Raw genomic sequence first — 132,288 nt, forward strand, 5'->3', positions numbered from 1 at the left:
AACCAGAATGGAAGATCATAAGAATCAAGTCAAAGATTTGGGACACAGAGAGCCAGAGGACACTCCTCCACAGAAGCAGGAAGATAAGAGAATCCAGAAAGTTGAAGATAGTGTAAGAAACCTCTGGGACAACTTCAAACAAACCAACATCAGAATTATGGGAGTCCCAGAAGAAGAGAGAGAGCAAAATACCAAGAACATACTGGAAGAAATAGTGACAGAAAACTTCCCCCACCTGGGGAAAGAAATAGACTTACAAGTCCAGGAAGAGCACAGAACCCAAACAAAAGGAATCCAAAGAGGACCACACCAAGACACATCATAATTAAAATTCCAAGAGCAAAAGACAAAGAGAGAATATTAAAAGCAGCAAGAGCAAAGCAGGTAGTTACCTATAAAGGAGCACCCATATGATTGTCAGCTGATTTCTCAACAGAAACCATGCAGGCCAGATGGGAATGGCAAGAAATATTCAAGGTGATGAATAGCAAGAACCTACAGCCAAAAATACTCTACTCAGCAAAGCTATCACTTAGAATCGAAGGCCAGATAAAGAGCTTCACAAATAAAAAAAAGCTAAAGGAGTTCATCACCGCCAAACCAGAATTATATGAATTGCTGAAGGGGGATCTTTAGGAAGAGGAAGAAGATAAAGATAAAAATTTTGAACAACAACTATGTAACTGTCAACAAGTGAAACTAAAAGCCAGGGGAATTAAAAAACCTGATGAACAATATTAACTGGTGAATATAATAGAATCAGAGGTATGGAAGGGGAGTGGACTGATGATTCTCGAGGAAAAGGGGAGTGGGGGATGCAGGAAGAGCCTGAACAAAAACTGTGCACCTATGGATGAGGACAATGAGGGGTGGGGAAAGGGTAGAGGGTGGGGTGGGAACCTGGTGGAAGGGAGCAATTGGGGGAGGGGAGTAAAGAGGAACATTTGTAATAACCTGAACAATAAAGATTTATTTAAAAAAAAGTTATTTCTCTCATCTCTCTATCTCCTCCTTCCTCCCTCTCTAAAGTTAATAAATAAATTAAAAACAAATTTTGAAGATGTGATTCATACCTGGCTGACATGGTTCAATGGCTGAGCATTGACTTATGAACTAGGAGGTCATGGTTTGAGTCCTGGTTGGGGCACATCTTGGGTTTCAGGCCTGTCCCCAGTGGGGGTGGCTTACAGAAGGCAGCAGATCAATAATTGTCCCTCATCATTGATGTTTCTATCTCCCTCTCCCTTCCTCTCTGAAATGAATAAAAATATATTTAAAAAATAAAATAAAGATGTGGTTCGTATATACACAATGGAATGTTATTCAGCAATGAAAAGGGGAACCCTTGCTACTTATGGCAACAGGTTTGGGCCTTGGCATTATCTGAAGTGAAGTAAGTCAGACAAAAGGCAATACTGGACAACTTCACTTGTATGTGGACTCTTAAAAAAAACAAGTTCCAGAGATGGAACGCAAATTGGTGGTTGTCCGAGGTGGGGATGATGGGGTAGGGAAATGAATGAAGCGGGTGGAAAGTGTATGCTTCCAGGTACAGGACACATAAATCCTAGCCCTGGCCAGGTACTTCAGTTGGTTAGAATGCCGTCCCAGTACAACAAGGTTGTGGGTTTTATCTCCAGTCAGGGCTCATACAAGAATCAACTAGTGAATGCATAAGTGAGTGGAACCACAAATTGATGTTTCTCTCTCTCAGATCAATTTTAAAATTTTTTTAAATGGCTGAAATTGGTTTGGCTCAGTGGATAGAGCGTCAGTCTGCAGACTGAAGGGTCCCAGGTTCGATTCCGGTCAAGGGCATGTGCATTGGTTTCGGGCACATTCCCTGGTGGATGGTGTGCAGGAGGCAGCTGATCGATGTATCTCTCTTATTGATGTTTTTAACTCTCTATCCCTCTCCCTTCCTCTCTGTGAAAAATCAATAAAATATATTTTTAAATTTTTTTAAATATATGTTTTATTGATTTCAGAGATGAAAGGAGAGGGCGAAAAATATAGAAACATCAATGATGAGTGAGAATAATTGATCGACTGCCTCCTGCACACCACCCACATTGCTTCTCACTCTCTATCCCTCTTCCTTCCTCTCTGTAAAAAAATCAATAAAATATATATTTAGGAAAAAAGAAAAGAAAAAGAAAATAGGGGCAGACCGTGTCAGGATTAAGGAAAGAGCATTTCAAGCTGAAGAAACTGCAAGGCGGCCACACCAGGGCTCAGAGTGAGGGAAGAGCCAGTGGGCCGCGGTGGAGCTGCCCTGGGCTTGTTCCTTGGTCTGCCTGAGACCGCCTGGCACCCTGGAGGAAGCCCTGCCTTTCCTGGCGTCAGAAGCAAGGGATTGCGCTTCCCTTTTCCTTGAAAACACACAAAGGAGTGCAAGATGGGGAGGTGCATGCTCCTCCTGCCAACCGGTCCCCATTACCATCCCGTTCTCCCTCGGGAAATGGCCCTCCGCGTCCCAGAGCTGGACCCCACGGAGTCATCCTTGACTCGGCCCTGCCCTCATGTTTCAGCAAGTCCGGCCGGCCCTGCCACCAAAACAGGTGCCAAATCCAACTCCTTCTCCGTCGCCACGGTGCAGCCATCACACGCCCGAACGAGACAGTCACTTCCTCTCCCATTTGTCTTCTGCCCTGTGCTCCCACTCCCTGACTGGCACTCCTGCAGCCTCAGGAGGTGCCTGTATACACCTGAGTACCTCCTCTGCTCAGAAGCCTCCATGGCTCACTCAGAGGAAGAGCCGAAGTCCCCTCTCCCGCACCCACGCTGAAAGCACAGGCATCCCCTGCCCCACCCACCCCCTCTTTGCCCTCCTTTCCGCCAACTCTGCTCCTTCCTCACTGCACTCTGGCCACACTGGCCTCGAGACTGTTCCTCAAGGCGGCTCCTACCACAGGGCCTTTGCACGTTCCGTGTTCTTTGTCGGATACACTGTCTCCCTCTGGTCTTTGCTCCAATGTCACATTCTCAGTCTTCCCCCAGAATACTCAATTTAAAAGTACATTAACCCTCATATTTCCTCTCCCTTTCCCCGTTTCATTTTTCTGCTTAGCACTAATAACAACCTAACATTTCATCTATTTCATTTTTGTGTCTTTTTTTAGTTTTTTTGAACATATTAATTTATTACAGAGAGGAAGAGAGAGGGATAGTTAGAAACATCAATGAGAGAGAATCATCAATCAGCTGCCTCTTGCACACCCCCCACCGGGGATGTGCCCGCAACCAAGGTACATGCCCTTGACCGGAATCGAACCCGGGACCTTTCAGTCCACAGGCCGACGCTCTATCCACCGAGGCAAACCGGTTTCGGCTCATTTTCGTTTCTTGCCTGTTGCCCCCACTAAGACCATCCCAGTACGATAGCAGAGATTTCTGTCCGTTCTGTTTATTGTGTGTCCCCAGCGTCTGGAAAGATGCCTCCTAGAGAATTGGCGCTCGGTCACCCTGCTCAGTGGCGTGGAGAAGGCAGCGCGCCTTTCCGGCTGCAGGCGGCACCTGGGCCGCCAGGGGGAGCTAGCGGCTGTGAACTTGGATTCCGGGCCAAGGGACCCAGTAACGCGCGCGCCCGAGAAAAATCCTCCGGAAAAGAACACCCCGCGCAGGATTTTCCCACACTCTCCGAGGGCCTCGGACCCGGGCCATTCTGGGGGTGGACTTTTGCATCCTCTCCCCCCTCCCCCCAGTAAGAAAGATCCCCGTGGAAATTCTTAGGAACCCTCGGGGTGTGGGGAGAGGGACGCATTTCTGGACGATGGGAGACTCCAAGCTCCATCTCTCGGAGGAAGGGCGGAGGCGTCCATCGGGCCCCCCTCCCTTCCCCTTCTGCCGGGCGAACCTGTGGCCCCCCGGAGGTCTCCATGGAGACGCGGCACGCGCCGCACAACAGGAAGCCTGGGGCGGCGCTGTCGGCGCGCCCCGAGACCCTCCAGGCCTCCGCGGGGTGACGGATGAGTCTGAGGTCACACGCACGGGCTGCGGCCCCGGGGACGGGGGGCCTGGGGGCGGCCTGGGGATGCGGCGCGGGGCCCCACAGCGCCCCCACCGCCCCGATGGGACCAGCCCACGGGTGGCGATAGACCCCCGGGATGGGCCGGAGTTTGAGCGTCCCCTCGCCCCGCCCCCCTGCAGAGCCCAGGCGCTGCCTCAGTTTCCCCGCGGAGAGTGGGAACGGCGGGGGGGGGGGCTGCACGCCGGTACCACGTGACTTCCTTCCCGTTTCTCGAAGCTGCGAGGACGCCCCCGCGACCCCGGCAGAAAGGGGAAGCGAGGCCTGGGGACCCGGGGCGCCCATCGGCAAGGAAAGCGGATCCCGGGAGTGTCCTCGCCCCCGCGGCGCACGGGATCCTGGAGGCGCCAGGGCCCGCTTCTCGGAAATGCGGGTGCCAGCGGGGCGGAGTCCCGCCCTTTGGGGGCAGAGACACCCTGGATGGAGGCTCCCCTGGGGGGATTCCCGGGACCCCTCCCCTCTGAGGGATCGTCCGCTCGGTCCCAGGGACCTGCCGGCGCCGGGGAGTCCAAGCCCCTGGCACCTCGGAGCCTCAGTTTACCCGTCCCGGGAATGGGCGCAGCTGTGAGCTCACAGCGCAGCCCCATCGCCCCAGAACGGAGATGGGCCCGGCCCCGGGGCCGGACCCCGAGAACCCGAGCAGCCCTCCGGGCGCCACCGCCTCTGGGGTCCCTTTGCTTCAGTTAGGAAATTCCGGGCTCCGGCGGCCAGCGAGGGGCACGGCCGATCCGGAAAAACCCGAGCCCTCCTTCCCCGGGAGAAGGCACGGGGTTTCCGGGAAGGCGGCGCCGCCCCCTCCCCCACGCCGCCGGGGCCGCCCTTATAAAGCGCGCGCCGCCCGCGGCCCCTCCGCAGAGCTGCCCTCCTCCGCTCCGGACCCCGCGATCCTCCCGGGACCTCCTCCTCCGCTCCGGACCCCGCGCTCCTCCCGGGACCTCCTCCTCCGCTCCGGACCCCGCGCTCCTCCCGGGACCTCCTCCTCCGCTCCGGACCCCGCGCTCCTCCCGGGACCTCCTCCTCCGCTCCGGACCCCGCTCTCCTCCGCTGGCCGCTATGCGTCCCGTCGCCCCCCGGCCCCCGCTGCCCGCGCTCCTGGCCCTGCTCTGGGCTCTGCTCCCAGGTGAGTGCAGGACGGGGCTGCCGTCCGGCCGGCGCTCCAGGCGGGGGTAGGGGGGTGGGGCGCGGCGGGCGGACCGGCTCCCCGCCGACTGGGGACCGGGCCATTGGTATTCAGGCAGTTGTTTGGGGGAAGTTGGGGCAAGGGCCACTCGCTGAAAGTCCACCGGCAGGCCCTGGCCAGGTAGCTTGGTTGGTTAGACTCTTAACCGTTAGAGCACATGTGTCAAACACAAGGCCCGCGGGCCAAATCCGTCCCGCCAGGCCTTGCAATGTGGCCTGCACCGCGCTGTCATCACTGCACTCCGCTGCGTTTCCATCACAATGACAGTTTATGACTGTTCAGTAAACCATTCGGCCCGCGATTTAGGCTGGATTTTAGATTTTGGCCCCTTCTCTGATTGAGTTCGACACCCCTACGTTAGAGCGTCCTTGTGATACGCCAAGGTGGTGGTTGGGTCCCCCTGGTCAGGCACACTCAATAATCAACCAATGAATACATAGATAAGCGGAACAACAACCAAGAAAATCTGTAGGGGGTGTGCAGGAAACAGCTGATGGATGTTCCTCTCTCATTGATGTTTCTAGCTCTCTATCCCTCTCCCTTCCTCTCTGTAAAAAAATCAATTAAAAATATGTATTTTTAAATTTTTTAAAAGAAAGTCAAGCCCAGCCTGCATGACTCAGTGGCTGAGCATTGACCTATAAACTAGTTTCGATTCCGGTCAAGGGCACATGCGCAGGTTGCAGGCTGGATCCTCGGTGTGGGGTGTTCAGGAGGCAGCAGGTCGATGATTCTCTCCCATCACTGATGTTTCTATGTCTCTCTCTCCCTCTGCCTTCCTCTCTGAAATCAATAAAAATATTTTGAAAAAAGAAAGGAAATTAACTGCCACGGGTTCAAATCCAGACCCCGCGCCTCAATGTCTGGCCTGGGCCTATTGCAGACTCTATTGGAGAACGTAATGTCAGCGCTCACACAGCGTCTGCCCCCAGAAGACAGTCATGTGACATGGGACGCGGTTGCCCTCTGAGCAGGCTGGGGACCCCCACGCAGCCAGCACCTTTTGTTCCTCCTTTACTGCCCTTGGGGAAGTCCAGACCTGCTTCTGCTCAGGGGAATTCCAAGCCTGATTTGCCCAAGGACCAGAGCCTGAGAAGTGAGATTCCCCGCGCCCCTCCACCAGCTCCAGAGGGAGGGGAGAACGGGAACAGAGAGTCTCAGAGGAAAGGGTGACCAGGGCTGGGGGGCAGGCGAGAGGAAGATGGAACGTTCTAACGCAGACTGCAGTGCAGAGTCCACTGCTTTCTGGCTGAGTGACCTCACCATTTCCCTCTGTGAAATGGGAATGAGTCCAGGATCCTCCTCGGAGATACTCCCAAAGCTGAGGGTGGGGTAGGAGGGAGGGGCTCAGACAGACATTTTTTTTCAGCTTTGGAGGCACCAGGGTCTGAGGAAGCTAACACAATCCCTCTTCTTTTTCTTTTCTTTGAAAATATATTTTATTGATTTTTTACAGAGAGGAAGGGAGAGGGATAGAGAGCTAGAAACATCGATGAGAGAGAAACATCGACCTGCTGCCTCCTGCACACCCCCTACTGGTTGCATGTACCGCAACCAATGTACATGCCCTTGACCGGAATCGAACCTGGGACCTTTCAGTCCTCAGGCCGAGGCTCTATCCACTGAGCCAAACCAGTTCTGGCACAATCCCTCTTCTTATCTGTGCCTGCTTCCTCCCTGCCCTGTCCTAGGAGTTACTTTCAATAGCAGGATTCGGAGAACTCCCCTTACAGATGGGGAAACTGGGGCAGGAAAGGGGAGGTCACTTGTCAAAGAGAGGGAGGAACCATCCTGATTAGAATCCTCCATCCCCAAAGGGCTGTCCCCCCAACTCCGACCTCTGGGAGAGAGGACCCTGGTGCTACGTTCCCCCTCTGCTGGAATCCTCCAGTGGCTCCCCGTGGCCTTCAGAATGAAAAACACATCCTTGGCATGGCCTCCGCTGCCTGCGCGATCTTCCTGATCTCATTTCCCCCAACTCTTCCCCCTGCTGACTTGGCTGCGGACACCCTGCCCCAGGACCTTTGGACTTGGGACTCATTTCCCTTTTCTCTGGATCGCCCTTCTCATCATCCATATCTGTGCTCACACAGAACCCTGTCATCAAGCCACTGTCCTATCACCCAGCATTGTTGTTGTTGTTATTGTTGTGTATGTGTGGTGTTTGTCAGAGTTCTTATTAACATCAGTTATGAATTATCTTGTTTGCTCGTGAATTTTTCTGTCTCCCACACTGATGGCGGGGAGTTCTGTCTTAGTCAAGGCTGTGCCCCTCGCACAGGCTGGGGGCCCAGGGGTATGGATGAACCCAATTTGCAACGCCTTTCTCCTCTTCACACTTTTGTTCCAGGGCCTGGAGGTGCCCAAACATCAGTGCACCCCAAGGCAGTCATCATACCCCGGGGCGGTTCGGTGGTGGTGAACTGCAGTACCTCCTGTGAGCAGCACAAACTGCTGGGTCTGGAGACTGTTTTGAATAAGAAAGAAGTGGCCAGCGGGTCCAACTGGGAGACCTATGAACTGAGTTCCGTACAAGAAGACACCACTCCCTTCTGCTACTCCACCTGCAACAACAACGAACAGTCACAAGCTATAATGTCCCTCACCGTGTACTGTGAGTGGTGGGGCCCTGGGCTGGGCGAGGCGTGCTGGGTGGGGGAGGTGGGCAAGGGAGTCCTTAGTGGGCTGGGACTGCCGGTGAGGTTTGGTGATGGGGCCAGGGAGGGTCTCCCTGAAGGGCAGGTGGTCACATCTTCGGAAAGCCTCCTTGTCGTTTGAAACCCCTTTGAGCTTCCTTGGGTGCACTTATGAGTATCAACAGGGCCGAAGCCAGTTTGGCTCAGCGGTAGAGCGTCGGTCTGCAGACTGAAAGGTCCCAGGTTCGATTCCCGTCAAGGGCATGTACATTGGTTGCGGGCACATCCCCAGTAGGGGGTATGCAAGAGGTAGCTGGTTTCTCTCTCATCGATGTTTCTAGCTCTCTAGCTCTCTCCCTTCCTCTCTATAAAAAAATAAATAAAATAAAAAAGTATCAACAGGGATCCAGTACATTCAAGAACTGGCTCTCTAGACCCCAGACGAGGCCCTAGATCGGACTCTTTTATAGAAATACTAGAGGCCCGGTGCACGAATTCCTGCATGGGTGGGGCCCCTCAGGGGTAGCCTGCGGGGATTGGGCCCCAGCTCACACCCCCAGCATGGAAGCCCTGCAGCCCCGCCTGGCAACCTGCGGTGGCCCATGCTGCCCCCTCTTCCGCTTCATCATCTGCGGGGCGATCAGCAGGGCAATTGCCCACCTTCCTCCCCCTCCCACCTGCCTTGGCCTGGCGCCGCCTGCTCACCTGCTCCACCATCCTGCCTCTCCACAGGGCCCATTGGGCCGGCAGCACCTCCACTGCCAGCTCAGTGTCGCTGATGCCCACCATGTTCCATGAGGCCCCCTGGTGGTCAGTGCACATCACAGTGAGCAGTGGAACTCCTGGTTGAACAATTTGCATATTAGGCTTTTATTATATAGGATTGTTTTAATTAATTGATTTGGATAAATATAATTGATTTCAGAAAGAAGGGAGAATCATTGATTTGCTGTCTCTTGCACATCCCCTACTGGGGATGGAGCCTGCAATCCCAGCATATGCCGTGAACAGGAATCGAACCATGACCTCCTTGTTCATAGGTTAACATTCAGCCACCGAGCCACACCGGCCAGGCAAGCTGACTTTTATTTATTTTTTAATTATTATTTTTAATATGTATTTTTATTGATTTCAGAGAGGAAGGGAGAGGGAGAAAGAGATAGAAATATCAATGATGAGAGAGAATCATTGATCAGCTGGGTCCTGCACATCCCACCCTGGGGATGGAGCCCACAACCCAGGCATGTGCCCTGACTGGAATCAAACCTGGGAGCCTTCAGTCCGAAGGCAGATGGTCTATCCACTGAACCAAACCAGCTAGGGCCAGGTGCATCTTAATAATAAGATGCATATTAAAACTAGCCCTGAATTTTTATTTTTTTTTTCACTTATTGACAACAATGGAAAGGATTGGTAACAGCTGTGCTGATAAGACTGAGAGACTGCAGGCCGTCTGGGACGTTGCTGACCGGGGTGGGAGCGTAAGGAAGCACAACCCCAGTCAAGGAAGGGGCCTCCGTTCTCCAAAGGACACAGGCGCCTGTCCTGTGGTACCAGAAACCCTGCTTCTGGGAACTGGGCTTCTGGGCGTCCCTGCTCAGGGGAACTGGGGGTGGGATTATTCACGGCAGCTTTGCTTGGGGCTGGGAGGTGACTGGTTTGGCTGTCCCATAGTGTAGTAAGCCACGGTGTCCAAGAATGAGGAAGTTCCTTCCTTTTTACTGGAAGCTGCAGTCAAACTCAAAAGAAGTCAGGTATGCCCATGAGACCGGTTTGGCTCAGTGGTTTGGCTCAGTGGTAGAGCGTCGGTCTGCGGACCGAAGGGTCCCGGGTTCTATTCCGGTCAGGGGCATGTGCATTGGCTGCAGGCACATCCCGGGTAGGGGGTGTGCGGGAGGCAGCTGGTCGATGTTTCTCATTCATCGACGTTTCTAGCTCTCTATCCCTTTCTCCTCCTCTCTGTAAAAAAAAAAAATCAATAAAATATTTTTTAAAAAAAGAAAGAAAGAAAAAAAAAAAAGAAAAAGAAAGAAAGCTTATTCTAAAATAAAAAAAAAAAGAAGAAGAAGAAGAGGAAGTCAGGTATGCCCAGAATGAGAGGCACGCTATTCTGTGTGTTGTGGAGTGGTGGGTGAGGGAGGTTGTGTTCACTGAAAGAAGTGACCGCATTAGCGGTGGAGGGCAGGGGCGCGGCGCCTCTGAGGGGCTCCAGGAGAGGGCAGGAGCAAGTTTCTACTTGTGCCTTTTTTTTTTTTTACCTTTGGGAATTTTTGAACTGTGAGAATGAGTAACTATGACCATAGGCAATAAACAAAATTCAAATTAGAACAACAACAAAAAAAAAAAAAAAAAAAAGGAAGGAAGGAAGGAAAGAAAGAAGGAAAGAAGAAAGGAAGGAAGGAAGAAGGAAAACTGGTCACCTGGCTTTGAGATTAGACAGCCTTGGGTTCCAGTCCCATCATGGCCCTCACTAACTGTGTGACTGTGGGGGCCTGGCTTCTTGGCTGACTTCCACATGAGACCTCCTGGGATGGGGACAGGGACACAGTGAGGCATGAAGGACATCCCGCCTTCACTGTGTCTGGGTGAGGAAGGCTTTGGGCGAATGTCAGCTTTGCTTCTGATGTGGAGGGTGTTTGAGCAGACGCTGGCCCGGTGAGGGAAGTCCCCAAACATTCCCGGGGGGCACTGAAAACCCCAGGGGACTCCCTGGAACGCCCTTCCACAGCTCGGCCTGGGAGCTGAAAGCCCAGCATGTCAGGTGTGAGTTCCTGGCTCTGCCACTTGCTCCCTCTGCGGCTCTGGACACCAGGCTCTGCCTCGGTTCCCATCTCTGTGAGATGGGGCAGATAGCTGGCACACAGCAGATAGCTGGCACACAGCGAGACACTCTGGCTTGGGCCTGCCCTGCCCTCAGCGTAAAGATGAGGCACTTCCCTGGGTGACTAAGCTTTCTCAAGAAAGGTTAGCATGGTGACTTGTGCAGGAAGTGACCCCTCATTAGGCCTTGGAGGGTGCCTAGGAGCTGGTAGACAGGCATTCCGGGCAGAGAGAACAGCCCTGGCCAAGGTTTGGGGTGGGGAAGCATGCTGACCCAGGGTTGGAAGGGCAGGAGGCGCTGAACATCAGCAGGTTAGCGAGGCTGGAGCTAAGGGTGGCAGGTCCTCAAATGCCAGGCTGGGCCGAAACCGGTTTGGCTCAGTGGTAGAGCGTCGGTCTGCGGACTGAAAGGTCCCGGGTTCGATTCCGGTCGGGGGCATGTACATTGGTTGTGGGCACATCCCCGGTAGGGGGTGTACAGGAGGCAGCTGGTCGATGTTTCTTTCTTATCGACATTTCTAGCTCTTTATCCCTCTCCCTTCCTCTCTGTAAAAAATCAATAAAATATATTTAAAAAAAAAAAAAAGAAGAAGAAGAATGTGAGAGCAGGCCAGGAATCTAGAGGGCAGAAGGCCAGACTTAGGAGAAGCCAGAGGACAGTTGGCTGAGGGCCTGGTCCAGGTCACACGTTTTGTGGGCAGTGGCTGCTTACAGGAAAGGGAGGGCAGACAAATATTTGAAGAGCAGTGTGACCGGGACTTGGTGAGGGACTGAAGGTGGGGGGTGAGGGGGACACGGAGAGGTTAAGGCAGTCTGGCTTGCAGGCCAAAGAGCCATCTGGAGATGTGGGGGGTTGAGGTTTAAGGAGGCCTCTCTGCAAATTGTGGTTTTCAGTAGATGGTTAGATATCGGAACTGGCTGCCTGAGGGTTTTCTGAGACTTAAAAATAATAAAAAATAAAAAAATATATTTTTTTAATGATTTCAGAGAGGAAGAAGAGAGAGAAACATCAAATGATGTGAATCATTGATCAGATGCCCCCTGCTCATCCCCTACTGGGGACTGAGTCCAAAACCTGGGCGTGTGCTCTGGACCAGAATTGAATCTGGGACCCTTCAGTACACAGGCCAACTCTATTCACTGAGCCAAATTGGCTACAGCTCTGGGCCCTTTAAAACACACACACACACACACACACACACAAAACAACAAAAAACAAAAAACAAACAAACAAACAAAAAACCAGATTTGAAATAAGTCAATGAACTTTAGTGTTTATAGAGTTGTACAACCATCATCACAATCTAATTTAAGAACATTTTCATTACCTTAAAAGGCAACCTTATGCCCATTGACACTCACTCTTTAACTTCTTAAATGGATTAATAATAGTCCTACCTCCAACAGGCCCACTTCTCAGCTCAGGAAACTGAGGCTCCGCTTCTGTAGCCCTGAGGGCTGGGACTGTTCCAGAGGAAAGTCACTCACTCACCGCCCACAGCGAAGAAAAAGAAAAGCAAGGAACCAAACCCAAGCCCCTGACACGTTGTCGGCATTGCCCAGTGATATTTCTGGGCTTCTTGAGAAGGGAACAGGGACCCGGGGCCCTCAGGACCTCTCCCTGGGGAGCTTGGCGGGTCTCAGAGCTAAGTCACAGCTGGCAGAGCTCTGCTATAAATGTCCACTGGCAACTCAGGCTCAGAGTTCTGTTACGTGGTGCGAAACGGAAACCCCTGTGAAAACCAAGCACACAAGTTGTGTCTTCAGGGGCTGTTCAGAGTTGCATTTTGAGTGTCTGTGGGTTCTTTCATTGTTAACATTTCAGAGGGTCATACAGCATATTCAGGAATTCTTCCTCACTCTTTTTTTTTTTTAATTGACTTCGGAGAGGAAGGGAGAGGGAGTGAGAGCTAGAAACATCCATGATGAGAGAGAATCCTTGTTCGGCTGCCTCCTGCACGCCCCGCACTGAACAGCCCGGGCATGTGCCCTGACCGGGAATCCAACGGTGACCTCCTGGTTCGTAAATGGAGGCTCAACCACCGAGCTGTGCAGTCAGGGCCAGAGCTTCTTCCTCTGGGAAGTGGGCTCCTGAAAGGCCTGCAGTCAGTGTGTGTGGTTCAACCTCATTCTTTCTATAAACAGAGTGCCTACTGTGTGCCAACACACAACGTGAGGGGCAAATTCCAATGCCTCCTGGGCTGACATTTCATGGGAGGAAATTGAGGAGAAACAAGTTCACTGAATAGATGATCCTGTGTGTCAGAGGGTGCATGGGTGCTACAGAGACAAATAAAGTCAAGGAGGGTGGGGGATTGGAATGGGGGTTGAGGACAAATATGTAATACCTTAATCAATAAAGAAATTAATAAAGAAATAATAAAGAAATAAAATTAAATTAAAAAAAGAAAAAAATATAAAAATAAAACAAGGATAGAGAAGGGGGGCAGAGCTTTCTCTCTCTCTCTCCTCTCTCTCTCTCTCTCTCTCTCGTTTATTCTGCTTTTTTTTGTTTGTTTTTTTAGTTTTCTTTTTAAACCATTTTTATTGTTTTTAAACTTCTTTTTCTTTTCTTCTTTAAATTTTTGTTTGAAGAGCAGAGGCCTTTTTAAAAACAGGCCCCACTGGCCAGGGCAGCTGAAATACTGTGTGTATTTCGCTAGACACCTGGTGACAGACTCAGGTTTTCTTTTCCACCTTTTCACTCCTAGAAGCTGCAGTAGATAAAACAAAACAAAACCTGTCTCGCCCTTTCGCAACCACATGGGAATTTCTCACTGGTTTCCCCTGAAGTTCTTAACATTCCTGTATGACTTAGGTGGCTTCGGATTAGACAGTCGTGGGCTATGTTGAGGGGCGGGGCGTGGGGGTGAGGCTCCTGGCCAGGTGTGGTGCCCCTGTGCCCCCTGCTGGTGGGCATCCTGCCCAGCTCACAGGACACCCCTCCCTCTCCCCTCCCCCAGGGCTCCCAGAGCGAGTGGAGCTGGCACCCCTTCCCCCATGGCAGCCTGTGGGCGAGAACCTCACCCTCCGGTGCCAGGTGGCGGGCGGGGCGCCCCGGACCAACCTCTCGGTGATGCTGCTCCAAGGGGAGAAGCTGCTGAGCCTGCCGCAGCCCGCGGGGGCGACGCCTGTGGCCGAGGTCACGGCCACCGTGCTGGCACGCAGAGACGACCATGGCACCAATTTCTCCTGCCGCACAGAACTGGACCTTCGGCCCCAAGGGCTGGGGCTGTTCCAGAACAGCTCAGTCCCCAGGCAGCTCCGGACCTTCGGTGAGGCACCGGGAAATGTGCGGGAGGACAGGCTCAGGCCGTGCTCCTGCCTGGGGCGCGGGGTTTGAGGGGATGGAGAAGAGAGCGGCCTAGATCGCAAAGGCTTCTGGGAAGAGCATGTCTTGGCCACTGGGGCGGGGTGTTGGGGGGGTGGGCTGCCTGGGCCACGGGATCTTCTGAGAAGGCTGTGACCCAGGGCAAGGGGTGCGAGGGTCCTGAGTCATAGGTGGCCAAGCCGCAGAGTCTCCCGGGGAAGAGGAGTCCCAGGTGACAGGATGAAGATGCGGCAGGAAAGGGCTCCAGTTCCCCTCTGTTCACACCCTCCTTCTCTGGCCAGTCCTGCCAGAGGTCCGCCCACACCTCGCTGCTCCCAAGATCCTGGAAGTGGGCACACGGGCGTCCGTGACCTGCACCATGGATGGGCTGTTCCCGGTCTCAGAGGCCCAGGTCCACTTGGCCCTGGAGGACCAGAGGCTGGAACCCAGAATCGACCGCAGCAAGGACTCCCTCTTGGCCACCGCCCGGGTGGAGGCGACCCCGGGGGAGGAAGGCAGCCACCCGCTGACCTGCGCAGTGAGCCTGGGAAACCAGAGACGGAGCACTCAGGAGTATGTGACCATCTACAGTAAGTGGAGGCAGGGCAGAGCTTTGGGCGGGTGGGGCCAGACCTAGGGGAGGGGCTCACTGTGTGCTCCTCCCCCAGGTTTCCCAGCTCCCAACCTGACCCTGAGTGAGTCTGAAGTCCCGGAGGGGACTGAGGTGAGCGTGGAGTGCAAGGCCCATGCTGGGGCTGCGGTGACGCTGAGCTGGGGCCCAGATGGGTCTCCACTTCCGAGGGCCCAAACCACGCTGAATGCCACTGCTGAGGACGACGGGCGAGAATTTTTGTGTTCCGCCATGCTGGTGGTGGCCGGGGAGGAGCTGCACAAACACAAGACCCAGAAGCTCTCTGTCTTGCGTGAGTAGGGCTGCTGGACAATGACCCCCCCTAACCTCCAAGGCCCAGGCCCTATGACTCCATGAGCTCACGTCTCTGGAGTCTACCCCCGCCCCTGCCCTGGGCTCCCTACCTGACTCCTCCAGACCGGGGTGGTGGGAGGGTTCTGGTCCCTCATCTTGCTCTGTTTCTCTAGATGGCCCCCGCCTGGACCAGGAGACTTGCCCAGGAAACTGGACTTGGGAGGAAGACACCCCGCAGACCCTGAGATGCCAGGCCTTGGGGAACCCGACCCCCACGCTGGCCTGTCGCCGGGAAGGGGATAGGGCGTTGCTGCCCATCGGGGACCTGAGGCCTGTCACGCGGGCTATTTCGGGCACCTACGTGTGCCGGGCCACCAGCAGTCGCGGTGCGGTCACCCACGAAGTGGTTGTGAATGTGATCTGTGAGTGCCTGTGCTGGGGCCCGGGCTGGTGGGTTGGGCAAGATCAGCGAGCCTGGCTCGACCCCCATCTCCCCTTATTGTTCTCCCTACAGATCGCCAGAGTAACCTGGCCACCATCCTTGCGGTGGCAGGCCTCATTGTGGGCCTCGCGGGCACAGTGGGTCTGGCCGCTTACCTCTATAACCGCCAGCGGAAGATCCGGAAGTACAAGCTACAGAAAGCCCAGGAGCAGGCCGCCATGAAGCTGAACTCGCCACCCTGAGCCTGTCCCCGGACAGGGCCTCCCCCGGTGGCAGCAGTGTTGCATTGGACAGTGGCAGACACATGCCATTCAGCAGCACCCACCTTCCTAGAATGCCAGGAGTCAGGACAGAGGCCTCAGCCAGAATACAGACAGCGTTCAGGGCCATGGCACCTGCACACAGCGGGCACGCCTGACCTGTAGCCACAGGGCTGAGCCAAGACTCAGGGGCAAGACTATGGGCATGACTGTGAGGGATGCCAAAGGCTGGCCTGGCCAGAGGGGTGTGACGGAGACATACCTCTGACATGGGGACACCCATCTGGAAAATATGGAAACTCACCTTCCCGAAAGTGCCAAAGGCCCTACAGTCCTAAGAGAGAAGCAGCCCTGCCCAGACACAGGCAGCATCGAAGCAAATCCCCACAGTTCCTCTGACAGCTCTGACAGTGCTGTCTACTGACTGGCCCCAGCGCTGGATGATGACATATTTATTCATTTGTTCTTTTATCAGACATTTGTAAATAGTAGTGGGGTTTTTTCATTGATTTTTCACAGAGAGGAAGGGAGAGATGAGATCCTGCACATCCCCACCCCCTCACGCCCCACTGGGACCCAGCCGTAACCCTGAGGTTGCCCTGACCTGAACAGAACCAGTAACCTCCTGGTGGATGGGACAACGCTCCATCCAATGAGCCACACCGGCTGGGCTAGTTACCAGATATTTATTAGTGCCTTCCATGTGTGGTAGAATGGTAAACAAGAGGAACAGAAGTCCCTGCCCTCAGGAAGCTCAGTCTAATCTCATGCAGGGTCACCAGGTCCAGATGTATTGGCTGTGCCTTGCACAAGAGTGCCTTACAAAAAGCCCACGTGGGGTGGAATTTCCCACTCCATTGGCCAAACTGCTTCCCCTCCCAGCAGGGAAACCAGCACGGTTCAGCTGGTGACAGGGCAACCCACTGGCGCTGACCTCTGTTAGCCACCTCCACCCACATGCCCTCCGCTAGTGCTCACAGTGACGCCTGGTGACATGCTTCAACACGTGTCCACTCTCTGAGAGCGAAACCGTAGGATCCCATGAAACTATGCCCAACCCGCGGGTCCCTGCTTTGTCCTCTCCTTGGGACCGTGTTCCAGCAGCTCCAAATTCCTGAGGGCCCTGCAGACAGCTGGGGTGGGGCTGATTTCCAGCTCTTCTGGAAGCCTCTCCCTTGGGTTAAAGCTTTTTTTCACAGGCCCGGCCTCTGGTGCGTTGAGGCGATGTGCCCCGTCCAGCTGGAGTTCTTCCTAGCTGTCCTTCCACAGCCCTGCCCTACTTCCTCCCCCCAAGGAAAGGCTGATGTTCAAGGCCCATCCCAGAGGCCCGAAACCAAATCTGGGTTTATGTGTAACGTTGGAGACTCTGGGGGGAAAATTAAAGACCTCTCTGCAAAAAAACAAAAAAAAACCTCGTGTGATTTAACGTGGGGTCTGGAATCCCATTTTTGCGTAGAGGGACGGGAGTGTACCTCGCAGGGCTCCCGGCCCTCTGGGAGCCTCTGTCTCTCTGGGTGGGGCTGAGAAGGCGGGGCTTTGGGCTTTCTTATCTACAGAGCCAGCCTGGCTTCCTGGCGCGAGGTCTCTGGCTGCGGGCTCTTTGCCATGGGGTTTCTGCTCCCCGTCACCCTCCTGGTTTTGCTGGCGGTGGCCTACCCGGGAGGCAGGAGCGCGCGGAGGGGCTGGGCCGCGCGGGCACAAAGCCCCAGAGGCAGCTCCCCGGCGCCCTCCGCGCCCTCCGCGACCACAGCAGCGGCGTTCTGGATGCGCATAAGCCCCAAGTTCCTAGCCGTGCCGCCGGGGAGCTCGGTGTGGCTCAACTGCAGCAGCAGCTGCCCCCTCCTGGAGGGCTCCGCCCTCCACACGGGGCTGCGGCGGGGCCAGAAGCTCAGCGGGCCCAGCTGGGTCTCCTTCCAGCTGCTGGATGTCAGGGCCTGGAGCTCCGAGGTGCGCTGCTCCCTCACCTGCGCCGGAGTCACGCGGTGGGCCGCGGCCAGGATCGACGCCTACAGTGAGGGCCGAGGGTGTAGGCCCCGCTGGGGAGCCGGGAGGGGGCCGGAGGCGGGGCAGCTGGCTGACAGCCGCGCTAGGGGGCGCCCGCGGGCCTCGCTCAGCGGCCCCCTCTCGCTTTAGAACGACCTCACCGCGTGGTCCTGGAGCCCCCGGCCTTGAAGGGCAGCGAGTTCGTCCTGCGCTGCCACGTGACGCACGTGTTCCCCGTGGGCTCCCTGGTGGTCACCCTGCGGCGTGGCGGCCGGGTCATCTACTCCGAGAGCCTGGAACGCTTCACGGGCCTGGATCTGGCCAACGTGACGCTGACTTACGAGTTCCAGGCCAGGCCCCAGGACCTCTGGAAGCCCGTGACCTGCCACGCGCGCCTCCGTCTGGACGGCCTGGTGGTCGGCAGCAGCTCAGCACCCGTGAGGCTGACATTCTTGGGTGAGGCATCCTTGTACTCCTGGGACTCTGAGGGGGTGGAGAAGGGTTTTGATGACCCCAGGAGGGGGCACTCGGCCAGGCTTGAGCTCCGCGTGGGTCCTCACGCCTCCGAGCGCTCCGTTCCTAATTCTCACCTCCGGCCCCCAGCGTGGAGCCCCGCGTCCAGAGCCGTGGCTTCCGCTTCCATCGCAGCCTTTGTGGGGATTCTTCTCGTCCTGGGGGCCGTCTACCTGCGGAAGTACCTACAGATGCAGTCCCTGGCCTAGAAGGGGTGGTCCACGCTGGCTGAGTCGGAGCAAAATCTGGGACAATCTGGAGACCCCTCCTAAGTCAATAAAGCCTTCCTCAGCCAGCCTGCCCCTCGGCATGAAGGTCCCCCATTATGGCACCGCCTCCGAGAAAGTGGCCTTTTTGGCCTTGTCACATCGCTTTCTCCAAGTTCCTTGTCCCCCTGAAGGTACCTGGGGGTCCTCCATCCTCCTGTTCTCCCAGCCGGTGTAGTAAACACATCTGCCGCGGGCATTATCAGCTGGGGCAGATGGACACAGCCTAGGCCTGGAGGGCCTGGGGCTGGGGGCGGGCTTTTGCTGACTGGCTCCGCCCCTACCAGGCAAAAACAGCTCTGATTGGATGTTTTGTGTCCTCTCCTCCCTCCTCCCCCTTCTCACTTTGATCTCTTAACTTTTCTGGAGGACAAGAGTAGATCTACAACTGATTCCCATAGTTCACTTGTTGTTTTTAAATATATATATTTTATTGATTTTTTTACAGAGAGGAAGGGAGAGAGAGAGCCAGAAACTCAACTAGCTGCCTCCTGCACACCCCTTACCGGGGATGTGCTCACAACCAAAGTGCATGCCCTTGATCGGAATCGAACCCGGGACCTTTCAGTCCGCAGGCTGACGTTCTATCCACTGAGCCAAACCGGTTTCAGCTCCCATAGTTCACTTGTTAGCTCTGCGGACAAGAGCACAAAACGGGCGGGCTTCACATGTCCACATGGAGGGGCGTGTGGGTATGCAGAAAAGGTACCCCCATGTGTTGACTGCTGGGAAGGAGCTATCAGAGGGTCCGCGTGGGGTGGCACGCGTTTCTGGCAACCTCCTGAGAGTCACAGGGCCCGGCGGAGGCCCCGATGCGGGATCAAAAGTATCAGTCGTTTGTCTCTTGGTGTCGCGTGGACACCATCCGAGCCTGCACCGGGTGCCTGGCGGGGCCCTGCGGCCCGGGGCTCTGGCCGCCGCGCGGAAAGAGAACCGGGGGTGCTCTCCCCGCAGCTCGGGCTCGCACACGCCGCCGGCGAGACACGTGCCCGCTGCACTCTGGGTAAATGCCCTCCTCGAGACGCCCGCGGACGCCGATGCGCGCGAACACGTGCTCCCGGCTCGCTGGCACCTGGGTCTCCGCCCCCTCCGTCGCTTGCGGGGGCGCAGCCGGAAGGGGACTAGGGGCTTGGCTGCAATCCTCCACTCCCCGGGGTCAAAAGGAGAAGGATCTAGGAGGAAGGCATTGTGCGCCTACCTTATCCTGCGCTTCCCAAGTCTCCTACCCCATAAATCGATCCGGCACCAAGGGGCGTTGGTGGGAAGGGCAAAATATGGGGGCGGAGCTCGGAGTCGGGCTCATTTGCACGGCATCTAAGCTGGGGGTGGAATGGGGGGCGGGTGGAGATGGTCAATCCAGCATTTTCTCCCCTCCCCGACCTCCGCGTCGCCTCCTCTGGGGTGACGTGCGCTCAAGGCCGCCCCCAGAAGGCTCTGGGCGACGGGGTCGGCTTCCACGCAGGCCCCGGGGGTCGCTAGCTCCTTCCTGCCCGCACACCTTCCCCGAGGCCGGGAGCCCGGCGCGCGCTCGCCCTCCCGCCTCCCCCCGTCGCCTCTGCCGCCTCCCCCTCCTTGGAAACCAAGTTACCAACGTTAAACCAATCCCCGAGCGCAACTCTACCTCCTCCACACCCCACCCGCCGAGCTCAGCCCGGCGTCAGCTCCCCTCTCCGCCTGCACCTTCCCCGCGGCGGCGATGCCAGGGCCGCTCCGGGCGCTGCTCGGCCTCTGGGCTGCCCTGGGCCTGGGGCTCCTCGGCCTCTCAGGTAAGAAGAGCCCGTCCCGGGTCCGGGTGGACAGGGCGGGGGCGGAGTTCGGGCTGGAGAAGAGGCCACATGCCCCTCTCGGCTCCGCCCTCGCCTCACTCCCACGCTTCTTGCCCCTACCTCGAGCCTGGGGCTTTCTGTATGTTTCTCCCTCCAACACACCCTGGAGATACAGCTTCTCCTCGACTCCTCGCTCGCCCAGACCTCTACCTTACGCCCCTCGAAATCCTGGGCTCACTTCTGCGCCCAGCCTTGCATCTCGGAGCCCCGGTGTGGCCGGGGACCTCCTCGTGCTCTGCTAAGCACCGTGGCCCACGGATTGGCATCTCACCCCCTTGCGGCCCACGAAGACCCGATCTCTCCATCTGCCGGCACTCCGAGGCTCTGTTCCCTCCCCGCCCTAGGCCTGGCAGCAGGCTCCTCTCTGGAGCTGACCCCCGCGACCTCTTTTCGTGTTCCTCACCCGGGTTTAGGGTCCTTCCTCATTCTTAAAATTCAGCTTCATTTTCCTTTGCCCTCACCTCAGCCTCAGTTTCCCCTCCTCTCCGTGGTAACCCTGAGAACCAGCTGGTTCCCCTTCCCCCACCCGGGGTCCCCTCCTCCCAGGGTGGCTTGGAATAGCGAAGATCCCCCCTTTTCTCTCTCCTTCCCCCATCCCTCCCTCCCATGCTTTCCCACCACCCCGTTGGCACCTCGCAGACCAGGGCTCCCCGCTGCCCCGTCCCAGAGGCTCCCTCTAGGTTTGTGCCCTGGGAGCTCGCCTCTAAACACCTGAGGCCGGAGCGAGACGCTGGACCCGAGTTCTTTTCTTACTCCAGCCTCTGCTCCTTCCCCGGGGAAGCCTGACTCAGCCTCCCCGGGGCGCTAAGATGCCCGGGAGGGGGCTCCCCGGGCTGAGCCAGGCTTTCCCCGGGCAGCGGCCGCGCAGGAGCCCCTCTGGGCGGACCTGCAGCCCCGCGTGGCGCTGGTGGAGCGCGGGGGGTCGCTGTGGCTGAACTGCAGCACCAACTGCCCGCGGCCCGAGCGCGGCGGCCTGGAGACCTCGCTGCGCCGGAATGGTACCCAGCGGGGCCTGCGCTGGCTGGCGCGGCAGCTGGTGGACATCCGGGAGCCGGAGACCCAGCCCGTCTGCTTCTTCCGCTGCGCCCGGCGCACCCTGCAGGCTCGTGGGCTCATTCGGACTTTTCGTAAGTTCCCCGCAGCCACGCTCTTACCCCGCTACTTTCCCTCCCTCCCCGGCCCCGCCCCCTGGGGCATGAGGTCCTCCCTCCCCTCCTTTTTCTGGATCCCCAAACCCACACCTCTTGGCCCTTGGGTACCACACCACACGTTTCCAAGAACCTGGGTTCCTTCCTCCCTTGCAGAGCGGCCTGATCGCGTAGAGCTGATGCCCCTGCCTGTCTGGCAGCCTGTAGGCGAGAACTTCACCCTGAGCTGCAGGGTCCCTGGCGCCGGGCCCCGCGGGAGCCTCACCGTGACCTTGCTGCGCGGCACCCGGGAGCTGGTCCGCCGCAGCTTCCCCGGGGAGTCGCCCCGAGCCCGGGGCGCGGTGCTCTCGGCCGCTGTCGTGGCGAGGAGGGAAGACCACGGGGCCAACTTCTCGTGCCGCGCGGAGCTGGACCTGCGGCCCCACGGCCTGGGGCTGTTTGAAAACCGTTCGGCGCCCAGAATGCTCCGGACCTTCGGTGAGTGGGTGTGGGGAAGGGAAGGGGGGCGCAGAGGAGGGTGACCAAGGTGCTTAAGAAGTTCGGAGGCAGGGGAATCTGACTTAGAACCCTCACGCCAGCACGCACCGGCTGAAAGCCATGTTCCTCTCTTGGACTCTCAGCACTGTCCCCGGAGCCCCCGCGCCTCGCCGCCCCCCGGCTCTTGGAAGTGGGCGCGGGAAGCCCCGTAAGCTGCTCCCTGGACGGGCTGTTCCCAGCCTCGGAAGCCCGGGTCTACCTGGCGCTGGGGGACCAGAGGCTGGATCCGGATGTCACCCTCGAGGGGGACGCGCTCAGGGCCACGGCCACGGCCACGGCGAGCGCAGAGCTGGAGGGCGCCCGGGAGCTGGTCTGCAGCGTGACCCTGGGGGGCGAGAGCCGCGAGGCCTGGGCCAACGTGACGGTCTACAGTAAGAGGGGCGGGGCTCTGGGTGAGGGGCGGAGCTCTGGCTGGGGGCGGGGCCAGAGGGACGCGAAGGCGGGACCAAGAGTGCGTGGGGGGTGTCTTAATATCGGAATGGGCGGGACCCATGGTGGAAGGGGATGCAGCTGGACCATCTCAAAGCGGTGAGAGGAGGAGGGGCGGGGCCTCAGCAGTTGGAGGGGCGGGGCCTCAGCAGTTGGAGGGGCGGGGCCTCAGCAGTTGGAGGGGCGGGACGTCGCATCCCCCAATGGCTCCCGCAGAGAAGGGGGGTGGTCAGCGGAGCCCATGGTTCACCCCTAGGCTTCCCGGCGCCGCTCCTGACCCTGAGCGAGTCCAGCGTCCCCGAGGGGAAGGCGGTGACAGTGACCTGCGCTGCTGCTGGGGCCGGAGCTCTGGTCGCTCTGGACGGAGTTCCAGCCACAGCCCCGGGGCAGCCCGTCCAGCTCCAGCTCAACGCCTCCGTGAACGATGACGGACGCAGCTTCCTCTGCGACGCCACCCTCGAGGTGGACGGGGAGGTCCTGAGCAAGAAGGAGACCACCGAACTGCGGGTCCTGTGTGAGTTGAGCTCCCGCCTTACTCTCCCTCCCTCCTCCGCGCCCTCCCTGATCTCCCCGCTCCCCACCCCCCACCCCGATCTCCAAGGACCTGCCCAGTCCCTGGCCGTCTGTGGAAATGGAGCCTTCCTCCCGGCCCACGCGGAGCCTTCTCTATCCCGCATCCCCGCCCGCAGACGCTCCCCGGCTGGACGATTCGGACTGTCCCAGGAGCTGGACGTGGCCTGAGGGCCCGGAGCAGACACTGCACTGCGAGGCCCGCGGAAACCCGGCGCCCTCCGTGCACTGCGCACGGCCGGACGGCGGGGCGGTGCTGGCGCTGGGCCTGCTGGGTCCCGTCACCCGCGCACTGGCCGGCACTTACCGGTGCACCGCGGCCAACGCCCAGGGCGAGGCGGTCAAGGACGTGACTCTGACCGTGGAGTGTGAGTGTGGAGCCCAGGGTGCATCTCTCTGAGTCTCAGGGTCTGGGGGTGGCCACCTTTCAGGGGCGAGCCGGAGCAAGGTCTCAGGACTGCCTATTGGAGAGGATTTCGGGAAAGGGAAAAATAGGCAGGTGTCTGGGGAAGATCTTGGATGAGAAAGGGTTGGGGGTGTCTGTAGGAGTGTGTGGGCGTGGCATTTGGGCGGAGGCTTGGAAAAGTGTGTGCTCCAAGCCACCTAACAATTTTTATTTTATTTTATTTTTTAAAAATATATTTTATTCATTTTTTGCAGAGAGAGATAGAGAGTTAGAAACATCGATGAGAGAGAATCATCGATTAGCTGCCTCTTGCACACCCCTTACTGGGGATGCAACCACAGTACATGCCCTTGACGGGAATCGAACCTGGGACCTCTCAGTCTGCGGGCCGACGCTCTGTCCACTGAGCCAAACCGGTTTTGGCTACCTAACAGTTTTTAGGCTGAAGGTCGGAGCAGGGTCCTGTGGGTGCTTTGCAGGAATCAGTAAGATGTGCCCCCTCGTAGCTTATGAAGCCCCCAAACAATGCATGGCTTGACTGGCGTGACACGCCTTTGGTTCAGTGTCCCTGTGCTGGGCATGGCCTGCCCAACCCTGCGAGGTGGCCTTGGAACAGAAAAGAGGGTCTAGGGACATTCGGACGACGCCCAAACCCAACCACTCACACCTCCCCTCCAGACGCACCAGCGCTGGACAGTGTGAGCTGCCCGGAGCGCATCACGTGGCTGGAAGGAACAGAGGCCTCGCTGAGCTGCATGGCACACGGAGTGCCGCCACCCCACGTGAGCTGCGTGCGCTCGGGGCAGGCGGAGGCCATCGAGGGCTTGCTGCACGTGGCCCGGGAGCACGCAGGCACCTACCGCTGTGAGGCCACCAACTCTCGGGGCTCTGCGGCCAAAGATGTGGCCATCACGGTGGAGTGTGAGCCGGCGCTGGGGGAGGGGGTCAGCGAGGGGCAGGGTATGTTTGGGTAACTCTGGTCTGACTTTCAGTCCTTGCCTGACTCTCTGCTCCCCAGACGGCCCCAGTTTTGAGGAGCTGAGCTGCCCCAGCAACTGGACGTGGGTGGAAGGATCTGGACGGCTGTTTTCTTGTGAGGTTGACGGGAAGCCGCAGCCAAGAGTGGAGTGCATTGGCTCCCGGGGCACCACCGGGAGGGTGCTGCTTCCGCTGGCACCCCCAGACCCTAGCCCCACAGCCCCCAGCATCCCCAGTGAACCCGCCTCCGGCATCTACACCTGCAACGCCACCAACCAGCACGGCTCCATGGTCAAGACGGTGGCCGTGAGCGTGGAGTGTGAGCGGGGCCCAGGCGGGTGGGAGCAGGGTGCGCCCCGGTGGGCCCCACCCTGACACCCGCCGTGGTGGCTGCTTTGCAGCGCCTCCGAGAATGGACGAGTCCACCTGCCCGAGTCACCAGACGTGGCTGGAAGGGGCTGAGGCTGCCGGGCCGGCCTGCGCCGCCCGGGGTCGCCCCTCCCCACACGTGAGCTGCTCCCGGGAGGGTGGCCCCTGGCCTCCACGGATACGCGTGTCCCGACAGGATGCGGGCACTTACCTCTGCTTAGCCACCAACGCGCATGGCACCGACACCCGCACCGTCACCGTGGGCGTGGAATGTGAGTGGGGGCAGCCCCAGAGAGAGGGCCCTCCGTCCCCAGAACAGGGACTGGCATGGGCGGGTTCAAAGGCACCTCCCCCAGTTCCACTCTCGGGGACAAGGGAAGGGACCCAGAGCTGAGAGCAGTGAAAACTCTAGGGAACAGGAGCCTGCTCCCCCCCCCCCCCCAACTCAACCCAGAGAGTTGATTCCTGGGGTCCTACCTCCTTGCATTCAATGAAGCAGGGCCCAGGAGTGGTACCTGCCACAGCCATCCTGTCCGGGGAAGGGGCCCCGTTAGGAGGCAGGAGCCCCCCTGTGCACCCCAGCAGGGGTGGTGGCAGACGGAAGCAGGGAGCTTGGGCATCCTTAGGGCTGGCGCTGAGCCCCCCATCCAACCTCCTGTCCCCCGCAGACCGGCCAGTGGTGGCCGAGCTGGCCGCCTCGCCCCCCGGAGGTGTGCGGCCGGGCGGGAACTTCACGCTGACCTGCCGCGCCGAGGCCTGGCCCCCCGCCCAGATCAGCTGGCGCGCGCCCCCAGGGGCGCTCAACCTAGGCCTGTCCAGCAACAACAGCACCCTGAGCGTGGCGGGCGCCCTGGGCAGCCACGGCGGCGAGTACGAGTGCGCGGCCACCAACGCACACGGGCGCCACGCGCGGCGCATCACCGTGCGTGTGACCGGTAAGTGGCACCTGCGGGGCGCAGCCCGGGCCCCGGGACACCCGTCCCCCCTCTCGGTCCCCACAGGTGAGGTTGAGGGAGGCCAGGGTAGAAGTCAAGGGCAGCCTTTCGTGTGTGAGGCTTTCGTGGCCGGTTGGGGGTGTGAGGTGGAGGGAGAAGGAGCCGAATGAATGAACCTCACGGGGGGAACCCTCTGGGGCTGTGACTTACTAACGTGGGGGGCGGTTTCCCGCCGTGGAGACTTGGTCCAGTGCACCCTGCACTGCGTGGCCGTACAGAAGAGGGCTTGGGAGAGGGACCAAGGGCAGAGGTTGGGAGAGGTCCTTTCCCCCCACTTCGTCTCCCTCTGAGACGTGGCTCTTCCTGAGATAGAGGAATGGCAGGGTGCGCCCCACCCCGCCCTCATCGTTTCGGGGGTGAGGAAGAGTTGATTTCTGGGTACCTCTGCTCAGCCATAGGCTTCCATCCCCACCTGCTGGGCGGCACGTAAAACGGATGATGGGTGGCACCGGCACTGCGCCTCGTCAGGGTGGGGGGCACCCCACGCTCGTCCACCCTCTTTGAGGGGCTCCCCCCCGCAGGTCCGTGGCTGTGGGTCGCCGTGGGCGGTGCGGTGGGGGGCGCAGCGCTGCTGGCCGCGGGGGCTGGCCTGGCCTTCTACGTGCAGTCCACCGCCTGCAAGAAGGGCGAGTATAACGTGCAGGAGGCCGAGAGCTCGGGCGAGGCCGTCTGTCTCAACGGTGCGGGCGGCCCGGGCGCCAGCAACAGCGCCCAAGGCGACACGGACCCCGACGGCACCGCAGAGACGCCTGCGGGGGGCGAGGTCTTCTCCATCCAGCTGACATCGGCGTGAGCCCTCCGCCCTCCCCCCGCCGGCCGGGGGACGCCCCCCAGACACACGCGGGGGCTTACCGATTGTTCTATTTATTCATTTATTTATGTATTCAGCTCCAGGGTGTCACCCCCATTTTCTAACCCTCCCAATAAAGTTTTTATAAAGGACTCTGGGTCTGTGTCGGCGGTCTCCGGGATGTGGAAGCAGCCCATAGGCTATTCGTTCATAAAACCGGTTTGATTTTGAGGGCCTACTATGTGCTGGGTGGGCACAGCTCAAGACATGACCTGGAACTTCTTTGCCCATTTCCTGTTCTCACAGGGCCCCTGAGCCAGGGTGAGGGCCACACTCCTCCCCCCTCTCCCTGCTGCTTCTTCCTTGGCCTAGAACTGCCTCCAATTGAGCTAACTCTTGGGGGTGGGAGCCAGGTGCTTCCCCAGAGCCGAGGCTGCCTTCCCACGATGGTGGACCTCCCTCCCAGGGGTCTGGGTGTGGGTAGTAAAGGAAGGCAGTGGCTGCAGCTATGGTGTCAGCCCCTTCCCCACTCTCAATGCTTCCTTCATTCAGTGCCTCAGTTTACCCCCAACCTGCCTTTGGGTTTGGCCCATGATTCAGTACAGACACACAGGGTATCAGGCACAACCCCCGAGGCACACCACTATGTCCCCTCACTCCCCACGGAGTAAGGAGAGAGCAGCTGGGTTCCTACCCTCGCCTCAGTCTTCTGTCTCAAGAGCAGGGTCACAGGTGCAGGTCTGGACAGCTCCAGCTTCCTCCGCTGCCCATGCTAACATTTCGTGAACAAAGGGTGAGAGCAGGAGGCAGGGGCGCCAGAGGCCAAGCCAGCGCTGGGTGCCAAGTACAGAAGGCAACAAGGCACAAGGGTGGTGAGGCGCCTGCTGTCCCACCTCCCTCCCCCCGTCCTTCTCCTCACTCCCACCCACCTTTCTCGAACCCCACAAAGTTCTGCCTGCCACAGGGCCTTTGCTCTCGCCATTCTATCTGCGTGGAGTGTCGGCACCCCAAATCATCCCATGGCTAGTTCCGGATTCCATGGTCTCTGTGCAAATGTCACCTCCCCAGAGAGGCCGTCCGGAGAACCAGGGCTGACGGCCCCTCCCCGAACTCAGCGTCTCCTTCTAGACGTTTATTTCTCTGTAGCACGTGACATTCTAATAGTCACGTAATTAAATACTGCTTTACTGACACTCTGGAACATTGGCCGCACTAGAGCAGAGATCCTTGTTCTATTCAGTCCCCATTGGGGCCTAGCACACGGTAGCCGCTGGAAAAATGTTGACTAAATGGCTCAAAGCAGCCTGGAGCTTGTCCGTACACAGTCTGAGACCATCACGTATTCCTAAGAAGTTCTCCGTGCTGGACACCGGGGTGGGGGGGACCCTTGGACCTTCAAAGTCAGGGTCCATCGGGCGAGAGGACCGTAAAGAAATGACCCTGGAGAAGTAGAGCACTGAAAATTCTGGAAGTTCTCAGCAGGAGGCCAGCCAGGCGCTGAGGTGGAGCCTGGCAGGGGTGGGTGAGGGGTGTGTTTTATTCAGGGCTGTCAAGGGGGCTTCTCTGAAGGCTGTGAGGAGGCGGCAGCGAGGGAGCCCCGGGGGAGGGTGTTCTGGACCAAGGAAGGGCGAGCCCAACTGAGTCAGGTAGAAGGGCTGAATGTGGGCGCAGACTTCTGCACAAGCCCGCCCGGGGGGAAGAGACAAAGAGGGTCTTGCATGGGCCTGTCTTTCCGGGGCATGTGGCCAGGGAAGCCTCAGCCACCCCCAAGGCAGGGACCACCTCTGCCCTCCCTGCATCCCACCCAGCCTTGACTCCCAGCCCTCTCTCTCCCTCCAGTGAGCACGGCAGTCAGTGTGCCCTGTGACAGCGGCAGGGCTGACCTCTGCCCAGGGCTTGCTTTCCCACATGGCTTTTGGCTTCAGACTGGGGACACCTCTTGGAGGGGTCAGAGGGATCTTGAAAGAGGGGGAGGGGGACACAGAGGGGACTGGTGCCTGGAAGGATGCGATAGGTGACATTCTGTAGGCGGGGGTGGGAGGTGGGGGGTGAGGGGGAGCTGACAGGTAAAGTCCTGGACTCCCACTGTGTCTGTATCACTGTGCCCCAATGTGTCATCTGTGTGTTTGTGTGTCTGTTGACACGTGTGGCTGTATTGTATATGTGTATCTGTTGTGTGTCTATGGACTTGTGTGTCGCCTATCGTGTATCAGTGGACATGTGTCTGTCAACCCATGTATCTCTCAATCTTGTATGTAGCCTGTCTCTAAATGTGTGTCTTGTGTGTGTGTGTGTTGATGCGTCTGTCTGTCTTGTGTGTGTCTCTCTTTTGTCTGTGTTGTCTGTGTGTGTGGTGCTGTTTCCCCGTGTGGACGTTTTGATGCATGTAGCCAATCCTCTACGGGAGGCTGGTGCCTTTATAGATATGATTGTGTGTGTGTCCCTCGCCAGCCCAATGAGAAAATGCCGCCCCACATTCTGGGCCCGGGAGAGTGGCCGGTGAGGGCACCCCGAAGTCACAGCACCGCTTCTCTGAGGAGTTCTGCTCTTTATTGTCCATCCTATTCGCAGACAGCACGGATTCCTACTGGGAACACTTGCTGAGTGGGAGCTCGGCCAAGCCTGACTGCAGCAACGGCCACGGAAGGGGCCAGCGAACCTCTGAGCGGGGGGCTCTGGGGCCCGAGGCCTGGATCGTCTGCCTGGGGTCCCTGCATGGGGAGAGGGCAGAGGCAAGGCAGGCTGGAGCCCTGAGACCCAGGCGTTTCCCCCTTTCCTCTTCGGAGGGCTTCTTGCCATCTCCCCTTGGAGAAACCGAGGCAGGACAGGCGTGAGGAAGGGCTTACCCTTCCTGGGGTGGGCCTTGGCCGGGGCCCAGGAACATCCCGCATCTTCCACATAACTTCTTGGGCTGCACATTTTTCCTGGGCACCAGCCAGCAGCTGGAGCACCGGGTGCCATACTTCTTGTACCTGGGATGGGGGCACAGAAATCCAACATTCAGGAGGCGCCAGGGAAACCACTTCCCCGAGGGTGGTGATTTCCCCTTCCCAACACCCCATGCCAGCTAGGCACAGGCTGACTGGTGACCCTCCCCCCACCCCCTCCTCCAGCCTGCAGACCTGATACCACAGGCATTGCAGAGAGGTGTCCCATCCTCGGCATCTCTCCAGAGCGGGGTTCTCTGGGTCCTACAAGAAGCACAGCGCCTGGCCCCTGAAAAGGCAGAGGCCAAAGAGCAGGAGTCAGGGTTAAGCGTCCAGGCTCAGGAGGCTGGTGTGCGGTGGGGAGATCTGGGAGGATCTCTGTGAAGGCCCCGCTGGGCTCTGGGCCCCCGTCCCCGGGTGTGCCATATCCCAGACAAAGGGAAAGTCGGGAAGGGAGACAGATGGCAAAGCTTGGCAGAGGAGGAAGCTGGGGGTGGGGGTGACTCAGCAGAGTGAAGGGGGGCACTGAGCCTCATCCTGGAAAGGTCTAAATGGGGAAGCGGGGTGGGGAGTAAGGCAGGGAGGATAGAAGGCGCCCCCCTCCTTCCCTTATTTATAGCTCTCAGGTCTCCAGGACTCACCCAGGGCCTCGCTGCCTCCTGCGTTGGCCTCAGGGCCTGTAGGGGGAGCCTGAGAGCGGCTGCTGCTGGCCAGGCTGGGGGCAGACAAGGCATTCATAATCGGGAATCTGTACCCTGTCCCAGAAAGCCTGCCCAAATAAAGATTTACTATCAAGATATCAGGCATTTACCCTAGCTTGTTTGGCTCAATGGATAGAGGGTCAGCCTGTGGACTGAAGGGTCCCAGGTTCTATTCCAGCCAAGGGCACATGCCTGGCTTGCAGGCTCCATCCCCCAGCAGGGGGCATGCATGAGGCAGCCAATCAATGATTCTCTCTCATCCCTGATGTTTCTCTCTCTCTCCCCCCACCTCTTTTACTCTCTAAAATCAATAAAATATATATATCAGGCCGAGACCGGTTTGGCTCAATGGATAGAGCGTCGGCTTGGGGACTGAAGGGACCCGGGTTCGATTCCGGTCAAGGGCATGTATCTTGGTTGCGGGCATATCCCCAGTAGGGGGTGTGCAAGAGGCAGCTGATCGATGACTCTCTCTCATCGATGTTTCTTACTCTCTATCTCTCCCCCTTCCTCTCTGTACAAAATCAATAAAATATATTATAAATAAATAAATAAATAAATAAAAAGGGTATCAGGCATCCTTCAGGAGGCATCTGATATCTGAAAGGCCTGGCTTTGTCTCTCATTAAGAATTTGAAGAGATAGTATGCTTGGGGAAATCCCATTTCTCTATGCCCTTGCTGTGTCCTTGGAAAAGTGATGTCCCCTCTGTGTTTCAGTTTCCCAATCTGTAAAATGGGCTTTGCAAGGCTTCAATGACCCATATGCACCAAGGGCTTCCTGTTACCTCTCAGCTGTTGCTCCTGACAAGTGGCAGCTATTATCATTGCTGGAAAAAGCAAGGGTAGCAGCCGCCTGCAGTGCGGTCAGGCCGGTCCCCTAAAGCGGAGGCCCAGGCCCGGCCTGGGATACGACTGGCTATGGCAGCAGGACAGGGCCTGGCACCAGTCCTGCTTGGCCTGTGTGAGTCCGAGCCTGGAGCCGCCTCACCACAGGCCTCTGTCCTGAGCATCTTCACGAACCGCGTCAAAGGGTGCCTGCATGGCGGCCGGTTCCTACCTGTAGCTGTGCACGATCTGCAGGCTGGAGTCCGGCTTTATCTGGAACTTCAGGGTCACTCCCTCGAACCCAGGGTCCACTTTCTCCGCGCCCTGGTGCGGCTTCGACTGCTTCCGGGGTCTCCTCTGAGGCAGGGCTGAAGGGGCTGGGGAAACCTCGGGAGGCCCCAGGCTGCCTCCTTGCTGACTGATAGGGGTCGGCATGGCCGGGGGACCCCTGGCCAGAGGTGGAGGCTCCAAACCCCCCAGGGCCCTCAGCTCCCAGCAGGGGGCCAGGGCCTGGGGGTCCTGGGCAGGGGCCTGGGCCAGCCCCTCTGCTGACTCTCGGAGGAAGTGCAGGTTGGTGACGGAGGAGTCCTGACGTGCAGGCCAGAAGGAACTGGGGACAAGGGGCAGTGCGGGTGGTCACCCCCTTTCCTGGGCAGCCCTACCTAGGCCTCAGCAAGGGCAACTGCATGGCCTCTGACTACACGGGACCCCGCGTCTCCCCGCGGATCAGAACCTCTTCTTGGTGAGTGCCAGAAACTAACACGGTGGCTCCTCAATAACCCAGGAGCCAGGGGTCATGACCCCTTGGCCACTGGGCCCATTTGGGCGGCTCCTTAAACGCACCTGCTACTGGGTCTGAGGCATCTTGGGGTCCTTGGCGCCTGCTGGGCGGGGGGTCCGGGGAGCGGCTCGGGGTCCAGACACGATGGCGCCAGCAGCTCTCGCAGCAGCATCATGGAGAGGTCCGGCGCTGGCTCAGCCTCCATCATGCCCCAGCCCCGCCCCCTGGGCCCACGGAGGGGCGCCACCTGGGTGAGCGGTGCGTGGTGCGCGCTTCAGCTCAGGGCCGATGGGCCCCACCTGGCGCTGCGGACGCCTGCTCCCCAGCCCCCACCCTTAGGCCGCCCGGCCCTGTCCCTCCTGCTCCGGGGCTCCGCTGGGGGCATGCACACCCCTCGCGGCAAGGGCGGCCTGGGCCCCTTCAAATCCCTCCGCGCCTGCAGGGGCGGGGCCTGGCCACGCTGACGCATACGTAGGCCCTCCAGCTTCCAGGCTCCATTCCGGCCTCAGTTTCCCCGCTGGCCCCCTCACAGCTGCGAGAGGCGGAGCTGAGGGCCTGGAAGATGAAGTTGCAGTTCCGGGGCGGGACGGGGCGGGGCTGCCCCCCACTTCCCCACCAAGGACACTCGGATGCCGGCGTTCTGCAAGATGGTTTTATTGTCACTCTAATTAGACTCCAACCCTTTCCACACTCGGGTTCTCCGGGGCCGCCCCAGCAGGGGCTCTGTCTCCACCGGAGCCTGGACACGGGATCCCTCTGAAGCATTTGGCTTCTCGGTGCTTCTGACATCTCTCTCCGGCCTGTCCATGCTCTGGGCTGGGCTGGCAACGAGGCTATTTCTCCAGTCCTGACCCTCGGGCCATGGGTGTCCGGGATGGTCCAGGGGCCCATTATCAGTGCGGCTTGGGGACGTGACCATCCACGTAGAAGTTCCTGGTGATCTTGGGCAGGGTGAATTCGGCCCCTTCCAGCTCCGGCGTCAGGATGATCTGGCAGCCCAGCCGGGAGTTCTCCTGGAGGAGGGGGGCCATGTCCAGCATGTCATCCTCCCTGGCGAGGGAGGCAGTGGTTAGCAGTGGGCACGCTGGTGCCGCTGGTGCCGAGGGCCCAGAGAAGCAGAGAGAGAGCACCTTTCAGGCCGGCGAGGGGCAGGCTGACTGAGTCCAGGGGAAGTGGTGAGAGGGCAGTGCTGCTGCCAGCAGCTAGAGGGGGAGGAAAGCTGGGGCTGCCCCCCGCTGCTGCCCAGGGACCTCTGGGCACTGGGAAGGAAAGGGTTCAACAGCCAGCCCTGCCGCTCCGAGCCGGAAGGGGGCTGCCCGCTCACCGCTCGTCAGGAGACGGCAGAAAGTCCAGGTGGTCCTCGCTCACATACACGTGGCAGGTGGAGCACGCCAGGGACGCTTCGCAGGCCCCTGGAGGGCAGCAAGTGAAGGGAGTTTGGGTTAAGTGGCATGGTCAGGCGGTGTCATCCAGTGAAAGACGGGCCCCTAATCTTTGGGCGCCCTCCCCCCTGTCCTCTACTCAGCCCGCTGTTCCCGAGCTGTGGATAGGTTTCGCAAAGGGATGTCCAAGGACTTCCCAGCCAGCTGAGGACCAGGCTGGGTACGGGGAACCATTAATGAGCAGGAACTTGACCTCAGTGTAGCTGAGAAGGGAAGGCCAGGCAGGTTCCCAGCAGCCTTTGAATTCCCTTGCTGTGATCCCGTCCCTGTGCTGGGCAAAGTGTCCCTGCCTCCTTTCTGCTCCTGAAGGGGAGACTGGCTCACTCAGCACTGGTGCATTAGGGGAAGGAGACAGGAAATAAAGGTTGAGATGTAGAAGCTGGGTTTTCTGATTGTCCCTGGACACATTCCCAGTCTTATGACTGATGACTGAGAACTGTGCTTGCGGATAATGCCTCTCTTGGGTTAAACCTTCCAAAGGGGCCGAAGCCGGTTTGGCTCAGTGGATAGAGCGTCGGCCTGCGGACTGAAGGGTCCCGGGTTCGATTCCGGTCAAGGACATGTACCTTGGTTGCGGGCACATCCCCAGTAGGGGGTGTGCAGGAGGCAGCTGATCGCTGTCTCTCTCTCATCAATGTTTCTGACTCTCTATCCCTCTCTCTTCTTCTCTGTAAAAAAATCAATAAAATATATTAAAAACAAAAACAAAACAAAAACTTCCAAAGGGTCTTTAAAGCCAGAATAAAACCCAAACTCCTCCACAGTCCTGGTGGGCCCCTTGCCCCTCATTCACTCCACATCAACCACACTGGCTCCCTGGGCTCGGTGCCTCCACCACAGGACCTTTGCACTGCTTTACCTTCGGCCTGGAATGCTCTTCTCGCCACTCTTTCCATGGTCAGATCTTGTATTCAGGAACTCAGCTGTCCTCCAAGTACCCCCTGCCTGTTTCTTGTCCTTCCCCCTTGTTAATTTATTAGTTTTTGTACAGCATTTATCACACCCTGTCAACCTGTCTTCTTCTCTCTGTACTTGGCACTGAGCCTAGCATGTTGTAGATGCTTAAGAGACATCTGTTACAAGTGAATGACAGGACAGAATTCTCCTTTCTCTTCCAGGCAAGTCGGATAATGAGAGCAGAGAAGCAAGGCAGCCTCCTGACCCTCCCTGTATACCGGGGAGAAACTGGGCCTTGAAACTCCAAGTAGCCCCTAGCATCTCTTCCTTAACCGTTTCCCACCTTGTTAGCATCCTCATCCCTGAGATCAAGATTATCCTATCTAATAAAGACGGAATATGGGGGGTGGGGGGAGAAGCTTTAAAAGTAGTAAAAACAAAAACAAGATGAAAGATGAAACACAGACATAAAAATCATTTTTCTTGTACATTAAAAAAAAAAAGACAGAATATGCAAATTGACCATCACTTCGAGACAAAGATGGCGTTCCGCCCTACCCTGGCTGCTCAGGGCCTCGGGTGCTGGCAGCCAGGGGAAGGAAGGCCTATTCTTGCACAAATCTTCGTGCATCGGGCCTCTAGTCTAATACAACTGTCCCAATTAGTCACTACACACTAACCATGTGCCAAGTACTAAGCATTACACATGACATCTGTTTAATCTTCTGTAGCAACCCACGCAAGAGGGAACTAAGTTGTCCTACTTTATAAAAGAGAAAACAGAAGCCCAAAGATGCCAAGTGCCTTGCTCAGGGTCACTCAGCTGGTAAAAGGCAAAATTTGAAAACAGGCCACTTGCCTCTAAAATTCATTATTTCAATCTGCGTCCTAGACTGCCTGCTACTGGATTCCAAAAAAAAAAACACTTGAGGAAGGCCTGCCCTAACCCCCATCTACCCCCACCATCTCAAACCCTAATGATTACATCAGCCTCCTTAATACATTCACCCAACAAACGACCCTGTACTTTTTTTTTTTTTTCATCCACCCTTTCCAGTTGATGATGTAATTACATGTTTACTCCCTATTAGGTTGAAATTTGTGTGAAATGACAGGAGCCTTATCTATTTTAGTACATTGTTGCCTGGCACACGCTAGTGTTCAATATTCATAGGCAAGCAGCACAGATTTAGTGGCTAAAATTGCTGGGTTTGAATCTAGTTTTGTCACTTCACCTCAGACCAGGTTTACATAACCTCAATTTCTTCACCTATAAAATGGGATAATCTGCCTGGCCAGTGCTGCTCAGTGGCTGAGCATCAACCCATGAACTGTTCCATTCCTGGTCAGGACACAAGCCAGGGTTGCAGGTTAACTCTCCAGTAGAGGGAGTGTAGGAGGCAGCTGGTTGATGGTTTTCTCTCTCTCCCTTCCACTCTGAAATCAATAAAAACCATATTTGAAAACAAAAGTAAATAAAATGAGAAAATCTCCCCTGTAGCATAAAGTTGTCATGAAAAGTTAGTGAATAAGTGTCAACATGCTTAAAGTAATGTCTGCCATTACTGTCTTTCCTTCAACAAATACTGATTTAATACCTGCTGTGTCTAAATACCATGAGAGGCAACAGATGTGCGTAAACAAGGCAAACAAGGTTTCTGATCTCATTCTGGGAGAGATGACAAAGAAGGAAACAAAATGGTGAGAAGTGATATGAAGACAATAAAATGAAGTAACGTAAGAGCACTTTAGGTCCACCGAAGGGGATGCTATTGTCAGGAAGATGACATTTACGCTGAGACTTGGAGGAGGAGAAGAAACCAGAAGATCTGATGGGAAATCACTTCAGACCCTGGGGGTAGCAAATGCAAAGGTCCTGAGGCAGGAATGAATTAGGCAGTTTGAGGAACAGCAAGAAAGCCAGTGTGGCTAGAATGGAGGAAGGACGAGAAAGATGACAAGCTCCCAGGGCAGTTTTCGTGGCCTCTAGGAAATGCTCAATGACGCTGGGGAATGAACCTAAGAGCCACCTGGGCAGGGGACGAGGCAGTGCTGAGGAGCTACATTTAGCCCAGGACTGGTGGGGAGCCATGGAGTGTTAATCAGCAGAGAGATGACTAATTTGTGTGTATTTTGCAAGGAAAGATAAGGGCCTCGGAAATCCCCTGTGCCTGGCTCCCACCTTCCAGGTCCACCCCGTGGCGCTGGGCCAGGTGGAGAACATTATCCCCGACTCTGCCTCTCACCGGAATCCGTTGGCCTGACCGGTCTACGAACACCACGTTCACCCTGAGGACAGATGGGAATGCAGATGCCGAACTGGACGATGGCTCAGGGTTCAGGTGGGACCGGGGCTTAGGACAGGGAAACAGGACAAAGCGCAGGGGGGCTCCAACGATGGGGCTGCGGGGTATGGCGGGGACTAGAAAAGCCTCGTGGGATGAGGGACGGGGGACTCCTCCCACCCCCACTCACACGTCCCCGGGCCGCTCGGGGCCGCCGGGTTCTTCCTCCCCCGCCGAGCGCGAGCCTGGAAAACACAGTTGGGTGAGCCGCGCGCAGCGCCCCGGGCATGGGCGGGTGGATGCTGCCCTCCCCCGAACCCGAGGCGCCGCAGGTACCTGTCACCCGGAATTTTCTGGCTGTCGCTGGTGGCGCCGCCTCCCCGGACCCCAAAAACCCCCCTGAACGGCTCCACCAGCGACCTTTGGCCACCCGCAGCAAGAACCCAGCGTTCACGCCGCCCCGGGCCACGGAGGCGGCCATGACAGGCGTCACGTGACCCGGAAATGGAGCATGCGCCGTAGCGCACAGGCGAGCCGGGCTCAATTACCCCGGTATCAGGGCCTGTCGATGTCCGCTTACAGGGCAAGAACTGCTGGAGTTGGGGAGAAGGGGCAGCGACCGGATCTGGCACACCAAGACCTGTAGAGGCCACCCCAGACCTCCCACCCAGGCCCATTGTCTCAATAACCAGTCAGCTCTGCTTTCTTTAAAACCATTTACTTACAAACTTTAATTGAGCAAATGTCTTTGTGAGAGGAGGGGGACCCCCAGAGTAAGAAGGAAGCTGTGGCCTAGTTGGCCAGGGGCAGGGCCCAGGGTCACTTCAGGCCAACAGGTCCTGCTGGTGGGCAGGGGCAGAGTTGATCTGCATGGAGTTGTGTGATTCCAGCAATGGTCCAAGGGGAGGCCAGCTCCAGTGACCTGGCCAGGGATGGAGGTGAAGCTCATCTTCAACGTGGGGGAGTCAGCAGAGGGTCAGTGAGGTGCACAGTGCCGGACTCCCATAGACAAAGCGCAGGGGGACTGGTTGCAGCGGGCAGAGAAAGCCTGTCGCTGCAGCTGGGCCTGGGCAGAGGAATGGTGGAGTTGGTTTGCTAAGGCCAAGGCTTTGGCCTTCTACTGTCCCCAGGGTGGGGGCCCTGGGTAGAGGGATCCAATCCCCAGGCCAGAGCTGTTTGGTCCTGAGTCAAGCTTCCAGAGCTTGACGTCTGAAAGGCTCTGGCCAGTGGGTTTGGAGCCCTGCTTTAAGGCATCAGAAGGCAAGGGGACTGTGGCAGGGAGCAGGGCACCCAGAGCTGGAGCACAGGCCAGACTGGGCAGGCAGGGGCAGGAGGCCACCATGCCTGCAACAGACATGGGAGAAAGAGAAAAGAGCTGAGCCATTTCAAACTGAAGAGTGTGGAATGGAGGCACAGACATGTTGAAACTTGCAGGTATAAGACCTGGGGGTGGTTCTGCATTATTTAAAAAATAATAAAAATTAGAAAAGGAAATGAAAGTCAATTGTCAAAGTTAAAAAAGGGGGATAGTCTCTGATCCTCACGGGAGGTCAGGGAAACCTCCAAGGCACTCGAAAGGCCAAGATTCAGGAGCGACGAGGCAGGAGCAGGCTCCCAGAGGCCGATGCCGGCAGACACAGGGAAGGCAGAAAGGGGCCCAGCCTGCTCTCTTAAGGCTGCAGGGTTTCCGTGCTAGGAGCAGACCAGAGATGCAGAGTAGCCCCCAAACTCTCCCACACTCCTTGGGCTCCAGCTGGTTGGTCAGCAAAGTCTTTCAGAGATTTTCTATTACTGAAAGGAAAAAACAAACAAAAACACAAAACACCAGAAAACCCAAAAGCGATTTGGTGCAGGCCCTGGAGCATCTCTGGCACTAGCCCCTTAGAAAATCCTCTTGCGCTTCAGGTACGAATCTGCATAATGGCCACCAAGGCCTTGGGAGTGCTGTCCCACATAGCTGCCTTCTGGGCTGGGCTCTGGTGAGGGCAGCAGGTGGGCAAAGCTGCGTTTCTGGCCACCCAGCGGTGTCTAGAAACAGAGGAGAGGGGGTAGCGAGTCAGGGGCCACCTGGGGGTCGCCATTCCCCGCTGTGTGTGCCCTCAACCCTTGCCCGTACCTTCAGTAGGTGGCTATGGCCATTGGGCCCAGGGCCCAGGCCCAGGAGCCCTTCTCCGGAGCCCAGTGGAGAGGAACCAACCGCCTGGCAGAAATGGGAGATGGGATAAAAAAATCCCCCAGAGCAAAGGTCAGGACTTCCGGTTCAAATCATGCCTCCGCTGCTTACTAGCCATGACTGGTGGGTGGGGGTGGGAACGACGACAAATTAGCCCTGTCTCTGAGCTTCCGTTTTTTCATCCATCAACTGGGGCTAATACCACCCAACCCCTGGCTTCTGGGAAACTAAGTGGAGGCTCAGAAGGCTGGGCAGCACCAGGTGCTACACACACAGGTGCAGGAGGGCTGTTCTGATTCGCCTTGGCTCTAAGCAAAACGGATCCCTGCCACCACCTAGCCATTACCTAGGCACCGAGGCTCACAGAGACCCCTGGCATCCTGGCTGTCCCTGGGAACCTGTGCTGGGCTGGGGGCGGCTCCTCACCTTGTTAAGGTGGCTTTGCTTGAGGCCAGCCTGCAGGCCGCTGGTGAAGTAGGAAGTGGGCGAGCCCGAATAAAAGTGAGAGAAGGATCCCCCGCCTCCTCCACCACTCCGTTCGCTGAAGCCACTGGGTGGAGGGGACATCTGCAGAGAGGGGGAAGGCTGAGTGAGGCAGACTACTGCAGTATCCACCCACTTTTGCAAACCACTCCTAGATGACTCTGGACTTTGGCCACAAGCAGAAGTGCCTGCCTTCCCTTCTGCCTCTAGGGAATCCTGAGATCACCACCACGTGCACAGGCTGGCCAGCTGGCCGGCGAGTTCCACGTGGAGCTCACCAGCTGAGGCCCCTAGACAAGGCCCATTTCCCACCATATTGACCACCAGGTCTATGACTAAGGTCCTGTACACTGTTAAACCTCAGCTGAGCTGCAAGGTGAGTGTAGAGAACCACCCACCCGCCACCCCACAGACTGGTGTGAAATAACGTTTGCTGTTCTAAGCCACATGTGGTGGGACTACTCGCGCAGCAAAAGCTAACTGATACACCTGGAAGGTGGGATTCACAGGGCAGCTTACTCTGTGTCGGCTGGGTCCGTGAGGCCCGAGGGCTGGCTCCCGTGGGTGGGAGAAGGGGCGCCTCGGTCCCATGTCCTGAATGAAAGTGGGAGAAAGTGTGTTGAGTTGGGGTCTGCACCAACCTCACTCTTAGCTGAATTCTCCAGCACATATATCATTAGGGAAGTTTGAGAGGGGAAACTCAGCCTGTAGAGTGGGGCAGTGGGACAGAATGTGCTGTCCCAGGGCTGGCTCCACCTAAGACCCAGAGATGACTGCTGTGAAGTCAGGTGGCCTCATTGGAGCCAGGTGTGTGGAGTTTTCGAGGCAAGCTGGGCATCAGAGTTGTGTGAATGCTTGCAGTTTTTATATGTTGGTATCAGTGTCTATTTCAGTTTTTATTAAAATAGATTTCACTATCAATTGTTATTCTTTTATATATAAAAGGCTAAGTGACCGGCCATAAGTCCTTCCAACCATCTGATAAAATGTGCACTGTCAACTTAAAAATAAATGTTGCCCTAACCCAGTGGTTGGCAAACTCATTATCAACAGAGCCAAAAATCAACAGTACAACGACTGAAATTTCTTTTGAGAGCCAAATTTTTGAACTTAAACTTCTTCTAACGCCACTTCTTCAAAATAGATTCGCTCAGGCCCTGGTATTTTGTGGAAGAGCCACACTCAAGGGGCCAAAGAGCTGCATGTGGTTCTCAAGCTGCAGTTTGCCGACCACGACCCTAACTGGTTTGGCTCAGTGGATAGAGCATCGGCCTGCGGACTCAAGGGTCCCAGATTCGATTCCAGGCAAGGGCCTGTACCCTGGTTGCGGGCACATCCCCAGTAGGAGGTGTGCAGGAGGCAGCTGTCCGATGTTTCTCTCTCATCTGTGTTTCTAACTCTATTCCTCTCCCTTCCTCTCTGTAAAAAAAACACACACAATAAATACATATTTTTAAAAAATGTTGACTTGCAGAAACCAGTTTGGCTCAGCGGTAGAGCATCTGTCTGCGGACTGAAAGGTCCCGGGTTCAATTCCGGCCAAGGGCATGTACATTGGTTGCGGGCACATCCCCAGTGGGGGATGTGCAAGAGGCAGCTGGTCGATGTTTCTGTCTCATCGATGTTTCTAGCTCTCTATCTCTCTCCCTTCCTCTCTGTAAAAAAATCAATAAAATATATTTTAAAAATAAATAAATAAATAAAAAATGTTGACTTGCACAAGTGCAATACATATAAAGCACTCGTTGGCACCAATCTACAGTTAAAAGTAGGAATATTCCTACCTGAACCCGTTTTTCTGACATGGTCAGTTATATGTTGCTTTCTTTCAGGTTCCAAGAATGGTGACATTAAAGTTGTAAATACTTCAACCCAAGGGAAATTAGTCGAGCACTCTGAAAGTGCTTTTACTCTTAATGTGGTATACAGGGAGATATTAGAGTAAGTTTAATCCATTTATCAGTCATTGTTTTTATATTGTTTTAGGTTTTATTTGTAGTGTTTTTGTTTTTATATCATGTTTTTGTTGTTTTTATGTCATGTCTCGTTGTTGTTATGTCATGTTGTTTATTAATTTATATATTATTTTCATATATATTTTATTAATTTTCTTTCATCTCTGACACTTCTATTTTATAGAGAAAGGGCAAATAGCAATATTAAAATATTTTTCCTAATAAATTTCCTTTCAATGTGCACGAATCCATGCACCAGGCCACTAATTTTTCTATATTACAGTGTGGGTCACACATAACACAGGTGACCCACAAGTGGCCAGTCTGCAACATCTGACCTGGAAGCCGCTGGAGCCAAAGAAAGAACAGTTCCCCAGGGACAGAGACCGGAACCTCAGAGGGGAGAGGCGAGAGAAGGGCAGAGAGACAGGAAGCCGAGTCCCATCTCTAAGGGATGCAGAAGTACAGCCTACAGCCTCTTGGGAGAAAGACAGACAGGAAGCAATGCCCGATGTGCAGAAACAGTCAAGACTGAAGGGCAAGGACTGTGTCTGGCATGTTCCCTGCTGTCACAGTGCTTGGCCTGGCAGTGTCAGTCCTAGAGAAATACTGGTTTGGAGAATGACTTGCTCCCAGGGGACAAAGGGCCACAAGAGCCAGCCCTCAGGAGGGCTGACAACAGGGCACAAAGATACTCACCGAAGGGTAGTCGAAGCCATAGCTGTCAGGAAGCCCTGGTTCGGGAGGCAGGCGCGTGCTGGGGAGGGGGCTGAGCAGGCGGGACTTGAGCTGGAAGGCTTTGCTGCCGCCGCCGCCTCCACCACCTCCACCTCTGGGGACTGGGGGGTTAGGCAGGGGGCCCTCAGCTGGGCGGTGGCTTCTCCCGGCGCCTCCCCAGCCCCGGGCCTCCTTACTCGCCAGATTGCTGGCAGGGAGCAGGCTGTGTAGGTTCAGGTAAGGGTTCAGGGGGATCCGGAAGTCCTTGGGGGGCTCCCCCAACAGTGAGACCTGTGGCGAGAGGGCTGGATTCGAGAGGGTTCCTGACGGGAAACGTCGCAGGGCAGGAGACTGGAACGGTGCTGGGAGCAGGACAGGACCTTACCCCGGGCGGTGTTGGCAGAGGCCCGCTCTCTTTCTGTAGGCCTCTGAGGCCAGAGCCTAGGAGGCCCACGGGGGCAGGGGGTGTAGTGAGCTGGGCTGCTGGGGGACCCAGGCCCATGGGTTCTCGGTCCCCTCCGGAAGGACCAAGCAGTGGCGGGAGCAGGGGTGGTGGCTTCCCTCGCCGGGGTGGCAGCTCTGGGGGCAGGCCCCCTCCTACAGAGAGAAGAATGTCAGTGGCCCAAACATACGGGGCCCTTCCTTCCAGGGTCCTAACGCATTTTCTTGGACCAGGGTGAACTGCCAAGGAACTGGGCTCTGAGCAAGCCCTCTGAGTACATCAACTCCCAGAATGCTCAAGGGTTCTCCCATAAGGTGGGCGCCCAGCTGACAGACACTGAGACCCAGAAAGGTTAGGGCACTTGCCCAAGGCCAACTGGAAATGTACTGCCCAGTAAGGAAAGGGGAAGCAAGATGGGCCCAGCGAGATGACAAGGGGAAGGGTCTGTTACCTGCAGACAGCTCCCCAAGGAGGTGGTTGGCCGACTGCGCACCAGCCTGCAGGTTGCCCAAGGGAGAGTCTCCCAGGATCCCGGGCTTCTGGGGACAGAGAGCAATCAGCTGGTGATGGGGGCAGTGTGGCCTTAGCAGCAGACAGCTATTGCCAAGGGTCTCAATGCCCAGCACACCCAGATTCTAGCCCACGTGTTCACGGGCCCCCCAATGTCTGTGACACCCTGGCCATCATCCTTCTGGCCAGCTAGTGGTCCCCAAGGACCTCCTGCATGCCAAGACCCACCTGAGACCCAGGAACATGGACCAAACACTCAGTAGTCGGGGGCCTACCACTCCAGCGTTAGTATCACACACACACACCGTGACAATCCTTTGGCACCCACCACCCCACACCCAGCCTCTTTGATCACGGAAGGAGTCATTCTTCACTACACATGGATTCAGTCAGTCAGGCACACCAAAGTCCAAGCACACAACTTCACACTGCCAGCTATCATCGGACATACTCCTGCCACTGACACGGCCCCAGTGAATCAAACCAGACAGGGTAGTACATGTGTGTTCTATTTGTCTGCATCCATCTATGTGAGGTGTGTGTGCGTGCTCTAAGGTGTGGTCTCTGTGTGTCTATTTTTGGGTGTATATGTGTCTCCATGTATATCAGTTTTTGCATGTGTCTCCCTGTGTGCACTGAAGTGGTACGGTGTGTATATTTGTGTGTATGTGTCTATTTTTGTGTTTTTGCGTGAGTGAGTGGGGGTGAAAGGCCATCTATTCCCTGGTGGGGCCAGGTCTTTCTTCCCCAAACTGAGTCCTGAGCACCTGTGACAGGTCAGGCCCCATAAAGCACCAGGGACACAGCCAGATGGCCCACAACCCCAAAGGCGAGCCCCAGGTATGAGTAGTGTTTGAAACTGAAAGGGAAAGGGCTGTGGCAGCACGTGTGAGTGAGGAGGGAACCTGGGGCCCACACCCGTTTACCTTCTGACCCTGGGTTTGCAGGGCCAGCTGCAGCAGCGCCGTGGACAGGGCAGGCCCACTGAGCAGTGGCATGGCTGGGGGGGCACCCAGGAGACCTGGAGGGAGACCAGGGAAATGGGCGGTGATGCCTGGATGGAAGCCCCCCTCTGCAATTCAGAGGCAGCCCTGCGCCTGAAGCCATGAGAGAGCAAGTGAACAGCCCAAAGGAAGGGCCTGGGAAGGGAGAGTGCCCTGGGAGAGGACGGCCCCTTTCCCATCGCCTTGCCTCACTGCAGGCTGCAATGCTCCCACCTATGACCGCATGCAGGGGACCTCTGTTCTTAACCCAGCTCCTGCACATGGGGCTCTTGTCACAGGGAGCTCAGATGGGAACAATCCCTGGGAGATGTCTGGCTCTGAGAGGCTGGGGACCGGTCCCCACAGTGCCCCACCCAGTTCACCTGACACGCCTTACCCTGTTTGCCTCCTGAGTTGCTGTGAAGCAGGGGATTGAGCAGCAGCTGGAGGGAGGCGGAAGGCCCCAGGTTGTTGAGCAGCTGCAGGATATTGGGTTCAGGCAGGAGCCCTTTGCCCCGATTGAGGGCCTGAGGAGAGAAAAGGATGGTGGTTCAGAGCCCTGCCAAGCCTCAGAGGTGAGGCCTCATCCTTCCTTATCGCCCCCAGAACCTGAGTGGCGACCGCCAAGAGCCCTGATTTCTCAGGGGAGGACAGCCCGGCCTCCCGGTATCCCAGTCCCACTCCCTGGGCACACACTCACCGTGGCCTGGGCAGCGATGAGCGCAGCCAGCATGCTGCGGCCAGGGGGCCCTGGGGCACAGAAGGAAATGCGCAGGTGGCTGCCCCCCAGGGCCAGGCCGTCTGCCTCCTGCTGCACCTCTTCAGCCATCTCGGCAGTCTCATACTCCAGCACAGCGAAGCCCTTCAGCTGCCCATCCTGGCCGTACGCCAGCTGGTGAGGGGGGGAGGTGAAGATGAGTGCCAGGGGGACAGTGACCACTCTCACATAGAGTGACAACTGTGACCAGGCATGGATCCCTATTAAGAGAGACCTCACCCCGCCAGATAGGGTAGATTTTTGGGCCTGGCACTGTTCTGGGCCCTGTTCATTAGCTCACTGAATCTTCCCCATGGCTGGGAGAAGCTGCATCCTACCCATTTTTCAGAGGGAACAACTGAGGCTCAGAGAAGTCATATGCTCAAAGTCGCACAGCTGGTGGGAGGACGACGCTGCAACCCGTCTCATAGGGATCAACTTCCTTGGGCTTCATGCCAGTGTCACTTTGGGACTTTGAGATTCCCGAGCATAGGAAGCAAGGTTGCAGGGCGGGGAGGAGGGGCTGCTGGAAGAGAGGCAGGTGGGTGGCTTTGGAGCACCACCAAATCAGGAGCCTCAGGCCAAGGACACCGCACCAGGGCTGGGAAGGCACACAGCATGGGGGCAAAGCAGGTGGCCTCTGAGCTCAGGCTGGTGGAGAAAGGGAACAGCCAGTGAGTCACAGGGAACAGAGGTGTCATCATAGCGGACGAGGGAGACCTGTCCACCCCCCTTGACTGCAGCCATTTGGTACTTTAGGCTTTCAGCTCCTCCTCCAGGCCCTTGGGCCAGATGTGTTCCCAGACTGAGAATTTTTAGGAAATCAGAAAGGGAGAATACCACATATATTATATATTACATATCAGTCACTCCAGTAGGGTCCAGGGCACCCTGAAAATCAAATGCAAATAGCTCTGCATCAAGACACAAAGAGAAAGGCCATGGACAGCCCCACAGTAGCTCTCTGCTGCAGACCTCTTGGTTTTCCCGGTATTTCGGGTGCTGGAATTGTGGGTAGGGACTATGCCAGGGAAAGCAGATACTGGGTGAGAGCTGGGCTCTTCACTGTGTCCAGATGCAGGCACTGTCAGCATGCCCACTTTGCAGATGAGAAAACTGAGGCTCTGAGAGTGGCAGTCCCTTGCCCAGGCCATATTGCTGGAGCTGGGATCAAGCAAGGCAAAGCTGATACCCTTAATAAGACTGGCCACCTCAGCATGGCGATGGCTGTCCCAAGAGCTAATATCATTTCTCTAGGTTCTGACTGACGTAGTGTGGTTTGGGACCAACCCAATGTCTACCAGTAGGGAATGGTACAGAGTCCATAAAATGGAATATGGCACCGCTGCAAAGGGAATGAGAAAACGCTCATGTCTGAACACAGAAAGATGCCCAAGACAGAATGAATGGAAAAACCAAACCAATGTAGGTACAGCAATGAATGGATCAAGAAGAGCCCATCTCTGGCCAGGCCCCATACCAAGGCCGGGATACACATCTCCTCACAATCACAGATGAATAGAGACTCAGAGGGTTAAAGGGCAACCAGATGGGGAAACTGAGGCTCACAGAGAGAACTTGTTGTTCTTGCCAACCTCAACCTCCACATGAGGAAGTGGCCCTTGAACGAATTCATCTATGCCCTGAGCCCCACCCAGGACCTAACACACAGGAGGTGCAGGAGCATGAATGAATGCTGAGAGAGCAAGGAGAGGAGTTCCTACAGATGTCCCACTCCCCAGGTCCTAGAACCCACTCATTCAGGAGAAGTGGGCCCCACCTAACGCCACAGAGCTGGGGTCTGACTCAGGTATCAGCTTCCTCTAGGCTGCCTGGGGCTCTGGAGTCAGGCTGCAGTGTTCCAATCCTCCTTCTACCATGTCCTGGCTGCATAACCTGGGGCATGTGACTTGACCCCTCTGTGCCTCAGTGTCCCCACCTGAAAATGGGGATTATACCGCTTACGGATAAAGGGACTGCAATAACGTGCTCAGAATCCAGTGAGTGCTAAAGGAACGTCTGCCTTGGGGGAGGGGGAGGAGGGCAAGTCCATCTGGCCTGGCCTATTCTCACCCCACCGTGCTTGTCCCGGGCACACATACAGAAGTGCCTGACAAATGTGATTTGGATGAACCAAGGATTGTTTTGTTAACCAATGTGTGAACACTGAATCTCAAAATGAGTCTGGTCAAACCATTTTCTGACCTCAAGCTAAACAGACTATGGGCTCCTCCCGAGCAGTCTCCTCACTGCTGGGCCTGGGACCCAGTAGGCGTTCAAGAGATAGCTAACGAGTGCAGGAGTGAAAGTGAATGAGGGTGAACAAGCTTTGGCCCAGCTTTCACAAAGGCAGCCTCACCTGCACTTCACATGGGGAGAGGCCAGCGAGGTTAAACCAGTCACTAGAGGGAGTGCAGGGATTTGAACCCCGGCCACTTGGCTCCTATCTGAGCACCAAATGGCCTAACGAGACCCCATTCAAAATGGCAACATCAACACTTCACTGAAAAGAGATCCAGGAGATTGGGGAGGGCAGGTGAACCCAAAGGACCCCTCCCAGGTGCTCCAGGCCTGGCAACTGCTCCCCAGGTTCCCACGCCAGGAGCAAGCTCACCTGGCAGAAGGTTGGTGTATGGACAGCCGACAGAGCCTGCCGCAGGGCGTCCACGTCACTGAAGCCAGGGGGCAGGCGGTCAACACAGAGGCAGCGGGAGTGGAGCAGGGCGGGGGTCAGCTGTCCTGCATCCGTCCAGTGCACGTAGAGGGTGCGCGTGCCCAGCGGCTTGCCCAGCAGGTCCGATTTGGCACGGGCAGCCGAGTCCTTCTTCATGTACTCGGCAAAGCCATAGCCCTTGGAATGGCCAGTGCGCTCGCTATAGACCAGGAAGCAGCGCTCCAGGCTGCCGAAGGGCCGCACCAGCTCCTCGAACTGCTGCTGGGTGAGGCTGGGGGGCAGGTTGGCCACGCACAGCAAGGCATCAGTGGGCTGCAGCTGCACAGACAGCTCGCGCTCCCGCAGGCTGCTCTGGTGGAAGGTGCTGATGGCGGCCTCGGCCTGCTCCCCGTTCAGCAGGGTCACAAAGGCTGCGGCAGGAGGGGGAGCGGATCAGAGGGGTCCTGGAGGGCCTGCCCCTCGACCCCATGGCTGCTCGCCCTTACTTCTCTCTAAACCAGTGGTTCTCAACCTATTTATTTATTTATAAATATATTTTTATTGATTTTCCAGAGAGGAAGGGAGAGGAATAGAGAGCTAGAAATATCAACGAGAGAGAAGCGTCGACCAGCTGCCTCCTACACACCCCCCACTAGGGATGTGCCCACAACCAATGTACATGCCCTTGACCGGAATCGAACCTGGGACTTTTCAGTCTGCAGGCCGACGCTCTATCCACTGAGCCAGACCGGTTTCGGCATGGTTCTCAACCTTTCTAATGCCGTGACCCTTTAATACAGTTCCTCCTGCTGAAACCTGTTTGGCTCAGTGGATAGAGCGTCAGCCTGCAGACTGAAGGGTCACAGGTTCGATTCCGGTCAGGGACATGTGCCTTGGTTGCAGGCACATCCCCAGTAGGGGGTGTGCAGGAGGCAGCTGGTCGATGCTTCTCTCTCATCCATGTTTCTAGCTCTCTATCTCTCTCCCTTCCTCTCTGGAAAATCAATAAAATATATATTTTTAAAAAATACAGTTCCTCCTGTTGTGGTGACCCCCAGCCATAAAATGATTTTCGTTGCTACTTCATAACTAATCTTGCTACTGTTAATGAACCGTAATGTAAATATCTGTGTTTTCCGATGGTCTTAGGCGACCCTGCTAGCGGTTCTCAACCTGTGGGTCGCGACCCTGCTGCTGTAGAGCCTAAGACCATCGGAAAACACAGACATTTACATTGTGATTCATTAACAGTAGCAAAATTAGTTATGAAGTAGCAACAAAAATCATTTTATGGCTGGGGGTCACCACAACAGGAGGAACTGTATTAAAGGGTCATGGCATTAGAAAGGGTGAGAACCACTGCTTGTGTGATCTCAGAATCTGACCAACTAAGACACCTCAGGCCCCAGTGGACTAGATAGTGGCTAGCTTTGAGCAACTCGTGCAGGTGTCTTCTACCGCCAGGAGGCCTGCTTCCTGCCCTCACCCCCTAGCCCTGTTCTCAACCTACTCAGGAGCTCACCTGTCCTCTTATATACTGTGCACCTGGCTAGGTGACACAAAAGGCATAGGTGAGTAACTTGGATGACACAGAGAGTACTGGTCAAGCATGTGGTCACTAGAGCCTGGTTTCAACTCCAGCCTAAGTGGCTGTGGGGGTCTCAGTTTCCCCATCTGTTAAATGGATGTAACTTATTCCTCATAACCACCATTGTGCCAGCAAGGAAATAAGTGCAGAGCAGCGGCACCCTTAATGGGGTGGAGGAGCCTAGACTTGAACCCAAGCAGACAGACTCCACAATCCCATTCTCACCCCGTCCTCACCACCTTTCTAGGCCAACATCTCTCTACTTCTCATGTCTGAGCCCTGGCCTAAGCCTTAGTCCTGCTGCCTCTCCTGGTTTTCTGTCCAGCCAATAGCTAGCTTTTCAAAATGATTATCAGAATGTGCCATGCCTTATCCAGGGGCTTCTCACTGCAGGGGACAAGAAAGCCTATGTGGCCGACCCCATGGCTTTACTAACCTCCTCTCCCATCTCTTGCTGCTATTTCCTGGACTATGCTAGGCACATGCCCGCTCAGGCCTTTGCATCTACACTTCCCTGGGACACTGACCTCCCCTTCTTCACCTGGTTAATCCTGATCCACCCTTCAACCTGATTGCAAACATCACTTCCCCCAGGAAGCCTTCCCTGACTGCTCCTGTTGCAGATCACAGCTCTGGGCTCCCACAGCATCCAGTAGCCTCTAGTCCTATGACCACTTCACCTTCACGCCTGCAGTTGTGTGAATGACCTCCTCCCCCAGACTAGACCACCGCTGTTTGGTTCACAGCTGTGTCCTGTGTCCCAGTATACACTGGTATCCAATAAACATTTTTTTGAAAAACACTATTAATGAGAGTCACTTAACCTCTGGAACCTCAATACCTGGCATATACACATAAGAGGTACTAAGTAAACAATTCTGACTTGTTGCCCTTGCCAGTGTTTACTAAGTATCTACTGGGTGCCAGATACCTACAGCCTTTTTAGCTATTTTAATGTTTTACCTGTGGCTAACCAAAGCAGGTCATAGCAATTTGTTGGTGAGGAAACTGAGGCTCAGGAAGGGTGAATCACTTACCTATGGCCTCCAACTGAGGACAGACCAGGATTTGAACCCAGGTCTATTTGTCTCCAGGACCCAAGATCTTAACCACTACCCTAGCCCTTCAGGTAGGTCTCCAGGGTCCCCATCCTCACCTGCTTCTCACCCAAGTTACAGATTGCAAGCACAAGGCCTAGAGGGAGGACACAGATACCCACCGAGGGGCTCCCACAAGGTGGGGGGTGCAAGGCTAACAAGACATGTCCCTGTTTCCATGGAGATGACACTCAGAGCAGGAGGCAGGTGAGGGAGCCAGCAGTAACAGCCCAGAGTGAGGGGGAGAGGCACTCAGGCTCTGTGGAGGAGCTGCCTGCCTCCACTGGACAGACGAGGGGACAGCCAAGAACAGTGGCAGAGGGAATAAGGAGGCGGCAAGGATGGTGTCAAGAGGAGGCTCAGACAGGTTTTGAGGAGAGAAAAACAACCAGGTTAGGGTTAGGTTTTTTTGTTTTGTTTTTATATGTTTGATTTTTAAAATTCATTTCAGAGAGAGGAGAGAGAAATAGAAACATCAGTAATGAGAGAGAATCATTGATCTGCTGCCTCCTGCACACCCCCTACTGGTTAGCAACCCGGACACGTGTCCTGACCAGGAATCGAATTCTTGGTTCATGGGTCAGTGCTCAACCACTGAGCCCACTGGAGAGCTAGAATTATGCTTGATCAGATTTGCAATCAACTGATCAAATGTGATAGATCCTGGCTCCCTGGGAGAGGACAAGTAGGAGTGTGAAGTCATGGAGAGAGCAGAGGGAGACTGCCATCTTGACAAAGATGGAGGGGCACCAATTGTTCTGGAGGTTTTGGAATAGACCGGACAGGCCTAGGTGACTGTGGCTGGGGGTATGGTGTGGGAAGTAGGGAAGCCCGATGCTCAGGTATCTGGCCGAGCAGCTGGAGGAAGAACAGGAGTATCAATGAGCTTCCAGGAAAGATTGGGCAACAGTCTGTCTTGTGCTGGCCTAGGGGATGTGGAGCCCAAAATTCAGGAGAGGAGATGCCAGGCCAGAAAGCACCCAGCTCCAGGGACTGTCACCCCTTGCCGCTAGCCCGCCCCACAGCCCCACAAACCTGTCCCTTTGTATCTGTCCACGAAACAGTACTTGAGCTCATAGTCGCTGAGCAGGTCGTGCACTTCCTGCGAAGACAGAAGCCAAAGGACGGGGAGTCACCAGGGGCTGAAGGAAGCAATCCAGTGCAACCTTCACATGGAACAGCTACAAAAGCCGGTCAATTCTACTCCCCACTTAACGAAGGAGGAAACTCAACTCAGAGCAGTTACTTGCCCAAAGCCATTGAGGCCACACCTGGCAGAGCCGGGATTCAAAGTCTAATTGCAGCTCCCATGTTCTTAACCCACACAAAATACTCTTAAGAGAGTCAGGTGCGTCCGAGTTCAGGACCTAGCTCTGCCTTATGCCCTCAAGGAAGTTGTTTAACCCAGTGGTCGCCAAACGGTGGTCCGGGGACTACTGGTGGTCTGAGGTCCAAAAGGTTGGCAACCGCTGGTCTAACATGACTGACTCTCAATTGGAAGCCTGACTCTTTTCAAAAACATTACAAATTAGGTATTAACAAACCCATTTTGCAGATGGGGTGAAGGTCAAGGCGGCAGCAGGAATGCCACCCAGAGGCACCTGTCTGCGGACCCTGTATACGTGAAGCCCACACTGGGTGGCTTCCTGTGCTTCCCAATTCCCTCCTGCTGACACCGCCGCCTTCTTGCAAGCCAACTTCGGGGGCGAGGCTCTACGGCCTACTTGTGCCAGCTACACTGTGCGCCCTGCAGGAGAGACAGTGTGTTCCCAGCTAAGAGATGGCAGGTGCTAGGAGGAGGGCTGACTCTAGAAATAAACCAGACCATGCTTAGTGGTGCTTGCTCCAGGACTGTTCCCGGGTCACGCCCTCCCAACACTTTGGTGGCCCTACCAGCCATGTGCCCACCTACAGCGAGGGTGTTGGTGGCCCAGAAAGGAGGAATTCTGAGCAACAGGAAGAGCGTGCCCGTCCCACTACCACAGGGCAGGGCATACCAGATGCAATCTCCTTGGGTCCAAAGAGCAATGGGAAGCCCTGCGCCGGGAGGCCCCAAGAGAAGAGCACCCCTGGCCAGAACACTGGCCCCTCCTTTCTTGAAGGTCTGTGGGCTGGGAGCAGGAGACCCCCTTTTTCCAAGGAAATTCTGGGGCTTTGTGAGAAGAAAGATCCCAGGAGCTGCTACAACTTCCGATCTCTCTCTAAGAGGAGTTAATAAACCGTGCTCTAGCCAACCCTGAACTTTTCTGGCTGTGAGGTCTCGCCACTGCATGGTAGAGGGGAATGAGGATAGACGCAATCAGAGCAGGGAGCAACTGGCGTCTCTACTCCCGCGGTCCCAGTCTAGCTGCCCATTCACAATCCCCCAACTGGGCCAAAGCTGCCTGCCCGCTTCAATCACTAGTTCTCTTCCAAGCCTGTGGTGGCCCTTAACAACATCCTCCCTCGGTCCAAAGTTGGTTTCTCCCTCCATCGCCGCCCCCCCCCAACCCCCCGCAAAAATCCGCCCTTGGCCCCTCCCAAACCCTCACGGATCCTGCGTTGGGACTCTCCCGCCCAAGCCCCCTTACACCCGGGCACGCGAGCGTCGCTGTTGCCTGGTTCCCCCCGCGCACGCGCACGGTGGTATTTCCCGCCACGCTTCCACACCGCCCCCCCATACCTGGTTGGTCACGTCCCCCGGGAGGCCCCGGATCAGTATCTTGCGGCGGTTACGGAACTGGCGCTCGGTGTGTTCCAAGCGTTTCCCGATCTCCTCTGGATCTAGCGGCTGCAGTTCTTCTTCGGGCGACCGGCGCTCTGGGGCATCGTCAGCTTCAGCCTCGGCCCCAGGCTCCGGGCTCAGCGGGGGCCGGTGAGTAACGGACACGTCGGCCGCCATCTTGGGAAACCCGGCGCCTTCTGGGACCAGCGAGACGGGGCTAAGCGGCATAGAGCGTCTGCCTATTGGCCGAAGGAAGCCCCGCCCCTTCTCTTCAAACCTCTCAGCCCATTGGCTAGAGCTCAGCCCGCCTCCCAGAGTTCACGCCCCATCTGGGCGCACAGCCTCCGCCCCTTTCCACCCCTGCGACGTCACCCAATACACGCTCAGCGGTGGTGGGAGATCCCCTTAGCGCAGGTGGAATCCAGCCTTAGACTCCGGCCCGGCTGGTGTGGTTCAGTGGTTGAGCATGGACCCATGAACCAGGAGGTTACAGTTCGATTCCCAGTCAGGGTACATGCCTAGGCTTCAGGCTCGATCCCCAGTAGGGGGGCATGCAGGAGGCAGCCAATCAATGATTCTTGCTCATCTTGATGTTTCTATTTCTCTCCCTTCCTCTCTGAAATCAGTAAAAAAAATAAAAAAAAATAAAAAAAATAAAAAAATAAAAAATATATATATATAAATATTTAAAAAGCCACAGACTCCGGATTTTGATATCTTTATTGTTGCAGCACCTGATGATAAAGCCAAACCCCTGTGGACTTTGGCCCATTACCCCATGGCTGGAGGCTCAAGATGATGGCTCCCCCTCAGGCCTTTTAGGTGTGAGGGGAATCCCGGCGTTTCCCTGATTCACATGGTAGATGTCTCTACGCTTGTGCACCCCGAAGACATAAATTGAGGCCGGGATGGCAGCCACGAAGCCCAGGGTGGTCAACACCGCCAAGATGATGGTAATGGTGAGGGGGTTCCGCTCTGTGCAGAGAAGCAAGGAGTAAGTACTCGTACCCCTGCCCCTCCCAGGCTTGCCCATTTAGACCCCCCAGTCCCGCCTCAGCTCACCTTGAACATTCATCACCACAACGAAAGTGTGTTCGCCCTGTGAGCTGGCCGCCCGGCAGTTGTAGGTACCACTATAGTTTAGCCTGACACAGAATGGGATCCCGATGGGAACCTGGGCCATGGAGTCTTCGTGCAAACACTGTAGCTGGGGATCTGGGTTGCCCTGGGCTTGGCACCGAAGGATTTGGATCGTTCTCTCTTTCCACATCAAGTGCTGAGGACATTTGGCTGGGTCAATCTTGGGACCATCTGCAGGACCGCCAAATGATCAGACAAACCCAAGGTACAATGGGGGAAGAGAGAGTCAAGTCTCCAATTCAGGAGAGCAAGGAGTTAAAGGCCAGAGTGACCTACTCACACAGTACGTGCAGCTGGACGCTCCTGTTCCTGAGCAGGACCACCCCGTCCACCTCGAGGGCGGCGCTGCAGAAGAAGCTGCGTCCATCGTCCCTCTCGGTGGCGTTTAGCTGGAGCAGGGCGAGCTGACCCGGGGCTGCAGCGGGAACTCCGTCCAACGTGACCTGGACTCGGGCTCCGGCAGCGCAAGTCACATTCACTGTGGTCCCCTGATGGACGGTGGGTTGGCTCATGTTCCTGATGGTCCCACTCACGTTCATGACGGGCCCCCCGAAGCCTGCAGGAGTAGCATTGCCTTGGAGTTTGCTATCCACTCCTCACATCCACTAAGCCCAGCCCTCCACCCGAATTTCCCCCCTCAGGATATGCAGGCCTCGCCTTTTAGCTCTTCTGTGGCCCCACCCAAGTCGGGGCACTCAGGCCTTACTGTTATTGAAGACCCAGGCCCCGCCCACGCGGCAACTCCTCCCACTTTGGCGGCTCAGGCCCCGCCTTTCTGGCCTGGCTTCTCCGGTGCCTTGCCCTTTGGGCTAATGAAGCTCACCCCCTCGCCCTCACCCCTGCAGCAGTTTGACCCGCCCCCTCTTACTATAGATGGTCAAGTTCTCCCGAGTCTCCTGGCTCTCGCCCCCCAGGGTCACATTGCAGACAATCTCCTGAGCCCCCTCCAGCTCCGCGCTCGCCGTGGCTGTGGCTGTGGCCTTCAGCGTGTCACCGTGGGTCACGACTGTGGCATTCAGCGTCTGGTCCCCCAGCGCCAGTTGGACCTGGGCCTCTGAGGCAGGAAACAGCCCGTCCAGGATGCAGGTCACGGCCTGGGATGTTCCCACCTCCAAGAACCTGGGAACGGAGAGATGCGGAGGCGTCCCTGGCAGGACTGGGGAGAAGAGTGGGAGTGAGCTGGAGTTCTCGCACAGCCGTGGACACCCCTTTCCCTGTGACACACTCAAACCCCCCGACCAGGGTTCTTTCCCAGGGTATCCTGTAGCCTGGATTAGCCCCTTCCTAGGACACATCTATCTCAAAAATTCCTGCCACCATGGGAATTTTTGAGGCCAACCATCCAATGGCCAGGGGCAGGCCTTCCCAGAAACCCTTGAGGTCCAGGCCACCCCATTCTCAAGAACCGCAGGCCCAGGACACCTCTGCTTTGGCTCAGCTCGTCACCCACAATCTGCAGTCCCTTTCCTCACCGAAGGCTCGGAGCTGCCTGGGGACTGAGCTGTTCTGGAACAGTCCCAGCCCTTGGGGCCGCAGGTCCAGTTCCCAGCGGCAAGAGAAATTGGCACCATGATCGTTTCTGCTGGCTAGCACCGTGGTGGTGACTTCCGCAGGTTCTCCAACCGCCAGCTGCTGGCTCAGCACCTCCTCCCCACGGAGCAGCAACACGGAGAGGTTGGTCCGGGGTGCCCCGCCTGCCACCCTGCAGCGCAAGGTGAAGTTTTTGCCCACAGGGTTCCAGGGGGACAAGGGTGCCAGCTCCACACGCTCTGGGAACTCTGCGGGTGGGGGTAGAGGGGGGGGAGAACAGAGCTTACCAATCAGCCTTGCATCCCCCTCCCCAGGGAGGGGAGAGGACCCGAGGGTGGCCCAGTGCAGAACTGTGAACGTGGAGGTGATTACCTAGAGGGCTTAGAAATGTGCTAGTGGAAGTGTTTGCTATTGTCGATAGCATCAAGATTATTATTTTCTGTTTTGTCAGGCAGTGAAAGAAAAGATTTGCTATTTACAAGAAGAACCTCACAGTAAAAAAAAAATAATAATAATTAAATAAAATGAGCCCTGGCATGTTCTGCTTAGTGACTGAAGGGCTCCAGTTGATCCCCAGTCATGGGCACCTACCTTCATTGCAAGCTCTGCAAGTTCAAGAGTGTGAGGGAGGCAACCAGTCAATGTGTCTCTCTCACATTGAAGTTTTTTTCTTTTCTCTCTCTCTCCCTCCCTCCCTCCTCCTTCCCTTTTACTCTGAAAATCAATGGGGGGGAAAATATCCTCGGGATGAAGTTTTTTTAAAAAAAGGGAAAGGGGAGATAAGAGATCAACTGACTTGTATACATGCATATAAGTACAACCAATGGACACAAAACTCTGGGGAGGGAGGGTATGTATGGGGGGGACAATGTTAAAATATGTACATAGATAATAATTTAATAAAAAATAAAATAAAAAATAAAATAAAAATATGACAAAAGCAAAAAAAAATTTTTTTAAATTTAAAATTTAAAAAAGGGAAAGGGTACTAACACCTATGACCACTTGTGACGTTAACAGTAATTAGAAAAGTTCCTATTTACCTAGAGCTTTCCTGAGTTTTTGCAAATGTCATCCAGGCATCCCCCTTCATTGACATTGCAACTGAGAAAAACGTTCTCTATTATATTCTTTTTACAGATGGAGAATCAAGCCCAGAGGGCACATCCAGGAAGGGGCAGAGCCCGGGGCAGAATGTGGGTCTCCCAAACTTTAGACCCGTGTGTCCACCTGCCTCTTTGATGTCACATCTAGGGATTCCCCTGGCCCTCCTCCCAGCTTCTGGCCTGGACTCTGGCCTTGGCCTCTAAGAGCTTGGTGCAACCCTTCCCAGTCAGCCCCAGGTGCTCAAGACTCTCCCAGCCTACTTGCCCGGGGCAGCCTCTCAGGGTGCTCTGGCACAATCACGGGGGACCCGACCCCTCTAGGCTGGGTCCTCTCCCAGACGCAGCTGCAGGGCCTCTCTCGGGCACACAAACCATATCCTAACCTCCTTGGGAAGCCACTTATGCTCACCTTTGACAACTCGAGTTTGGATCTCAAGCTGTCAGAGAGGCCCGTGGACTGACTGCTATGAAAAAAGTTAACATCTTACTCCAATGTTAGAATACCTGACAAGGAGGCCTCCATCTTAGTCTCGGGCACCACTGGTCAGGGATAGTGTTATGCTGGTAAATTCTGGGTATGCTTGGGCTCTCGGGGGTGGGGTGGGGGAGCCTGGACAAGTATTTGCCAGTTTCCAAGGTGTAAACACTCCCACCATGGCGGATATCAGGCTACCCAGTGTGAGGTAGAGCTGGGAAGAGATGAGCACAGTCAGACCTCAGGAGCCAGGAACCACCAGCTCCCACACAGCACTGGCCAGAGGCACCTCACAGGCACACAGATACAGGCGGGGAGGTAGACACATGCAGATGTACACATTACACAGAAATATATGTGGATACAAACATATATGTAGACACATATTGACACAGACACACAGATATTGAAACAAACACACTTGCCCGCACACACAATAACACAAACAGTCACACATGGAGATATAGATACAATCATGGAGATACACAGAGAGAGATACAGACAGACACAGGCACACACACACATGTACACTCCCACAAACATAGACAATGCTCATAGACACACATGTAGGTACACAAATATGTATACACACTGGCACCCACATAAGAGCATACACATGGTTACTCATCCATGAAGGCTTCACAAAGCAGTAGGCACCATAAGTGACCGTCTGTTGTATGCCTTTTTAAAAAATACGTTTTTACTGATTTCAGAGAGAGAAAGGGAGAGGGACAGATAGAAACACCCATCTGCTGCTTCCTGCATGCCCCCCTACTGGGGAACAAGCCCACAACCAGGTGCCCTGACTGGAAATTGAACCGGGACTTCCTGTTTCATGGGTCCACGGGTCCACACCCAACCACTGAGCCATGCTGGCTGGCTCTCCATCGATTTTTAGAGACAATGGAAGGGAGAGTGAGACAGAGAGAGAGAATCATCAATGTGAGAGAGACATCAATTGGTTGCCTCCCGCACACACCCTGATTGGCCAGGACCCAGTTTGCAGCCAAGGTACATGCCCTTGACTGGAATTGAACCTGACATCTTCAGTCTGCAGGCTGGTGCTCTAACCACTGAACAATCAACCGGGTAGGGCAAGAAACTATTCTAAATAAATAAACAAATAAATAAATGCAGAGAATCTCGTGGGAGGATCCACAAGAAACCAGTACCAAGGGGATTCACAGTCTGGAAAGGAAGACTTCACCTGTTAATAACTCTTGGGAGCCAGACTGCCAGCTTTGCCGCTCAAGGGCCGTGACCCCTGCAAGTGACTCCGCCCCATTGAACCTGTTTCCTTAGCTTCCCCTACCCCTCGCCCTGGGATCTTTGAAAGGGTTGAAAAGATTTGGCTCAGTGGACAGAGCATCGGCCTGCGGACTGAAAGGTCCCAGGTTTGATTCCAGTCAAGGGCATGTACCTTGGTTGCAGGCACATCCCCAGTGGGAGGTGTGCAGGAGGCAGCTGATGGATGATTCTAACTCACAATCCCTCTCCCTTCCTCTCTGTAAAAAAATCAATAAAATATATATATATTTTTAAAAGGATTGAATGAAGGCTAAAGTGGGTATAGACACTTAACACAGCGGTCACTGCCAGCAGTGCTAGGTAAATGGAGATTTGAAATTTATACATTTTTATACTTTTTTATTTTGGAACCCCATTAATTTATTACCTGCCATAAAAATATACATAATAAATAAAAGACGTGTACTATCATTTTTAAATGCTTGCTGAGACCCAAATGAATTGATCTCAACCACTGCTGCCCTGTCATGTGGTTGAGATGCATCTCTGTCTCTGTCTCTTTCACACACACACACACACACACACACACACACACACACGTCCAGGTCCAGACTCTGGGTCCGAGTCCTGGTCCATTCCTGCAAACTCCGGGCTGCTCCCACCACTGCCGGGGCCAGTCCCACCTTCCGCCACATGTACTCACCATACACTGTGATGTCAGAGGAGTCTGACATCTGCGAGCCGTTGCAGATGGCGGAGCAGAAGATCTTACTGTCACTGGTCACATTGACCCGGAAGGCCTTCCAGCCCAGGCCTGTGCCCACTTCCTCCTTTAACAGGGATGTCTCCAGGCTGATGAGTTCATGCTGGGGGCAATCTGTACTGCAATTTACCAAAAGGGACCCTCCAGCAGGCACCACCGGGTTCCGGGGCACCATCCGAAGCAGGAACTCCCCCTGGGCTCCTGTGGGAACAGAGAGACTCCGGTGGTTGATCCAGAGTTCCCCGGCCTATGCATCTTGAGGCCCTACCATCCATCCTGAGATACGGACTTTGCCTTCATGGCGCCTCCAGTTCAGTGGGGAAGACAGGTGATGGATCAGAGACAGGAGAGCTCAGGAGGCCAGGGGAGGCCTACAGGAAGGAGCCTGTAGGAGGAAGCGAATCAGGGAAGCTTTCTGGATGAGACAAGTACGGAGAGTTTCAAAGGGTAAGTAGGAGCTAGCCAAGTGAAAGGGAAGCGTGATCCTGGCAGAAGGAAGAGTGTAGGCAGAAGTCAAAGGTACAGATGGAGCCGAAGCCGGTTTGGCTCAGTGGTAGAGCGTCGGTCTGTGGACTGAAGGGTCCCAGGTTCGATTCTAGTCAAGGGCATGTACATTGGTTGCGGGCACATCCCCGGAAGAGGGTGTGCAAGAGGCAGCTGGTCGATGTTTCTCTCTCATCGACATTTCTAGCTCTCTATCTCTCTCACTTCCTCCCTGTAAAAAAATCAATAAAATATATTTAAAAAAAAATTACAGATGGAGCTGAGAGAGACAGAAACAGGGAGGGAGAGAGAGAGAGAGGAGAGGGTTGGGTAGGGAGGACAAATCACAATCACATGCAGGGACGGCCTCAGGAAGCTCTGGCTGAGTGAAGGTCCCACAACTTTCTCCCCAGGACAGTGGTGAGCCCAGTCAGATCTGAGTTTAAGGAAGTGTTTGCAGCAGGATGTGGTGAGTTTTGCTTTCTCTTATTCCCATTCTCTACCAGCCCCCAATTCTAGCCCTCCCCACGTTGAATGGCCTCACCTGGAGGCGGCAGGCAGCAGACCAGAAGCAGAGAGATGAGCGGAGTCCAGCAGGTCCTGGGCAGAGGCCCCAAAGGCACCATGGTGGCCAGCTATGGAGGACAGCGCCTTACTGGGGCACCGGGCAGGGCAGAGGGGAGCAGGCGGGGCCGCCCAGGAAGCACAGTCACAGCGTGAAGATTGCAGAAGTCCAGGGGTGGCACCTTGCCCAGGCTGGGGAAGGGCAGGAGGGATGTCCGGTGGTCCCTGAGGTCCAGAATGGGGGACCCAGCTTGGGTCCAGGGAGGCGGAGGGCACTAATGGAGCTCCCACTGGGTGTGCCTCAGGTACAGTCTGGCTCCCAAATGAATTCACACAGGAAATGAAGACATGATCTTCTTCCTTTATTCTCGGTAAGCGGGGGGAGGGGGGGGGGATGGAGGGGAGCTGAGAAACCACCTTCCTGCTAAACTTAGGTAACTTCCTTTCTTTGATATGTTTTTTCTCCTTTCTTCCCTTGTGATCAAATTGGCCTCATCGCCTCTTTCCCTCGCTGGTCCACTCCCTGAATCACTAAGCCTTCAGGACAATGAGGTTCTGGTCGGCAGCACATAATCTTAGGAACAAAGCCTCAGGTCTAGTGACCACAGAGGAAGCTAACATCTAGGCCTCAGTAGTATTTCAGCTCCGGACCCAAGAAAATGAAGCGATCCCACCCACCCAATCCTTGCTAAACCAGACAGAACGGAGCCACGGCTGACATCAGGACCAGATGCAAGGATCCACTGCCCCTTCCTTACCCTAGCCCACCATCAATAGTGCCCTATGTCACCCGTCCCAAGAAGCCATCGAGGATGAAAGATGAAACAGAGGGGGCCAGAGACTGGGATGCCAGGACACAGGCTTTATTGAAGAGAAGGGTACCCCTCCTGGCTGCTTCCAGAGGAGAAAGAGAGCAAGGGCCGGGGTTCATGCACTTTTAAGGGGAGGGAAGAGAGGGGACGGGGCTCAGGGCACTCAGCACACCCTGATTGGTGGTTTCATGTAAGGCCTATGATTAGGGACCCAGGGACTTAGTTGGCGGTTCAGTGCTCAGGAATGCCCGGCTGCAGGTGGAGTTTAGGTCCGTCCATCAGTTGGAGGAGGGGAGGATCTGCCAGAGGAGCCAGCTCTTGCACACAAGCTCCAGGTGTAGCGCCATTCCCTCAATAAACCTTTACCTCTTGGCTGCGAACTCATGTTTGCTTTGATGCCAGCAGGTGACCAAACTCCTTTGGTTTAGTAACAAAGGGGAGCTGAAACCAGTTTGGCTCGGTGATAGAGCATCAGCCTGCAGACTGAAGGGTCCCAGGTTCGATTCCGGTCAAGGGCATGTACCTTGGTTGCGGGCACATCCCCGGTGGAGGGTGTGTAAGAGGCAGCTGGTCGATGTTTCTCTCTCATCGATGTTTCTAGCTCTATCCTTCTCCCTTTCTCTCTGTAAAAAAATCAATAAAATATATATTAAAAAACAAATAAACAAAAAAACAAAACAAAAGGGGAAGGTGTTCTGTTCCTAGAGAGAAAGGTAATGGGAGCCTGGCTGGTGTGGCTCAGTGGTTGAGTGTCAACTCATGAACCAGGAGGTTATGGTTCAGTTCCTGGTTAGGGCATATGCCTGGGTCCCCCGTGGGGGGTGTGCAGGAGGCAGCCGATCAATGATTCTGTCTCATCGTTGATGTTTCTCTCTTTCTCTCTCCCTTCCTCCCAGAACTCACTAAGGTGGGATTTCAAGGCAACATTTCAGGAGAACAATGAGGGACTTCTGGGCAGGACCTCAGGGATTAGTGTGAGATCTCAACACTTTCTTTTTTTAAAAAAATATATTTTATTGATTTTTTTTACAGAGAGGAAGGGAGAGAGATAGTTAGAAACATCGATCAGCTGCCTCCTGCACACCCCCCACCGGGGATGTGCTCACAACCAAGGTACATGCCCTTGACAGGAATCAAACATGGGACCATTGAGTCTGCAGGCCGATGCTCTATCCACCGAGCCAAACTGGTTTTGGCAGATCTCAACACTCTTAGCGGACAAATAAGAGATTTGGAGGCGATAAAGAGGGGTCCCCTAAGAGTAGGGGGGAAGCCACCTTTGAAGACTCGGGGGGGAGGGTCCTGCCTCCTTTGGAGTTTTGGGGAGATCCCCCAGTTCCCTCTGCACAGTGCTGAGGTGGAATTGTTAGGGGACAGTTGAATCCTGAGCCACCATCTGTTGACGATGCTACTTGTTTTTGTTTAACTTTTAAAATTGATTTTTAGAGAGAGAAAAGAAAAGAAGAGAGAGAGAGAGAGAGGGAGAGAGAGAGAGAGAGAGAGGGCGCTTAATCAGCTGCCTCCTACATGCTAGCAGCCCTGGCATGAGCTCTGACCGGGAATCTAACTGGCCATCTTTTAGTGTATGGAGCCACACTGGCCAGGGCAAGGATGCTACTTGTAACTTGCCCTTGCCCTGGCCTCATCTCTCCCTTGCCTGCCCCTCCAGGCAGTGGTCTTTTCACCTCAAGAGAACGGACTAGGGGTCAGGTGGCCACTCCCTCCTCCATCTGCTCCATCTCTCAGGCCTCCAGCCCACCTCTTGTTCCTCTGATCTGAGCTCCAGCGAGGGGCCTGTTGAGAGCACCCACTCTCCCACCACTGAGGCCATGCCCTCTCCTCTCTCACTGGGGCACCACTCCCTCCAATCAGGTGTCTCCTCTGCTGCCCTGCTCCCCCATCTAGTTCCCAGATGGTGCTGAGAGGGCAACTGAAACTCAAAAGTATTTGTAAATAATATCTCTGATAAGAGATTATATCCAGATTATAAATAATTCTTACAACTCAACAACAGCAGCCAAAACCCAATTCAAATATGGGCAAAGTTGCCCTGGCAGGTTTGGGTCAGTGGATAGAGCGTCGGCCTGCGGACTGAAGGGTCTCAGGTTCGATTCCGGTTGGGGACATGTGCCTTGGTTTTAGGCAAGTCCCCAGTGGGGGGGGGGGGTGCAAAAGGCAGCTGATCGATGTTTCTCTCTCATTGATGTTTCTAACTCTCTGTCCCTCCCTTTCTCTCTGTAGAAAACCAGTGAAATATATATATATATTTAAAATGGGCAAAGTTGAATAGATATTTCTCCAAAGAAGCTATTCAAGTGACCAATAAATATCTGAAAAGGTGCTCAACATCATTAGTGATTAGGGAAATGCAAATCAAAACCACAATGAGATAGTGTTTCACACCTACTAGGATGGCTACCATAAAAAAACAAAACAACACCCACAGAAAGTAGCAAGTGTTCACAAAAATGTGCAGAAACTGGAACACACACACACTTTGCTGGCAGAAATATAAAACTTCGTTCCTCCACAAGTTAAACAGAATGATCCAGCAAATCCTCTCCTATAAGAGTTAAAAGCAGGGACTCAGGCCCTGGCTCAGTAGCTCAGTGAGAGCATCATCCCTATTTGTCAAGGCTGGTAGGAGTTTGGTCCTCAGTCAGGGCACACACAAGGATCAACAATGAACGCATAAATAAGTGGAACAGTCAATTGATAAATCGATATCTCTTTCTTTCTCAAGAACAAATTAAAATTAAAAAAGAACTGGGGCTGAAACCGGTTTGGCTCAATGGATAGAGCGTTGGCTTGGGGACTTGGGGGTCCTGGGTTCGATTCCGGTCAAGGGCATGTACCTTGGTTGCGGGCATATCCCCAGTGGGGGGTGTGCATGAGGCAGCTGATCGATGACGCTCTCTCATCGATGTTTCTAACTATCTCTCTCCCGTCCTCTCTGTACAAAATCAATACAATATATTTAAAAAAAAAGAGCTGGACTCAAACAGATACTTACACACCAACATTCATAGCAGCATTATTCACAATGGCCCAAAGATGGAAACACCCCAAATTCCACCAACAGATGAATGGATAAACAAACTGTTGTATACATGCAATGGGATGTTATTTATTTATTTACTTATTTTTAATATATTTTATTGATTTCTTACAGAGAGGAAGAGAGAGGGATAGAGAATTAGAAACATCATTGAGAGAGAAACATCCATCAGCTGCTTCCTGCATGCCCCTACTGGGGATGTGCCCGCAAGTAAGGTACATGCCCTTGACTGAAATCGAACCTGGGACCCTTGAGTCTGCAGGCTGATGCTCTATCCACTGAGCCAAACTGGTGTGGACTCAATGGAATATTATTAATCCTTAAAAGGAAAGAAAATTCACCCGCTGGTGTGGCTCAATGGTTGGGCGTTGACCCATGCACTAAGAGGTTGCTGGTTTGATTCCCAGTCTATGGACACAGAAATAGTGTGGTGAAGGCCTGGGGGCTGGGTGGAGGTGGGGCAAAGCAGGGGGAAATGGGTAGAAATCAGTACTATTGTCAACAAAAAATAAATTTAAAAGGGGAAATTTTGATACATGCTACAACATGGGTGAACTTTGAAAACATGCTAAGTGAAATAACTCAGGCACAACAAAACAAATATTCCACTTATACAAGGTACACACACACACACACACACACACACACACACAGCATTTGCTTATTTTGATTTGTATCCAAACATGAGATGGAGAGATGGTCCAGGAATGAATAAATAGATGAATAGATACAGTATGATAAAGTAAATTTAACAACATGGCAATTGTGGAATCTAGGGGTGTTCACTATACCATCCTTTCAACTTTTCTGTATGTTTGCAGTTGTTTAGAATGAAATAAAAACTGCATCCCTGATGGGTCTAGGTGGCTACTCAGGTCACAAAAGGAGGGAAAGCAGACCTTGAGTATTTCCTGCTAAGAGGGCACAATGGCCTCTATGAAAGACTTGCCAAAGTAATGGAAACTGGACCAGCCGGTGTGACTCATGGCTGAGCATCCACCCATGAACCAAGAGGTCCCCAGTTTGATTCCTGGTCAGGACACATGCCTGGGTTGCAGGCTCAATTCCTAGTAGGGTGTGTAAGAAGGCAGCCAATAGATGGCTATCATTGATGTTTCTATCTCTTTAATTCCTCTCCCTTCCTCTCTCTCTCAAAAACGAAAATCAATGAAAACATTTTTAAAAATATATATTTTATTGATTTTTACAGAGAGGAAGGGAGAGAGATAGAGAATTAGAAACATTGATGAGAGAGAAACATCGATTAGCTGCCTCCTGCACAACCCCAACTGGGGATGTGCCTGCAACCAAGGCACATGCCCTTGACCAGAATCAAACCTGGGACCCTTCAGTCTGCAGGCCAAGGCTCTATCCACTGAGCCAAACCAGTTACGACCGTGGTAGGCAAACTGCGGCTCTCGAGCCACATTCGGCTCTTTGGCCCCTTGAGTATGGCTCTTCCACAAAATACCACATGCGGGCACGCACGTACAGTGCAATTGAAACTTCACGGCCCATACGCAGAAGTTAGTTTTCAGCTCTCAAAGGAAATTTTAATCATACTGCTGATATTTGGCTCTGATGACTGTTTGCTGACCACTGAGTTAGGGCAAAAACATTTATTTTTTATTTTTTTTATTTTTTTTAAGGAAGCTGAACTGGATCATCTGGTGTTGGTCAAGATGAGGATAGAGAAATGCACTGAAGCCACACCACCAGGATAACATCAGACTGGCAAAGTCTAAAGGCCAGCCTCATTTCCTCCACGGCTATGTTGCAAGGGGGAAAAGAGGAAGAGAAACCAGCCAAATGCAGTGTGTGACCTTGTCTGGGTTTTTATTTCAACGAACAAATACCAGATGTCTGAGAGACAATTGGGGAAATCTCACAGGCTACCCAATGATTTCAAGGAATCGTTAAACCTTTTTTAAAATTTTATTTTTATTTTTATTGCACATCACTCCTTTATTAAACTGATCTGAGAAAGATGCAGTAGTTATGCTCAAAATGCTTCCTGGGCCCACGTGGCAGGGCCAGCAACTGGAACAGGAATCCAGAACCCACACAGCGGAGGACACCCCTGGCCGTGGTCAGGAGACAGGAAGGCGGGGAGGGCTCTATAGCAGCAGACGGCTCCTGCCGACGGCGGTGTGAGGAATGGCTTATTGGGGGGCGACCACACGTGGGAAGAGTTCAGCCGACACTAAAACCCCCGGAAGCGTTTTTGTTTTGTATTGTTTTATACAGATATACATTCTTTTTGTAAAAGTAAATGCATCACGTGAACGTGCAGGATTGATCTCAGTCTTCTGGAGCCAGCTTTTCTGGGGTCAGGGAGGAAATGTTGGTTTGAATCACCAGGCGTTCATCTGCCACTGGAGTGACCAGAGCCCCCCGTCAGTTCACCTGACTGCGGGATAGCACAGGGCGGCGCCCAGGGACACAGATAGGCTCTCTTGCCTCTCCTCATTGGTCACGCTTAACACGGCTCCGCCTTATCCCCCTACTTACAAGCAGGTCCTTAGTAATAAACAAAACACTAGCCAAAACACACACACACACACACACACACACACACACACACACAAAAACACACACAAAAAAGTTATTACCTCTGAACACTCTCTCTCTCTCTCTCTCTCTCTCTCTCTCTCTCTCTCTCTCTCTCTCTCTTTTAATAGAGTTTATTGATTTTTACAGAGGAAGGGATAGAGAGCTAGAAACATCGATCAGCTGCCTCCTGCACACACCCCACTGAGGATGTGCCCTTGACTGGAATTGAACCTGGGACCCTTCAGTCCACAGGCTGACGCTCTAGCCACTGAGCCAAACCAGTTAGGGCCCTCTGGACTCTCTTAAGTAAGAGTCTCCCTCGGCTTGGACGGAGGACCCATGCCCAGAGGTGCCATTCTGACTAGATTGCATGGAGTGGGTGCAGGAGACAAAAGGGCTGTCCCCATCCCCATCTGCAGCTACAACCTAAGATGCTTACAGCTGTGGTCCATGGACATGTGCACAGGAGAGCAGCAGCGGAGTGGGTAGGGGGAGGGTGTCCTTGGGAGAGTTGTCTGCCTGCTCGCCTTCCCTTGGCCTTGCCCTGGGCAGCCACAGCATCCAGGGCTTGATGCAGGGTCTCTTCATCCCCCAGGGACTGCATGGGCTTCAAGTTCTTGTCCAGTTCACAGGCAGTGGGAATACCAGTCGGCAGGCTCAGCTCCACGATAGCCTCTTCAGAGGCCCCTCCGGATGTGTGACAATGCCCCGAAGGCTGTTGCCATGGGCTGCAATCAGTACCCATTTCCCCTTAATCTGAGGCACTATTTCTTCATTGAAAAGGGCAGATAGTGTCCTTTAGACTCTCACCGGAGGGCAGCTGGTCTTCAGTGAAGTCTGCAACCTGCGGTCCTCACTGATGTTGCTGTAGGTGGTGGTGGGATATCATAAGAACGCCTGGAGATGCTTACCTGGGCCTCGCCATTTTTGGCAGCAGCTTCTGCTTTGTTAAGACCAGTCAGACCCCCATAGTGCCGCTCACTGAGACGCCAAGTCCTCGCTACAGGCAGCTGCAGGTGGTCTAAGGCTGTGGTCTAAGACCATGGTAGGCAAACTCACAAGCCACATGCGGCTCTTTCGCCCCTCGAGTGTGGCTCTTCCACAAAATACCACAGCATGGGCGAGTCTATTTTGAAGAAGTGGCATTAGAAGAAGTTTAAGTTTAAAAAATTTGGCTCTCAAAAGAAATTTCAATCGTTGTACTGTTGATATCTGGCTCTGTTGACTGATGAGTTTGCCAACCACTGGTCTAAGGCATCCAGCACCGCCCAGAGGCCCGAATTGCTCTCTTCTGCACTGAGATGAAGCAGATGTCAAACTCATAGCCGGCATCTCGCAGCGCCTACCCACCACACTTCGCCTCCTCGTGCCCAGCCGGGCTCAGGTCCGCATCGCACAAGCTGTGAAGCGGCTCTCCGGGTTCCCGCGCTCCCGCCATCAGCTCCAGCCTGCAGGCAGCACGGAGGCGCTTCCGAGTGCGGTGTGTGTGTGTATATATATATATATGGAAGTATTTACAGATAAATGATATGATACTGGGATTTGTTTCAAAACGATCCTGACCATCCCTCCTACAGTGGGGGGGTGGTGGGGGGACACAGCTGAAACAGAACCGGCCACGGGCGTTGTGAACTGTTGGTGCTGCCTGTTTACTGCATTATTCTCCCTTGCTTTGCATATGTTTTAAATTGTCCATAGAAAAGTTTTTTTAAAAAAATAATTCTTTATTGGTAAAAGTATCACATATCATATAAAAGTGTTTTTTTGTTGTTGTTGTTTTTTTAAAAAACCAGCTGCACAAACATAAGCCAAGACAATTCTGAAGAAGAAAAAGGAGATTGATCCTATCAAATATCAAAACATATTCTAGTGGCAACGTCTTTCCCAATTACCAGGCTAGATCCTGCAAGCAATTATTTGTTGGAAATTCGCCCTAGGATACCCTTGAATGTGGGTGGAGTGATATGCACCCATGGCTGCTCACTGCAGCAGCAACACAGACATAGCAAAGGATTCAAGATAACTGCATGAAGAGCAAAGGCTTAGGGGTAACTACATGAACCCCAGCAAAAACTACATTACAACTACAAATAGCGCAAGGAAATACTGTAGGCCTGCATAGCTGGGACCACCCCCAAGACCTATTACAAAGGGGAAAATAAAAGCAAGAATACAGACTGGAGTTGTGTATTCTTGCACATGCTACCACTCTTGCAAAAGACAGGAAAGTATAATGTGTGTACGGATTTCCTTGCATCTGGATGAAACATCTCTGGAAGCAAACACAGGAAACCAGATGGTACCAGTTGCCTGCAGAGAGGTGCCAGTGGTGGCTGATGGGCAGGAGGGAGACATGTCCCTGCTTATGTCAGTATCACCTATCTAAAAGAAAATAATTACAATGAATATTTAATTCTGAAAACTGTTATAAAAAGCAGATGCCACTAGAATCATGTATAATTGTCCACTCAGGAGAGCTTGGGGGCATAAGGTCTTGAGACGCCCTATGGGAAAGCAAATCCTTCAAATGCTTTTCACAGTGTGGCTGACACAGAACCCGCCTCAAGACTACCCCTGAAGGAGAAACACTTTGGCAAACACCACATTAACAAGATCAAATGTTTATTAAGTAGTCGTTTGCAACTCTCTCAGCTAAACACGTGATATACACAATCTCTTCACATTCTCTTCCGAGTCAGCGAGCAAGACCATCCCCAGTCCACCGTTGAGAGCTGAGGCCAGAGAAGGAAAGTCACTCGCCTGCGGTCGCACAGGGAGGAAAGGCTGAAACCGGAAGTCTTACCAGCGTGGCATGTGGCCCCCAAACCCTTTGCTGGGATAGACAACAGGCAGTCATTGAGCACCTTCTGTGCTCCTGGCACCGGGGATTGAGAGGCGAGTGAGCGGAGGTTGAATAGTTGCATGTGGCTTCACTCGTAGTGTCTTGCTGCAGCTACAGTCCCCAGAAGAGCAGGCACTTGCTGAAGAAGGACCCAGAGACCAGAGCCTCCGGCAGAGAAACAGGAGTTTATTACTCGCTCCTGGAGATAGTGGGCTCCCAGCGCGGGACTGGGGGAAGACATGAGGATCGGATACAAGGGACGGACTAGCTCCTTGCTGGTCCTGGGTCTCTCCGGAACCTGTGTTAAGGCGATGACTGTGGAGGATGCTATGGCTTGAATGTTGAAGTCCCTTCAAGATTCAGATGTTGGCCCAAACCAGTGTGGCTCAGTGGATAGAGGGTCAGCCTGTGGATTGAAGGGTCCCGGGTTCGATTCCGGTCAAGGGCATGTACCTTGGTTGTGGGCACATCCTCAGTAAGGGGTGTGCAAGAGGCAGCTGATCGATGATTGTTTCTCATTGATGTTTCTAACTCTCTATCCCTCTCTCTTCCTCTCTGTGAAAATTCAATAAAATATATTTTTTTAAAAAAAGAAAGAGGTTCAGACGTTGAAGCCCAAGTGCCTGATATGATGGTATTAGGAGGCGGGTCTTCGGGAGGGAGGTGGGTGGGTCCCTCATGAGTGGGATTGGTGCCCATATACAACAGGCCCCAGAAAGATCCCTCGCCCCCTCCCACCTGGAGAGGGCGCAGTGCGAAGGCGTATCTTGATGGTTGACTTCCCAGAGCCCAGAACTGTGAGAAATAAATTTCTGTCGATTACAGGCCTCCCGCCCCATGGCATTGTTATGACAGCGTGGATGGATGGACACAAGGAGAGTCAGGCCACAGACCGGGGTCTCAGGGGTGATGCACGGGCAGCGGGGGAAGCCACATTCTCTGGCAGAAGGGGAGGGAGGCCCTCTCGGTGAGAACTACCTGCTCCGACTCCCGGAAGCAGAGCTCCGGGCGGGTTTTAGCCGACACTGAACACGGAGGGGGCCTGGCCCTGGTACTTCTCGTGGACGGTTTTCAGGATGGGTATGAGGTTCTGGAAGGTCGGGCGAAACGAGGCCTCTGCCTCCCAGCAGTTCTTCATGAGGACGTAGATCTGGGGGCGGAAGAACTGGGGCTGTGGTCGCTGCTCTGTCCATCTGATGACGGGGACAGGGGAAAAGTGTGTGTGGGGGGGGCGCGGGGAGGTCTCACCTCATGGGGACATTTCTCTGGCCGTGGCAGCCTCTCCCCTCGTTCCAGCAGCTCCGTGAGCCTCAGTACTGTCATCTGGCCCTGCGTGAGGCCGATGAGCTCGATGAATTTCTGCAGAAGAAACAAGACAAGTCCTCAGCAGGCAGGATGCCTGAGCACAGGCCGGGAGCTTTCGGTGGGACTCCGGGGGTCCTGGTCCTGTCCCCATCACTTCTCAACTGCATAACTTTGGGCTAAGGATCTCATTTCTTTAGGCTTCAGTTTTCCCATCTGTAAAATGGGGTAAAATCATCAACTACCTGGGGTGATTGTGAAAGTTAATAAACTCATATTCATACAGTAAGCCTGAATCAGGTGGTTGCGTTGTTATTAAACCTCCCAGCAAGTTGTTTTTGTCCGGACAGGAACTTTATTTCCCCTTCCTATATCGGCACTATGATTGACTTTGGGAATAAACATCTAACATATTCTTGTCTCTTCCGCTAGCCCAGTCCTGGCCAATGATTATGGCCCATGGATACACAGTGATTGGCTCCCTGGAGGACACATGAGCCAAGCTGGGCCAATCAGATCGTCCTGAGAATTAAGCTGGAAAGAGGACCCCTTTCCCGCCTCACCTGAGGGAAATGGGTGCCTGGAAGGCAGGGTGGGGTGGGGAGCTGTTGCCACAAGAGAGAGGGCCTGCCTAAGAGATGCTACCACGGAGAACAGCAGAGCTGAGAGATGGAGGAAATGGGATTCATGATGACATGAGGGTCTAGTTCAAGCTGTGCCCCATTCTCCCCTCGAGGGCAAATGGCAGAAGCAGCTGTTCCTATGTGAGTGGAGTTTCTGTCACAAAAGCCTCTCAGTCCCATTTCACAGATTGGAACTGCGAGGCTCTGGTGGAGGAAGCACTTGCTAAGCCGGGGGAGTCGGGGACTGAATGCACGGCTTTCTAACTCCGCTGGTAGGGGGTGGCTCTCACCGAGGGCGGGCTTTGGCTGGAGTCACAGTAGGTCAGCAGCTCATACATGGTGACTCCAAAGGACCAGACGTCAGACGCATAGTAGAACTTGCACTCCTTCAGGCACTCAGGGGCGTACCTGCGGGGAGAGGGCAGTCAAGCCTTGGGCCAGACCAGGATGGAGTCCTTTTCTGGGGCTTGGGAGCCTCTGGGACCCGCTTAGGGCCCCATCCTTAAGAGAGAGCAGTGTCACTGAGAACCCAGCGTCCGCCTCCACCCCGGGCCCCCTCCGGCTGGGTCCCCCCGGTCACCAGAACACGGGGCTGTCGCCATCCTCGCGCACTCGGTAGTACTCGTAGCCCTCGGGCACGGCCTTGGCCAGGCCGAAGTCCCCGATCTTGACCAGCCGGTCGTTGTCCAGCAGCACGTTGCGGGCAGCCAGGTCTCGGTGGACGTAGTGCTGGGTGTGCAGGTAGGCCATGCCCTGGGGGTGAGGCGGGGCAGGGCGGGGCGGGTCATGCCCAGTGGGGCAGGGTGGGGCCTGAGGAGCTGTGACCGGGATGGCGGGGGACAGTCAGGATGGGCCTGCAGGGCCCAGGAGCAAAAGCGAGCAGTCTGGCAGGTGGAGCCCACCGGACAGCAGGGGCAGGGCCTCAGAGGCGGAGGACTGGGAGGGGGCTGGGCTGCTGGCGTGGCCCAGAGAGCAAAGGGAATCTCAAAAGTGGAGGAAACTAGGCGGGTTGGTGACCCAGCCACTGGGGCTGTGGCCGAGCGATGGGTTGAAGGGATAAGTACAGAGCCAGCCGGCCCAGGGGCGCCCAGGGGCGGAGCCTGGCAGGCAAAGGGCTGGGACACTCGGGCCAGGCCCAGAGGAAGGGGCAGCTGTGAGCAGGCGGTGGGCCCACCTCGCAGATCTGCTGGGCGAACAGCAGCAGCTGGGCCAGGCCGACGTGGTGCCGGGGCAGGTAGTCTCGGAGGCTGCCCAGAGGCACGTACTCCATGACGAGCTGGACCGATTTCTCCCCTAAGGGTGACAGAGGCAGGGCTGGGGGCCGCCCCCCGGACCCTGCAGTCCCCCGCCCCAAGGTGGGGAGGGAAAGCCAACCCCTGCCCAAGCTAGACCTCGTCCTCGGGAAAGATGGATCCATGCTGAACGCCCCCTCCCCCCCATGCCTACGAACTGCATCCTCCAGCCTGGGACTGAGAGGCTCCAATTGGCCAGGCCCTCACCCCCCCCCCCACCCCCACCCTCACCCCCACCCCCACCCCCACCCCCCCCCCCACCCCCACCCACACCCCCACCCCCACCCCCACCCACACCCCCACCCACACCCACACCCACACCCCCACCCCCACCCACACCCACACCCCCACCCACACCCACCCCCACCCCCACCCCCACCCCCACCCACACCCCCACCCCCACCCTCACCCACACCCTCACCCACACCCACACCCCCACCCTCACCCCCACCCACACCCTCACCCCCACCCACACCCTCACCCCCACCCTCACCCACACCCTCACCCACACCCACACCCACACCCTCACCCTCACCCACACCCACACCCCCACCCACACCCACACCCACACCCCCACCCCCACCCTCACCCACACCCACACCCCCACCCACACCCACACCCCCACCCCCACCCCCACCCACACCCACACCCCCACCCACACCCACACCCTCACCCACACCCACACCCCCACCCTCACCCCCACCCACACCCTCACCCCCACCCACACCCACACCCTCACCCCCACCCACACCCTCACCCACACCCTCACCCACACCCCCACCCACACCCCCACCCACACCCTCACCCACACCCTCACCCCCACCCACACCCTCACCCCCACCCACACCCACACCCTCACCCTCACCCACACCCCCACCCTCACCCACACCCACACCCCCACACCCACCCACACCCACACCCACACCCTCACCCACACCCTCACCCCCACCCTCACCCACCCCCCCACCCCCACCCCGGCTTTGCCAACACGCGGGTCTTTCTAACCCTCGCCCTCACCCTCGCCGGCCCACCTCGGTCCTCACAGCAGCCCTTGTACTTGACGATGTGCTCGTGGTAGAGGGTGCGCAGGATGTCGATCTCCCGCCTCCAGCCGGTGTGGAGCTGAGGGCCGCAGTCCGCCCTGAGGGCCTTCACGGCCACCATCTCGCCGGTGCCCTCGTTGGTCGGGTCGTAGCAGTACAGGCTGACTTTGCCGAAGTGACCCTGGCCAAGATGCAGGACGGTCAGCGCCCCATTGCTCCACCCCCACCCCCACCCCCACCCGCGGCTTTGCCAACATGCGGGTCTCTTTCTAACAGCCAGACCCCTCCGCTGGCCCTTACCTCACCCAGATCCCGGATCTTTTTCAAGTACCGCTTGTGGAAAACAGTGGGGTCTGATGCTGGTGAGGTTGGAGTCACAGACAAGATTTCAACAAGATCTGGAAGAGCCACAGTGGGTGAGGCCGGACCCTGACCCTTTACCCAGCAGGCCCACACCCCCGGGCACAGAGGGCATGACTGCTTCCCCCAGCATCCAACCCAGAGATCAGGAGAGCTTTTGCAACAGCTGGAAAATCCGCTTCTAGTAAAAAATGCAGAGCTGGCTGCATCAAACTGACACCTGGGGTGTTCTAGGACTGCATAAAGGGCACAAACTTTTCATCCAGAGAGAAAGCAAGCCCGACCAGCGTGGCTGAGCATCAGCTTATGAACCAGGAGGCCACGGTTCGACTCCCAGTCAGGGCACAGGCCTGAGTTGAGGGCTCCATCCCCAGGGTGGGGCGTGCAGGAGGCAGCCGACCCATGATTCTCTTTCATCACTGATGCTTCTATCTCCCTCTCCCTCTCCCTTCCTCTCTGAAATAAAGAAAATTTTATTTTATTTTTTTTTAAAGAGAGAAAGCAAAACCACAAAAAAAAAATTTTTTTGAGGGTCTAATTCACCCAAAACATTTGTGGCTGTCCCCAAACAAAACATTAAGAACTTGGGAAGATGGCTGCTCGGGTAGACACCTAACCGCAGCAGCTCACAACAATTTCAATGGAATACAACTAAAATGTAGAGTGGACATTGCCCAGACCTACAGGTGGTCGACTGACTGAAAACTCTACAATAGGAAGGTGGGAGAAAGCCAGAGGGAAAGTCAGAGGAGCTGAAAAAAGAGCCTAAGGTACGGAGACATGCTGCGCGCTCGCACGTTCGCGCGCACCGAGAGGTCGCAGCCGGAGAGGAGGAGAGGGCTGGGTGCTGCCTGGCGTTCCCTAGCAGGAAGGAAATGAAACCCCCAGCCTGGGCTGAACCCCCGAACTGGCAGCGCTGAGCCCCATTATGGGCCAGATTCTGGGGACCCAGGCTCCGGCAGGGGGAGACGGGGCTGGGAGGCTGAATCCCAGGGGAAAAACGAAAGGCGGGGGCCCCCGGAGTCGCGTGCTTTGTGCGCAGAGGACTGAATGTAGACTCTGATGCTGGATTACCCTAGCCGGAAGGAACAAAGCCTCCGGCGGCGCTGAGCCTCATAATGGAGCGCCCCGAACTCCCGGTCTGGGCCAGTCCCTGGGGACCCAGGCCCGGGCACGGGGAGACGGGGCTGTGAGGCAAAATCCCGGGGACGGCGCGAAAGGCGGGGTCCCCCGGAGTCGCGCGCTTTGTGCGCAGAGGACTGAATGTTGACTCTGATGCTGGATTACCCTAGCCAGAAGAAACAAAGCCTCCGGCGGTGCTGAGCCTCAGACCGGACCGCCCCGAACTCCCGGTCTGGGCCAGTCCCTGGGGACCCAGGCTGGGCAGGGGGAGACGGGGCTGTGAGGTGGAGTCCTGGGAGCGCGGCGAAAGGCCGAGCCCCCGGAGTCGCGCACACTGTGCGCAGAGGACAGTCTGTTGACTCTGATCCTGGACTCCCCTAGCGGGAGAGAGAAAGAAAGCTCCAGACTGGAGGATCGTGACGAGGAGCAGGAGCCCCCGCTGGACACCTGCCAGCCGGGTGCCAGCAAGGAGCCGGGCGACGGGGCCTCCAGGGGGGGGGGGTGCCCCTGAGCCCTCGACCGCTGAGCGCAGGCAACAGAGCCAAGGACCGGGGATGCTTCCTGGGCGGCGCCAACCCCAGCGACAGGCTGAAGCAGCGCAGGAGCCCGCGGAGAACAAAGGGGTGCCACAGGCCAACCTGCTGAGATTCCAGGACGGGAAGGAAGAAACAATAGAAGTTCTCAATGTGAAGAAATCAAATGAGAGCAAATGATAGTAAAATTACTTAAGAAAGAATGCAAAGAATATCTTGAAAAATCAAAGACTAAGTCAGAACTCAACTCACCAGCCAACATTGCAACATAAATGCATTTAAAAAAAAAAAGAAAGTAAGAAAGAAAGAAAAAGGGACAGAATGTTGGAACAGCGGCGACCAGACCTAGAGTGGCCAGGCACAAGGCAGTGGCAGCCAGACCCGGAGCAGCAGCGGCCAGGCCCCAGAGCAGCAGCGGCCAGAACCAGAGCATCAACAGCCAGCACTGGAGCAGCCAGACCTGGGGCAGGGGCAGCCAGGCTTGAGGCAGAGGCAGCCAAGCCCAGGGTGGCCAGTCCAGGAACACCCAGACCCGGAGTGGCCGGGCCCGAAGAAGCCAGGCCCAGAGCAGCCGGGTTGGGAGCAGCCAGGCCCAGAACAGCAGAAGCCAAGCCCAAAGCATCCAGCCCAGGTGCGGCCAGGCTCGGAGCAGCCGGGCCTGGGGCAACTGGGTCCAGAGCAGCCGGGTCTGGTGCGGCCAGGCCCGGAGCAGTGGCTGCCAGGCTGGGAGCGGCCAGGCCCGGAGCAACCGGGCCTGGTGCGGCCAGGCCCGGAGCAGCGGCTGACAGGCTGGGAGCAGCCAGGCCCGGAGTGGCCGGGCCCGGAGCAACCGGGCCCAGAGCAGCCGGGTCGGGTGTGGCCAGGCCTGTAGCAGTAACAGCCAAGTCCAGAGCAACTAGGTGGGGAGTGGCAGTGACCAGACCGAGAGCAGCGACTGCCAGGCTGGGAGCGGCCAGGCCCGGAGCAGCCGGGTCTGGTGCGGCCAGGCCCGGAACAGTGGCTGCCAGGCTGGGAGCGGCCAGGCTCGGAGCAGCGGCTGCCAGGCTGGGAGCGGCCAGGCCCGGAGCAGCCGGGTCTGGTGCGGCCAGGCCAGGAGCAGCGGCTGACAGGCTGGGAGCAGCCAGGCCCGGAGTGGCCGGGCCCGGAGCAACCGGGCCCAGAGCAGCCGGGTCGGGTGTGGCCAGGTCTGTAGCAGCAACAGCCAAGTCCAGAGCAACTAGGTGGGGAGTGGCAGTGACCAGACCGAGAGCAGCGACTGCCAGGCTGGGAGCAGCCAGGCCCGGAGCAGCCGGGTCTGGTGCGGCCAGGCCCGGAGCAGTGGCTGCCAGGCTGGGAGCGGCCAGGCTCGGAGCAGCGGCTGCCAGGCTGGGAGCGGCCAGGCCCGGAGCAGCCGGGTCTGGTGCGGCCAGGCCAGGAGCAGCGGCTGACAGGCTGGGAGCAGCCAGGCCCGGAGTGGCCGGGCCCGGAGCAACCGGGCCCAGAGCAGCCGGGTCGGGTGTGGCCAGGTCTGTAGCAGCAACAGCCAAGTCCAGAGCAACTAGGTCGGGAGTGGCAGTGACCAGACCCGGAGCAGCAACTGCCAGGCTGGGAGCGGCCAGGCCTGGAGCAGCCGGGTCTGGTGCGGCCAGGCCCGGAGCAGTGGCTGCCAGGCTGGGAGTGGCCAGGCTCGGAGCAGCGGCTGACAGGCTGGGAGCAGCCAGGCCCGGAACGGCCGGGCCCGGAGCAACCGGGCCCAGAGCAGCCGGGTCGGGTGTGGCCAGGCCTGTAGCAGTAACAGCCAAGTCCAGAGCAACTAGGTGGGGAGTGGCAGTGACCAGACCCGGAGCAGCGACTGCCAGGCTGGGAGCGGCCAGGCCCGGAGCAGCCGGGTTTGGTGCGGCCAGGCCAGGAGCAGCGGCTGACAGGCTGGGAGCAGCCAGGCCCGGAGTGGCCGGGCCCGGAGCAACCGGGCCCAGAGCAGCCGGGTCGGGTGTGGCCAGGTCTGTAGCAGCAACAGCCAAGTCCAGAGCAACTAGGTCGGGAGTGGCAGTGACCAGACCCGGAGCAGCAACTGCCAGGCTGGGAGCGGCCAGGCCCGGAACAGCCGGGTCTGGTGTGGCCAGGCCCGGAGCAGAGGCTGCCAGGCTGGGAGCGGCCAGGCCCGGAGCAGCCGGGTCTGGTGCGGCCAGGCCAGGAGCAGCAGCTGACAGGCTGGGAGCAGCCAGGCCCGGAGCAACCGGGCCCAGAGCAGCTGGGTCGGGTGTGGCCAGGTCTGTAGCAGCAACAGCCAAGTCCAGAGCAACTAGGTGGGGAGTGGCAGTGACCAGACCCAGAGCAGCAACTGCCAGGCTGGGAGCGGCCAGGCCTGGAACAGCCGGGTCTGGTGTGGCCAGGCCCAGAGCAGTGGCTGCCAGACTGGGAGCGGCTAGGCTTGGAGCAGCGGCTGCCAGGCTGGGAGCGGCCAGGCCCGGAGCAGCCGGGTCCGGTGCGGCCAGGCCCGGAGAAGTGGCTGTCAGGCTGGGAGCAGCCAGGCCCGGAGCGGCCGGGCCCGGAGCAATTGGGCCCAGAGCAGCCGAGTCGGGAGTGGCCAGGCCTGTAGCAGCAGCAGCCAAGTCCAGAGCAACTGGGTCAGGAGCGGCAGTGACCAGACACGGAGCAGCTGGTTGTGGAACAAACCAGAGCAACAGAGGCCAGGCCTGGAGCAGCCTGGCCCAAAACAGCTCGCTCCTCACCTGCCCCTGCCCCACGGCTGCCTCTCAGACATGGCGGGAAACTTTTGCGGGAACTTGAGGGTCTGCTGAATCAAGTGATGAAGGCTTAGATCTGGATGTGTTGAGTTAGTATAGCGCTGGGGTGTTGATCTGTGAGTGCCTTGGGTGGGGCCTGGATGAGGCTGGTTGACCTATTTGGAAATGTCTTTTGTGTGAAGTGTATCATTGGGCATGTGGAGGTATTATTGATATGAGAAAATGCTAAGTAACAGATTTGCTATCTGAAAAGGGATTTACTATCGGGGAAAGGGAGGGAGGAAGAGACTGAACATAAACTGTGCACCAATGGATGAGGATGAGGGGGCAGAGGGTGGGGTGGGAACCTGGTGGAGGGGGGAAGAAACGAGGAACCTGTGTAATAATATGAACAATAAAGGATTAAAAAAAAAAAAAAAAAAAAAAAAAAAAAAAAAAAAAAAAAAACATTAAGAACTTGGTCATTCTCATCACCCCGTGAAGTGACGTGGAAACCAGCACACACCCTGAGCCACTGGACAGAGACCCAGGACGCACTGAGCCTGTGTCAGCAGGGTTCCTCGCCCGCCTCCCCCGCCCCCCAAGGTCCCAGCACGGGTTTGGGGCTCACTTTGGGGCTGAAGGTGAGTGAGGTCGCGAAGGATGGTGCGGAAGGAGGGCCGCTGAGCGGGCTCATAGGTCAGGCACTGGCTGGTGAGTGTGGCTAGCTCCGGGCACGAGGGCTCGGCCAGCGGGTGCTGCTTCTGGTAGAAGTACTCTTTCTGTGGAGAAGGGGACCTGGAGAGTCAGTGACCCCACCCTCCCAAGGCCCCTTACCCAGGAGGCAGTTAAATCCCCAGACCAGCCAGGTCCTTGTTCCGTCATCCCCATTTTACAGATGAGGCAACCGAGTCTCGGCAAGGGGAAGCCAACTTGCCTGCCGCAGCAGAGAGAGGACTAGAACCCAAGTCCAGCAGACTCTGTTATGTGGAGCACCTCACCCTTGCCCCTTCCTGTCCTGGCTGCCACCCACCTTTGCTCCCAGCTCTGCAGACGCAGCTCCCAGAATGCACCAAGGCCTCTGGGTCTTTGAGTAAGGTGTGCTGAGGCGACCCTTCCCTAGCCCAGGCCACTGCGGTATTTCTATACTCAGACTAAAACTTCCTGGCCCTGCCGAAACCGGTTTAGCTCAGTGGATAGAGCGTTGGCCTGCGGGCTGAAAGGTCCCAGGTTCGATTCCAGTTAAGGGCATGTACATTGGTTGCAGGCACATCCCTGGTGGGGGTGTGCAGGAGGCAGCTGGTCGATGTGTCTCTCTCATCGAAGTTTCTGGCTCTCCTTTCCTCTCTGTGAAAAATCAATAAAAATATATTAAAAAAATAAAAATAAAAATAAAAAACCTCCTGGCCCTGGCCGGGCAGCTCAGTTGGTTAGAGCATCATCCGATAAGCCAAGGTTGCAGGTTTGATCTCTGGTCAGAGCACATACAAGCATCTCCCAATGAATGCATAAATAAGCAGAACAGACGTTTCTCTGTCTCTCTCTCCCTTAAAAAGACACACCGCAGCCCTTCCTCTGGGAAGTCTTGCTGGGTGCCTCCGCTGGGTCAGGGGTTCCCTCTGGGACTCTCTACAGCCTGTGCTTCCCCATCTCTGGCCTGGTCACTGCATCTAAAACTGAAGCAGTCACTTACTTAATTATTTTTTTATTCTCACCCAAAGATAGTTTTCCATTGATGTTTAGAGAGAGTGAAAGGGAGGGGGAGAGACAGAGAGAGAAACATTGATGTGGGAGATTGGATGCCTCCTGCACACCGATCAGGGCTGGGGATTGAGCCTGCAACTGAGGTATGTGTCCTTGATCAGGAATTGAACCCTAGACCCTGAGCTGACTGACACTCTAACCACTGAGAAAACCGGCCAGGGCAGCAGTCTCTGGTTTGCTGTGTGCCACCTCTGAGGTCGGGACTATAGATAATCCCAACTGACAGGTAACCTGATGGCGCCTCAAAGAGATGAGGCAGCGTTCGTAAGGCCACAGGCCGGAGGGCGACAGCTCTGGGCCAGGCCCCTAGACTCCTCGGGGGAGCTGGCCCCTTTGTGAGAAGGGCCCCAGGGTCACCCACATTGTACCTCGGAGGGGCCGCGGTCCTGCAGGGGGGCCTCCCCATCGAAGCAGATCTCCAGGAGCGTGGCGCCAAAGCCCCACTTGTCAGCGGCGGTGCTCAGGCTGTTAGCCCCACCAAACAGGCACTCGGGGGCGATCCAGGGGATCCGCTCTACCCGCTCTGGGGGCCAGGGCCAGAGGTCACCAAGGGTGAAGAGAGTGGGGTGCCCCGTCCCCATGCCCAGCCCGGCCCCAGTCCTCACCCTCCCTGGAGAGGGCGCCCAGGCCCATGCCAGGGTCGCTCAGTTTGATGAACGGGCTGGTGCCCTCCGCCAGCCCCAGACGTGCCAGCAGGATGTTCCGGCCACACACGTTTCCATGGGCCAGGCGCTTGTCCTCCTGGGGAAGGAAGGGGCGGGGGCGTGACCACGAGGGGCCTCTAGACCCTGCCCCCACCCCATCCCACAGGGACAGCCCGTGGGAAAACGACAGTCAGGGGCATTAGTGGGATCCCAATGCACGGCACTGTGACCGGACACCACTGGGTGCCCCGGGGGCCTTCCTGTCCTCCCAGAGCTGGTGGGGAAGGCTCCTGGACTGGAACAAAAGGCCAGAGGACCCGCTGCTGTCCTCAGACCCACGCCAGCCACACCCCTGCACTGCTACTCCTCCATCCTTCTCCGTCTGCTTACCACGTCACCTCTCCCCCAACCTCACTCCACCCTACGCTCCCAGAACGGTGCTAACCGCTTCCTAACATGTTATGTGACACACTTAATTATTACTCCTTGTTTCTCTCTCTAATAAAACCACTGGCTCCCCAAAGGACAGGGCTCCTGTCTGTTTTGTTGTGTGCTCCCGAGGCCTATGGCCGAGCCTGGCACACAGTGGGCGCTCTGGAAACAGGGTCAGAGAGCCAGGCGTGGCTGGGGATGAGTGGCAGGAGAGAGCGACAGAGGCGGCCGAGGCCAGGCCTCACCAGGCACCCAGCGGAGGAGTGAGGTGTTCTCTCAGGGGAGAGGGAGCCACAGGGGTATGTGAGCAGAGGAGGTGTGTGGAAAGAGCTCCCGGGGCCAGTGTGTGGATTGAAGGATGTGGTGAGGCCTCACCACCCAGAACTGGCCCACCCTGCTGACCCAGGCCCCGCCCACAGGCCACGCACCAGGTAGCTGAGGGCACTGGCCAGCTGCTGGGCCACTGCCACCTTCCAGGCCACAGGCACACGGCCCCTCTCCCGCCGCAGCCACACGTCCAGGGGTCCATGCTCCACGTACTCTGTCACCATGATATCTGCAAAGGCAGCTGCTGCAGGGGCTGCCACTGCCGCCACCCTCCGGGGCGCCGGGGGAGGGACACCGGGGCTGGGGCTGTGGGCGGCTGGGGCTTGGGAGCGACTTTGGGGAGAGAAGAATTGCAGGATGGAGCACAGGTTGAGGTGGGTGCAGGGTGCGGCAGAGGCGAAGGGTGGAAGATATGTAGAGTCAGGTGCAGGCTGGTGTCAGGGGAGAGCAAGAGAGATGGACACATGGAGTTCAGGTTCTGTGGTCGCGCTGTGCAAGGAGTTTGAGGTACGCAGGGGTGGGGCAAGGGCTGAGGTTTTGGGGGATCGGAGTGCCCAACATGGCTGGGGTCTGCATGGGGTCACAGTCCTGCTGGGGTCAGAGGGCAGACGGTAGAGGCATCTGGGTGGTGGGTGAAGGATGGGATGCAGTCCGCAGTCAGGGTGTGGTTGAGGGTTGGGGTGCAGGTAATGGCCACGGTATAGTCAGAGGCTGTGCTGCAATGGGTTGGCGTAAGCCAGGGGTTGGGGTACAGGTGAGCCACAGATTGCGGGATAGTCAGGATGTTGGTCAAGGGTCGGTGTGTGGTCAGGGATCGGGATGCAGGTCAAGGGTTGGGGTACAGCCGTGGCAGTGGGTACGAGTGGGGGGCGTGGGCCTCTACACGGCAGGGCGTGCGTGTTGGGGTCCACTCACTCACTTTTGGAGCCATGCACGCAGACTCCGTGGACGAAGGTCAGGTGCACGTGGGACACCTGGCTCATGAGGCTGGCCGTCTCGTAGAAAGCCTGGGAGGGCAGGGCAGGGCAGGGCAGGGCAGGGCAGGGCAGGGCAGGGCAGGTGGCCGCAGACCCTGCCGCCCTCCCTGCCCCCGTCACACGCACTTACCAGGGCGATGTCATGGTGACTCGGGTCTAACACCTTCAGCACCACTCGCAGCTCCTGCCCACGGCCCCCGCCGGGCAAGGTGGGGTCCCCAGCATCCGCTTTGTCCTCCTCGGGGCCTCCGCCCCCAACTCTCAAGAGGCCCTCGTACACATTGGTCCTCGTGCCCTGGCCCAAGTGGGACAGCTGGGGGGACATGGCAGGGGACATCTCCATGACAACAGCTGGTGGCTGCCCTTCCCGTCCCCTCTGTGCCGCACGCCCGCACACACCTGGGTGAGGTCCTCCTGGCAGACCCGGTGGAAGCTGAGCTGGCTGAGGTTGAGAGACCTGGTGCTGGCCTGAGGTCCGCGCATGATGATGAGGTTGGAGATCTCTGGGGGGCGGGAGCAGGGTCACGGAGGGCTAGCGTGGGGGGAGCCACCCTCCCGCCCCGCGGGCCCCGTCGTCACACCTCCCGGCTGCGGCAGGCAGCAGTGGCGCAGGGCGAAGCAGTGGTCACCGGCCCGCAGGGAGCAGCCCTGCAGGGCGGCCCGCAGCTCCCGCACGCTGGGGAAGGACCGGTCCCAGCTCTGCAGCCTGAAGGTGCCCTCACGCAGCTCGATGGGGAACTTCCACAGGCGCAGACCCTGCGTGCCGGGGGCCTGGGGCGGGCGGCAGGGCGAGGGCGGTGGGCAGGGGTCTAGGCAGGGAGTACACCCGAGCCCAGCCCAGTACCCCCGCCCCAGGCCCACCTGGTCCCGCTGGGCCACCGTGAGGAGGAGGCGGTGGAAGTGGCTGGTGCTCCAGTGGATAAGATAGAGGCCGTCCTCCCGCTGCATCTTGGCCAGCACAAAGGGATCCCTGGGGAGGACAGGAGGCGGCGTCAGGGGGCACGCTGGGCCCCACCCGCCCAGAGAGGCACACACATACACGCCAACTCACACAGAGACACAGGCACAGGAACAGGCACATGTGTGCGTGCCTGTCAGACAAGACACCATCGCTGACACAGTGACACACACACACAGACAGGCATCAGCTGTCAAATGCTGATGGGCACACGCCCAGCCATACACTCACAGGGTGACAACACACAATGAACCGCCTGTCACACAGCTGCTTACCCAGCGGAACAAGGCAATGCAGGGCCTCAACAGCCCAGACCCAGAGGCGACGACCGTCATGAGCACGGACACTGCGACACAGGCCCAGGCGCCAGCATGTGTGGCGCACATGCTGCTGGGGACTGAAGGATGGTGCCCCCCTAAAGCTCCCATGTTGAAGCCCTAACCCCCAATGGGATGGGATGGGAGGTGGGGACTTTGCAGGGTGATTATGTCATGATGATGGAGCCCTCATGGATGGGATTGATGCCTCATGAAATGGACCCCAAAGAGCTCCGGGCCCCTTCCCCACCATTGAGGACACGGAACTAGGAAGTGGGCCCTCACCAGACACAGGGTGTACTGGTACCTTGAACCTGGACATCTGGCCTTCAGAACTGTGAGAAATAAATGTCTGTTGTTCCTAAGCCAGCTGGTCTATGGCAGTCTGTTGGAGCAACCCGCACGGACTAAGACACACTGACGTGGCCAATCTCTGAGTGGCACACACTTAGCCGTGACAGGCACAGCTCTCAGGAGGGGAAACGGCCACTTCACCCTCCTCTGCAGTACAGACCAGGCTCAGACCGCGTAGGAACCCTCAGGCAAGTCGCAGAGCTACAGGGAGGACAAAGGACATGCGGGCACAAGGCCAATGACCAGAGGAGCTGACAGCCACTAACCACGACCTGGCAGCACGCAGGACGGCCACACAGGCATCTGATCGCCACATAAGCACGGGCACGTCATAGCCTCTACCCCACAAGTCCAAACAACCGCTCAGTGACCCACAAGTAGCAGGGCAACACACATCTGTGGGGCTGTACACACCCACACATATTTCTGAATGACCAGCGATATTTGTACAACACCCCCCCTAAAACCAGCCATCACAGCACATGTGAAAATGTGTGGTGACAATTTTATATGCAGTCACTGGAGCAGTGACACTGCCGCACATCACATGGGTTATCCAACATCCAGACGTGCACAGCGACAGTCCCAAATCCAGGCCCCCTCAGCACGACATGCCGCCTGACCCCTGCAGGTGTTCTCACCCCCTCTATAATCCCTGGTGCATACTTGCATGCATGCACACGGACAAGCACACATGTGGGTGCACTTGCTCATAAGCATACATGAATGAGCACACCTATGCACTCACAGATATGAATGGATGCACACAGTGGTATGAGTAAATACTTAAACACGTAACTCATGCTCGCGCAGGCAAACACGTGCTCACATTCACAGGTACAGACCAGACACAAATGCTTGCACACACATGCTCACACACACTCGCACAAGTGCATGCACACAAGCATCTCATTTGAGCCCCACAGTCCTTCAGAACTCAGGGTCCAGCTGGCAGCTGCTGCCACCACCACAGTCCCTGCCGCCCAGCCTCCCTCCAGGCACTCACAGCAGGGGTCCGTGGACACCGTCCTGGATACTCGTCACCAGCCGTGGAGGCGCCACCTCGTGGCACAGGTAGTGGTTCGAGTCAGCCGTCAGGCGGAAATAGCCATCCACCAGCGACACCAGGGACAGGGCGGCGGCCGGGGAAGGCAGGGTCAGCTCCTAGAGGCCACGGGGATGTCAGGCGGGCGTCACCGGCTGCGGGTGCCCCGCGGCCCGGCCCTCAGCCCAGCCCCGTCTCGGGCCCCACCAGGCGCTTGTCCTGACAGTGGATGCTGACGTGGCACTCTCTCAGCACCACGTGGGTGATGTCCTGGAAGTCACAGAAGAAGGCCCACGGCGCCTCCCGCGGCCCGTCCACAGGCTGGCCGCCCAGCGGCTGGGCCTTGGCTTTCCTCCCAGCGGAGCCGGATTGGGAAGTCCTGCCTCGGCCACCGTCACCACCGCTGGGACTCTGGAAACCCCGCGCCTGGGGAGGGTGATTTGAGCAGGGCTATGTCTGTTAACCGCCCCCCCCCCGCCCCATTCCCCATGGGGGAAGCCTGGAGCTGGAGGGACCAGGAAGTCTCAAGTCATGAGTGTCACAGGTGGGACCAGGGACCCACCTGCCAGAAGCGGAACCTCGGGGAGGGCAGAGAGGAGGATCCCACCACTCTCATCCCCAAATCCAAAGGGGCTCCCAGAGGTACAGACCCCAGAAATCGGGTCCCCAGGGGGCAGGCAGAGGACACAGACCCCAGGGAACAGAAGGACACACCCGGGAGCCCTGAGGGGAAAGGCCTCGCCATAGTCCCCCTCAGAGACCACGGCCAAGGTTGAACGGGAGCTCCCGCCCGACCCCACCTGGACCCCCAGACGGAAGAGGCACCCTGCTCACCTCTGTCTGCACTGGCCGCCACTGGATGCCGCCAGTGCCAGTCACCAGCACCTCGTGGGTGGGCGGTTCGACCGCAGGCTTGGGCTTGGGGTCTCCGGGGGCCTGTGCACCGTCCTGGACGTAGCAGGGCTCCCCCTCGGCCTGGGCCAGCAGCTCGAGGCGGCGCACAGGCACACGCTCCGCACCGAAGCGGGGCGCCAGCCGCTCCAGGGTGGCCAGGTACTTGACCATGACGACCTGCTGGGAAAGGCTGCCCGGCTGGAAGGCGTGCAGGAACCTGCGGAAGATGATCCGCAGGCGGAGCTGGGTGAACGCGTTGTACTGCCGGATCTGCTGCCGGAGAGAGCGCGGGATACAGTCCTTGAAGCTGTGGAGGTGACCAGGAGGGGCTGGTGAGGGGCCCGGGCTGCGGGCCTGGCTGGGTGACATGAGGCAAACGACTTAACTCCCCTGAACCACAGCTGCCTCGTTCAGAAAACGGGCAGGCTGTCGTGAGGTGGAAGGAGAGAATACGATAAAGGGCCAGCACAGGGAGGCTGGACGGTGGCGGGAACAGGGCACAGGACTCAGGAGAGGACCATGGGGCTGAAGTCCCAGTTCTTGGATAACTAACGTAAGCTCTATAAGGCTGTCTGCTCATCTGAAAAAAGGGTGCAAACAGCCGGAACCGGTTTGGCTCAGTGGATAGAGCGTCGGTCTGCGGACTGAAGGGTCCCAGGTTCAATTCCGGTCAAGGACATGTATGTAGGTTGCGGGCACATCCCCAGTACGGAGTGTGCAGGAGGCAGCTGGTCGATGTTTCTCATCGACATTTCTAGCTTTCTATCTCTCTCCCTTCCTCTCTGTGGAAAATCAATAAAATATATTAAAAAAAAAAAAAAAAAAAAAAAAAAAAGGGTGCAAACAGTGCCCACCTACAGGGCTGATGACAGAATAAGAAGGGCTATGTCAGTGTCAGCTGTTATTATTACTGAAGGCGCTATGAAATTTATCATTAATATTATGATCACCAATAAAAGGCACACCTCGGGGGGCCCCTCTGCTCTTCACAAGGCCTGCCCCACTAACACATCTCCCCATCACCTACCAGTGGAGATCCCCTAGGTTACAGGTTTCCAAGACTCAGTCTCTATGTCCTTGGCCTTCTCAAGGCTCCCGTTCCCCCTCTCCCACCTTCCCTCCCCACCAGAGGGATCCTAAAGTTTGAGGTCCTTTTTTTTTTTTTTTTTTTTTTTAATATATTTTATTGATTTTTTACAGAGAGGAAGAGAGAGGGATAGTTAGAAACATTGATGAGAGAATCATCGATCAGCTGTCTCTTGCATACCCCCTACTGGGGATGTGCCCGCAACCAAGGTACATGCCCTTGACCGGAATCGAACCCGGGACCTTTCAGTCCGCAGGCCGACGCTCTATCCACTGAGCCAAACCAGTTTCGGCAGCTTGGGGTTCTAGCTACCTTTCGCCCCCGCTTCCACGCCTTCCAGGGCTCCCTCCTGCCCTGGGGAAACGGCCCCCTGACTAATGTCTTGCCAACTCCTGCGCCTGAGCAATCATCCTCTACATCCAGTTCCCCTGGAAATAGGCTTTTGCCATCTTCTGCCTCTGGGCCTTTGTATATGCTATTTCACTTGCCTGAATGCTTTGCCAAGACAGTCCACACCTGGGTAAAGATAACTCAACCTTTAGGACTTTAATAATTTTAAAGACAATGTATTATTATTGATTACAGAGAGGAAGGGAGAGGGAGAAAGAGACAGAAACATCAATGATGAGAAAGAACCATTGATTGGCTGCTTCCTGCACGCCCTCCACTAGGGATTGAACCCACAACCCCGGGCATGTGCCCTTGACCTGAATTGAACCTGGGACCCTTCAGTCTGCAGACTAACGCTCTATCCACTGAGCCAAACTGGCTAGGGATCAACCTTTAGGTCTGAGCAGAAATATCACCTCCCCTGGGACGTGTTCTCTGGTCTCCAGGCTGGATAGGCTGCCTCCTCTGGGTTTGCTAGCACCCTGGGCTTCGTTTGCTGTCACAGCCCTAATCACAGCCCTAATCTTCAGAACAGGGACTGAAAAATATGTGCTTTAAGAAGAACTGCTGGTCCTAAAAGACGCAGATTTTCTGCTGCCTCATCCAGCCAGTGTGCCCTGATTACTCCAGCCCTTAGCGATGGAGGTAAACACAGCTAACTCATTCCTTTCCTTGAATTCTAAGAAGTTCACTAAGCTCACCCTATTCTATGCCAACATATCAGGCATAGTCTGGCCTCAGGTCCTTTGCACTAGCTGGTCCTTCTGTATAAAATTCTCTTCTCCCAGATATCCATATTGGCTTCCTCTTTTACTTCCTTCAAATCATTGAATGTGACCATCACCTGCTCAGTGAGAAGTTCCCCAGCTACTCAATTTTAAATTATATACCCCTCATTCCCTGACATTCCCCTTCTTTCTCTTTTCCTACTAATTTCCCCCCATTGCACTTTATCACCATCTATAATACTATACATTTTACTTTTTTTTATTTTTATTTTTTTTTATTGCCTGTCTTTTTCACCAGGTGTGAGCACCAAGAGGGCAGGGATTTTTGTCTGACTTGTTCACTGGTGTGTCCTTCAACAACCACAACGGGTGTCAGCATACAGGAGGTGCTCAATAAATGAAGGCATGGCAGTATACAAGGTCTCTGCCCTGGCCCCCGGATGCCCACGAGTATCCAACCACCTCCACAGTGTCTCTGCCCCACTCCCAGGCACCTGGTCTTCTTGGCCACCTTCTCCAGGGGAACACCGCGGCAGAGAGCAAGGTGACAGAGGTGCAGAAAGGCCATGCCCAGGCTCTCGTTCTTAAAGTGGCGGATCTCCTCCTCACTCGACAGCTCCCACAGCGATGCCACATCATTCACAAACTCATGCTTGCCCTGGGGTGGGGAAATCAGATAGAAAGGGAGGCCTGAAAACCTGTTCACACCTCAGCTTCTGGCCACTTTGGGAGGGAAAGGCTGAATATACAGCATGCATGACCATGCCTGTGGCAGACATCACTAATCGATCACAGTGCTCGTTCCCATGCAATCCTAAGATTCTCAGGACCCTTTGGTTCACGTAGAAAAAGGACCCCAGGTTGCATGAGCTGAAACCTGCCAGCTATAATTGTAGAAAGAAGTGGGGGCGCCTCAGCTGCCCCTCAGTCCCCCTGAAATAATCCGACGTCCCAGCCCTGCTCCTACCTGCTCAAAGAGGTACTCAAAGGAGGCGGGGTCCAGGAGCTGTATCCCCTGCTCTGCCTGTTCTGACGAGGCCTCGGCCCCTGGGGGCCTGCAGCGATACACAGCTGGCTCCTGAGGGTTTGTGCCATGCCAGTTCCGGAAGTAAAACCTACAGGAAGGGAAGGGCACAGCTAGGGCTGAGCATCGATTCAGCTCCAGGAAGATGAGATTCAGGGGAGAGAAGAGACCGAACACATGGGGACAAGTCTTCCCACAGGTCTTCACCCACCTCATGCGGAAGTGCAGCGTCAAGTTTGTGTCTCTGGAGACCTCGAGAATGTGGTTTGGGGGCAGCCAGACCTGGGCCTGGGCATCAAAGAGGGCAAAGAGATTGAAACAGGGTGGAGTGATGCCTGAAACAGGGAAGAAACAACATCCGGAGTCAGCGCCTGCTGCCATGATCCTACGGGCCCCCAGACCCACTGTCTCCCCTCACAAGCCTTCCCAAGGCCCCCCCGCCCCCCCGCTGACAGAGAATAATGCAGTATGTTGACCGTGCTGTGGCCTCACAGCAGACCACATTTCCCAGCCTCCTTTGCAGCTTGGATGGGGCCAGTGGATTGGTTTCTGGCCAATGGGATGTGAGCAGACAGATACGCATACTTCCAGGCCTGGAAACAAACTCTCCTGCCATCTTTCCAGCCCCAACGATGATGGAGACTCTTTGTGTTAGGTGGTGAAACATAAGATAGAGGTGAACCATCTGACCTGCATTTGATTTTAGGTGCCTTTATTGTTTTAACCCAGGAAAATCACAGGTTGGGGGGATTGCTTGTTACTGCAGCTAAACTTACCCTAGACTGACTAACATAACTCTATTCTGATCTCTGAATTGCAGCCGGGAAAACATACCTAACTACCTCCTGGTTGCCCCCTCCTGAATGTCATAGGCTCCCTTAGAGGTGCTTGTTCCAAACAGATCTCGTCCAAGCTCCCCACACCTGCCCCTCTTGTGCCTAGTCCTTTTTTAAAACGTTTTTCTTGACTTTTTTTTAGAGAGTGAGCAAAGGAGAAAGAGAGGGAGAGAGGGAGGAAAAAAAGAGAGAGAGAAGAAAGAGAAAATCATTGACCAGATGCCTCCTGCATGCACCCTGACCCACCTGGACCAGGGATCAAGCCCACAACCTGGGCACCTAATCTCCTCCATAATCTCCCCCATTCCCTGACCAGGATTTGAACTGGCAACCTTTCAGTGCCCAGGATGACACTCAACCAACTGAGCCACACCAGCCAGGGCCTCTGTCCAGTTCCTTAAGCCAGGACTTGGTCCTTGTTCTCAACTCCTCCCACCCTCTTCACTTCGGATGGGTAAAAGTCCTGCTCTTTCTAAATCCAACATTCTCTAGGATCCAGCCACTTCCTTCAAATCCACAGCCCAGGCCGAGTCCAGCCTCTGGACTTGCCGTCATTCCCCACAATGGCCACCCGAGGCATTTTTAAAAGACACATCACTGCCGAAACCGGTTTTGGCTCAATGGATAGAGCGTCACTCTCTCTCATTGATGTTTCTAACTATCTCTCTCCCTTCCACTCTGTACAAAATCAATAAAAATATATATTAAAAAAAAAAAAAGACACATCACTAATTTTTTAATATAAAATAGTCCTTTTAGAATAACTCATAATCACCTAAGTACCAGCCACCAGATAAAGAAGTAAAACTTAGCCGAAACCGGTTTGGCTCAGTGGATAGAGCGTCAGTCTGCGGACTGAGGGGTCCCAGGTTCGATTCCAGTCAAGGGCATGTACCTCGGTTTCGGGCACATCCCCAGTAGGGGGTGTGCAGGAGGCAGCTGATCAATGTTTCTCTCTCATCGATGTTTCTAACTATCCCTCTCTCTCTTCCTCTCTGTAAAATATCAATAAAAATATATTTTTTAAAAAAGAAGTAAAACTTAGAAAGTACAATTGAAGCCCCCCGGCTATATCCACTTCCGTTTTCCTCCCACAAAGAGGTAACCATATTCCTGACATAGAATTTATTATTTTCATATCCTCTAAGATCTAATCTTGAATATTATAAACGGAAAATGTGGTATCATACCACCGGTACCCTGCAACTTGCTTTTCCATGCTTCTGATGATACTTGTAACATTGGTTAAATTCCCTTTTCGTGGCTATATAGTATTCCAGTGTACAACCATAGGGCTGTTTATTTGTGCATGCCCCTGCAGAGGGACTTAAAGATGGTCTCCCATTTTTTCACGAAGATACACGAGGCAGCTCTAAACATTCTCAGATGCGTCTCCTGGAACACGTGAGCTGAGGGTCTGTATGGTGAGTATCTACTCGTGTTTCCCCGAAAATAAGACATCCTCCAAAAATAAGACCTAGCGCATGGAAAGATAAGACATCCCCTGAAAATAAGACCTAGCGCAACTTTGGGAGGAAAATTAATATAAGACACTGTCTTCTTTTCGGGAAAACAGGGTAGGAGTAGAGCTGTGTGGCCTCAGACATTGTACATTCCAACCGTGTTGGATGATGCCAAATGGCTGTCCCTGCATCCCAGCGTACCGCCTCGCGCAGAAGGAGAACGCCTCCCTGTGAGACACCTGCCTGAAGAGCCCATCTCACTGCGTCCTTCTCTGGCTTTCAATTCCTCCTTTCCCTTCCAAATTCTTGAAACTGACACTCCGGTTACTCTTACTTTTGCTTCCTCAAACTGAGCAGGCTCTCCTCACATGCCAGGCCCTCTGACAGACATGTTCCACATCACCCAGCACATCCGAGGGTTTTTAAAAATATATATTTTATTGATTTTTTTAAAATATATTTTATTGATTTTTTACAGAGAGGAAGGGAGAGAGATAGAGAGCTAGAAACGTCGATGAGAGAGAAACATCGAGCAGCTGCCTCTTGCACAATCCCTACCGGGGATGTGCCCGCAGCCAACGTACATGCCCCTGACTGGAATCGAACCTGGGACCCTTCAGTCCGCAGACCGACGCTCCACCACTGAGCCAAACCGGTTTCGGCATTTTTATTGATTTTTTTACAGAGAGGAAGAGAGAGGGGATAGAGAGTTAGAAACATCGATGAGAGAGAATCATCAATCAGCTGCCTCTTGCACACACCCCCACTGAGGATGTGCCTGCAACCAAGGTACATGTCCTTGACCGGAATCGAACCCAGGACCTTTCAGTCTGCAGGCCGCCGCTCTATCCACTGAGCCAAACCGGTTTCGGCCCATCTGAGCTCTTTTAAGAATCAGCCGCTGGTTGAAAAGCACAAGGTGGTGTAGAAATCCACCAGAAGGCCCCATCCGGTTATGGGGGACGGAGTTTGGGAGGACTTCCTGGAGGAAGGGGCATGTAAGCAAAGTCCCCTTGGAGCGACCTCCTCCTCCTCTGGCAGAGGAAGTACACTTTTGAGCACATCTACTACAGGCTCTCCCAGCTATCCCCTGGTTCCTGACTGCTCTCAAGAAAAAGTCTAAACTCGCAATTCCTCCCTCTGGCGTTTAAGGCCCTGACTGACCTCTCCCCCATAACCTCCCACCTGGGAATCACCTCTGCCATGGCCTCCCTACTCCCACCCTCACCCCTACAGCAACCAGAGAATACCTGTGAACACCTGAGTCCCGCCAGGTCCCTCCTTTGCTCACAGCCCCACCTCACTTGGAGTAAAATCCGAAGTCCTCCCTGAGGCCCACAAGGCCCGGCATGACCTGCACTGTCCACCTCCTTCCCCTCACTTACTCCTGCCTCCTCTCGTTCACACTGAGCTGTCGCTGACAAGTTCCCACCTCAGGGCCTTTGCACATGCTGTCCCCTGAGCCTGGTACTCACCTCCCCCCAGATATCCCCGTGGCTCCCTCTCTTAACGCCTTAAGTTTTAAATTTCCCCCATGATCTATCTCTGCCCTCCTACACAGTTTTCTTATTTATTATGATTTCCCTATGAGAACATCAGTGATTTGGGGCTGGCACATAATAGGCACTCACTCAGTGTCTTCCGAATGAACAGGCGGACGACGGATGGGGTCCAGCTGTTGCCAAAGCCCCCACCCCTGCCATGGGACTCACCGATTTTTTGTGCGATGTGAATGCAGACCTCCTCTGCGGTCAGGGTGGCCTCGCTGAAAGTGACCCAGGGCTCCCTGCTGCCAGGGCCTGCCCAGTGCAGGAACACCTTCAGGCCTCCCGTGATGGCCGTGAGCTGAGCTTCGCCCCCATCCGGCTTGCTGGCCCTGGCGGTGGCCCCCCCATGGCGCCGAGGCATGCTCCTGACAGCTGGCTTGGCTGCGAAGGGACAGCCCATTAGTCCCCAGGCCTCAGCCCCGAGGTTCCTGTTAGCACCACAGCCTGCTGCCCCTTTCGACTGAGGCCAGAGGGAATAGTCTGAACTCCCCTTGCTCTGCAACCTCAAGCACCCAATTCCCCTCCCTGAGCCCCAGTTTCCACATGTTTGATGGAGTTGGGGTATGCATCCCCACCTTTTAGATCTGTCATGAACAGTAACAGCATCCAACTTCTTCACTGAACTAACTAGCACCAATGCAAAAACCCGTTCTCAACACATTATTCCCAAAATAACCAGGCAGGCAGGTGTGGTCAAACGAACCTGGGGGGTGAATCCGGGAGCTCCCTGTGTCACCTCAGGTAGTCACTTAGCTACTCCGGGCCTCAGTTTCCCCATCTGGAGAACGAAGATGCTGAGACCGCTGCCATCAAAAGATGGCCGTGCCGTTTCAACACAATTCCGCATGTTCCTATGTTCAGCACAGACCTTGGTATAGGCTTGAAAAAAACACCACCACCACACAAATATGACAAAAACAAGAGTAAAATCATTATTTATTGGTTTCATTCTCATGATGGCTTTTTCTCTTTTAAGCTAAGATTCCTTTTCTCCCACATCCACCCCCATGAGTGACCTCTGGCCCTCTTTCTTGCCTAAGCCTAGGAGGCGTTTAGTCCAGCTCTCTCCTCCCAAACTAGCTCCCAGACTTTTTGAAGGCCAGGCCCAGGCCCCCTGAAGTCTCCAGTACCTCCAGGGAGGGACTGTCAGCCATCCCACTGATCTTGTTGATTTAAGACAAAACAATGGCGGGAAGAGGAGAATGTTGTAATGTGGGATTCCCCAGCAATGAGCTTCTCTCTCTGAGCCAGTTTCCTCATTTCGAAAACGGGCATGTAAAGGTCTCTCCCTCAAAGACGAGGGGAGGCTTCCCTGCGAGGAGGCAGTTTGGAAAAGGCTGTGCAGAGGGCCTGGGCCCTTGATAAATGTCTACTATTATTGTCCATTCACATTTAGAATAAGGTCGTGGGGATGGGGAAACTTTTGGGGTGCCCACCCTTCTCCGCCCAGAACCAGCTTTGGGTCGGGATGAGGTCGGCCCTCGGGAAGTCCGCACGCCGCACAGCCAAGCCTCCCACCCCTGCGGGGCGGGAAATGTGCGGAGCACCCACCGGGCATGGACCAGTCCCGAGGCGGCGGCCGCTTCCATCCACCTCCTGCAGAGCGTGGCCAGGCCCGCACCGCCCGCCGGCCGCATCCTTCCAGACGGCCTCCAGCTGCCTCTTGCACAGCCTTTCCGTGGCCTCCTCCACACTCACCCTTTCCCGGGGACTCCGGCTCGAACCCGGGACCCAGTCCTACCACCGCAGGCAGCCGCCGCCGGACCTCCGCCGAGATGCCGCCTCCTTCAGGGGCCACCCGAGGAGGGCGCGCTCATTGGCTGCCATGGAACCAATTGCGCTCCTATTGGTCCCCGGCTCGCCTTTCGCTCAACTGCGATTGGCTCGATCGCCTGCCGGAAGTGCCGCAGCGCCAGCGATTGGCTGACCGGAGGTGAGAAGACGCGGATAGGAGTCCGCACCGGCGGGCGGAAGAGTGTGGTTTTCTGGGGCCTCTGCGTTCTCAATGGCCCTGTTTATCTTGGACTTCCGGACCTGACCCCGGTGTGAGCCCCACTTCCTCTTTTCCGAGGTCAAGGCTGCAGCCGCGCGCCAGCCACTCAGCCCTCCCACCCTCTGCCTCGTGTCTGCCTGGCCAGCCCACGTCGCTGGCCGAGCCCCCCTCCTCCAACACAGGAGGCATCTCCCTCCCCCCACTTGCTCGCATCTCTTTCACCCCGTCCTCCGAGGCCCCCTTGCTGTCATTAGCAGCGTGGATGTCCCTCCTAATTGGGGTTCTAATCCATCCCCAACCCCACCCGGCACAGCGAGTCGCTGTCCTTTGACAGAGAAGGAAATCCTGGCAGCAGTCCTGAGTGTTGGCTCTTACACCCATTTCTCAGAGAAACAGGCACAGAGGGGGCCACAGACTCTTTCCTTAACCAAAATGTAGTCTTCTGAGCCATCTTTCCGCTAGCCTTCGACCTTGGCCTATGTTCTGTCTTTGCCCAGTCCAGTCTGAGCAGACTCCTGCTAAGTTAGTGATTCCCAACATGGGGCACACGCCCCCCAGGGGAGGCAATTTGATTTTTAAAAATATATATTTTATTGATTTTTTTACAGAGAGGAAGAAAAAGGGATAGAGTTAGAAACATCGATGAGAGAGAATCATTAATCAGCTGCCTCTTGCACACCCTCTGCTGGGGATGTGCCCACAACCAATGTACATGCCCTTGGCCGGAATCGAACCCCGGACCTTTCAGTCCACAGGCCGACGCTTTATCCACGGAGCCAAACCGGTTTTGGCGGCAATTTGATTTTTAAGAAAAGCAATTCGAGGATGAGTTATTAACTGAAGTTTTTTTTGCATTTCTTATGGTTCTAGGGGCCTCATACACAGTATATAAATATAGAATGACATATTTATGCATTTCGGTTCTCTTATATGTTTTAAAACTTCATTTGCTATTTTTTCATATCAGTTCATATTATTTTAAAGAGACAATTTCTTAGTGATTTCTTCCTCAATACTTCAACTATCTTCTTGTTCTTTTATTTTTCTCTTTCAGGAATGCCATGGTCTTTGAAAGCTTGTTTAGACCAAGTTGGTGGCCTTTTAGACTTTCTCCATGTGAATAGGAGTTCACTTTTTGAATAATAAGGATTATATGTCACAGGGGGGGCATCAGGATTTAAAGTTGCTTAAGTGGGGAGCATTATCTCAATCTGTTGAGGTTCTGCTTCCCGGCATATGTCGACAGTTTGGCTCAAATAAACTCACAAAAATTCAAATAAATAAATAAATAAAGTTGCTTAAGTGGGAGCCACTGTTCTCAGTCATCCCACCGCCCTTGATATCTAGTCAAGTTCCTCATCCTTCATCTTTGATGCATATAAGTCCTTGGCCTCTCTTTAGCAAGAATTCTCAGTTCCATTTAGCCAGAGTCCCTCTACCCTTGATGTCTCTTCTTAGTCATTTTCCATCCATAGACAACACCCCCTCCCTTGGCTCACAGCTGTCATTGCTGTATTCAGAATTGAGCCTGATCTCTCAACCCAGTTACAATCCCCTATTGTAGTGTTTCCCAAACTTTTGACATATGTGTACCCCTTCTATAATTTCCATAACGCTGAGTACCCCTCGTACTCATGAGAACATAGAATTAGGCGCAGCTAAGCACGGTGCAGTGCATACCCCCACCAAACTCCCGTGCAACGCGTACCCCTACCAAACTCTTCCCGTACCCCTGGGGAACACTGCCCTATTGCATAGACCCGGATCAAGTCTTCCTTGTCCTTTTAGCAAGCGTCAGAATAATATTTTCTTTAACAGAGTTTAAGTTAAAGAAAATATTATTTTTCAGATCACGGCACAAAAGGGCAATCAGAGCCCTAACCGCTGTGGCCAAGGACACATGGCTACCCCTTTCTGAGTCTGAGAACATATGGGGAAAGATAGATTCTTCCTCGCAGGGCAGCTATGGAGGCCCAGTGTGAACTAGTGGAGACTGAGCCTGGTGCCCGGGAAACTGGGGGCTGAGGGATTCATCCATAGCATGCAGTTGGAGGGAAATGGAGGGACTTGTACTGACATGGAGACATGTCCGGAGTGTCTATAATAAAGGAGAGGGCCTAGCCAAGGTGGCTCAGTGGTTGAGCATCAACCCATGAACCAGGATTCCCGGCCAGGGCACATGCCTGGATTGTGACCTCCATCCTCAGTAGGGGGAGTACAGGAGGCAGCCAATCAATGATTCTCTTTCATCACTGATGTTTCTCTCTCTCTCTCTCCCTCCCCATCTTCCTTCCTCTTTCTGAAATCAATACAAATATATTATGTTTAAGAAGGAGTGGAATAAAAGGGATGTATTGTTGTTGGAGAAGATGACCAAGAGGACATGACTACCAGTTGACCCTCGAGCTGGTCCTGGTCAAATTGGAGGCTCCTCATCTTCCCCCTGACTTTGGAATGTGCACGTTACTACTGTCCCCTCAGTGGGAACTGCTGCAATGACACAGCCTTAGGTGTGGTGGAGACCATCCAAGTATGCTTGAATACGTGACTGGACCCCGTTAAGGCCTCTATATAAACTTCTAAGATTCTGGTGGGCAGGGGCGGGGACCTACTCATCTGGTGCTTGTCCAAGACAAGCCTCGCATGTAAGTCCCGTTGCTTATTAAACCCGCCACCTGTGTTGCCGAAACCGGTTTGGCTCAGTGGATGGAGCGTCGGCCTGTGGACCAAAGTGTCCCACGTTCGATTCCGGTCAAGGGCACATGCCTGGGTTGCTGGCTCGGTCCAATGGGCTGGAGGCAGCCAATCAATGATTCCCTTTCATCATTGATGTTTCTATCTCTCTCTTCCTCTCTGAAGTAAATAAAAAAAATATTTTTAAAAAACACACAAAAAACAAAACACTTTCATGGGCTTCACTTGTGGGCCCAGTTTTTTTTAAAAAAATCAACTATTGCCGAAGCCAGTTTGGCTCAGTGGCAGAGCATTGGTCTGCAGACTGAAAGGTCCCAGGTTCGATTCCAGTCAAGGGCATGTATGTTGGTTGCAGGCACATCCCCAGTAGGGGGTGTGTAAGAGGCAGCTGGTCGATGATTCTCTCTCATTAATGTTTATAACTCTTTATCTCTCTTCCTCTCTGTAAAAATTCAATAAAATATAGGGGAAATTTTTTTAAAAAAAATATCAACTACTCAGGTTAAGAAACAAACCACTCCCCAGACGCTCCTCATTCTGAACCAGTGAAGTCATCTCTCTGTTCCTTGGTCTGATGTAGTTTTCTTCATGGCCTATGACGACCTGACCTTTCACTGGCCGTTTCTGACTTAAACACCTGGCTTCTGTTCTAGGATGTCAGCTCCACCAGGGATGTCAGCTCCACTGTCCTCAGCACCTGGAGCTGTACCTGGCACAACTAAAGCTGGTGGAAGCAGGAGGAGGGCCTTCACCCAGTTGCCAAACAGCCCCCCATCCCCACCCCCTGCACCTTTCTCCTCCCTGACAATCTGGCCTTCCCAAACTGATTTTTTTTAAGTGACTAATAATATACCAATAATGGTAATAATCCCAGTAATCATAATAAATTTTAATAATAGCTCCATTGTCCCAGCCTGGATGTCGGCCCCAGGGCTGGGTGCTTAGAACTCTTCCGTTCTTTCTTTCTTTTTAAAAATATGTTTTTATGAATTCTAAATTTTTAATGAATAAATTAAGTAATTTATTTATTTATTATTAATCCTCACCTGAGGGTATTTTTTCCTCAACCGAGGATTTTTTCTCTTTCAAATCATTTTAATAACGTGGCAGTCAAAATATGAAAAGCAGACTCAAACTTGTTTTCTTTAAGGCGGGGTGCTACCATGATTGCTTCACACAAGCATGCTCCAAGCCTTAGATCGAAGCCTTAGATTCTAAGGTAATGATGACTCCGATTCCAAAGAGCAAGGTGGTAAGAAGGCTTCGAGGCTCACAGACGGAAAAGCCTGCTTTCGGAAAAGCCTCAGAGGAGAGACATGAAATGCAAGGGGCCTTCACAGTACAGGGTGCGACTGCTGAGTCACCAGCACCTTGAAACATTTCTTGATGGTGACTCGGTGTCTGGAGTATTTGTCGTCTGGGGACAACCGAGCAGGATGGGCCGAGCAGGTCTGTTGTCCCAGAGGATCAAACTTCTTCAGGGTATAGACCCGGTCCGCCTGTTCATTGAGGTAATACTGGAGAAACATGATCTCGCTGAAGCAGGAGGCTCCAATGCCATCTACGATTCTCTATCAAGGGTTACTGGATCAATCGGGATTTTTTTTTTAAATCCTCACCTGAGGATTTATTGATTTTAGAGAGAGAGAGAGTGAGAGAGAAAAAAAACACATCACTGTGAGAGAGAAACATCAATCAGTTGCCTCCTGTACTTGTCCCAACCTGGGATCAAACCCACAGCCTAGGTATGTCCTGACCGTACACCACAACCTTTTGGTGTGTGGGAGGATATACCAACCAACTGAGCCACCTGGCCAGGGCCCAAACCACTTTTGATTTTCTGATTCCTCTTGGGTTGGAAGCAAATTGAGTTCCCCCCAGGCACCCAGATTTGGGGGTGGGGGAGACTATTTATTATTATTATCATTATTATTATTATTATTATTATTATTATTATTATTATTGACTAGAGACCCAGTGCATGAAATTCATGCACTTAGGGGATCCCTCAGCCCTGCCTGTGTCCCACCTGCTGACTTAGGCTGAGCCCCCCAGAGAGCTAAGCCGGCAGTCAGACATCTCTCTCACAGGCCTGGGGTCTCACAGCCTGGGCCCCCTCACTCATTACCACCTCCTTACCACTCCCACCACCACCACCACCACTGCTGCACTTGTCAGCCATGAGCCCTGCTTTTGGCTGAGTAGTGCTCCCCCTGTGGCAGCTCCTGTGTTTCGTGTCTGCCCCCTGGTGTTCAGTGCGTATCATAGCAACTGTTCATTCTACTCTTTGAAGGATTTGCACATTAGGGTTTTATTACATAGGATTTCAGAGAGGAAGGGAGAGTGAGAAAGATAGAAACATTAATGATGAGAGAGAATCATTGATCAGCTGCCTCCTGCATTGCCTCCCACCGGGGATCAAGCCTGTAACCCAGGCATGTGTCCTTGACCGGAATCGAACCTGAGATCCTTCAGTCCGCAGGCTGACACTCTAGCCACTGAGGTAAACTGGCTAGGGTGGGCCCTGTCTTTTTTAATGACACCCCACCTGTTTCTCCCCTTTCCCATGCTGCCAACTTCTAACCTCAATAATGACTCTGCATGTGTCTGTTCAGTTCTGTGTACAAATGGGATGTTGTGGAGATGACCCCTCCCCCTGCTGCCTGGCTCCCCTCCCCTTTTCCTCCTGGTCGTGGCCACTCATGCAAGCAGGACCAGTAAGAGTCAGGGAACTTCAATTTAAAAAAAGAAATAGACACAACAATTTAAAAAAAAAAAAAAAAAGAAAAGAAAAGAAAAAAAAAAAAGAGCTGGGCTCAATCATGGGATTGAGCATCGTCCCCTGGACCAAGAGGTCCCAGGTTTAACTCCCCGTCAGGGCACCCACATGCGATGTTTCCATCTCTCTCTTCCTTCCTCTCAGTTTAAAAACCAATAAAACACGCCTGGCCGGTGTGTGCCCGTGGCTGAGCATCGACCTATGAACCAGGAGGGCACGGTTCGATCCTGCAGGAGGCAGCCAGTCAATGATTCTCTCTCATCATCGATGTTTCTCTCTTTCCCTCTCACCTTTCTTTCTGAAATCAATTACAATTATACATATATACATATATATATATGAAAGAAATATAAATAAAAATCAATAAAAAATATTCGTGCAGGCCCAACGCACAGAATTCGAGTAGCAGCAGGCCTTCCTTCCCCCGGTTGCCAGCACCGGCTTCCCTCTGGCCCCCCGGACCCGGGCTTCCCTCACAGCCCCAGCTTTGTCTGGAAGATAGTACAGAAGGACGTCCAGTCTCATTTCTAATGAACATATTATGCTTTTAATTAACACACACACACACACACACACACACACACACACACACGAAGCTGGTGGAGCGAATGGCCTGGGGAGCTCTGCGGAACTGAGCTACTGTCCTGTCTGCTCTGAAGGGCTGGCCGTGGCCTTCTGACCTCAGCTTCCTCTCTGCCACTGGGAGTGGAGCAGCAGGAAGCTGAGGGTGCCAGATTCTTCAACAGCCGCCCAGCGGAGGTGGGGCGGCCTCTGCTGGGCCTAGAGGCTGCACTACAAAGGGCAGGATGTAGCTGGGATCCACCCGGTGTCTACTGAGGGAGGGACTGACAGGAAATGATAAAGCGACATAATTATAACAATAATGGTAATAATCCCAGTAATCATAATAAATTTTAATAATAGCTCCATTGTCCCAGCCTGGATGCTGGCCCCAGGGCTGGATGCTTAGAATTCTTCCGTTCGTTCTTTCTTTTTAAAAATATGTTGGTTGTTTTTTTTTGTTGTTTTTTTTTTGGGGGGGGGGTTTGTTGTTAATAAAACATTTATTTTGCATTTTAGACAGAACAACCTGAGGTCTGCATCATGACTTGACAAGTTCCCCAGGGTTTATAGGCAGTGTGTCCATCTGCACAGCGTGGTTCTGGGGTTGGGGACACACACACACACACACACACACACACACACACACACACACACACGGCAGGGGCTGTGAGGGAGTAAGGAGGCACAGCAGGAGTGTAATTCAATCCTTCCTTAAAGAAAAGGCAGTAGAGCATTCTGAGTCACTGAACACCTGTGCAGATGGGGCTTCTAAAACCAACACTATACTGTGAGCTCTTAGGGGGCAGGCAGGTAAGGACCTCGATAAATAAGGGACACTTCCTGTGGTGGGGGATGGGGAGGACGCCTGCCGTTCTCTTAATGCCCTCAGCCCTGGGACCTGGTATTCAAAGGAGACCGTGTCCAAACGTAAGTCGTTTTCCTGCTCAGAAAAAGGTGCCAGTATCCCTGGGATCGAGACCGTGAAGATAGCATCCCTCGTCCATGGCCCACAGCACACTAAAGTAAGGGAGAGGTCAGAGGGTAATGGCTAAAAAACTCAGATCATTGTAAGCACTGATAAAGCCAAATGACTGGGCAAGACCCTGTATCAGACTGGTCTCTCCAATCCGCAGAAAGGTCTCTAGAAGGGAGGGACACGGAGGGGAAGGCCCAGAGCACCCTTCGCTGGAGGTGCAGCACATACAGAAAATCTCAAAGGAGCCAAGACCGGTTTGGCTCAATGGATAGAGCATTGGCTTGGGGACTGAAGGGTCCCAGGTTCGATTCCGGTCAAGGCACGTACCTTGGTTGCGTGCACATCCCCAGTATGGGGTGTGCAAGAAGCAGCTGATCAATGACTCTCTCTCATCGATGTTTCTAGCTCTCTATCTCTCTCCCTTCCTCTCTGTACAAAATCAATAAAATATATTTTTTTAAAAAAAGAAAAAGAAAATCTCAAAGGAGGTATCCAAGTAATGAAGAACAGAACACTCCCAGATCCTAATTTTTATGGGGTAAGTTTTAAAAGAAAGAAACATCAGCCAAGACTGGTTTGGCTCAATGGACAGAGCGTTGGCTTGGGGACTGAAAGGTCCCGAATTCGATTCCGGTCAAGGGCATGTACCTTGGCTGCGGGCATATCCCCAGTAGAGGGTGTGCAAGAGGCAGCTGATCAATGACTCTCTCTCGTCGATGTTTCTAACTCTCTATCTCTCTCCCTTCCTCTCTGTACAAAATCAATAATATATATATATATATATATACATATATATATATATACATACACACACATATATATATATACACACATATATATATATATATTTTAAAAAGAAACATCAAACACTGGGTACTGGGAACAACAATTGCCACGCGGTTTATGACCATGGCCTTTATGGTCACCTGGTAGTGTTAAAAAAAAAAAAATGACCCAAAGCATGTCCAGCTAACCAATAGGTTTTGCCAGGAAGTTTCTGGGCACATAGGAGAGGGCAACAGGGCTTAGTACAGCTGATAATCCAACATGATTCTTATGGAAACAAGGGGCAGAGTCCCGGTGTGCTGGCCTGCTGAGGACTGGGCAGAACAAGTGGCTGCAGGTTCTCTGCAGTCAGCTTTGACCCAGGGAAAAAGGAGCGATTCTCACTCTACAGAGATGGTGTGGGGCCAGACCTAACCCATCCCACATGCTTTAGTCCTGGTCATCCTACAGTTGATGGGCAACTCATACTAATCAGGGGAAAGGAGTTGGTTAGGTAAAGAGGGGTCACTGTTCATTTTTTAAAGCCTTAATTTATATTTTAACCTCAAACTTATTACCAGTGCCTCAGATACAACTTAATCTTAAGTCTTTACAAGCCCCCTGAAACAAAAGTATATATATATTTTTTTAAGTTCCCTCACTTCTGGTAGGTAAGTTTCCCCATCTCCAAAGGTTTTACCCTGACTTAGTGTCCACAAACTTCATCAGACCATCCGTGCTCATGGACTTGGGCCTCTCGAGAGGGAAGCCGAGGGCTCGGCTCCAGATGAGCTGTGCCAGGACACCCATTGCTCGCGACACCCCAAACAGCACGGTGTGGTAGTTCATCTCCGTCACGCCGTAGGACTGGAGCAGTACCCCACCATGAGCATCTACATTGGGCCAAGGGTTCTTGGCCTTGCCCTGCTCCAAGAGGATATTGGGCACAATCTTGTACAGTTGAGCAACCAGCTTAACCATGGGGTCATTGGGCAGGTGTTTCAGAGCAAATTCTCGCTGACACGTATATCGTGGATCAGTCTTTCTCAGTACCGCATGGCCATAGCCCGGGACAACCCGCCCTGAGTTGAGTGTGTTCAAGATGTACTCTCGTAGCTTCTCATCTGGCACCCCTTTGCCAACTTCCTTCTGAAGATTTGTCAGCCAGACAAGCACTTCCTGATTTGCCAGTCCATGTAGGGGTCCTGCCAGCCCATTCATAGCTGCTGCAAAGAGCAGGTAGGGATCTGAAAGGGCACTGCCAACCAAGTGGCTGGTATGGGCACTTACATTGCCACCTTCATGGTCGCTGTGAATGGTGAGGTACAAGCGCATGAGCTCAGAAAATTGAGCATCAGGATAGCCTAACATGTTGGTGAAATTGTGGGACCAGTCCAGCTTAGGGTCAATGGCTCCAATACTGCTGCCCGCCAGGTACAAGTTCCGGTAGATCTTTGCAGCAACACAAGGTAGCTTTGCGATCAGATCCATACAATCTTGGCAAATCAACTCCCAGCACTTGGTCCGGTTGATGCCCTCTGCATATGCTCATGCAAAGTTGCTTTCACTATTGAGGGCTGTGATGGCTGCACTGAGCTGGGACATGGGGTGTAGATTGTTGGGAAAGCTGTCCAGCATGGTGACCACATGGGAAGGCAGAGCTGCCCTCTTTGCCCACTCTTTTGAGGGCCACGACACCTGTTTCTCTGTTGGCATTTTCCCAGTTACCAGCAGCCAAAATAAGCCCTCCAGCAGGGGCCCTTCCCCACCCTTAGCCTTGGGCAGCAGTTTCTGACATTCAGGGATACTGTAGCCACGGAAATGAATGCCCTCATCAGGATCAAGAACTGATGTTTCGTATGCTAATCCCTTCATGCCTCTCATGCCACCACACATCATGTCCACAGTGATTTGGCCACCACTGCCTTTCCATGTCGCTGCCTGAAGGTCTTAATTCTGGTCTGCTCCTTAGGTATCAGGTCAGCCAACACATCTTTCAAATTCGCAGATGAAGCACTAGCATGCCGGGCAGCAAGAACAAGATGGAATGCATTCTTGGCTCCGAGGAGCGGCCACAGTGAGTAAAGCCATTGGCGGGAGAATGCCTGGATCGGGATCTGACGGGGCGGCAGGGGGGAGGCAGGGCGGGGAGCGAGCTGCGGCAGGAACGGGGCCTCCACCGCTGCACCAGACGCCGCGCCGACGGGTGAACAAGGTTGAAAGGAGGCGACCAAGGGCTAAAAATATGTTTTTATGGATTCTAAACTTTTTAATGAATAAATTAAGTAATTTATGTATTTATTATTAATCCTCACCTGAGGATATTTTTTCCTCAACTGAGGATTTTTTCAGAGAGTGTGGAAGGGAGAGACAGAAAGAGAAACATCAATATGTGTGAGAGAGACACATTGATTGGTTGCCTCCTGCACTGGTCCCTGGGGCACCAGGATCCATCCTGCTACCTTTGTACATGCCCTTGACCAGAACTGAACCCAGGACCCTTTAGTCCAATGCTCCAACCACTGAGCTAAGCCAGCTAGGGCTATTTTAAAAAGATATATATTTTATTAATTTTTCACAGAGAGGAAGAGAGAGGGATAGAGAGTTAGAAACATCGATGAGAGAGAATCATCGATCAGATGCCTCTTGCATACCCCCTACTGGGGATGTGCCTGCAACCAAGATACATGCCCTTGACCAGAATCGAATCTGGGACCTTTCAGTCTGCAGGCCGACGCTCTATCCACTGAGCCAAACCAGTTTCGGCAGTTAGGGTTATTTTTATTGATTTTAGAGAGAAGAAGAATGGAAAGGGAGAAACATGCATAAGCTGTCTCCCGCATGTTCCCTGCTGGGAATTGAGCCTGAAACCCAGGCATGAACCCTGACCTGGCATCAAAGCATTGCATGGCTCAACGCTCAGCCACTGAGCCACACCGGCCAGCTCTCCAGTTCTTTTAAAGTGGGGCCAGCACCCTACCTGACAGGTCACGGAGGCTGCTGGGAAGGTTTGTGTGCTGCACCCTCACCACAGAGTGGAGCCCAGTAAGAAGGCTACAGGTCACCCCAACAATTGTCTGGTTTGCACAGGACTGCAGGGGATTCCCAGACAGGGGACTTCGGGGTTAAAATTAGGACAGCTGGGCAAGCGAGGGTAATTAGCCACCCTGCCCCAGTGGTTTCCAGGGGAAGCTAGACACAGGGTATTCCCCGGACTCCAGAGGCCTGCAGGAAGTGGCTCCCCCAGAGTTTCCAGGAGACCAGGGAAAGGCCAGGAGCTGGTGAATTAAAAAGAAAACCCCTTTGCATCTTTCTGAATTGGAAGGTTCAGGAAATAGCCCCTCCCCAAAACAGCCATGAGGTTGGCTGGGAATCCTTCCAAGGAAGTTCCACACCCTGTGGGCACGTGGGCACTTGTGTGAACACATGACCTCTGGAAAGTTCCCAGAAGCAGGCCCCGCCTGGACATTGGGGCTGGTCTCAACTGCAGACCCTGAGTGACCGGTGAATGATTACTCTGACACACGTTTCTGTGAAAGACTGCCTGGTGATAGGAACCAGGCAGCTTTGGTAGCCTGCCTCTTCGGGCTTTTTAAAAATACATATATTTTCATTGATTTCAGAGAGGAAGGGGAAGGGAGAGAGAGATAGAGAAACATCAATGATGAGAGAGAATCATTTACTGGCTGCCACCTGCACGCCTCCCGACCAGGCATGGAGCCCACAACCAGGGCATGTGCCCCTGACTAGAATCAAACCCGGGACCCTTCAGTTCACAGGCCAACGCTCTATCCACTGAGCCTAACCGGCTGGGGCTTTAGGCTTTTATTGTAACAGCAGTTTAAGATAAAGTTTAGATACAATCGGCTGAAACCGGTTTGGCTCAGTGGTAGAACGTCGGCCTGCGGACTGAAAGGTCCCAGGTTCGATTCTGGTCAGGGGCATGTACGTTGGTTGTGGGCACATCCCCGGTAGGGAGTGTGCAAGAGGCAACTGGTTGATGTTTCTCTCTCATCGACGTTTCTAGCTCTCTATCCCTCTCTCTTCCTCTCTGTAAAAAAATCAATAAAATAGGCAGGGACGTGGGGAAAAAAATCAATAAAATATATTTAAAAAAAGAAAAAAAGAAAACCCATTTCTTTTTTAAAAATATATATATATATTGATTTCAGAGAAGGGAGAGGGAGAATCATTGATCAGCTGCCTCCTGCATGCCCCCACTGCAATCTGGGCATGTGCTCTGACCAAGAATCAAACCGTGACCTCCTGCTTCATAGGTTGATGCTCAACCACTGAGCGCTGCCCAGGCTTGATTTTTTTTTTTTTTTTGAGAGGTAGGGTGGGGGAGGGACGGAGGGAAAAGAGGAAGAGAGAGAGGGAGAGAGAGAGATTTGTTGTTCCACTTTTTAAAAAATATATATTTTTATTGATTTCAGAGAGAAAAGGAGAGGGAGAGAAACATCAATGATAGAGAATCATTGATTGGTGCCTCTATGTTTCTAATTCTCTATCCCTCTCCCGCCCTCTCTGTAAAAACTCAATAAAATATATTTTAAACAGAACAAAACAAAACAAGACTTATGCAATTTCTACTGTGTGCTGTGTCCTAGGCCCTGGAGATCCGGCCATGAATAAAACAGGAATTCCTGCCTTGGAGGAGCTGACATAAACCACATAAATACTAAGAGGTGGGATGTAGGGGATGGGGCTGGAAGACTGTAAGTGCTAGGAATGAAAGAAGTTGGGCACATAAGAGGTATTGGGCACGGAGTGTAACCTGATCTATGACAGGAGTCCCCAATAGTTGTTGCCTACGAGTAGCTATGGATTGAGGGCTCCCTCTGGTGGCCACAAAATAAGCAAGTTGTGTCGCCTAGCTTCCACGTCCTGATTTCTGTTGGGTCTGCGGGTGGGGAAGCCTGGCCCACCATAGGTGGGAGACAAAGCAACAAGGGGTACCTGACATCCCGCCCCCCAACCCCCCAGCCGCCTCTTGACTCAGTCACAGTCCAGGCAATGGCTGTGTCTCTCCGTGGCCACACATCCTGCAGGGAGCTCCCCTCCCCAGACTCCTTAGTCCTGGATTTATTTATTTATTTTTTTAAAATATATTTTATTGATTTTTCACAATGAGGATTTTTTACAGAAAGGAAAGGGATAGAGAGCTAGAAACATCAATGAGAGAGAAACATTGATGAACTGCCTCCTGCACACACCCACTGGGGATATGCCCGCAACCAAGGCACATGCTGTTGACCGGAATCAAACCTGGGACCTCTCAGTCCACAGGCCAACGCTCTATCCACTGAGCCAAACCGGTTACGGTAGTCCTGGATTTATTAATAGCTCTCTTATGCTGCTAGTTCTGGGGCGCCTCCCTTGGCAGAATAACATACCCCATCCCCAAAGAGCCTGTGAATATGTTATGCTACAGAGCAAGGGAGAATTAAGGTTGCAGATGGCATCAAGGGTGCTAATCAATCAATCAATCAATCAATACAAGGTAAGAAGGATGCTAATTAGCTGATCTTAAAATAGGGAGATGAGTCTGGGGGGCCCATTATTGTCACAGGAGTGCTTAAGAGTGGAAGGGAGCCCGGGTGGCGTGGCTCAGTGGTTGAGTGTTGACCTATGACCCAAGAGGTTATAGTTCGATTCCTGGTCAGGGCACATGCCCATTGTGGACTCAACCCCCAGTGTGGGGGGCATGCAGGAGGCAGCTGATAAATGATTCTCTCATTATTGACGTTTCCATCTCTCCTCACTTCCTCTCTGAAATCAATAAAAATATTTTTAAAATTTATTTTAAAAAGTGGAAGTGAGAGGAAGAAAAAGAGATAGGAGTGATGTGATTTAAGGACTCATGCTTGCTATCTTTGAAGATGGAGGAAGGGGCCATGAGCCAAGGCAGGCAAGCCTTCCCGAGAAGCTGGAAAAGTCAAGGAAGTGATCCCACCCAGAGCAGCCTCCAGAAGGATCAGCCTGGCAATGTCTTCATTTCAGTGAGACTTCTGACCTGCAGAACGAGAAGATAATGCATTTGTAGCTACTGAGTTTGTGGCACTTTGTTACAGCGGCCGTGGAGAACTAATACACTCAACATACGTGTTTGTTTTCCAGCCCCCCTCACATCAGTGATACCAGTCCCTCCACTCTTTTGAGTGGAATTCTTAGTGTTTCCCACTAAGCAGTCCTGCTCCTGGGAATTTTTCCCACTGGTGGGCAGCCTGTACTCATGGCAAATGGTATGTATACAAGGGTATTTCTTGAGGCATTGCTTGAAAAAGTGGAGATTAGAAAAAAACACACACAAGTGTTTGTCAAAAAAGGACTGATGAAGTAAATGCTGAGATGCACACATTGGTGTTTTCCAGGCTGGGGAGACAGAATGAGGAAGTGCTGATGGACTTTTAAGGAAAGATCTGCAGGTCATATTGTTCATTGAAAAAAGCAAGACGTTTCAGATTGTAGAGTAGGCTACATTTTGTGTAAAAAGAAGGGGAAGTGGCCCGGCCAGCATGGTTCAGTGGTTGAGCATCAACCTATGAACCAGGAGCTCAGGATTTGATTCCCGGTCAGGGCACATACCTGGGTTACAGGCTTGATTCCCAGTGTGGGGTGAGCAGAAGGCAGTTGATCAATGATTCTCTCTCATCATTGATGTTTCTATCCCTCTTTCCCTCTCCCTTCCTCTTTGAAACCAATAAAAACAAAAACAACATATATTAAACAAACAAAATCCTCTGTAACTGCCCTAGCCGGCTTGGCTCACATTGGCTTAGAGCAGTGGTCGGCAAACTCATCAGTCAACAGAGCCAAATATCAACAGTACAACGATTGAAATTTCTTTTGAAAGTCAAATTTTTTAAACTTAAACTATATAGGTAGGTACATTGTTATTAACTTAATTAGGGTACTCCTAACCTGGCCTTTACTAAAAACTCAAGAAGCCAAAGAGCTGACCACTGGCTTAGCACATTGGCCCATGGACTGAAGGTACATGGAATCGAACCCAGTCCATGGGCCAATGTGCTAAGCCAGTGGTCAGGGTGAGATATTCCAGTGAAGGGCACATATCTCAGTTGCAGGCTTGATCCCTGGCCTGGAAGGAGTGCATGCAGGAGGCAACCAATCAATGTGTCTCTCTTATACAAATGTTTCTCTCTCTGTCTCTCCCCCTCCTTTTCACTATCTCTCTTAAAAAAATTTTTTTTTCAATGGAAAAATATACACTTGAGTGAAGATTAACAAGAAACAAAACAAAAACTCTGTAACTAATGTAACTAAGACAAATACTTACTTTAGTGCAATATTTTCAAACAGTACAATGAATATAAAAAATGTCAATAATAAACAAAATATCGAAATTTTAGGAATTAGAGTGCCTGAGGCCAACGGAAAAATCGAGAATATGGATTGTCTTTGAAAGGTTTCACAGCAAAGAATTAAGTTGCCCTAGCAGGTGTGGCTCAGTGGATGGAACCTGGGCCAATGGAGCCGCCCCCCCCCCCCCCCTCTTCACTGTCATTCAAGGGCACATGCCTGACTTTCCCGCTTTTTCTCCAGTAGGGGGCATGCAGGAGACAGCCAATCAAAGGTTCTCTCTCATGTATGTTTCTCTCTCCCTCTCCTTCCCTCTTGGAAATTAATTTAAATTAATATTTTAAGAAGGAAGTAAATAATTGTCAACCCTGGATGAGTGAAGTTTATCCAGGACCTTAGGATGCCTTTCCTCACCCTGCCCTCCAGATCCACCACCTGCCTTTCTCATCTATATGAAAAGCATTAGGAGATGCAGCTCACTATTGCCCCCTGGTGGTGATCAGCTTGTGCACAACAGCATTCTGGGGCCCTTAGCTTTGGCAAATGTTTGCTTAGAGCCCCCTGTATGGTAGAACCTTGTGGCGCAGTGAATACAGGACCAGGAAAGGCTCCCTTTGTCCTCTGGTGGAGCTCACAGCATAACAGACAATACACAGGTCGGCAAAGCCAGGCACTTGGGCAGCTGAGGTAAGCTGCCTGGGGTCAGGAGGGACAGCTCAGAAGGCTGGTGGAGGGCCTCTGGGCGGTGGCATCTGTGGAGGGGGGTGGTATCGCTCAAGAGGGGCGGGCAGAGGGCTTCACTGGTTTGATATCTCATCTCTCAGGCTAATGTGTCCATGCTCATTGTACTGTTCTTTAAAGCCCTTTCTGGGCCCAAATATTCCACTACTTTTTAAAAGGAGCCCCACTTGAGGACACTGTAGGGGTGTTCAGGCAGAGGAACAGGCATGCACCAAAGCCCACATCTTGAGCACGTGCCAGGCACCTGCTTGCCAGTGGCATTATCTCCTTTCACAACTGTGGGAGGAAGGCACCACCGTTCTTCTCATTGTTCAGAGGGACCCTGAGACCGAGTTATCCAAACTCACACGATATAAAATTTCAAGTGCTCTCACACCGGCAAGGCACAGAGGGAGTGGACAAAGGGACACAAGGTGAGTGAGTGGACAAAGGGACACAAGGTGAGTGAGTGGACAAAGGGACACAAGGTGAGTGAGTGGACAAAGGGACACAAGGTGAGGGCAGGGAGGTGACCGGGCAGTGTTCTGGGCCGGGTGAGCCTAGGGAGGGCTTTGGCCTCTGCTCGGAGGGAGAAGCGTGTTCATGTGCATCCTCTGGCCTCTGCCCGTTGGGGTCTGGTGTGGGGCCGATGTCCAGGCCAGAGGTGATGGGGACCTGGACCAGGGTGGAGGCCATGTGAATACAAAGATGTTTTGGAGGCAGAGCTGCCTACATGGGAGGTGAGACCTGCTGCAGGCAACTTCGAGGAACAAGACAGGTCCAAGACTGAGAGGTGAGAGGCAGGTGAGAACTTCGATGGAAGAGAATGCAACAGAGTCTGGAGTGAGCACAAGAGTTGCCCAGGTAGATGGAGGGCAAAGCGTGGGACTCACAGGCCTAGTCACCAGCACTCATCAGGTTCCCCATTCCCGACCCCCCACCCCCGAAGAGCTGTGCCGACAGCCCGCGCAATGCTGTACAGAGCATCTGAAATCCTTTATTGGAAGATCACTGCTGTTTACCATATAGGAGACTCGACAGCTGACAGTGGAAAGAGCCGAGTGACTGGAGCAGGCCCCTCGGCTGGGGACCCTCCCCCTCTCCTGTGGATCGGCCTAACCACCTGCTCCTCCCTGGACCCCAGGGCCTTTGGCATAACGCTGCTGGGGGAGCTCAGGCAGTGAAGGCCCTTGACTCAAAGCAAGACGTGGATGAGTGCGGGGGGTGGGCACGGGGCAGGTCTTCCAGGCTGGGAGGCGGGGGAGTGAAGGAAGCCAGGAGCTAGGGCAATGGCATCTATTTTCATTTCTGAAAAGGGGGCACGGACGCCTGCAGGCAGGCGGGCAGCAGCTGGGGCGGGTCACGCGCTGACATCTTTCTCGTCTGGCTTGACAGTTTCCAGTAACGGGTCCCCGGGACCTGCCTCCTCTCCCTCCTTGGCCTCACTGGACTTGGAGTTGGGGACCCAGAGGCCTGAATCGATGCAGCGCTGCATGTGGTACTTTGCATCCTGTGGGGAGAAAGACAGACAGGTGAGGCCAAGCTGCCACCTCCCCGAGGTCCACCTGTCTCCTGCACGTCCTAAAGCTTGCTTACTGCTCATTCAGTGCAGAGCTACCCAAAAGGACTGCCTGCAGTGATGGAAAGGATCCATAATCTGTGCTGTCCATCAGCCACATGTGGCTATCACGTAAGTCAAATGTGGCTAGTGCAGCCCGGCTGGTGTGGCTCAGCGGTTGAGCGTTGACCTATGAAACAGGAAGTGATGGTTCGATTCCCAGTCAGGGCACATGCCCAGGTTGTGGGCTTCATCTCCAATACAGGGCGTGCAGGAGGCAGCTGATCAATAATTCTCATCATTGATGTTTCTATCCCTCCCTTCCTCTCTGAAGTCAATAAAATAAAAAATAAATAAGAAAGCATGACCTCTGTGATGATCTCTGTGTACCAAAGACAGGCAGTGAACCTCAAGCTGGAGTTTGAAGACCTAGAAACCCCAGCACAGATCCTCTGAAGGGACCCAATTTACATATGAGGAAACCAGTATGGCCAACCATTAAGCCACTGTCAGGAACGGGGTCAAACCGAGCTCTATTAAGACTCATCTCGCCAAAACCGGTTTGGCTCAGTGGTAGAGCATCAGTCTGCGGACTGAAAGGTCCCAGGTTCGATTCTGGTCAAGGGCATGTACATTGGTTGGGGGCACATCACCGGTAGGGGGTGTGCAAGAGGCAGCTGGTTGATGTTTCTCTCTCATCGACGTTTCTAGCTCTCTTTCTCTCTCCTTTCCTCTCTGTAAAATATCAATAAAAAAAGATTTAAAAAAAAAAAAAAAAAAAAAAGACTCATCTCTCAGCACTGCTACTGCTCCTAACTAATGACAGCTGAGATTTACCAGCATCTACCATGTGCCCAGTCCTTCCCATGCACTTGGCCAGTTAATATCAAAAGAGAATTTGTGTTCCTAGCTGGTTTGGCGCAGTGGATAGAGCGTTAGCCTATGGACTGAAGAGTTCCGGGTTCGATTCCGATCATGCCAGGGTTGTGGACTCAAACCCCAGTGAGGGGTGTGCAGGAGGCAGCCGATCAGTGATTCTCTCTCTTCACTGATGTTTCTGTCTTTCTCTCCCTGTCCCTTCCTCTCTGAAATATTTTTTTTTTTAATTTTTTTTTAAAAAGAGAGAATCTGTGGTTTGATAGGGAGGAACCTTCTCCTTGGACCCCCTTTATCACTGGTAAGGTGGGTCAGTAGGCTGTGCTGGCTGTGCTCACAAACAGCCCACAGTGACGTGAGACTCAGGCTGGATGCCGGGGACATAGTCTGGATGCCGTGGTACAGAAGCCTGGCTGCCTCATGTGCTGGCCACACAGTGACCCAGCCTCCCTCACTCCTCCCAGAAGCCCAGGAGACCTTCCTTCTATCAGCAACACGGAGAGCTGGGGGCAGGGGAGCTGAGGGACACGCTGCTGGCCTGCCGCTCAGCCTGGCTAGAGGGTGGGCCTGGGGTGCAGTGACTTACATTGGGGTCCATCTTGCTAATGGCGTCTTGGAGCATCTGCACGTCCTTCACGTCAAAGCATTTCTGGAGTTCCTGCGGGGGCAGAGGGGCTGAGGTCAGGGCTTGGTCCCTGGGACTCCCGAGTCCTGCTGGCTACCTGCCTGCTGCCCGCCCGCCTGCCCGGGGCTGGGGCTGGGGCTGGGGCTGCGGCTGCGCACCTCAGGGAGAGACTCGTAGACTTCCACGGGGTCCAGGCCGCCAGGGCCCAGCCGCTTCTTGCGCTCCTCCTCCTCGTACTCCTTCATGGCCTTCTCGATGCGCAGCTTGGCGCGGCCCCGCACGCGCTCCTTGAACGCCTCCAGCTCGTCGTTGAAGCCCTCCATGTACTGGTGGTCGGCCGTCTGTGGGGAGCAGGAGGCAAGAGGGGTTCCCAGGCCGCACCGAGGGACCCAAGACCCGCCTGCCGTCAGTCCTCAGGGACACCCTGGGGCTTGAGCCTCTTCTCTGTTCCATCTAGCCTCCGCCTCTACGCTCAGCCGTTACCACCTACACAGGCATACCTCGAAGGTACTGCGGATCGTTCCAGACCACCGCGATGAAGCAAACATCGCAATAAGGCAAGTCACATGAATACCTGGTTCCTCGGTGCATATAAAAGTTATGTTTACAATATACCGTAGACTAAGTATGCAATAGCATTATGTCTAAAAAAATGTACATACCTTAATTAAAAGATACTTTATTGCTAAAAAATGCTAACCATCATCTGAGCCTTCAGCGAGTCGTAATCTTTTTGCTGGTCTTGCCCTAGTAACATCAAAGATCACTTGATCACAGATCACCATAATGAATATAGTAATAACGAAAAGTCTGAAAAACTGGGGATATTACCAAAACGTGACCCAGAGACATGAAAAATGGTGCCGGTAGACTTTAGCGCAGGGTTGCCAAAAGCCTTCAATTTATAAAAACACACAACACCTGCGAAGTTCACTAAGGTGACGTGCAATGAAACAAAGTGTGCCTGTATGCTGGTGACCACCTGCCTGCTGCCCCCTGCACCACTGACCCCCACAGCCATTCCTGGGTGTCCTCCTGCGGGGGTTTTCGTCGACACCTCACACTCAGCACAGCCACTGGATCACGCGTCCCCGCCCCCACCTGCCTGGCCCTCAATCTCCCAGCTCAGCGCATGGAGCTCTTCTCTTCCAGATGCTCAGGGGAAGAAACCTGGAGGTGTCCTTGACGCTGTCCCTCACCCTCTTTCAAAATCTGTCTGGAAGCCAACAAATTCTCACCTCCTGCATGGTTCCGCCCTCTCCTGATGTTTAAGGTTCTCATCATCGAGGCCTGGGCCCCAGTGGACATGGGTCTGCCTCCCACTAACGACCGCAGGCTGGTTCCCTGAGGACCACCCCCCCTCGCCTCAGCTGCTCAGGGCCCCCACCTTGATCTTCGTGAAGAACTGCCGGAAGCAGGCCCGGGGGTCCACCTTCAGGCTCTTGGCCAGCTCCAGGATGAACTGCATGACAATGGTCTGGTGCGCCACCTGCTCCATGAGGGCACATTTCTGCCAAGGAGGACAGCACCGTGTCACCGGGTGGCAGCCTCAGGGGAGAGCCTTCCCCAGCCCAGGGCATGCTCCACTCACCTCCTCCACCTCCAGGTCAATGCACCAGATGACCAGGTAGTTGGCTGTCTCCTCGCACACCAGGTGGGCGTTGTCTGACAGGTACTTCTGACTGTCATCCCAGCGGTGGAGCATGCCTACGGCAAGGTGTTGACAGGGTGCTGGAAGGACCTAGAGGCAGAGCCAGCCCCCGTCACCCACAACCCCCTCAGGCCCTGGTGGAGCTCCGCACCCAACTCACCAAAGTGCTTTATCTGTTTCTCATATTTCTCCACAAAGGTCTTGTGTTTCTGTTCTCTCACCTCTTCTGACTCCTCCTCCACCTGCTCTGGCTTGGTATTGACCATGCTCTGTGGTGGGGAGAGAGGGAGCGGGCTGGGGTGAGGTCTCGGAGTGCCTCGAACATGGCCGAGTGCGCCATGGCCTCAGTTCCCATCCCATCCACGGTGATGGGACCATGAACATCAATGTAGCCTCTGACTAGGGCATTCGGGCAGATCAGAAGGGGACCAGTGGGGTGCTTCATCCACTTGGCATCCCTGTTCCCCCCATTGTCCCCATACATCTCTCCCTTAACCTGTGCAGCCCTTACCACCCCCACAACCTTCCAATGGCCATGGAACCCAACCAGGGGTGCGAGTACCCCTCAGGCCCCTGCACACCTTGCTGAAGCCGTCTTTGCTGAGCGTGTCCACGTTCCAGGGCATGCTCTTCTCCTTCTTGCGCATCTCCTCCAGCTTCTGCTCCCAGCTCCGCTCCTCCTTGCGCAGCTGCTGAGCCTCGGCCTGCAGCCGCTCCAGCTCCGCCTTGCTGCTCTCGTCCTCAGCCACCTCTAGCTCCTTCAGCTTCCGCTGACACTCGAGCACCTTGCGCTTGCACTCGCGGCAGCTCCTGTCCAGCTCCTCCTTCTCCTTCTGGAACTGTTCCATGCGCTCCACCCGGGCCTGTGGGCAGGGATGACCCATCACTCTGGGAATGGCCTGCCCCTTGATCCTGACCCCTTAACCCTGGCCCCATCCCAGCCAAGGGCTTCCAGGATGTAGCTGGGATGGTCACAAGGAATGTCTGCACCGACACGTGTCCTGGGCGCCCAGCTTCCACCCTCACCCCCAGAGAGACCTACACACACTTGAGTCAGGACAGGTCCCCCCTCTGCTCAGAACTCCTCATGGCTCCCAGCTCACTCACAGCAGAAGCCCAAGTCCTCCCCTTAGTCCACAAGGCCCTGCACACTGTATTACCTCTGTGCCTTCCCCTCAACTCCCCTGCCCCACAGCCACACTGGCTGCCTCGGCCTTTCCTGAATGCACTCCAAACCTCAGAGCCTTCGCACTGGCTGTTCCCTCCGCCTGGAAGGCTCTGTGCCCGGAGCCCCCTCCCCTCGGCTTACTCTCTCGCATCCTTAGCATCTTGGCTCATGTGTTGCCTTACAGGTGAAGCCTTCCCCGAGCACCTCACTGAAGATCAGACCTCCCCTCACGCATCCTGCACCATCTTCCTCCTCAGCACACGTCACCTGCTAACGCCCAGTGACAACTATTTATGTTTCAGGCAGAGTCCCTCTCCAAGGACACTGGTTCCCCAGAAGGGGGGATACATCTGTTTACTGGGTCACACATACACTGGCACACGGCAGAGGCTCAGGAATTGCTCGCTGGATGAATCAAGACCCCCCACCCCCACCCTGGCTAGTGTGGCTCAGTGGATAGAGTGCCTGCCCAAAGAACAAAGGGTCTCAGGTTTGATTCCCAGTCAAAGCCATGTACCTGGGTTGCAGGTTCAATCCCTAGCCCTGATCCAGGGGTGTGAAGGAGACAACCTCTCTCTCTCTCTCTCTCTCTCTCGCTCTCGCTCTCGCTCTCTCTCTCCCCCCCCTTCTCCCTTCCACTCTCTCTAAAAAAATCAATGGAAAAAATATCCTTGGGTGAGGATTAACAATAAAATGAAATAAAATAAAGACATCCCTCACCAAGGTCATAGGCTCCCCTTCTTCCTCAGAGTCTTGCAACCCATCCTCTGTCCAGCAACCCTCTCAATCCACCTCTGCCTGGTGTCCCGTAGGCATCTCCAACTCCATGTCCAAAACCAAACCCATCATTTTACCCCCCAAAACCCAGACTCCTGCCCTGTCCCCCTCAATGAAGCCACCCCTACCCCACCTCCTGCCCCCTGTTGAGGCCTGCTCACTGATCCTGCCCTGCCCTGCCCTCCTGCTCTGGCACCAAGTCCTGACGGTTTTTCAGTATTAAATGACTCTCTAATTCACTCCACTGCGAGTCTTTGCGCCTGGATCACTGCCAAGGCCCCTTCAGCTGTCTCCGGACAGCATGCCCTCCTGAGCCCCAGCTTCGTGCCCAGTAGCTTCCTGGGTGTTTCACCCCAAATGTCCACTTCCACTGGGCCCTAAGCCTAGTGATGGTGCCCATGTCACAGCCCCCTCGCTCAGTCCCCCATTCAGACCCCTCTCCGATCACTTGGTCCTGTCTGCTTTCCAGCCCGCTGGGCTCCACCATCATCTTCCCTGGCTCCTGGCTGAGCCCATTCAATCCAGAGCCATTGGCAAAATCCTTCAACTGCTGCTCTCTCAAATTCAGGCTCAGAAGCTGACAGAGGAGTCTCTGGGCCATATACAGCTTTCCCCACTACTCCATCCTAGTGTGTGGGTTTAGATGGAACGTTCTGACCCTGCCCCAAGCTGCCGACTCTGGGTCCTGCCCTCCTCTCCCGACTCTGGGTCCAGGCAGATGTTGGCCCTCGTGGTTCCCGAATACACCAGCCTCTCCGCCTGTCAGCTCTGCACATGCTGTGCCTTCCACCTGGAATTCTCTGGCTTGGGTGGCAGCAGACACCTACCACCCTACTGGTCTCTGCTGGGCAGCCACCAAGCTCTGCCCGGTGTCCTTTGGGTGACCGCCAGGGAGGCCACAGCTAAATAAAGGCCTCCCAGGACTGGCAGGGTGGCTGCCTGCCAGGCCCGGCTTCCACCTCCAGGAGGGGCTGGGCAGGGCAGAAGCCATGGCAGTGGGCGGGGCTGCCCTCCCGCCTTCCCGAGGGGGAAACCAAGGCTCATGGAACCTCAATGTGGCACAACTCACTGGAAGGAGCCGCAGAAAACCAGTGGTGACGAGGGAGCCTCACCTGTCCCCTCTGGAATCGCTGGAAGTTTTTTTTTATCATGAGAGTGAATTACCTAAATAATAATGATGAAAGTAGTGGCTAAAGTTTAAAAAGAACTATTACATGCCAGGAGATGTCCCGAAAGCATTACATACATTACAGTAAGTAAATAAAGCAACCCTCATTACAACCCTATGGGGTGGACACTATTAATATTCCCAACTGGGGAAACTGAGGCACCGAGAGATCAAACACTTTGCTTGAGGCCATGCAACAAGTGATTCAGGAGCCAAGGTGTGAACCCAGGCAGGGAGTCTGTGTTCAGCAGCTCACAAGGCCACCATTCTACCCATCCCACCTCTCCTCCCGGGGCCTGAGCCCAGTTCTTTTCAGATCTGATCGCATTTCAGCGGACTGGGGTAGAACCCAGGCTTGCCTAGTGCAGGGGACACTGAGGCCCTCTGTCTCCACTGCTGCCTCAGGGCTCTTGTGGCAGGACAGGAAAAGGTTCTGTGGGAGGAGGGAGGGGGGAGGAGGGCGCGGCAGGAGGAAGCCGCTACAGGATAGAGGGTCCTCCCCCGCAGCGGGACCAAAGCGGTCTCCATGAAGCAGCGTAAATTAACCTCTTTAATTTAATAAACTTGTGCTCCCAAGTTAATTGTCTTCAGAGCTCTGTGGAGGTCTGAAATATTTCAAAACAGTAAGTGTTACACACAACAGGAAATGGACGTGCTGGAACTTTCTTACACTCTAGGACAGGGGTGGGGAACCTTTTTTCTGCCAAGGGCCATTTGGATATTTATAACAGCGGTCGAGGGGCACTCAAAATTATCAACTCAAAAATTAGCCGGCTATATTTGGTCAAACATTTAATTAACTCACCCTAATGCCTTGGCAGGGCCAGACCAAATGATTCCACAGACCTTACGTGGCCCACAGGCCTGGGGTTCCCCACCCCTGCTCTCCAGAGGCTGGCCCAGCAGACACACCACAAGAGACAGCTGCTTTAAGGAACGGGCTGGAAATGGGACTTGGGGCCAGATGTAGGAAAGAATAATGCCTTGGCAAGATGGAAAAGGGCCCTTCTAAGAGTTTCTGAATAAATGATTGGGAGTTGCCATAAGGGAGGGTGGGGTGAGGCATTCCTAACTGGAAGGTTCTGCGAGGTACACACCCTCAGTGTAAGAGTATAACAGGTACAGGCATGTGGATACAGCAGCTCTGATATGGGGGAGCAGGAGGTTAGAACATTAGGTTTTGTGCTTTTTTTAATGTTTTCATTGATTTCAGAGAGGAAGGGAGAGGGAGAGAGAGAAACATCAATGATGAGAGAGAATATGTCAGAGAGGAAGGGAGAGGGAAAGGGAGAGAGAGAAACATCAATGATGAGAGAGAATATGTCAGAGAGGAAGGGAGAGGGAAAGGGAGAGAGAGAAACATCAATGATGAGAGAGAATATGGATTGGCTGCCTCCTGCACGCTCCCCACTGAGGATTGACCAGGCATGTGCCCTTAACCAGAATCAAATCTGGGACCCTTCAGTCTGAAGGTCTATGCACTGAGCCAAAACAGCTGGGACTAGAACCCTAGGTCTTATGAGAGCCATTCTATTGGTCTGTGAGCATGGTTGGACAGGGAGAGAAGCAGGGGTACTCTCAAACTTGGGATTCTGGGATCTGGGTTTAAAAGGAAAATAGATAAAAGGGGCAGTAAATTTGGAATCAGGCTGGGAGAGGGTTCCTGATGAGAGTAGAGACAATCTGGGTGTCGGAGAGCAGCAGGCCAGGCTGGCGCTAGGAGGAAGGCAGAGTAGGTTTGGATGAGACGTTCCAATGCTGGTAGAGGTTCTTCTACAGGAAGCTGGTCTTGGGGTGTGGGTGGTGCCTGGGTCTCCAAAACCACGTAAGGAGCAGGGGCTCTGGCTGGGAGGGAAGCTGCAAAGGTAGGGTTTCCTGATGTCATGGGATATGGGGTCTACAGTAGGTGAGACTAAAGGAGAGCAGACAGAATTGGAGGCTCCACCAGGATAGAGCTGGTAATTCAGTCTGGAGGGGAACCGGGTTCCAAACCTCCAGTCTTAGATGGAACTGAGGACCCCAGTAGGGCAAAGGACTTAATGATGGGGAAAGGGTTTGGGTGTGGGTTGGCATCCAGGCCAGGAACAGAAATCCCAGGGGAAGCAGAGTTCCTTTTTCTATTTGGAGGACAGGGGTCTGTGGATCTGAATGAGAATCATCCTCAAACCCAGGAAATCATATCGCAGAATAAATTCATTCAAGAATTAGGGACTCTAGGAACTGGGGAGGGAAGAGGAGGGGCGAATGGGATATCCAAGCTCAGAAGTGGGTACCCGACTAGGATCAGGGTCCAGTCTCTGTGGCAGAGTTCTGGGTATAAGTCGAAGGTCCCAAACAGGACTAGGGGGCACCCCCAAAGCTTGTCTTGGGAGTCTAGACTCTGAGGAAGATGCCCTAGGGGTACCGGCAGTTCTGGGGTCACGGAGTTGAGCCCCGGAAGACATTAAAAGCCCAGTCTGTGCGGTGGGATCCCAGATGTCAATGGCGGGTCCCTGGAGGTAGAAGGGATCAGAACTCTGGAGCGCAGTCCCGGGAGGGGGGAAGGGGCTGGGCACGCGCGCTCTACCTGGTGCCGCCAGCGGAAGAGACTGGCCGTGTCGATGTTGGGGTGCGTCTCATCTTCATCGTCAGACACCTCGATGTGGTCCCACACGCTGTAGTCCACCATCTTGCGCCGTGGCCCAGCCGGCTCCGTTCCGAAGCGGTACTGGCGGTGGTGGCAGCGGCAGCGACAGCACTGGAACTTGGGCCCGCGGACCCCCGCCCCTTCCGGTTCCGGTCGGGCGCGTAAGCCCCACCCACGGGCGACGTCATATCCCTAGTAACTGCGGCGGCGGCGCTAGCGACGGAGCTGGTCTTAAAGGGATTTGAGCGCGTGTTCCGGCCTCGAGCCGACGCGGGGTTCCCGCTGGGCACGTCCGGGAGATATATCTGCAGGCGCCCCAACTTCGCGCCCTTCTCTTCTCCCGCTGCCTCACAGTGGGAATTTACGGCAGCCAAAGGTGGGGGGCAGTTGGTGAGACTGAGCGAAGGAATGATTCTCCCAGCCACGCCACAGTGACAGCCAGAACCCACTGCAGGGGCGGGGCCTCGGCGAGGAGACCTGGCCCCTACCCATTGTGAATCGGGGTGGGGTGTGATCTGAGGGAATTTCCCAAAATGAGGAATGCAGGACCTTGCCCTGGGAGGGTCTAAGTAGAGAGGAGGGATATGACCCTGCCCTGGGCTGGCCACAATGTGGCCCTGCTTTGGGGGCTGGTATTTTCCCGGTTCGGATCAGGGCCCCCTTGTCCCACTCCTGTCTCCTGCCGCTTAGGAGTGGGGACTCGCGAACACACCCGCACTAGAATCCCCCGCACCCCTCCCGCCCCCCACCCCACCGCGTGTCTGCCCAGCGGGTACGCGGCGGCCTATCCCTTTGCGGCCGCTGGGTGTCGCTAATGTCTGTCCAGCGGCCAGTGCCCCAGGCCCCACGCAGGGTGGGGATGGGGCGGGGGGATTGTGGAGGTGTGGATGGGGCTTCTGGTGGCGGTATCCAAGGGCTGCTGCTCTTAGCCTCTCCGCTTTCGCCTGGGGGCCCTCTTCCTCTGCCGAGCTCCAGGACTCCGTTACTCTGCGCTCGGGCGACCTCGGCCGCACACTTTCGTAAATCCCAGCCCAAGCTTTGAAACCGGGATGGAAGGTCCTGTTGCAGCCTAAGGCCAGGATTATCTCAGATAAAAGGGCCCTTCGTGGGCACCGGTGGGATGGGAGGAGCGCCAGCCCCCGGATCAACAGGACCTTCCCCCAGAGCTTTTGGTGCGTGGACGCTGGAGGAAGTGAAGTAAAGGGCTCCAGACTGGGGGGATTCCCCGGCCCGGGCGGGGGTGGGGCCATCCAGACCAAAGCTACCGCCCCTCCACCTCGCGCTCCATTCAGACTCGCGAGTGGGAGGGTGGGCGCGGGAGTCCCCTCTCCTCCCCCTCCCCCCTCTGCTGGGGCGTCCAGCCTCTCAGCGGCCGCCACCGTCTCCTAAATCCCTCTCTCTCTCTCTCTCTCTCACTCACACACACACACACACACACACACACACACACCAGCAAACAAAGGGTCTGGACATCCCCGTTTTCCTCCCTCCACCCCACCACCCGGCTGGAGAGGGCGGGCATCCCTTCCCCAGGCCCCTCTACAAGGTAAGCTTCCTGCTGCGCGCTGCGGCGGACAGGGCTGCTAGGCGACGATGATGGGGGCTTCCCCCGTTCCACGGGAAAGTCAGGGCCGCAGTATGCTGCCCTCTAGGGCTTCAGGCCTGCCTTGGGGCTGGAGGTGTGCGGGGAGGTCCCCAGACGCAGGGGATTCCCTGGTAGATGCGGGGATCTCTCCCTGGCTTCAGAGGCTGACTGGCCCCAGTCAAACAGGGTCCCAGGAGCCCCTGCTCATAGAATTGGGGAGCCGGCTCCGGAAGCTCCCCCCTCAGCGCCAAGCTGTTTCTGCCAACACAATATCCCCAGCTCTGGAGATAGTGTTTTGCACAGTCCTGTCCCCCTTTACCCTTCCTTCCTACCCCCTACCCCCTCCGTCAGCGCTTCCCTGGGGTCTGTGTCTTGTACTTGTGAGGGAAGATGGGGGAGTGGGGTGGTATTGGGAATGTTCCTCCGGGCTGTCCAAGTTTCCTTTGCTGCATCCCACAGCCTCACACGCTTAGCTGCATTGAGACCCACCAAATGGCTTGCCTTCCTGAGCCTCATTTTTCCCATCTACACAATGGGTAATGACACATCCAGGCATCCTGGCTAGGACATGAATGCAAGCCTGCTCCTGCCCCATCACTATCTGCTCATTTCACAGCTATTTTCCAAGTGCTTGCTATGTGCCAGGCGCTGCAATCAGGCTGCGGGGCTGTAGCCATGAGGCCAGCTGAGTCCCTGCTCTACTGATTCTTAGGACTGGTAAAGGGAGCAAGACCCTGTGTAAACAGGAAAACCCACCGTGGTTTCAGACTGTGAAGCCTAAAATTCCATCAGGCAGAGAGAGAGGTTGAGGTGGGGTGGTGCTGGAGACACATGAGATTTCCGGTTTGTATCTTCTTTCCTTTTTCACTTCAGCTCCCCGAATGAGGGCAGGGCCAGCTCCAGATCAGTGCTCAATAAATGTTGAATGAATTAAAGAGGAAATTAGATTAAGACTATTTCCATAACAATTCAGGTCAGGAAGGAGGGTTATCATGAACCTGTCCTTCCATCCTCCCGTTTTACAAAATGAGGTGAATAAAGTCCCTAAGACCCAGAGAAGGAAAAGATGTTGTCAAAGGTGATACAGGGATGTGATGAAGCGTCATCATTCCCATAAAAGCGAGGGTGGCTGAAGGAATGGTTGTCAATAGCTGAGAGTGGAAGAGAGAGATCAGACTTGGGCACAGGGCCTTCTAGGAACCCACGATGCCCCGCCAGCATCCACCTCTCTCTCCATACCACACAGACACAGCCTGCATCCATCCATTCCACAATTATTCAGTGCCTATTGTATGTCCGGTGCTGGGACACAGTAGTGAGCGGAACAAAACCTCTTGCCTCTAGGGAGCTCATGTTTAGTGGAAGAAACAGAAATAAATGAACATGTAACAACAAATTGTGATTAGGACAGAACAAAAGAGTCCCCGTTAGGTTGGATACCCATGAAGACCTCCTAGAGTAGAATTACTCTATACAACATACACACACACACACACACACACACACACACAGACAAACATGGTTGTACTAAGACCCTCTACTGAGAACCTAAATAATGTGCCTGAGACCACATAGCTAGTGAGTGGCTGAGCGAAGATTTGAACCCTAATTTTATATTTCAAACCATTGTGAAAAGCTGCTTCCTGTTGTATCCACACTCACGTACTCCACACCCCCCCCCCACATACACACACGCCTCATCACAATCACACAGATATATATCCAACCTCATGCCCACATAGACTGATGTGGTATCACCCTGTCACATACACTCCTGCAGGTATGGTCTGGTCTCAACTACACAAACTCAAACTCGTAAAAAAACAAAAACAAAAAAGAAAAACAAAAAACCACCCATCTAGTTGCTCATGTACAAAGTCTCATGCACACTCGTAGGCTCTAAGTTTTCCCCAGCCCCACTTCAACACCAAGCACAGAGCTTGTCAGGCCTGGATGCTCAGGGCTGAGGTTCGGACAAGGCCTTTATCCTCACCGCCTTCCCTCTTATTGACCACCCAACCCCATATCCTTCTGGGGGAGGGAGGTGGGGGTGGGGGCGGGATGTCAGGCTGGGTGAAGCCAGCTCTCCTCTTCCAGGCCCAGCCAGGGGCTCCCAGGCTGGCCTGCTGCTGATTGGCGCTGACCCGTCAGGTGGGGGGGAAGGCCTCCCAGCCCGAGCCTGGCGCCAGCTGCCCAGAGCGGCGGCTCGGCCATCTGGACTCCCCCTCCCGCCCCATCCCCCCTCTGCCTGCTGCCCAGGGGAGGGGAAAGCAGGCTTACGAGGCTGATGCCCTGCCTCCCATGTCCAGCTTTCTGCCAAGACTGATTTCTTCAAATGTGCACTTGATCCCGACAATGGTGGCCTGCGTGTCTTCACCTCTCTTCCCTGGCCTGGGGGGCTCCTCTGGCTGTCCACTCCTCCTCTCCTTCCTTCCTTCCAGGAGTCCTTGAGGACTTCCCATGGGCTGTTCCTTGCGCTGGGGATATTTCCAGGATTGGCTACAAAATGTGCAGAGCCCAGGGAAAAATGAAAATGCAGGGTCCCTGTTCAAATATATGAAGAATTTCAAGGTGATAGCAGAGCCTTAAACATTCTAACAGTAAAGCCTTGTGGGACTGCACAATTTGCATGTCCATGCATTGGTATTCAATAAAGCTATAACAAGACAGCCCTAACTGGTTTGGCTCAGTGGATGGAGTACCAGCCTATAGACTGAAGGGTCCCAGGTTTAATTCCGGCCAAGGGCATGTAACCTTGGTTAAGGCCACATCCCCAATAGGAGATGTGCAGGGAGGCAGCTGATCGATGTTTCTTTCCCATCGATGTTTCTAACTCTTTATTCCTTCCCCTTCCTCTGTAAAAAAGCAATAAAATATATATTTTAAAATATATTTTTAATAGATTTTTACAGACAGGAAGGGAGAGAGAGAGAGAGCTAGAAACATCGATGAGAGAGAAACATCAACTGCCTCCTGCACACCTACTGGAGATGTGCCTGCAATCAAGGCACATGCCCCTGACCAGAATCAACCCTGGGACCTTTTAGTCTACAGGCCGATGCTCTAACCATTGAGCCAGACCGGTTAGAGTTAAAAATATATATATATATATATATATATATATATATATATATATATATATATATATATATATATTTAAAAAAGCTATAACAAGACAGAAAAATTCCCTACCCTCATGAAACTCAGGGGTTGGGGAAAGCAGGAACATAAAGATATGTCAGGGATGATGAGAGCCAAGAAGAAAAGGCTGAGTGAGAGGCAAAGAGCAGTGGTTTTGAGGGAGGCATCTATGTTTTCAGGGAAGGATCTGGAAGAGATGACTTGGAACAGAGACCCAAAGAAGATGGAGTCAACTGGATTCATTCATTTAAGAGTCATTTTTTTGTTAATCCTCATGTGATGGTATTTTTCCATTGATTTTTAGAGAGTGTAGGAGGGATGGAGGGGGGTGAAAGAGAGAAAAAAATCAATGTCTGTTGGAGAGAGACAATGATTGGTTGTCTCCTGCATGTATGCTGGCTGTGGCCAGGAAGGAAACCTGCAAGGGAGGTACTTGCCCTTGACAGGGTATGGAGTCTGTGATGCTTCGGTGTGTGGTCCTATGCTCTAACCACTTAGAAACACCATCTAGGGCTCAAGAGCTATTTGTTGAGTACCTACTCTTTGCTAGTATTGTCCTACCAGCATCTGACCAACATCTGACCTCATGTACTAATCAAAGGACAGGCAAAAGCTAATAAAAATAGAAGGTAAATTTCAAAATGCATAGGAGGTAAATCCAATGTCTTGTTAGAATGTTATAAGTCTAAAACAAGCAAAATAAGCCCAGCCTGTGTGGCTCCGTGGTTGAGTGACTACCTATGAACCAGGATATCACAGTTTGATTCCTTCAGGGCACTTGCTTGTTTTGTGAGTTCAATCCCCCCAGTAGAGGGCGTGCCGGAGACAGCCAATCAATGCTTCTCCTCATTGATAGGTGTTTGTTTTTCTCTCTCCTTTTCTCTCTGGAACCAAAATACTTATTTAAAACAAGAGTCAGGGAGACCAAGGGAGGGTAGGAGGAGCACAGGATATCTGAGGCTGGTTTTCCGGATGGAGGCAACAGCAAGAGATAGAGAGTTAGAAACATCGATGAGAGAGAAACATCCATCAGCTGCCTCCTGCACAACCCCCACTGGGGATGTGCCCGAAACCACGGTACATGCCCTTGACTGGAATCGAACCCGGGACCTCTCAGTCCGCAGGCCGACCCTCTATCCCCTGAGCCAAACCAGTTTCAGCTTAAGTTATCTTTATACATTCGTTTATTTGTTCAACAACTGTCTGTTGCAGGCTTGCCTCGTGTTAAATATTAGGCCGGTAAGATGATGTTTACATTCACTTCTATTATTGTAGTTGACATTGAACTGAAATGCTAGCTAATGCAATAAAGTAAGAAAAAAGAAATGGGAGCCAAAATAGGGAGTAAGTAGCTAGTCCTGATAGTCTACTAGGAACTTTATAATTATGCTACTGAGATCTCAAGTAACAACCAGACATTGAACAAATACTTACCAAGAGGCTACCATGTTCCTGACTCAGTTCTAGGCACTGGGGATACAATAATGAGTAAAATAAAATATTATTTAAAAAAAAACCACCAAGGATTTTTATTTTATTATTTTAAAGTATATTTTATTGATTTTTTACAGAGAGGAAGAGAGAGATATAGAGTTAGAAACATCGATGAGAGAGAAACATCGATCAGCTGCCTCTTGCACACCCCCTACTGGGGATGTGCCCGCAACCAAGGTACATGCCCTTGACCTGAATTGAACCTGGGACCTTTCAGTCCACAGGCATACGCTCTATCCACTGAGCCAAACCGGTTTCGGCATAAAACATTCTTTAAAAAAACATATCTTTATTGATTTCAGAGAGGAAAGGAGAGGGAGAGATAGAAACATCTATGATGAGAATCATTGGTTGACTGCCTCCTGCAGCCCACCCCCACACTGGGCGTGGAGCTTATAACCCAGGCGTGCGCCCTGACCCGGGACCAACCACGACCTCCTGGTTCACAGGTCATTGCCTAACCACCGAGCCCCACTAGCCAGGCAAAAAAAATATATTCTTGCCCTGTTGCAGCTGATATCCTATTTTGGGAAGAGACAGACAATAGATGTAATAAATAAGTTACATATAATAGTATGTTGTGAGGTGACAGTGCTGTGGAAAAATATAGCAAGATAAGGGGTTAGGAATCCTGAGGGCATAGCAACTGCAAACAGAGATGCAGTAGAGAAACGCCTGAAAGGATGTGAGGGCCTGTGATTATTCAAGGGCTGAGAGTTCCAGGCAGAGGAAACAGCAAGTGGAAAGGCCCTGAAGCTGGATAGTGTCTGGCGTGTCTAGAAATAGCCAAGAGGCCAGTGTGGACGGATGAGAATGAGCCAGAGAGGGAATGGGAGAAATGTGAGGGCAGGAAGGTGACTGGGCGCATCCTACAGGACTGCGTGGACCTCCTGTTGAGTGAAGACTTTGACATTTTCCCCTAAGTGAGGTGAAAGCCCTGGGGAGCTCTGAGCAGAGGGACATGATCTGATTTGGGTTCTAACATGCTCCCACAAGTTCAGATGTTACCAGCATTTATTAATAAGCACTCACTGGGTGCAGGCACTGTTTTCTGAGAATTCAATATGGTCTGATCTCATTTCATTCTCACATGGACCTCTTAGAAATGATCATTTCACTTCACGGAGACAGCGAGGTTCCGAGTGTTGAAGTCGCTGAGCAGGGCCACACACCCAGCAGTAATTTGCAGCCATCGGTTCAGAAGGTGAAGCGAGCCAGCCTTTCCCTCCCCCCAAGCTTTTAGACAAGGATCGCTTGCAGCAGAGCTCACTCAGCATCCGGAGCTGCGTCTGTGTCCCTGTCTGTTTCTATTTCCAAGCGTCCCTGTCTGTCTCCGAGCGCCTCTGCCCGCGCGTCCCCCATCTGTGCTCAAGCCGACGTCTCTCTGCGCCCGGCCCCCGCACATCGCAGCTATTTCGGGTTTAGGTTTAAAGGCCCAACAGCTCGGAAGAGACGCTTCCGCCTGCCTCCCTCTCCTCCTCCCCGCCTCCCGCCCCCCTGCGGCCGACTCTGGGAACTCCGGATCTTCGCTGCGGGATCCATAAATCGATCCCCTGGCCGGGGTTAGACCCCGCGGGAGGAAGGGGGCGGGGTGCGTGTGCTTAGGCTACACCCGCATTGACGCAGTCGGGAACCTAGAAGTGCGTCAGCTGTCGCTCTGGCAACGGGCAGGACGTCACAGACGGGCAGTGCGTCAGCAGCCTCCTGACGTCACGCCCCAGAGGCAATTGACGTAGGGCGGGGCGGATTCCCGGGCCCGCCGGCAGGGGGAGCCCCAGGTTGCTGCTAATGGTGGATGCCTTTGTCTTGGTCCTGCAGGAGGCGCTGGCTAGGGCGGACATGGTCCCTGCAGCGGAGCACTAGGCTGGCGGGATGAAGAGGAGTCGCAGTGTCCTATCCGTGGATGAGGTGTGGGGGGCGGGGCGGGGCGAGGCTGGGGGCGGGGTTTGGCCCGCGTGAGGGGGGGAACGGGCGCCCTCTAGTGACCACAGCTGTTCACTAAGTGGCCTCGAGGAGACTTGGTGGAGACTCCTCGTGCCTCAGTTTCTTCCTTGATTCCATTACTCTCCTGCCGCCAGGATTGAGTCCCTCCGCCCAAGGGCAGAAGGCAGGGACTTCCCAGGGGCTCCTGAAATCAAGTCAGGGAAGGATTGTGGGTGGAGTTGTGGGTGAGGTCTTGTGGGTCTCAGATGTGAGAAGGGCCACAGACATTAAGACCAAGAGGGGGCTGCTTAAACGAGGAGGGTGGGAAGAGATCCTAAAAAGGCGATGTGTGCGAGGGAGCTCATGTGAGGGACAGTGTATAGCCATGAGGGCCGAGCCACAGAGCGGAAACATTCAGAGGGACCTCCACAACAATTGTGGCTGAGAAGGGGAACCCCTCAGAAGTCAGGAGTGGGAAAGCATCTTCTGTGGGAAGGATCAGCAAGTGGCTCCGACTGAGTGGAGGACACAAGGAGCCTATACTCCCCTAACGCTCTCCCATATGGGTAGGGTGGGGCAATATTTTGGGAAGGGGCTCACAGCTAGCTGCCTGGCCAGGCTATGTACCCATCCCCCTTTTGTCCCTCCTCAGAGGCCGGCGGAGACCCCTGAACCCAGCCATAGGAACATGCTGGGGGCCGACCTCCTACGATGCCCTCGCCGCCGCCGCCTCTCCACTGGTCCTGGCCTGGGCTGGGAGGACCCTGAGCTCTGGAACCCTGGGGTTCCTGTGCTCCCACGGCCCACCATGCTGCCACTTCTCATCCCTCCGCGGATTTCCATCACCAGAGCGGACAGGTAGGCAGGAGGGGGGGGCAGGCTGGAAGGTAGGGTGGAGGAACAGGGCGAGCTGGGCTAGGTCCAGCCACCAGCCCTCTCTGTGCTCCAAACCCCGCCCCCCCCCCCCCCCCCCCCGCGCGCCTTTTGCAAAATCAGCTGAACCATCTCCTGGAGTCTGGTGGGTCAGGCTGTGACTCCCCACCCCCAGGGTGCCTCATTACAGCCTCCAGAAAACCCTTCTTCCATTTTGCAGCTGCCTGAGTCAGCAAGGGTTTCGGAAAAGGGCTTTCAGCCCCTCAGTTCCCAAGGGCGCCCCCGCATTCAGAGCTGGGCCAGGCCGCGGAGCAAGCCTCTGAGCAGCCTGCTGTGCACCTCCATTTACCCTTCTAGGAAGCTTCTGTTTCTTCCAGGACGTCAAAGGGAAGGTGGGACCCTGCAGGAGATCTGGATTGGCATTTTTCTTTCACTTGGGGAGATGTGAGAGATATCTTGGAACCTTTACATTGCACTCTCTCGCTGTTTCTCATCGGGGGTATCCCCCCACCCCCGGTACTCCAACCCCCATTTTCGCCCAAGGATGAGTTCAAAAACCAAACAGCTGAGCTGGTCCGGGCTGCTTTCCGGGGGCCCTGTCCCCACTGCCCTCCCCAGGCCACAGTGTTCTGCAGCCTGGATCGCCCCCCACCCCTTTCATCTGCTCAATTGGAAGGTTTTAGAGACTCTGCTTGGAGAATGGTTCATTGACAAGTGGGAGGAAGAAGTGACTGTCATTCCCACCTCGGTGGACTGTTGCACAGCCCCCTCCCCCCCCCCCCATCCCTCTCACCTCTTCACCTTAGGAGGCTGGTCCACCTCAGCCTCAGGCTACAACTCCAGCTACAGCCTGGCCTATGGGCCTGTGCTCTCCTTCTGCACCCCCCTGTGCCCCCCAAAGTCCAGACGTGTCCCCCACTCCCCACGCCACCCCACCTCCATTCTACATTGCCTCCAGAGCTCTGGCCCCACTCCCCAAGACCTTGGCCCAGCCCAGGAGCCTCAATGGATCTGGAAAGGGCCTGCAGCCCTTGCAAGCCCCCCAGAGGCCGTCTGAGTGCATACTTGCGGGAGGGTCCCTGAGGAAAGCGGGAGACACACTTCTGACCTTGGTGACACCCCACTGCTGCTGAGGGGGAGCCCGTTCTGGCTCCACCTTCGCCCACGCCGGGAGCCCCCTCTGGTGGGGAGAAAAACGGCTGTGGAGGTTGGAAACGGGCTTTTTTTTTTTTTTTTTTTTTTTTTTTTAAATATAAGAGCAGTGCGGGGGTCGGGGCAGTGAAACACCGCACAGCCAGCCTGGAGGAGCCCGTGACGGGGGATCACAGGGGTCTGGGGTCTGCTTTCGCGGACTCGCACCTATGTCGGTTAATGAGCGAGCGCCTCCGCCAGGGCGGGGTGAGGGAGGGCGCCTGGATCCCGCTAGCTCTCTGCTCCAGCTTGCTCGCTCGTGGCGCCGGGGGAGGCGGGAGCGTGAGTCACGGAGGCTCCGGATTTAGGTGCCGGAAGGGGGGCCCTGCCGGCGGGGGGCCGCAGGGAGGAGCTCGGCTGTTTACTCGCCTGAGAAGAGCACCGGGGTGCGTTCCGCGGGCTTCTGGAGGTCTGCCTCAGTTTACCTCCTGCAGATGCGCTTTAAAAAAAAAAAAGCAGCGAAACATGGAACAGTGGTGGGCGGGGAGCCGGGGTATTGGCCACCGGGTGTCTGTCCTCCTGGAGCCACACGGGGACCACAGAGACACATTAGAAACAGCCCAAAGCGGCCCCAAGCCAACCACACACACACACACACACACGCGCGGACTCTCTCAGACACGACAGCCAAACAGCGGAGGCTGAATCCCGTGCACAACTCCGCAAGCACAACACACACCCGGGGCGTGGGAACGTAGGCAGAGCCCCAGGCCACGGGAAAGGACCGCTAACAGACAGCACATGTGTGCGCACAGACACACACACACACACACGCACACACACACAGAAATCCAGAGGAACAGGCAGACCGCGGCAGCCAACCACGTGCGCGCACACACTTCCGAGACACCGAAAACATAAACAACCCTCGGAAGGGGCCACACTGCCTGCCCATCCCGCTCCGGGCACACACACCGTCACCGTCCTCCGACCCGCCGACATGAGGTCCCCCGCAGAGCGCCGCCGCCCGCCCGCCGCGGGGACCGCGTCTGTGGCACCGGCGCCCCTTCCCGCTCCTTCGGGCCCCCGGCCAGGGGTAGCGGCGAGGACACGCCGGCGCCGGGCTCCGCCCCGCCAAGATGGACGGACGGACTGACGCACCGGCTCCGACTCGGCCGTCCCCGTCCTCTCGATCGGATTAACCG

General features: G+C 54.7%; 11 protein-coding genes, 1 long non-coding RNA gene and 1 pseudogene across 29 annotated transcripts; 4 read left to right on the plus strand and 9 right to left on the minus strand.

Annotated features, from left to right (window-relative positions):
• Positions 1–4,960: 4,960 nt before the first annotated feature.
• ICAM1 (intercellular adhesion molecule 1) lies at positions 4,961–17,012 on the plus strand. The gene is made up of 7 exons (XM_036459610.2): positions 4,961–5,147; positions 7,558–7,821; positions 13,627–13,938; positions 14,276–14,563; positions 14,642–14,896; positions 15,072–15,320; positions 15,413–17,012. The coding sequence occupies exons 1-7, from the start codon at positions 5,081–5,083 to the stop codon at positions 15,580–15,582; spliced, it is 1,605 nt and encodes a 534-aa protein (XP_036315503.1). The 5' UTR covers positions 4,961–5,080; the 3' UTR covers positions 15,583–17,012.
• A 133-nt stretch (positions 17,013–17,145) lies between these two features.
• On the plus strand, positions 17,146–18,388 carry ICAM4 (intercellular adhesion molecule 4 (Landsteiner-Wiener blood group)). Its single transcript, XM_036459615.1, has 3 exons — positions 17,146–17,611; positions 17,734–18,039; positions 18,187–18,388. The coding sequence occupies exons 1-3, from the start codon at positions 17,206–17,208 to the stop codon at positions 18,303–18,305; spliced, it is 831 nt and encodes a 276-aa protein (XP_036315508.1). The 5' UTR covers positions 17,146–17,205; the 3' UTR covers positions 18,306–18,388.
• A 1,621-nt stretch (positions 18,389–20,009) lies between these two features.
• Positions 20,010–26,562, plus strand: ICAM5 (intercellular adhesion molecule 5). Of its 4 annotated transcripts, none has more exons than XM_045589207.1 (11): positions 20,010–20,128; positions 21,046–21,315; positions 21,493–21,813; positions 21,957–22,244; positions 22,559–22,816; positions 22,992–23,240; positions 23,957–24,199; positions 24,297–24,575; positions 24,658–24,897; positions 25,294–25,567; positions 26,323–26,562. In XM_045589207.1, exons 1-11 carry the CDS (start codon positions 20,059–20,061, stop codon positions 26,411–26,413), a joined length of 2,583 nt encoding a protein of 860 aa, XP_045445163.1. In that variant the 5' UTR covers positions 20,010–20,058; the 3' UTR covers positions 26,414–26,562. The 4 variants fall into 4 exon arrangements, with proteins under 4 accessions (XP_045445163.1, XP_036315453.1, XP_045445162.1 ...); XM_036459560.2 differs by having other exon boundaries at positions 25,294–25,560; positions 26,142–26,562; XM_045589206.1 differs by having other exon boundaries at positions 25,294–25,560; positions 26,126–26,385.
• Positions 26,563–28,941: 2,379 nt separating this feature from the next.
• On the minus strand, positions 28,942–31,905 carry ZGLP1 (zinc finger GATA like protein 1). Its single transcript, XM_036459587.2, has 6 exons — positions 31,709–31,905; positions 31,098–31,475; positions 29,979–30,052; positions 29,533–29,626; positions 29,257–29,382; positions 28,942–29,121 (listed from the first exon to the last, which is right to left on the minus strand). Exons 1-6 carry the CDS (start codon positions 31,852–31,854, stop codon positions 28,995–28,997), a joined length of 945 nt encoding a protein of 314 aa, XP_036315480.1. The 5' UTR covers positions 31,855–31,905; the 3' UTR covers positions 28,942–28,994.
• Positions 31,906–32,284: 379 nt separating this feature from the next.
• FDX2 (ferredoxin 2) lies at positions 32,285–36,836 on the minus strand. Of its 2 annotated transcripts, XM_045589210.1 has the most exons (6): positions 36,607–36,836; positions 36,461–36,515; positions 36,168–36,274; positions 33,282–33,418; positions 32,971–33,058; positions 32,538–32,659 (listed from the first exon to the last, which is right to left on the minus strand). In XM_045589210.1, exons 1-5 carry the CDS (start codon positions 36,749–36,751, stop codon positions 33,011–33,013), a joined length of 492 nt encoding a protein of 163 aa, XP_045445166.1. In that variant the 5' UTR covers positions 36,752–36,836; the 3' UTR covers positions 32,538–32,659; positions 32,971–33,010. The 2 variants fall into 2 exon arrangements, with proteins under 2 accessions (XP_036315482.1, XP_045445166.1); XM_036459589.2 differs by lacking the exon at positions 33,282–33,418 and having other exon boundaries at positions 32,285–32,696; positions 36,607–36,806.
• Positions 36,837–36,972: 136 nt separating this feature from the next.
• On the minus strand, positions 36,973–52,812 carry RAVER1 (ribonucleoprotein, PTB binding 1). Of its 11 annotated transcripts, none has more exons than XM_036459568.2 (13): positions 52,291–52,799; positions 50,664–50,730; positions 46,905–47,374; positions 44,234–44,425; positions 43,931–44,060; positions 43,477–43,647; positions 42,492–42,576; positions 41,984–42,195; positions 41,581–41,903; positions 39,446–39,520; positions 38,870–39,010; positions 38,387–38,470; positions 36,973–38,298 (listed from the first exon to the last, which is right to left on the minus strand). In XM_036459568.2, exons 1-13 carry the CDS (start codon positions 52,558–52,560, stop codon positions 38,152–38,154), a joined length of 2,367 nt encoding a protein of 788 aa, XP_036315461.2. In that variant the 5' UTR covers positions 52,561–52,799; the 3' UTR covers positions 36,973–38,151. The 11 variants fall into 11 exon arrangements, with proteins under 11 accessions (XP_036315461.2, XP_036315460.2, XP_036315464.2 ...); XM_036459567.2 differs by having other exon boundaries at positions 42,492–42,579; positions 52,291–52,794; XM_036459571.2 differs by having other exon boundaries at positions 41,581–41,889; positions 43,477–43,571; positions 52,291–52,770.
• A 225-nt stretch (positions 52,813–53,037) lies between these two features.
• On the minus strand, positions 53,038–59,915 carry ICAM3 (intercellular adhesion molecule 3). The gene is made up of 7 exons (XM_036459580.2): positions 59,622–59,915; positions 58,535–58,795; positions 54,945–55,250; positions 54,341–54,628; positions 53,753–54,028; positions 53,395–53,643; positions 53,038–53,307 (listed from the first exon to the last, which is right to left on the minus strand). The coding sequence occupies exons 1-7, from the start codon at positions 59,701–59,703 to the stop codon at positions 53,123–53,125; spliced, it is 1,647 nt and encodes a 548-aa protein (XP_036315473.1). The 5' UTR covers positions 59,704–59,915; the 3' UTR covers positions 53,038–53,122.
• Positions 59,916–66,358: 6,443 nt separating this feature from the next.
• On the minus strand, positions 66,359–69,147 carry LOC118731450 (annotated as a pseudogene).
• TYK2 (tyrosine kinase 2) lies at positions 67,856–94,486 on the minus strand. 4 transcript variants are annotated; one of them, XM_045589211.1, is made up of 26 exons: positions 94,372–94,486; positions 93,377–93,552; positions 92,839–93,054; positions 89,039–89,162; positions 88,771–88,918; positions 88,298–88,461; positions 85,539–85,905; positions 84,912–85,130; positions 84,666–84,823; positions 82,892–83,000; positions 82,612–82,801; positions 82,430–82,533; positions 82,161–82,343; positions 81,973–82,060; positions 81,155–81,282; positions 80,256–80,391; positions 80,019–80,173; positions 78,518–78,668; positions 73,467–73,564; positions 73,155–73,347; positions 72,006–72,124; positions 71,412–71,584; positions 71,122–71,239; positions 70,155–70,265; positions 69,885–70,056; positions 67,856–69,312 (listed from the first exon to the last, which is right to left on the minus strand). In XM_045589211.1, the coding sequence occupies exons 3-25, from the start codon at positions 93,032–93,034 to the stop codon at positions 69,922–69,924; spliced, it is 3,567 nt and encodes a 1,188-aa protein (XP_045445167.1). In that variant the 5' UTR covers positions 93,035–93,054; positions 93,377–93,552; positions 94,372–94,486; the 3' UTR covers positions 67,856–69,312; positions 69,885–69,921. The 4 variants fall into 4 exon arrangements, with proteins under 4 accessions (XP_045445167.1, XP_036315441.1, XP_045445169.1 ...); XM_036459548.2 differs by having other exon boundaries at positions 94,225–94,462; XM_045589212.1 differs by lacking the exon at positions 67,856–69,312 and adding an exon at positions 69,665–69,701 and having other exon boundaries at positions 94,225–94,461.
• Positions 69,547–98,115, plus strand: LOC118731210. The gene is made up of 4 exons (XR_004991828.2): positions 69,547–69,668; positions 70,796–70,800; positions 91,629–91,636; positions 98,095–98,115. It is a non-coding gene; the product is annotated as an uncharacterized LOC118731210 (long non-coding RNA).
• A 558-nt stretch (positions 98,116–98,673) lies between these two features.
• Positions 98,674–118,690, minus strand: LOC118731209 (H/ACA ribonucleoprotein complex subunit 3-like). Its single transcript, XM_036459590.1, has 3 exons — positions 118,684–118,690; positions 117,978–117,983; positions 98,674–98,931 (listed from the first exon to the last, which is right to left on the minus strand). The coding sequence occupies exon 3, from the start codon at positions 98,887–98,889 to the stop codon at positions 98,695–98,697; it is 195 nt and encodes a 64-aa protein (XP_036315483.1). The 5' UTR covers positions 98,890–98,931; positions 117,978–117,983; positions 118,684–118,690; the 3' UTR covers positions 98,674–98,694.
• Positions 102,759–104,535, minus strand: LOC118731205 (citrate synthase, mitochondrial-like). The gene is given in 3 exon segments (XM_036459584.1): positions 102,759–104,363; positions 104,366–104,514; positions 104,516–104,535. Coding segments are annotated over 3 exon segments (1,392 nt in total). The 3' UTR covers positions 102,759–103,140.
• CDC37 (cell division cycle 37, HSP90 cochaperone) lies at positions 111,465–121,083 on the minus strand. The gene is made up of 8 exons (XM_036459586.1): positions 120,877–121,083; positions 115,779–116,060; positions 115,358–115,466; positions 115,138–115,253; positions 114,934–115,056; positions 113,705–113,887; positions 113,508–113,579; positions 111,465–111,997 (listed from the first exon to the last, which is right to left on the minus strand). Exons 1-8 carry the CDS (start codon positions 120,976–120,978, stop codon positions 111,848–111,850), a joined length of 1,137 nt encoding a protein of 378 aa, XP_036315479.1. The 5' UTR covers positions 120,979–121,083; the 3' UTR covers positions 111,465–111,847.
• Between the last annotated feature and the right edge of the window lie 11,205 nt (positions 121,084–132,288).

The sequence above is a fragment of the Pipistrellus kuhlii genome, unplaced genomic scaffold, assembly GCF_014108245.1.
Source record: "Pipistrellus kuhlii isolate mPipKuh1 unplaced genomic scaffold, mPipKuh1.p scaffold_m20_p_30, whole genome shotgun sequence".
In the NCBI taxonomy this organism is placed as follows: domain Eukaryota; kingdom Metazoa; phylum Chordata; class Mammalia; order Chiroptera; family Vespertilionidae; genus Pipistrellus; species Pipistrellus kuhlii.

Bases quoted from the DNA above. Each gene is read 5' to 3' on its own strand.
- RAVER1 (XM_036459567.2), bottom strand. From the start codon at position 52,560: ATGCCGCTTAGCCCCGTCTCGCTGGTCCCAGAAGGCGCCGGGTTTCCC. The intron at 47,375-50,663 runs GTTTGTGGGGCT...CTCCTGCCGCAG, and splicing joins GGACAGATACAAAGGGACAG to CCTTTGTGACCCTGCTGAAC. The intron at 42,196-42,491 runs GTAACAGACCCT...TTCTCTCTGTAG, and splicing joins CCTTGGGGAGCTGTCTGCAG to GAGGGGGCCTGCCCCCAGAG.
- ICAM4 (XM_036459615.1), top strand. From the start codon at position 17,206: ATGGGGTTTCTGCTCCCCGTCACCCTCCTGGTTTTGCTGGCGGTGGCC. The intron at 17,612-17,733 runs GTGAGGGCCGAG...CTCTCGCTTTAG, and splicing joins GGCCAGGATCGACGCCTACA to AACGACCTCACCGCGTGGTC. The intron at 18,040-18,186 runs GTGAGGCATCCT...TCCGGCCCCCAG, and splicing joins CGTGAGGCTGACATTCTTGG to CGTGGAGCCCCGCGTCCAGA.
- ICAM3 (XM_036459580.2), bottom strand. From the start codon at position 59,703: ATGGTGCCTTTGGGGCCTCTGCCCAGGACCTGCTGGACTCCGCTCATC. The intron at 58,796-59,621 runs GTGAGGCCATTC...CTGTTCCCACAG, and splicing joins CTGCTGCCTGCCGCCTCCAG to GAGCCCAGGGGGAGTTCCTG. The intron at 54,629-54,944 runs GTGAGGAAAGGG...TCTTCTCCCCAG, and splicing joins CAGGCAGCTCCGAGCCTTCG to TCCTGCCAGGGACGCCTCCG.
- CDC37 (XM_036459586.1), bottom strand. From the start codon at position 120,978: ATGGTGGACTACAGCGTGTGGGACCACATCGAGGTGTCTGACGATGAA. The intron at 116,061-120,876 runs GTAGAGCGCGCG...CCCTGCCCACAG, and splicing joins TCTTCCGCTGGCGGCACCAG to GCCCGGGTGGAGCGCATGGA. The intron at 115,057-115,137 runs GTGAGTGGAGCA...CCTCCTTGGCAG, and splicing joins TTGACCTGGAGGTGGAGGAG to AAATGTGCCCTCATGGAGCA.
- LOC118731209 (XM_036459590.1), bottom strand. From the start codon at position 98,889: ATGTTTCTCCAGTATTACCTCAATGAACAGGCGGACCGGGTCTATACC.
- ICAM1 (XM_036459610.2), top strand. From the start codon at position 5,081: ATGCGTCCCGTCGCCCCCCGGCCCCCGCTGCCCGCGCTCCTGGCCCTG. The intron at 14,564-14,641 runs GTAAGTGGAGGC...CTCCTCCCCCAG, and splicing joins GGAGTATGTGACCATCTACA to GTTTCCCAGCTCCCAACCTG. The intron at 15,321-15,412 runs GTGAGTGCCTGT...TTCTCCCTACAG, and splicing joins AGTGGTTGTGAATGTGATCT to ATCGCCAGAGTAACCTGGCC.
- TYK2 (XM_045589211.1), bottom strand. From the start codon at position 93,034: ATGCCTCGGCGCCATGGGGGGGCCACCGCCAGGGCCAGCAAGCCGGAT. The intron at 83,001-84,665 runs GTGAGTGCCTGG...TGTCCTCCCCAG, and splicing joins GGTGTCCACGGACCCCTGCT to GGATCCCTTTGTGCTGGCCA. The intron at 82,802-82,891 runs GTGGGCCTGGGG...CGCCCGCCCCAG, and splicing joins CGGTGGCCCAGCGGGACCAG to GCCCCCGGCACGCAGGGTCT.
- FDX2 (XM_036459589.2), bottom strand. From the start codon at position 36,751: ATGGCCGCCTCCGTGGCCCGGGGCGGCGTGAACGCTGGGTTCTTGCTG. The intron at 36,275-36,460 runs GTGAGTGGGGGT...ATCTGTCCTCAG, and splicing joins CCCGAGCGGCCCGGGGACGT to GGTGAACGTGGTGTTCGTAG. The intron at 32,697-32,970 runs GTGAGCGGGCAG...CTCCCTCGCCAG, and splicing joins CTGCCGTCTCCTGACGAGCG to GGAGGATGACATGCTGGACA.
- ICAM5 (XM_036459560.2), top strand. From the start codon at position 20,059: ATGCCAGGGCCGCTCCGGGCGCTGCTCGGCCTCTGGGCTGCCCTGGGC. The intron at 22,245-22,558 runs GTAAGAGGGGCG...GTTCACCCCTAG, and splicing joins GGCCAACGTGACGGTCTACA to GCTTCCCGGCGCCGCTCCTG. The intron at 24,200-24,296 runs GTGAGCCGGCGC...TCTGCTCCCCAG, and splicing joins TGTGGCCATCACGGTGGAGT to ACGGCCCCAGTTTTGAGGAG.
- ZGLP1 (XM_036459587.2), bottom strand. From the start codon at position 31,854: ATGATGGAGGCTGAGCCAGCGCCGGACCTCTCCATGATGCTGCTGCGA. The intron at 31,476-31,708 runs GTGCGTTTAAGG...CCTTGTCCCCAG, and splicing joins TGCCTCAGACCCAGTAGCAG to TTCCTTCTGGCCTGCACGTC. The intron at 29,383-29,532 runs GTCTGCAGGCTG...CCCCCATCCCAG, and splicing joins TGCAATGCCTGTGGTATCAG to GTACAAGAAGTATGGCACCC.